Here is a 144,179-nt window from a genome sequence, read left to right on the forward strand (position 1 = left end):
TACTAACATTGCAAAAATGGTGGACTTTATAGAATTTCCCTAGCACCTATCCAGCATTATTTTTTTAGTGCACTGAACAAATATTTACTCAGCATTTCTGAAAATCAGACTCTTTATTACCTGAGAACAGAAGACTGAAGATGTCATTATTTTAAAAATATTTATGTTTCTTCTTAATTCAGTGTGCATTTTTCCTCTTACTATGCTTAGGAAAAGAATGTATTAATGTTTTGGATAACAGTATTAAATTGCTAATTTTAATTAGATTTTTCTCTCCTCTCCTAAATCCCCTACTCTGTATTACAGTATATATCACTGTAAATTCATTAGTTACATTACCATGCAATGTGGCATTTTGCGATGCTGCCCAGTCACCCTGAAGCCAGAACGCTTGATTTTAACCTTGAATGACTTCATGGAGTTCATACACACTAATACATTAAAAAACAAACACTGGATCATAAATCATAAACACATACTACTGTTACAACATGCAGTTGTGAAATGTGCATGGGAAATAAACAAAGCATTAAGGAATGTCTTTAAAATGAGGATGGAGCAGGCACACAGAGAAGAAGAACATGTAAACAAGTGCTGGAAAAGAACAGATGTGTGCTGTTTAGACACACAGGCAACTTGCCCGAGGGAAGTTTGGATTATTGAGCTAACATGGCAAAGATACATAGTCTGTTCACATTTAAATCATAAGAGGGTTTGTGCATCTTGTGTGAAGAGTGTTCCCACTACTTCTCTAAAGTAGGTGGTTTCTTAGTGTATGCCAGTCGCACATAAAGCAAATTCGCAGCTCAGTTTGCCTAGGAATTTCCTCAGAAATGCTGGTAGATGCTGCATTTAGTATAAAATTCAACAGAGATGCAAGTTACAGAAGCCTCTCCAAGACTGCTGCACAAAGTCAACCAAAAAAAAATGCTTCAGTAAGGGTGGTAACTTCAACAGGCATTAATGGTTGTGGCTCCACAGATACAGCATCGCTGTACATCCCTTTACATTATTCAAAGAGTAGAGAATACAGTTCAATTCTGTCATTACTGCATGCAAGTGGTCCTGGATATACTTCTTGTTCCTGAGGCCAGCTTCCCATGACAATTGAGCACAATAAAAATACCCCAACAGTTGGGTGAGAAGGGAAGAAGAAAGAGGTAATAGCACAAAAGACTCCGATGAACTTAACTTCTCCTGCCTTCACTGTAGTTACAATCCTGGTAAAAAAGTAAGATGTACCAAAGAGGAATCATAAAATTACATCCACATTAGAAGAGAAGAAATATGCGTCTCTTCTGGTTCTGTTTAAAGTCTGTTAATGAAAAATGGTACATACAGCACAGCAAGCCACAAGAGTACCTAGAGAAGGAATCTGTTCTATAGAAAAAGCAGCACTTTGTTCATAGTGAAATTACTGTTGGAACTAAAGACTACAGCATTACTCAGTAGTTTGTTGCCACAAAAATTAGTCGTCCATACAACGAAGGCTTGCGTATCTTACCAGTGTCAGAATCTCCCCTACGCTTGTCCTTGCCACATTTTATAACTTTGCTGAAGCTTTAGCAGAGTAGGGGCTGAATACAGGGTCTTGCAGCAGTCAGACAGGAAAAGGAAGAGAAGGAGGAGGTTGCAGAGGAGAGAGGTGATGTCAAGTGAGGTGCAAGTTTTAAAAGGAAAAGGTGTGCCCCAATTGGGACTGAAGGAATGGACAGACATGACTTTCCCAGAAACTCCAACTATAGTATTTTCCTAAAGAAAGACAACTTAGGGAATTTGTGGTGTGTTTGTCAGGTGCAGAGATGCAGAGCTGTTTGTTGCCTATTCACATGCTGTAAGCCAACTTTTAGGAAGGCATTTGGTTACTCTTTCTCCCAGCATGGTTTCCCCACTGTCCTTCCCACAGCATCCTATTACTCCTTGCTTGATCTTGCACTTTGCACCCTACTGCTTGGCTCCGGCCCTTCTTATCAAACAAGAGAAAACAGTTCTATGCTGCCAATCCTTCTGCAGGGCCTGTGGGTATGTTTTTGCATTGATGATGGCAACTGTATGTGGGAGCTATGCACAGAGAGACTGTGGACTGATGGAGTGGAAGGGGGAGGAGAGAGACTGCCACGGCCTTAGGTGCCAGACACCAGACAGAAGAAGATCAGAAGTTGTTTGAAAGGCCTAGCAAAGAACTTTTCCAGTTTTCCTGATATTGCTACAGTAACTCATCTGCTGGCACACCACAGAAAAGTGAAGGAAAAGAGACAATATAATGGTGATGCATAGCAAAAAGAGCAAACAAATGGTGAGATTAAAGAATTTCAGTGCATCCTTTAAATTGCTTCTCCTTTTGAATTAGTCACAACTACTTTTGAATTGAGCCATGCTTGGCAGAAGACTACTAGTAGACCTTAAAAAACAGGGTGATTGAAGCCTTCACGAGCAGGGAGTCTAAGGCTGTCAGGCTTCCTGCAGGATAGAGGCTTACAGATTTTATTTGAGAGAGGAAGAATAAGTAACACTGCTAGGCTGGAAGCCAAGCCACTAGAAAAGAGTTGTGGAGTAAAGGGGAATCCAGGCAAAGTCCCTGAACACCAGTGCCTCCTGACAGATTTGTGAGAGGCTGCTGTTGTGCAAAGGAACGGCTGAATGTGCCGAGTGATACTCAACCTCCCTTTCCAAGAATGTGAAAAGCTGGCTATAAAGTGTACATGCAGAATGTTGTATAAAAATCTCCTGTGAAGTAGGCATAACACTATTTATATCTTTATACTGGTATACTAAACAAGGTTGACAGCACATGAGATTACAGTGCCATGCTTGTCATGGGTTAAACTGCCCTGGGTTTGTAAACAGTGCGTAAATATGCTATATGATACAGCAGCACGTCACTAATCCACGGTAATGCAGGGAAGCCCCAGTGCAGATTAGTGGGGTTTGTGGATTACAGGCTGAGAGGGCATTTGAGGGGAAGTCAGCCATGTCTCAGGGCAAACTCCCCATTCCACCCAGCAGCACAGTGGAACTCTTGTCACTGGAAGGAGCTGCCAGGGGCACCTCCACTCTGCTTGGCTCCAAAGGACATTATGAGGAATGCTGATGCTGTTATTGCTTCTTTTTCAAAGGCTGTACTAGGCCTGCTCCAAACAGGGAATTGTACTCCTAGTCTCCCTTGAATCACTTTAAACATTTAGCACACACCTGCAGTGCAGACAGTTCAAATCAAATTAAAGTGAAAATTGTGGTGCATATGGATTTTGCAAGGAATTCTAACCTGCTCTGTGCACAGCTTAAATGGACAGATGTTGTTCTGTATGCACAATGCAAAAGTTAGTTTCTGAGAGTTTCTAGGCTAAACAGTACTGATGTCAACAAATACATTGTTTCTGATTTTATACATACAATGGCTGTTCCACTCACCCAAAATACAGTATCACTCCCTAATTCACAATAATCTAGAATTATATCCAGTAAAATAATTTTCCTTACTAACAGTACAACCAGTCACATACACTTTTAACTGTGAAAGATGCTTTTACTCATACAAAACAGAAATAATGCTAAATGTTGTCTGGATAATAGTCAAAGTTAGTGTTGTGATAAAATATCGGTAAAGCAATCATGCTGATTAAACATTTTATGTTTAATAAAGCAATCATGCAGTATTAAAAAATTGAAATTGGATATTTCAGCCTAATATTGATATTCATTGTAATATCTTCCTTTCAAGAAGCAAAGGATGCTTAATAATCCATATTTAAAAAAGAAGAGTGTGAAGTGTTTGGCTGTGTGTCAGACAAATTTTATATTATCTGAAAATCAGGATGATCATTATTTTTTATATAGGACATCACAGATGTCTTTGCAATGTCATGGCTATACATGGTATGCTTTTGTAATGCTAAAAAGTTACCTGAGGCAAAGACTTGAGATAGATGATTTTAAAGAGATCAGCTCTTCATGAAGCACATTTCCCCTTCAGCAGTCTATAGGCTCAGACAATGAGTTTGTCCATATTAAGTTTATTGACCTTTGTGAATAAGTACTTGAAAACTGCTAACAGATTTCTTTGAAAATCAGTGCCAGTTGTGAAACTGTTTGTTATCTATCCAGTGTTTTTTTTGAGTGTGATTAATAAAAAAGAAAATTACATCAGTGAAATTGAAAAGTCAAATTAATTAAAAAGGAAACATTCATTCCATTCTCCTTTGGAAAAGTAAAATTAAGAAGAGATGGATATTTTATCTGGATCTACATATCTGAACTACATATATAATAATGTAGTTCACCACAGACCAATTAAATTTCTAATAGTTAATCCTGAGAAAAGATTGTGTGGAATTCTATGCCCACATTGTAGTATGAAAATAAAATCAAGCTAATTTGCTTCTTTAACTTATTTTGGTGTAAGCTCACTCAAGTAAAGCAGTTGATTCACACTGTTGGCCATATTACAGTAAAACATACAGGATAAAATAGAGGGCCCCTGTGCTGTCAAGACAGGTTGATTTATAGTGATAGGGTGAAGCCAGGGTTTGACCTTGGTTTCTTTTGTCACCATTAAGAGTCTTACATGGAATACTGAGACTTAGAAACATCAACATAAGTACCAGTTTTTCTGTAAAACACATTTTTCTGACAGCAGCATATAAGGCCTTTTCTCAAGCAGTTTGCTGTAAAGGTAGTTAAGTCTAACTGGCTGCATGGGAAATCTCTTGAGGGCAAAACTAGTATCCAGTTTTTCAAACAGACATAAATATGAACTAGGTAACAAACTGTCTGCAGGACCAATCAATATAAATGTTAACACCCAGTACAGGGTAACTTGTCTGTAGCCAGGTTCCCCGAATCAACTGCATTTGTAACATAGATGGGGCCCCACAAGCTATTCAAAGAAAACATTGCAAAAGCTGCTTGCCATTTAATGATTGCATTAACACCATTATCTACTATCTAATCGATGCTGTGATTGACAACTTTGCAAATCAGATTAGCTTTCAGTCTGCCTATGAGTATAGCATGGCTAGGAATGGAAAATTGTGTGGGCACCAATTTATGGAAAATGAACAACATTCAAAGGTATGAAACAGAAAATCACTGACATTGAAGATTAGTATAGCCCAAGATACACTAAAAGCACTCCTGTGATTTTATTCACATCTTGTATTGCATCACTCCAATGTTGCTCACATACAGTGAGGGGAAGTTCCCACCCAATGACATCATAGTTTGTCTTTGGCTACAGCTAGCTACATATTTTTAAAGAGGTCCTGTTTGTTCCATAACTGAACTCTTCACCTTTTGATTATATGTTTTGGTGGGGGGGAGGGGGGGTGGTTAAAAGGAAAAAGCCTGCTAGTAAATTTACTTGAACTTGGCATTCACAGTCTCAGACTTGGGTGGGCTGCATTCCCTCCTCCGGTTACACCCTACCTGAAATCCTTGTATGTTAAATCACTTGACTAGTTCAGCCTTAATGATTGGGTCATACTCTGGGAAGCAAGTTCAAAGATACTGGAAATGTGTGCTTACAAAAACACACATAATTGTAGAAATACATGTGGACAAACTAAGAGAGAAACACTGAGACTGTGGAAAAAAACCCCACAGTTATTTGGAAGAAAACAATTATCTCTTAGTTGTGATGAAGTGGCACAAAAACACACATTACTGCTACCCTTCCAGTGACACATTTTTATAAAGAGAAATGCCTCCCCCCTCCCTCCCTCCCTTCCTCCCAATCAGGAAACTTTTACATATTAACGCCAACCTTAATATTCCTATCTTCTTCAGCTGCTACATATGCATTCCCTATTAAAAATATGTATGAGAAAAAGGTATTTCTGTAAATATCTGGATCTTCATATCAGTGGAGTGAGCTATTGATAAGCATGAGCTATTGTAGAAGTTTTGCGTCACGATCAAGTGGATTTATTATTACATTTACAGACACACAACTTTTGTGTTTTCCCTAGTAGCAATCTCAGAGATGGAGTCAGCAGGCAATTTTCTAATGGTCTGTAGATAATTGATAGGATGCATAGTGCTGCTTTCTTGCTTCCAGATATTTGGAGGAGTAGCCAGGAAAAGTCAGGAATCTTATTTGAGCACTTGGAATGGGACAGATATAACTATCTTAACTGCCTCTTGTATGCACTGTCCTCACAGAGAAAGTGAAGGCCAGAACCACAGCTGGAACAGTTAGGAAAGACTAAATATTTTCTTAACATTACTTTTCCATTGGAGCAGTTTCTGTGGTTGGCCCTGTTTGTTCCACAAATGAAACCGGAGGTGATCCATGCCACCAGGACACTGGCCTGGGAAAGCTTGCTTTAGAACATCCTCAGCACATATCCTAAAGAAGAGAAGCACAGTGGATGCTGGATATGTTCTTTATTTTGAAAAAGTTATCACTTCAGAAAACAGGTAAGTGGTTGGTTATGATATCAAACTTGTGTGTTTCCCCCTTTGCTAGAATTATGAGAAGAAATGGCTAAGTACCAATTGCTACTGGGGATTTTTGGTGTGGTTTTTTTTTTTGGGGGGGGGGGAGGGGTTTGTTGATTTGATTTTGTACCAATGTTGTGCATTCCTATCTTTTTGCCATTGGAAAGCTTCAAAACTTAGCAGGAAAATAGTCAGGGAGTGGTAGAAACAGAATTTTTGGAAAGTAAAAAAACATTCTGTTCAAAACTCTTGCAGAAATTTGACTTATTCCTTTACAAGTATTCTGATCTATATTCTGATTTGTCTTTATTGAAGTAGTGGTGCCAAGGCTCCCACTCAGTCGTTAGGTTAGCATGGAACTCATCTAATTAACCAATGTCCTCTTTTCTCATTGTGTGGTCTGTCACAATGTGATATGCACTTTCCAAAGCGTTCTTAGTGAATGGTTTGGCTTCCTACCACAGGACACTGTGATACAAAAACTTATTTAAATAATCCTGGTGAATCTGTTCCTACAGGGTGTTTAGTGATTTATACGGAGTTACAGTCATCCCCAGTTTCTTTAATCTTTGCTAAGTGGCAAGGTTTCCCACATCTTGATCTTAGGATCTTAAGATGGATGATTCTAGGAATATGTACAACAGACACTATGATGGTGATGTAAATATCCATTTTTCCATTGAGGACAACGGGACCAGGGTGGGATCTTAACCTATTTGGCACAGCTGTCATGAGACTCCAATAAAAATAAAAAAAAATCCCTTTTTGCTTACATTTTCACAGTTTATAAGAATTTATAAGCCCCATGAAAATGCCTTTCAACTGTGATAGTTATCTACAGCTTTTTTCAGCTAAGTGAGAGCCCTCTCTCACAAAACTTGACGATGACACAAGCTCTCTCAACTGGAATCCAGAAGCTTTCATCACTGCTTAGTAAATTAGAATCAGAAACGTTTTAGACATGTTAACAGAGATTGTATACAAATTGAGAAGACACGCCTCCTTTGCCTCACGTAAGATGCCTCTGGAGTCTCTGTTGGTTGGTTTGGTGCAGCAATGAAATAAGTAACTTATTTTCTTTCTTAATGGCTTTCATCCTCTATTTTATTACCACACAATCATGTTTCAATTACATTTCTTTAGGCATAACTGATTTTGAGCCCTACTTGGCCTGCCAGGTTGGATCTTTCCATCTGTTGTGGATGTTTGCTCTACAAACAAAATCTAGGTCTTCAGCAACACTTGCCACTTACCCATGCCAATATTTGTTATCCGCTTCACTGCCCAGTCGGTAATGATGCCAAGCAGCAACATCAAGGGAACACAGGCTTTTCACATCAGCAGTCCCTTTGAACTACTAGTTGTTTTTTGCTGTTCAGTGGAATTTATGTTGTAGCTTTGATTTTGACACTTAACAATACTACAGAATCAAACAAATGGGCAATCTACAAAGACAAAAGAAAAGTATAACCTATGGGTATTAATTTCATGACCAGTGTGGGGTATTTCTTATGTGATTCTCTCCTCCCTCTCCCCTCTTCCCGCAGCCCCCCCCTCCACCCCTTCTCTCTAGTTGAATGAGAAGTTTAAATTAATTGTTTTTATCTTACATAAACGGCTCATCTTCAGGATTTTTTTGTTATTTTATGGTTTTCCTTTAACACTCCTGACTCCACAACCTCTATTGCTTTAAAAGGTGCAAAGGCCCTTAAGGTGTGCCTTTTCTTCAGAGATAAAAACAGGCTTTTTTCTTTAATGGGATAGCCCAATAATGCACATCTTCAGAGACACATCCTAACTAGAGGCCAGCCCTTAAGCCAGTAGAGAACTAACCAAGAAAAATCTTAGCAATTCAGAAGATGCAGTTATAGGAATGACTCCTTTAACCAGTAATGTAAGATCAGAATCTTACTAATTCCAAACCCCCACAATTACATTTATCAGCTTATAAATTACCATACAAGAGCTGTCAGAGTGGGATTGCTGCATTTCTCCTCCCTGCCAGCACCACAGCTGGGGTGTGAGAAAACTCATGCCTTCACACTGCAGCAGTATAACTCGTCTCTTGTTTTGGGCTGTATCTTATGTGTCAAATCTGGGGCCAGAGATAGTCCACTGCACTGTTCTACTGCCAGAAGCACAAAGCAGAATCACACATTAAAAAAGTACCCGGTCAGAAGGGGCGTTCCTTGACCAGCTAGCAAATGTAGTGGCAGCATCTACTCCTGGAATGCCAAAGGGTACCTTTCACATCATTCATGTGCATAAAGTGAGCTCCACACACTGCATACAAATGATTTTACTGGGCACATGAAGTCTCCTGTGCCAACAGGTTGAAAATATTGTCCATGATAAGTGTCTTCATCAATTGTGCATTTTTATCACAGTAAAATTGCAGGGAAAATGATCTTCTCCTACAGTGCATTTTTATGCTGTAGCATACATTCTATTCATTATGGAAGATATTTTCAGCCATTAATCCAATGCCTTGGAACCTTGCTGAATGCCAGTAGACTTGCCAGCAAACTAACATCTGGGCAAAAAATGCATTTCCTTTTCAGCAAGCAGCCTCCTAGAAGCTTGTTCCCATCTACAAGAAAAATTTATGGAAGAAGGAGAGACAATTTTCAGGACCAGCTTCCAGACCACTCAGGAATCGACTCATCTTAGGAACCACTCAGGAATCTACTTAGAAACCACAATGATGTTGCTGAGTAACTAAAGTTAGTCACTAAATATAACTAATTGTAACTAAAGCAGATATATTATTTTACCAGGAATAGATTAGGCAGTTTTCTTGTGTATACTTCAGCTATTTCTGGGATCTTTTTCTCAGTCATTTTTCCTTCGAAATCTTTGAAAAGAAGACATTTTTACATGCAAGAAGGCAGTATAAGTATTTTTCCTTATGTCGTGTTTTCTGTTAACATCACACATTTTATAATTAGAAATTCATATTTTCCCTTATTTTCTTTCGTAACAGACACTGCTCATGCTTGTGCCAACAGATTAATGTGGAGACTACAGACTGAATATTATAACAGTGTAATTTAGGTAAAGCCAGGAAGCAAAGTGGCTCAAGAGTTGTGCAAACAGCCATTTTGACTACAGATTTATAGTCCATAGGCAGCAGCTCCTACGCTGCAGCCTTTCTAGCCCTTAAACAGCGTGTAGGTTGTATCAGCACTTTAAAGAAATTTTGCATGTTGGGTGCAACAACAGATTGGTAACAGTTCTTATCACTGTGGCACTTACACAAAATTTAGATATAAACTCAGAGAAGTGGAAAGGGGATCGAGGAAAATATCAGAAACTACATTAATGGCTTTTCTCTGGTGCTAGTACAGCAGAGTACATGTCCCAAAAATGTTGTGTATTCCACTTGAATATGAGGAAAAATTCTTTACAGTGAGGGTGGTTGTGGAATCTCCTTCAGTAGATATTAAAGAACTATCCTGTGCAATGTGCTCTAGGATGACCCTGGAGGGAGGCCAGGGAGGCTGGATCAGACACTGCTGAAGTTCACCCATTCTGTGAAAATCAGAGGACTATGAAAATCACCACCTGCCATGCTGCATACAGAATGACACAGTCTTTATTTGGACACCCAGATGTTCCATTACTATGCTTAAGAAATTCTCTACATCCTTCTTCTCTTAGGACGTGTTTGTCCTGCAATAAAAATTCAGGAAAAGCACACACCAACACATGTATTACATTTCATATTGTTTAAAGAAAAGCAACATAGATTTTTAATTTAATGAAACTGCCAGGCTATTTACTCTTCCAAAACTGTAGATCAGAGAAGCAATGTTTGTCATAAGGCGGCAGATTTCTCCAGAAACAAATGGCCTAAAATCAATGTGAGAAGAAACGCGAGTGTAATGAAGCTCTGGGAGGTACCTCTAACTGGGATTCTGAGCAGAAGTGTCCAAGTCTTGCTGAGGAAAGAGGAAAAAAGCAGCAGTTCCTTTGAAGTCTTCCTGATTTTTCTAATCTAGGGAAAGTTCACTGCAGGCATTTCCAGCGGTTTCAGCAACATTGGAAACCTTAATGAAAACAAGATTGTTGCAGGGGCAGTTGGTTTTAGTAATGTGTCAATTACATTTGCTCAGGCCAATGGTATTAAAGACTGGCAGCCACACAAGTACTGGCAATGACAGACAGCAGCTGGGATGGTGCAAATTTAGGAAGCCTCTGAAAGCAGCAGAGACCAAGTGTCTTCTGTTGCACCCATAAGTTAAGTCTTTTACAGTAGTGATTACTGTTTTTAGGCATGCATGCTGTATTATTTTCTTGAGAAACTGGCACATATTCTACTATCATGCTTTGTGCTTAGTGATATTAGAGCATCTGAGGAATGAACTGGAAAAGATCAGAGTTTTAGAGTCTGTTCTGCATATAAAAAGCATCTAGAGGTAAAATCCTAACCCAATAGTGCTGTGGTAATTGTAGCATCTGCTGTATCAAATTTGAAAATGCAGTGACTGGTTTTCCTGAAAAAGAAAAATGATACTCCATCTCCTCTTTGAAAGAGTCAAAAGGCTTTTTTTAATGCTGTTTTTGAATGTGGAGCAAGAGATACTAAAAATAATTCATCAGCTTTATTTAAATTATGCAGTGTAATACATAAAACATGCAGATTACAACATCAAGCAATATAGCTGGAACAAATTAAAACTGCTTGTGCATATGCATTATAATTCCTTCTTTAATTACAGGTCCCTAACCTCTTTCAGTGGATGCAGAATGTACATGTGGAATTAAGCACAGATACCTAATAGTGCCTGCTCACTATTCATTGCCAACTCATTGCTTCTCTCTGCTTACATTAATTTCCTTTAACAGCTCTCCTATGAGCTGCATGGTTGCTTTTGCTTCTGAAGCACTAAGATTTAAGATAAAAATATTAATTGGTGTCAAATAGGACTTGATTTCTTGACATTGCTCATTATGAAACATGTACAATGTATATCTTAATATCTGTTGACTTAATTTTCCCTAGCAGACTACCCTAAATGAAACCCCAGCATCTTAAGATTGGCATTGTGAAAACACATCCCTCAACCTCTTCACAAAAAAATCAGATTAAAGCTATGTGTTACACAGCATCACACAGAGATTTTTGAGAAAGAAAACTTGGTGTCTTATAATTTTTTCAGAATTCTGTAAAGAACAGTCAGCAACCTCTCAGACATGATCCTGTTCCCTGCCTTCTAATTTTTCTAGAAATTTCCAGGGATTACATATAAAATGCCTCATTTTACTACACAGCTCTGCTCCAAAGTAGAAAAATCTATTCTGTGTAATACAAAAAAAGGCACGGCCTGGTACACATGAAGGCTAGGCAAGAAATTTGTTGTTAACTTTAGGTTATTATGCACGAAATGGGTGAACTTGTACACACATCATCTACTATGTGCTGGATTATGTGCAGTATGACTGCACACAATGTAAATAATTTTCTGTACAATGCACGAAAGGGATGAACTTGTACACACATCATCTATTATGTGCTGGATTATGTGCAGTATGACTGCACACAATGTAAATAATTTTCTGTTTCCATAGCACTCCCAGGGCCTGCAGTCAGTGCAGCACAGCAGTTGCCATGAGTTTTTCATATCCAGGCCTTTTAGCACTCAGAATGCACACACATATCCAAACACCTCAGGCAAGTGAAAGTCAACCCTCATTAAAAAATGCAGGTTGTAAGGAGGCCTCTCCCTTAACCTCCAGCTCAAAAGCAAGGCCAGCTGCGTGGTTAGTCCAGGTTGCTCAGGACTGCATCTGCTGGGGAGTGGAAATCCCTGAGGAACCCACTCCCACAGCCCAGCTGTCTGTAGCATGAGTAACTTTTTCCTTACACCCTTCCTGACGCTCTCATTTCACCTCACTCCCGTTGTCCCTCACCAGGACACTGAATCCCCTGGCTGCCTCTTCTCGACCAGGTCCCCAAAAATGCTCCTATCCGCAGGCCGGACCAGTTCCGACCCTCCACCTCCCTGCACGGGAGGGTCGCTCCAGCCCCGCCACCGCGGGGATCCCGCGGGCTCCTGATGGCGCGTCCGTTTCACCCGCGAGCGGGAGCCCGGCTGGAGGCGGCACCTGCCGAGGGCTGCGGAGAGCCGGGAGGGGTCACCGCCTCCGCTCCGCGCCCGCGCAGCCCGCGGTGCCGCAGGAGCTCATTCCACTTGGAGACACCGCGGGACAGCGGCACCGCACCGCGCGCACGGCCAGCGTCCTGCCCGGACTCGCCCGGGCCCATGGCTCGCCAGCGGCGCTGCCGGACCATGTCTCTCCGGTGCGATGCCTACGCTGCGACGACGCTCCCGAAGCCGGTCCCGGCCCCAAGCTAGAACCGCACCCCCGACGGGCAGCGGCTGCTGGAAACTGCCCAGGAAGAGCGGGCGGGGGCGAAGCGCTGCCCGCGGAGATTGACGACTGCGCCAGCCAATGGCGACGCGGAGAGTGCGGGGGGCGTGGTCGGTGCCGCCAGACCGGGAAGGGACGGAGGCGGGGCGCGGGGGCGGGCGGGGCGCGGATTGGCCGGGGGGCGGGGCCGGCGGGGTTTTCTCCCGGGCTGGGCTGACGGCCGCGGCCGGGAAGTTCGGGAGCGTGCGGGCGCCGGCGGCCGTTCGAGCGGCAGGTATCAGCGGGAGCGGTCCCGAGGGAGCGCGACTTATGCTGGCAGTAGGGAGCAGGGGATGGTGGGGAGGAGGGGGTCGGGCAACCGTAGCGCTGCGGGCGGTGCGCTGGGGGCCGCTTTGCCGCGTATCTGTCGCCGTTTTCACTAGTCCGCTCCGCTTGGCGCGGGATGCGGAGGCTGCGGGCGGGGCCGGCCCGGCTGATCGGGTAGAGCTGCCCCCTCCCTTCTTCCTTCCCTCCTCCTGTGCCGGCCCCGAGCGGCAGCGGGGCGGGCGGATGGGGGCTGTCAGCACCGCGTCCGGCAGGGGGCGGCAGCGGCCCCGAGGAAGCGCGTCCGGGGGCGGCGGGGGCGAGCGGCTCCGATCCGCAGCCCCTCCGCCCCGGGCGGGCAGCAGAGCGGCTGGCGGGTCTGGCTCCTCCCTCCCTCCTTTTCCCGCAGCCTTGGGCGCTGGTCCCGGCGAGGCGAGCCGTGCGGGGCCGCTCCTCGCCGCTCGCTTCCAAGCCTCCCTGGCGGGGCTGCCGGCGCGGGCAGTGCCGCGCCCGCCGCCTCCGGCCGCAGCTCGGGGCACCCCGGCCGGCGCTGCGCGGGCTCCCGCGGTCGCTGCCGTGACCGCATCCACCGCGCTCTTGGCTCGCCCGCCTCTGCTCTGGGGCCAGAAGAAAGGGGGTGTTTTTTCCCGGTAAAATCTCTCCCGATGGCTGTTGGTGCCTTTCTCGCACTCGTCGCTTGAATGCTGCTTGAAGAGAAGCGGTTGGTTTCCTAATTTCCTTCCTCCCGGAGCACCACTCCTCTCCTCCCGATAACTTCATCTGTTTGCATCTTGGGCTGTTCCTTTCTTTCGTCTCTAAGTTAGCAACTGCAGAAAAATGAGCTAAATAGGCCCCCGCACTGAGGCTCTTTGCCAAGAATCAGATAGGAGGTGAAATCGAGGAAGACTTCACATCACTAATTTCCCTTCTCTTAAGAATTAGGGTAAAAATAATATATGGTTTATGTCTACTGTTTTAAAATAAGGTCCCCTTTCAAGATGTGAGGACCTAGCCTCTGAGCGTTATGCACGGAGATATTTTTAAAAAATATTGTTATTTATAAATTTAGGTCTAAAGTTCTTTTCCTATTATTGTTCTTTTGTAAGGCTTTGATTACAGTACTCTGAAATATGAATACTCTCAAAAGAGCTATTAACACTGTGGTAACATTTTTTTAGCGTGCAGCGTTCTTCCTCACATAAAGATCCCACTGAGTTGAACTTAATCCCTTTTGATGGTAATAGTGTTGTCCGCACATGTGTGTGGCTAGAAGGATTGCTGATTGACATGAAGGGAGTTGTTTTGAGGGTTTGTCAGCTTAATGATTATGATTTCCACCTTCCAAAAAAAATCACTGCCAGAGAGCAAGTAATAGCCAGCTCAAGTAAACTTAAAGTGCTTTGATACCAGTAATAACTGGCAAGCAGTTGATTTGGTGTGTTTTACTTCTTGTAAAGCTCTCCAAGCCCAGGTTTTATTTAAAATTATGTATTCTATATTTGCTTTAAGGCACATGTATTAATTTTCTTAGCTTTATAGCCTGCTTTTCTTTATAGCCTTCTGTCTGCTGTCATGGGCGCTTCCAGAGCGTTAGTGAAATGCAACCAGCATGGTTCTACAGAACTTAGCCTTCAGCAAATTCCCATCAACTTGTGTGTATCCAGTCTTGCAGAGGCTGAAATGAGAAAATGCTTCTTTGAGAGACTATCTAAAAGAAAAGCTGTGTCCTTTAGCATCACGTTTTGAACAGCAGAAAAATGGAGTCCCTAAGCTGCAGTGCCAGCCAGTTACAGAACAGAAGCAGTTTGGTGGTGCCCTGGGTTACGCAGCAGTGGCCCTGGAAAGCCATTCAGCAGAAGCACTCTGCTTCAGCTGCTGCTCTCCTCCCCTCCAAGTTTCCATTTCTGCTGGCCATGCTGCTTTCTGACTCTTGTTGACCTCTTGGTGGGAAGTTGAGCTGCTTTCTTTTGCCTAAATTGCAACATCCTGCTGAGTTTCATTACCTTTGGGCTTAGAAAATGACCTTCCCTTCAGTGTTTTCTGAAGTTATTGATCTCAAAAATTTCCATCAACAGTTTGTACCTGTGGCAGATGGGCTTGCGTTGTAAAAATATAATTTAAATGGCCTAGACAAGACTTTCAAAAATGTGTATTCTCTCTGCACATTTGTTGATAGTGGAGAAGAAGGGGAGTTCAAACTTTTTAACATCCAGGGCTGTGTGGAATAAACTTCCAGGCTTCATTGATATGGAAATAGACCCTTTGTTCCATTTCTACTTGGATAATTTTCCAGTAACTGCAGTCAATTAATAAATTTTTTTAGATTCAAGGGCCAACACAGGTAACATTCTGAAGCTAGTTTGGTTTCCTGATGTCTTACTGGGGATTCAGTGGCAGCTCTGAAGAGCTCTCACTTAGAGAAGGTAACCTGAAGAATAACTGTCTTACTTCTAGTCGCCAATATGATCTAAATCAGTTTGTGAGTGTGGATATAGGCAGAACATTCATTTTTCATGGGACCAGGTCCCAAGACACGCCTTTAAAGATGAAGAATGTGGGTCATAGGTGGGGAATGGAAAGTGTTCTGGGAAGTACAGACATGTTAAGAAGGCATTGTGGGCTGTGATAAATCATCTCTTTAAGCTGATGTTAAAAAAAATCAAAGTAGGTTTATAAACAATGTTTAAAATATATGACAAAATAAAAAAAATCTGTAGTTGATGGTTGTGGGGTTCCTTTTTGAACTGGCATTTCCTTTTGGCATTAATCTGGGAATCGTCTTTTAGTACTAAAGATTGATTTATTTTAGGATTAAAAAGAGAGGGAACAAAAGAACATGATGGTGGGTATACGTGTTACATGGATGACAGCTATGAAAGCATTCACTGATAGAAAAAGGATGTGAATGGTTTACATTTTTAATAGTTGTGTCTGTAATGTGTAGCTCTGTTCTAATTTTTGAAAGAGGAAGTTTTCTACATTTTAGTTTACTAGTTTACTGTAAGTTTCAGTAGGTTAAAAGTCATTTTACTGAAGATTGTAGTGTGTAACATATTTGCCACTAGATATTTCTCAAGCAAGGTTGAATGCTTTCCTGGGGAGGATGTACTAAGTCAAACTAGTTTCATTCTGGAATTGGTCTTAAGTAGGGTGGAGTGAGAAAAAGGAAGGTGGGCTGTGTTTCTCATTGCAAGCAAAATTAACCCAAGAAAAGCAGTGTTTGAAAACTGTTCATTGTGTACTCACACAATGGGTGGACACAAGAAGGAGGATGGGAGCAAGAAAAGGGGATGTGGAAGTGTCTGATTTTTGTAGTCTGGACTAGACAAGATGTCAAACTGCATTGTAAGGGGTTATTTCTGGCCTTCTATTTTGGAAGCAGGCTACTTTAAACTTCAAGGGTGTTAGACTTTAAAATAAACTGCCAGACTTCTATTTTGTTAAGAGAGGAAAATCAAAGTGCAAGTTAAATGATTGGGTGTGGGGCTTCTTTCTCTTCCTCTTTGTCAGGGTGTTCACATTTTCAAAATGTTTATAATTTCAGCACTGTTCAATTTCACTTATCTGGTTTTCTAATTTATTTGGTGGGTTAATTTTATGATGTAATGTGGCTCTGAATTATTCCCTTACAGGCAAGCAAGATATTGTGCTGCTATCCAGTTGTCATAGTTGATTTCACTCTACAAATCTTCAAGATTCCTACTGGAGTGAAAGGTAATTTGTGATTTATTTTTTTTGGATCAGAAGATCCATTGTATGAATTTACTAAATAGGCAGCATATTGTGCTCTGTTTCAACTTCTCATTTACTTTAGCTATTGATGTGATAAATTTATATGGCTTGAGTTGTCAGTTTTGTGATATTATATAGAAAAGAACATCTAGATGATACAGTAAATATTTTGACTTCTACTTAATAACTTTGTGGTGTGCACTCTTCTGTGAAAGTAGTTTTACTGGTAACTTATTTCCTCCATAGACTTCACCTTGTCTTTGAGAACTTTGTAGAGATTTACAGATGAAGTGAAGGCCATATCAACAGAATATTGATTAATTGCTGTTGGGTAATCCAAAACCAGCTGTTGTTTGGCTAGTGAAATGAGGAAATGATGTTCAATGTATAGTATGAGATTGTAGACTTGTGTGTACTGAAGGTGTGAGAGCTCAGCAAGAATGCAGGTTTATTTATTTTAATAGACCTGGGGGGGGAAGGTTTTTTTATGTAGTGTCTGATGTCTTAGAGGCACTACGCAAACACTGCATTACAACAACTCTGAGTTGGTGTTGTAAGAGAATGTCAGATGCCAACCCTTTGCTGTACACATCACAGCTGCCTTTGATGGCATAATGTTTCATGACTGCACTAAAGTATGGGATGCTTTCAAGGCCTGATTTCAGTGAAGTTGGCCTCCTTTGTAAAAACAGATTGTCTCTGTGGATTCACAGGAGCAGGCAGTAGTATTTTGCTTATGTGTTTCTTTGTTTTCTTTATTTTTTTTCTAAAGGAGATAAGGTACTACTACTGTTCATCTCTTTAGTGCTTTTATTAATAGTAGCACAGCTCATCAGAGAGTTCTTGCGAAGAATTGCAGGAAGAGCCTCTCTTTTAAAACTGCTGACTTGTCAGTGTCTAGAGGGTTAACTGGGTGTTTTACTTGATATTGTATCTACCATGGGGCTCATATTCGTCTGTATCCTGGTTTCCCCTCCCTGTATTCTTTCTGAGGCATGTGATAAGCCTGTCTTTTAGCTTACCTTACTCTTATTAGGTGATGCAGCCTGTGTGCTCTGTAAGGTCACTGTTATAAGAACTTGCCATTGAGTAGTAAAATAGGGTTAGCTAAGGACATTTTAAAGAGAACCATGGATTGCCATGATCCTCTAGGCTTGAATCTTCCCTTTTGCTTCTAACATTGTCTGTGTGGTTTTCTGTTTGCTAAGCAGTAGCTCTGGAAAACTGTTTCATAGGAAAAGATGCTCACTAACCAGAAAATAAAAATAGATTAAGAAAAAAACCCCATAGACTTTCTGAAAGATGAGTTTCATCTTAAATTGCTTGCACTGATGACAAAGCAGAGTTTAACCAAATATTTATTGTTGAAATTACTCTCTAATTAGTAGTGTTGTACAGCTAAATGTAACACCAGATTTTACTGTAATTTGCTGCTATCCTCTTACTGTGGGTAGAGAAGTATAGACTATAACTGTGGTATTCTTTATAGTGGCCTGGATAAGAATTTGACTACAACATTTTAAGAACACAGAATGTTATTAGGAGTATGAAGAGCTTCAGTATGTATTTAAAATGCATGATGTGCTCTTACCGCAATGGAAAATTAGAACAGCTTTTTCTAATTTGAAATACTCAGTTATCCTGTATATGGGATTTAAAATATATATTCTTAATTCAAGTTTTTGAATTCATATTAGGCAGACCTTTGAATTCTAACTGATTCAGCATGTATCCTCCTACTTCTGAAAATCAAACCAAAATGAATATCTCGTGATAAAAATGTGCTTGGGTTTCACATTTGCTGAAACATTTATTGCTTCCAGTTACTCACTTAGTATATTCTGACATATTTTAGTTGATGAATCCCTGCTTTCGTATGTCCTGCAAGCTTCTTTGAACATTTCAGTTTTGGGTTTAAAACTTTCAATTTCCAAACACAGTATTTTGTACTTTGTAGACATTATTTGTAAACAATCGATTTGCTGTTTCCTCAGCTGAAAGAAACTGGTTTATCCCATTTGGCTTCTCCTTTTGAAGTTGTACTTAAAAGCTGTGTTTAAATAATACTGTAACTGCTGCTGTTTTATCATCAAGCAATTAAAGAAGTATGCCCTCTATATCATTGATCTTCTCTTAGAGGACTGAGTATTTTTTTCTTGTATGACTTTTTTGGTACTTTTCTGGTAGGGTATTTCATTATTTGACCACGAGTCTGAATTAAACCCAGTGTCTGGTAGGTGGAGGGACGGTGGACAGAGTGGGGAACCTGCAACTAGAACCAAAGAATGCTGTAGCATTAAATTAATTTCTAAGTCTGTGTTTTGTCTTATGGCTGCCTTGTCTCCTCTGTAGACAACATTTGTCAGAGATTATCTTATATTATGGTTAGAGGCAGCTGCTTGAAACAAGGCTGGGATTGCTACGTATCAGTGTTACTGGTCTTTCTTTACAAACCCCAATTGTAAATTATTTTAGTATAAAACCTTTAATTACCCCATTACTTAACTTAAGCTGTTGTATTTGGCCTCACTTTCCCAGTGTGCTTTCTTGACTCTGTGTGTGCTTGAGAATATATTACAGAGAGCAATTAATGCCTAAATAAATGTGTGCACTTACAATTTTTTTTTTCATTCTCCACCCCTCCCTGCTACCTTTGTATTTGCTTATACCAAAACCATTGTATTTCCAAGCATGTTGAATTTTTTTTTCATTCTGAAAGGTAAGACATGTTTCTGAAGGCTGAAATTTCATAGTCTCTAGATTTTTTACTGTGTTGAATTGGTGAAACACGTAGCATGTTAGATCATTATAGGTTTTTGTCACTTCTGGATTTAGTCCCAGTGACATTTCAGGAAGTAAGGATGCTATTTAAGTGTCATGGCATAAATGCAGAATAATGACTTAGTGTTGAGGCTGAATAGTTTTTTGGGGAAAAGTTTACACTGTCACCAGCACATTGTTCTTGTACTGTAGAAGAAATTAAAATATGTAAAAGTGAAGTTAGGAATACTGCAACCCTGTGTTGTAGGTGAGAAGATTCTTGGAGGAAAGGTGCCTTTTCCATAGACATGCTCTGTAAAATGAGCTCTGTTGTGAGAGTTCTATGTTTAAAAAATTACTCCAAAGCAAAAATGAAATTATCCTACAGAACACAGTAATAAATGACAGTGTTCTGACTTGGGGAGAGTGGTGGGGTCATGTGGTCAATCTAGTTTTAAAAAAACACACACATAACATTGCTGCTCCCTTCATATTCCCTCATATGCCCACTGGTTTTAGCAAGTTTAGTTAAAGGTACATGACCGTACGTTCTACTTTCATCCTTAGACCATTACAAGGTCAGCAACCCAAACAGAATATTTGCAGTCTTAACTAAAGACCAGGTATTTAATGTGAGACTGTTACCACTGAAGGAGTTGGTACAATTTTAGCCCTGATATGGAAGAATGACTAGAAGCTGCTGTAGTTCTTGTTTCTCATGTATTCTGGACTTACGTTCTTTTTGTTTCAAAAAGCATAATGAAGCTCTATAAAAACACCCACACATTAGCTGCAGTATATTTTGCCTGAGCTGATTTGTATGAAAAAAATCTAAGAAATCCAACTCTGAATCTTGAGGAATCATGAGATTTTACATACTGGGCTATAAATTTAGAGTTTTATTTACTCCTTGCAATTGGATTTTTAAAGGCTAGTGTGAGAAAGGCAAAATATGTTCCCAGTATATTGGGAGCAAGTTTGCTTCAACCATTTTTTCACCTTGATAAAAGTGCAGCTTTGCATTTTTCAGATCTTCTGCTCAGTTTCCCTGGTTTTTGATTCTAAAAAAACCCACATTTTCTTTAATTGTATTCCAAGGTGTATTCCAAGGCAATACCTAGTATGAAACTGGTTGGCTTACCATACAATTACTCAGTGGTGGTACATTGTGCCTTGGATAAAGGGCAAGACATGTGCTATACATAGCATGTTAACACTTTGGAGTGGGACCAGATGAAAACAGTTTTTATTGGGTGAACTGTTAGTCACTGACATGAGCCCTGATTTTTCTGTCTTGAAACATCTTGTCTCCATAAACTGTTGAATGATGTGGGAAGATTAATTTGCCTGGTGGAGTCACTTGCAAAAAAAGAGAGGCAAAAAGGCTGGAGTGTTGTGGGCCACATGTTAAGTCTATCGAAGTCACAATCAGCCTGCTTCGTTCTTTTACTGCTGAGTGACCTTTGCTTGCTCATAAAAAATACTCATTTAGAAAAAAGTCTGTGGATCCTTCCTGTTCAGAAGCTCACAAGGATCTTTTTCACAATGATCTTTTCTGTTTTACTCATATTTAAAACAAGTCAGATTTCCTTTAATTATTTTGGTTAGATGTTTTAAGACTTGAAGTAGTTGCACTACAGCGATTTTTCTGCAAGTGTTATTTTTAAAATTCTGAGAGGGTTTTCATGTATTATTCCCAAGGTTAACAGCAGTACATGACTCTTGCTAGAAGGCTCAGTATGTAAGCAGTTAAAGTAACAGCTCAAGAAACAACAAGTGACTATTTTTAGATTTTTGGTTATATCAAGAAGGTGAAAGCATAAGTGCTTATTTTGGGGAAAATGTGGTTTTTCTCTGCTAGTTCATTTTGGGTGTTTGGTAATTTTTTTTTTTTTTACCAGCCTGTCTAATGCTTTGTTTCAGGTAACTCAGGCATATGTTTGTATGTGTGCCCTGATGAACTGCTCATGAAGGTAGCAACTTAAATTAAAGGAAAATAAAGTTAATATTATCAGAGATCTTATTTATTGTAACATTATTATTTGAATAATTAAAAATAATTGAAAGTGGTTTCTGTAGCTTGTCAAATCTTGCTTGCTCTTTCAGCATACTCCAGTTTTTCAGTAAAAAATGGAATAAAGATGATCCCTCTGTTTTTGAGAAACAAAGTTGGTTTGTGTTTTTTTTATGGGTATGGAATTTTTGATTTCTTTCAGAGAAGAGCAGCTTCTGCTGACTGGTTTCAGGTTATGCCCCCCAGCAGTTTGTTGTAATCAGTCACTTAGCTCCAGTTATTGGCACTATATGTGATTGTGGGCAGATTCTGGTTAACAGTGAGGCATCCTAAAGAAGGTCTAGAAAGGAAATTCCCCAGTTTAGTGGTCCCATTAGAAAACTCCAAACCATGTGCTGCTCACTTACTTCCCCCCCCACCTTTGGTTGGATAGAGAGGAGAATTGGAAGCATGAAAGATAGAGATTGTGGGTTGGGATAAGAGCAATTTGCTGGAAATAGCAATGAAATAAGAAAAGGAGCAGTAAGAGGAAGAATATTAATAACAGTGTACGAGGGAGGTGAACGAGTCACATGTGAGTGCTCCCCACGCAGGGCCTGGTGAAAACCTGACTGCACTATCACACTACACAATGCAGAAGGGACTCTTTCCCCTGTGCCCAGAAAAGGATGTGAGGTGATATAGAATAATCTTTGACTCCTGGCCTTAGCCAGGCCCCCTCTTGGCTACTGTAAAAATTACCCTGTCCTTGCTTAAGCCAGGACATTATCCTCCCCATAGTCCAAACCATTCATGTCATGCACAAATCCTATACCTACTAGCTATATATGCACATATATATACACACATAAGCAAAGGTATAATTTTAGTAGTCAATGGCTGTCCCTCCAAGGTGTCCATTGAGTTAATTTGGTTCGTGACTTTGGGCTCTGTACACCCTAGATGGCTTCCAGGGCAGGAGTGCTGCCAGGTGGTTGGGAGCTAGATCAGGAGCCTCATGTGTTTGGAGCAGACCATATTCATTGCCTGTGGTAGCTATGGCATACAGTGGCAGTGCCATTCAGCAGCCAGTGTTATAAAAGTCAGTATTACAGACTGTTCTCACCCAAAAATCTAATTCCTTTGAGGTATGCATTGTGTTTCCCCATCCCTCTGCGTTACCCAGCAGCTACTTGAGCAAAAACAGTCGCACAGACGGGTTTGCCTTTGCTTTAGGCGGGACCAATCCAAACTGATATTCCTCAAATGCACCGTGGAGACTTCATCCCCTTCTATGGTAGGTGGGGGTTTTGACTGGGGAGGACCAGCTTGATTGCTGGAGCCTCTGGAGTTAACTAAACCAGGCAGCCTTTGCTAAGTGTAGATTCCAGTGTTTGGAAGGCCCCATCACCCACTGCTTTCAATGTGCTTTCTAACAGTCCATTGTTCTGTTCAGTTTTCCCAGAGGCTGGCACATGATGGGGAATAGGTTGCACCACTCAGTCCTGTGCTCTCTGGCCAGGTGTCAGCTCTGAAATGAGTCCTGTTGTCCAACTTATATTGCTCATGAGTGCCATGGTGCCACAGGGCAAGGCCCAAGATGGTGATCTGGGCAGTAGCATCAGGCACAGGGTATGTATCCAACATTCCAGGGGTTGTTTCCACCACTGTAAGCATGTAGCACTTGCCTTAGTGTGTCTGCAGCAGTGTGATGTAGTCCATGTGCAGGGACTCCCCATATTTGTGTTTCAGCCACAGTCCAGCACACACAGAGGCCTCATGCGCTTGGCCTGCTTGATTGCAGCCCATGTTTCACAGTTATGGATAACTTGGGACAGAGTGTCCATGGATAAGTCCACCCCTCAATCACAAACCCGTCTGTGTGTTGCATTGCTTCCCTGGTGGGCCCACTGAGCCAGAAATTACTCACCTTTATGTTGCCAGTCCATATCCACGTAAAACACTTTAATCTTGGCAGCTTCATCTACCTGTCTACTGTTGTAGTGTTCTTTGGTAGCCCAGCTCTTGGGTACGTGTGCTTCTACGGGACATAGTTTTATGGCCAGCTTCTTTGCCTAGGCGGTGATGTCTTGCCATATTCCAACAGCCCAGATGGGTTTCCCTCTGTGCTGCCCATTGACCTTTTCCCGTCATTTGCTGCCATCTGTGAGTCAGTCTGGAGGTAGAGCACTGGCCATTTCTCTTTCAGCAGTATCTAAAGCCTGCTGGTTGGCTTTCAGCTCTGCTCTCTGGCTGGATCCGCCTTGTCCCTCAATAGCTTCTACAGCTTGTTGTGTAGGATTTCATATGGCAGCTTTCCATCTTCAGTGTGTGGCAGGAACTGTCAGTAAAGAGAGTATTGCTTTTCATTTTCTGGTGGTTGGTTGTATGATAGGGCCTCTTCAACATGGAGTACCTTCTCCTTGGATTATGGTAGTCTGAAATTTTTACCTTCTTGCCAGTTCTTGCTGATTTTCAAGATCCCCTGGGTGATTGGGGTTTCCTATTTGAGCTTGCTGTGTGATAAGCACAACCTGCCTCATCCATGTAGTACCAGTGATGTGATGTGGGGCTGGGGCTTTCCCTTTGAACATCCAGCCCAGTGTTGGCAGTTGGGGTGCCAGCAGAAGCTGTGCTTCGTGCCAGTCCCTTCTGAGATAGCTTGAGCTCCTTCATAAGCTGCTGGTATCTCAGCTGGGGTGTAACAGGCTGGGGATCCCTCGCCTCCCTGACTGCAGAAATCACAGGCTTATCTTTGAGTCTCCCTGGGTGCTTTTTGCCAGACACTTAAGGAAGGACCTTTCTTCCTGGCTGCAGTCAAAAGCACATTTTTCACATCTTGTCCTTTCCTGGCTACTGCATGAACAATCTCCTGTTTAATTTGTTCAAAAGCTTGTTGTTGGACAGGACCCCACTTGAAATAATTCTTTTTCTGGGTCACTTGGTTGAGAAGATTTACAATCTGACTGTAATCGGGAATATGCATCCTCCAAAAACCCACAGTGCCTAGGAAATCTTGTGTTTCCTTCTTGCTTCTTGGTGGGGACATGGCTACTATTTTGTTGACCACATCCACTGGAATCTGACAATGTCCATCTTGCTGTTTTACTCTTAAAAACTACTTTCTCAGATGCTTCAGGTATAATACTATTTTAGGTAAAGTGTTAGTTCAAATACCTAACTGGTACTTGAAAAGCTGTGTGGAAATTCTCTGAGTGAGTTTTTTGGGTGTTGCAAAGGCTCAAGTAACTCTCTCATGACAGAACAGCTTGGTTTTAATCCAGAAACAAAGCTGGAAAGTTTTGCAGTGTATGTGTCTTTAATAAAACTAAAGAGAAACAAAAACATAGAATAATAAATTTTTCATCTGTCAAAGCAAAGCTTCATGAATTTTAAATATTCTTATTAGAACAGCAAGATTCTGCTATAATGGGAATTCCACCTGTACCATTTTCCTGGTTGCTTGCTATTAGTAGGGTATTAGCACTTTTTTATACAAGACAATGCGGCCATTAGATTTATTGCAAGCCCAAAGTTACAATTATTTCCATTTTTCAGTAGCATAAAGTAAAATTACAGATTTTTTTTCTTTAACATATGCTTGCAGAGCATTATTAGCCTGAAATCATATGTAATTATGATAGCATACAGGGAACATGTACCACTATGTAGGAGTGAATTGGAATTGGGGATACTTGGGATGTTTCTGACTATGATTCATTATTTCTTTGTCTGGTTTGGAGAGCTTTGAGTGTGGTTTTTGTACCTTTGATCATGTCTATCTTATATGTGCAAACATTTGAACAGAAAATTTGGTCACTATCTAGATAGTAATTCTTTTTTCTTCAATACTAATTATGAGCTAATTGAAGTAGTGATGTCAGTGGGCAGCCCTGTGTTCATGGATCATACTTTTGAACTATTTGCTCCTATTGTGGAACCTTTAAAAAGAAGAATGCACTTAAGAGGATGAGTATCTCTAGTCAGTATGGAGGTTGTGTTAAGGAACAGAAGTTGGGTTTTTATTTTCAGCAGTACATGTACTGTTGCATGGTTTTTTCCCCTCTCCTCCAGTTTATGCTCTAAAGGTCTGGTTCATGGTATTTTCTCTCCTTCATCCTTTCAGCTCCAAACAAGCCCTTTGTAACCTCTTTTCCCCACTTGATTTTCTTCTGTTCTTTTTTTGTTTTCCCTTGACTTAAAGTAAACACTGCTGTTGTTTACAAAGTTCTGTGCTGCTGAAGAATTGAAGACGGCTTTCATTCTGCTAGTCATCACTAAAGAAACATTTGTAGTGAGTTGAGAGTGGTCTGATGGTTACATGCTGTGAAGTTATGCAAAACTTTTTGTCTCTGATGTGAGCAGTAAAATGTTACTTGATCCACAGCTGTATTTTTAAAATGCAACACTATTTTAGTATGGAAGGCTTCTTGTTGCTGTATGTGAAAGTGATCACATTCAGCGCTCCAGCTGGAATTGAAGCAGACACCTCAGAATACTGTCGTTAAAAATAGGCAACATAACTATTGCTACAATGAGATAATCTAATACAGGCCTTACATCAACATGATTGTAACATAAAGACTCTTATGTAGAATCAAGCTAAGTTTAATATGCTCCCATATTCAGCCAGCGCTTCTGACCTTTTCTTCTGAAAACAGCTGTTGCTTCTTTCACCCCCCTAGACTAAAAGAGATGCCTGGTAGGCTATTAAGGTGTATCTTCCTTTGCATGAAAAACCTCTCAGTTTTCTGACCTGTCTTTTTACTTGAAAAGCACTGCCATAGGCTACACTTACTTATCAATAGTACACATCAATTCACATGACAGAACTGTCTTTGCTGATACCCTGAAGGCCGCTAATTCTGCAAAGGGCTTGAGTAGTCTGCAAGAGTTTTACCAGTAATTCAGTGCTTTTCAGCCCAGTATTCAGTTTTGAAGTTTTTTCACTCATTTGTTTGTAGTTATTGTTTGGAATTATTTTTACACTTTGTTGTATTGCTGCTCTTCTTCAAAACACACTTGCCATTTTAGCGTGGAAGTTTTGAAGAACTGAAAAGAAAGATCAAACTCTCCAAACTCTTAGCTTGCTGTTACACAGGGGGAAGTAGTAACAAGGGAAAAGTCACTGCATGTAGAGTGCATAGTTACAGGGATCCTGGGCTTTGACTTTTACTAACTTTCCATTTCTGATGGCTAAAGGGAGCTTAACCTTTGTGGTGAGAACTATGAGAAAAGGAGGAATCTAAAGTAGCCTTTTTTTTTTTCCCCTTTGGGTCACTTATGTTTTTTGCTCTGCAGCCTTTTGTACCCTGGTAGGATAAGCTGTACTATTTCGCCTAAGGGGTAATGCATATAGTTTTTTCTCTCAGAGCTGGTGGGGCTTTGTGGTTGTTTTTCTAGCTTCCTAGTGCAAGTGGTGATACTTAAAGGTCTGACTCCGAGCTAGTTACTGAATAGCATGAAGTAGAGAAAGTGAGAAGTAATCAGACTTGCAGTCTGAAGTAAAGCAGCCTTGCTGCAGCTTTGTGCTTGCAAGATGTTTGAGGCAGCCTAGCAGTGTGTGATCAGTAAAATATTGATTTGTTTCCTGTAAATGGTTTTTATTTCCTGTCAATATTGGGACATTTTGATTTAAACATTTACCTTGGTCTGTGAAGCTAAAATATTTCTAAAACATCTTCACTGATTGTTGTTGATGTTGACTTAATACTCCTGTTTTTCTTATACAGTATTAATTAGAGGAATTAATCTCTTCTGATTATGACTCTGTCATTGCCTACAGCAATACCATATTTTTTAACTGATCTCTCAGTTAAATAACTTTTCGCATTGAAATGGTTAGTTATAGTGATTTTCTAGAATCATTACTAACAGTTCACACAAGGGAGGATGCTGAAATAAAGCTGTAGATAGCCATCTGGAAAATAACTTTTTGAGAGAAATGTAATGTGATGAAAATTATGATTCCTATATCTGCATTAAGAGATTTCTGAATGTTTTATAATTATTTTCTTTTTGGTGGTCTTGTGACTTTATTATCTGTGTTTGCACTGTAGCTTACATAAGCTCAGGAGAACAGAGTGTCGTTAAGTGAGGTATCTCCTGACCTTTCAGAAGAGTTTGAGATGCCATTGAGAGTTCTAAATCAGATCTGGTAAATTCTTGTAGTAAGATGTCACAGAACATTGACTTATTTCCTCTTCCCCATACAGTGTAAAAAATATTGTAACTTGATTTTTATTTTTATTTTCTACCGTGTTAAGAAAATTGAGCAGCTTAAGTTCTACAAAGCCAGCAAGTGAACTTGTCTGACGTATTTTGTGTTAGATACTTCTAAAATAGCCTACTGAACTTGGTATGTTCTTCAAAAGAATATATATGGAATTTGGCATAGTCAGTTCCCTGGGTGACACCATAGTGCTTTATATATTGCTTATATTTGAAGGTGTTTCTGTCTAAGCCATCATTGCATTTTGAAAGCGTCCCTTAGTACACAAATTGGAAGTAGAGGGACCACCCAGCTGTAAGTGAAGGTTATCATTTGATTTAGGACATGATGCTTCTTTTCCCATGCACAACTGATGTGTTCTTTGCTTCCAGGCTTAAGAGGTGACTATGCCTAGTAAACTGCCACAAATTCTCTGTGACAGGACTACAGAAATGATGTTATGGGTTATTTGTAATCTGAGGAATTGTTGCAGCCCAAATTTCAGGGTGATTCTCTTAAGTTTTGTGTTAGGGTACATTCATAACCAGTGTAAGCAGACTCAGTTTGAATACTTGCAAAACCAGCATGAATATTTGACCAAAATTGTCAAACTAGCAATTCAGGAGACAGAGTTGTGTTTTTTCAATCTACATCATCTGCTTTGCATTATTAGTTCATACACCTGCAGCAGGCACAGCTTTGCAGCTCTGTCTCTGCTTTTATGGTCAGCTAACTATTGACATGTTTGAGTTGGAGATTCTTTGGGTTAAAAGCACAAATTAGTTTCCTTTCTGAACATGTAATGGTGGTGGATAGGGAGGAGATGGAAGAAACCCAGAATGCAAACTCATAAGTCCTGCAAGATGAATAAACTGGATTTAGAGATCCCATCTATCTAATATCCACTGAAATTGTCTTATATTGCTAGATTTTCTTCTCCTAGCTTATTTCAAAAGATTTTTAATAATGATAATACTGTGGTAAAGCAAGAGACGAGCAGTAGAATTTTTAAATATAACTTTTTCATATATTTGAAATATTGTTCCACTCATGTTCTTTCTCATGATTCCTCTTTTCATGCTCTTATGCTCCACTATACAATATTCAGTAATAGTTACAAGTAGTAATATGGGAATAATGGCTTTAAATTTAAAGAGGATAGGCATAGCTTAGATGTTAGGAAGAAGTTTTTACTGTGAGTATGATGGGGCACTGGAACTGGTGGCTATTGCCCAAAGATGTTATGCATGTCCCATCCCTAGATGTGTTCAGGGCCAGGTTGGATGGGGCCCTGAGTGACCTGGTCTAGTGGGAAGTATCCCTGCCCATGGCAGGGGTTTGAAACTGCCTTTTAGGTCTCTTCCAACCCAAATAATTCTGTGAATACTGGAATACTAGCCTCTCAAAGCTAGTGATAACAAATATGTTGTTGACCTTCTTGTAATCCTCCTCAGCATTCATTTCAGGTTTACCTGAAAGCATGTGATCTTCCAATATTTGAAACTGAGTTGCAGTGGAAGAATTTATGAGGCATGATCTTCCATGACTTTTTCATGCTTTCCTTTATAACAAAATATCAGCTTTTTCCCCCTGCCACTTATGTTTGTTCTGTCAGTTTGTTTTCTTATATTATTCCCTGAGTATACTTGATGCTGAACCATCCAGATTATCACTGGATATGTATTTATTTTGCATGGCTGGTAGGGTCTGACAGTAAAGCTAGTAAGGCAAATAAAGTAGGTTTACTTATGGGTTTATACTAGACACTCTTCACTAATTGAGATTTCTTTCCGACCAAACTGGCTTTACATGTCCTGTATAAATTAAGTATAATTGAGACCTCTGGACCATTGCTAAATTTAGTTCAAATTGACCATTGAACTTAAACATTACTAAAGAAGAATGACAAACAGATGAACAGGCAGTATGATTGCATAGAGCTTATTTCTGTAGGAAACCCAGCCAACAACTGTAATGTTTCAAACAGCATTCTTGTTGGAGTTCAATATAATCTTTTCCAACCTGTTCCTAACACATGGTGATGGTTGATATTTCTTGTTCTCAGTTTGATTAGATTAATAGCTGGTTTTCTGATATCTTTGGCCCTTTTGCCTGCTTTTTACTTTTAAGAGTCCTTAATACTTCTGGTAAAAGTGAGTGTTTGTAGACTGCCTTTTGCTGTCAGGCAAAGTTCTGCTGCTATATAAGCTCTGTTGTTCATTGGATCATATAATTTTTCGGGTTAGAAAAGGCCTTTCAGATTATTAAATCCAACTGTTAGGTTAACACTGCCAAATCCACCACCAAACCATGTCCCCAAGCACCACATCTCCAAGTCTTTTAATACTTCCAGAGATGGTGACAACCATGTCCCTGGGCAGCCTGTTTCAGTGCCTGGCCATCCTTTCAGCAAAGAGATTATCCTTTCTATCCAATCTTAACCTCCCCTGGTGCAACCTATTTTATTTGTTGTTACTTGGGAGGCAAACACTCATCTTGCTTGCAACCTCTGTTCCAAAAACCACGTCAGCTGTTTTCCTATATCCTCTCTAAGATTTTATGTTCACGCTGCTGAATATAATTTAGCAACTGAAGTCTCTGACAGCTTGTTATGAGTGAAAGGTCTTATTTCCTCTTTTTTTTGCAAAGAGGAAAAGATGCTAACTAGCAGAATGATGTTGCAAGTTAGGGAAAATACAGTTTTGATTGTTACCTTAGCAACACTGAAGTAATTTGCTGGGTATCTTTCAGTACTGGGAAACTCAACTCAGACCTATATGACAACTTTTTCTTCTTTGAAATCCTTATTATGAAAGTAAGAGTTTTCTTAAGTGTATTAAGATTATTTTTGACACTGTTTTAATGCTGTATCAGTATTATCAGTATCTCCTTCACGTTGTTTTTGCAACAGATCTATTGAATGTATTGTTAGCTACCTCTAGGTTTTCCTTAATGAGGAGTATTTCGAAATTCTAGCCTTGGTTTGTGTAGTATTTTGCAAGCATCATTCAGGGTAGTATACTAAATAAATTACTGAACATTGCCATGCTACAGTAATGAAGTAAGCTTGGGAGTCCCTGTACTATTGTCTGTTATTCGATTCCCTGATACACAGATTTGCTTTTCTACTACTTTGGCCTTTGTAAGTAACAGAAGCTATCCCTCAACTTACATATGTCCAGCTTTCTAATTAAACTTTCTGACTGAAAATTTGTAGAAAATTTTTCTACTCCTTATTTTAACCAAGGGCATGCCATGATTCAAGTGTAAAACCCCTAATCCTTCACAGGTGTTCCCTTGCTGTTTCTGCCCAGGAGAGAGGCTACTAGTACAGCTTGCGATGGAGTGAGCCCAGCAACAACTGGGAACCATGTCCACCAACAAATCCAGCCCTCCCACATGCTTTGAAGTGTTTCATGGGGGTAACATGAGGCAGAGACTCTCTTAGATTCCAAAACTTGCCCTGGTGATTGTCATCTGAGTTACTAAGAAAATACAGAATATGCTCGATCAAATTAACTTGAGTATTCCAGTCAGAGAATTAACTGAGCTTCTTGTAAATGTGAATGGCGTGCTGTTTCTTTTTCTCTGGCCTTAAGCATGTGGGAAAGAAGATCATTTCTAAGCAAAGGGAAAAGGAAATTGTCTCATATTTATTAAATCCTTTTCCTATCAGGAAGTATGCATCAGGATTATATGCTTGGCAAGCTAGAGTACATATTTTGGCACATTTTTCTCTTTGTAACTTTAACAGCCTGCCAGCATTGCAGGCAGCACTAGCAGCAGTCTGTGTCCCAGACAGTTTTGATTATAAATCCCAGTCTCTGCAGCGGGGCAGAAAGCTCTATGGGGATGGGTTCTGTTTGGTCTCCTTGGCTCCTTTTCCTTCCCAAGTGCACTGGGGAAAGAGAGGGTGGGGATAGATGGAGAAGGCAAGATGATGGTCATGCTTCTGGTTAACTCCCTCTGCATCCTAGTTAAGTATCCCATGAATAAATATCCTGTGTAAATCTGAGGAGAGTCCAGGCTTGTTGTGATGGAACTGACGGTCTGCAATCTAATTGTATCTGAAAGATCTCTAATAAACCATTGTTTGAGTGCACCAACCCCCAGAATTACAGATGGCATTGCCCACACAGGCATTCCAGAAATTGTGGACACAGTCTTTTCTTGGTTATCAAATGAAAAGTTAAAGGGTAAGTATCTTTTAAAGTTCTGTTGGGACCAAACATAATGTTGTGAACTTTAGTCCTCTGTCAGTGCTCAGACCTGTATTGTTAATTGTGCCATTTGAGGTGACAGTGTCTTCCCCATTTACACAAGAATGAGGAAAAAATAGCCGAGCATCTTTATGTTTGTTGTGAAGATTTTCTGTGAGCTGATGGCCATGCTACTGAAATAATTTACATTTTTTAAATAAATAAAACTGAATTGTGAAGGGAGGCAAATGAGGAAGAGTAGATGTCCTTGTATGGGAAAAATTCTGAGGAAAAGGCTGGATGTCCAACTACCCTTTGGTTTTCAAGAAGAATTCAGTACCTGTAGTGCTTGTTTCTTTCAGCTACTCAGAGTGATTACATAAGCATGCTTAATAAGGTAGCTAAAGTGTTACGTTAATACAGTTTGAGCGTTATGTCAACTTCTTGTTCTTCCAAGTCATTTGAATAGAATACAGCTCTGAAATTTTATGGGAACATTCCATCTACAAATCCATTTTATCATCATTCTGTGGAATGAGTATGGAGAGTAGCAAATCCTGGAATTTCATATGTCTTTCCAACTTATGTCTTCAAGCAACTTTTATTGCATTTAAAACTTGTTTTAAAATGTGTAAATCTTACATATTAAAATCTAGGATATTCCCTTTAATATTGAAGTTAATGTTTTTAGTGGATGGGAGAGAAATGTGTAAGGAATATTTTGACTAATTTTTGGATTGTAAACTGATTTTATGAAGCAATTAAGTTACATATTTGGGTTTTGGTTAAGATGGACTTTTTTCTGGAAATATTTTTTTTAAAGCCAGCCAGTTTCTTCTAACACTAAAGAGATTTAAAGTTAGTATCTTAATAAAAAATGGAAGCTTATCTACTGACATTCTTTTTAACCTCATGTAAGCTATACATTGGGGTCTGTTTTTATGGCATGTAAATTTCCTGTCTACCTATTTGGTTGTGTGAAATGCCTGACACAAATTGTTGGTGCTCCTAGCTTAGTTTTATTGTATCTATTGGTCTGTGGTTTGATCTCAGATGTAGCTTTTTAAGTCTGGAACAAGGAAAGCTGAAGTTACAAAGAGTGAAAAGTCTGGTTACCTTGCATATAGAAGCTACTCTTTGTAATGCAAAGGAATTGGTTTAACAAAACAAATTATTTCTTTTTCCTCAAGGGCAAACTGAAGTGCTGCCAATAGAAGGACTCTTGAAATAACTTCAGTCTTCCACAGTTTCTTTGTATCTGCCACATGTGGAGTGTTTTGTATCTTTTTCTAATCAAGGTATTGAAAGAGACTTTGTCATGAAGATAAAGGAGGGTTGTTTTTTTTTTTTTTTTAATCTAGTATGGAATCTGAAATTGATTTCATAACATCACAAACATGTCAAAGCTGTTTCCTGATGATATTTTACAACACTCGATTTCTCTGTACAGAGATTCAAGAAGTTGATTCCCAAAGGCAGTATCACAACTTGTCAAGGTTGGTTTTTACCTCTAGGTATCTACCTTGAGTCAAGAATCCTGATCTCATTTCTGAGGACTTGGTATTTCACCAGAGATTGTAAATATAGGCAAGGAAAGAAAATTACTTAAATTTAGTTGTATCATGTAGATCATTAAGTGAGTTGGTGTTAATTAGCAGAAAAGTGTTATTGTGATTTCCCAGACTGTCTCCACTGTGTGTGTAGCATGAAAACAAACAGAAAGGTTTGTTTGATTCCTTGTTGTAAGTCCTTTGGCAGCAGTTCTTCATTTAGGAAGCTTCTGCCACTGTACCCAGTTCTGTATTCTGTCTTTTCCTTACCACATTAAGAGACTGCTGCTTCAACTTTCTTCACACATCCTACAGAAAGATTGTCTCTTGTTTATTTCCATTTGCTATTTAGGTTCTTCTCGTTAAACAGCATATCTGAAATCATTCATTCTAGATATTAGCTGGGGAGTCACATATTAAACCAAAGTTGTAATGAGCAGTTTTAGCCTTACTAGGTGGTACCTAGTAGAAGAAGAGGGAATATCCTTCTTCCAGGTAGGGAATTGCTGTTCATTCAGTTAGTTAAAAATTAGCTTGGTTATGAATGGGCACACTTGATGTACACTGCAATGAAAAATTTAATGAAAGAGCATGGTAGGCAATTTTTTTTGGGGGGGGGCACCAATTGAGGCTAGATTTAACTGAATGGATACCATAGTTTAAAAAAAGGTAGAATCCTTTTTACCAATTCAATCATGCACTTGTTTATTATTCCTGAATGCAAGTAACAATACTTACTGCTGTGATAATGCACAAAAATAACTCTTTGAAATTATTACTGAAAATACTTTATGGCTGTGACATAATTCTGGCTGAGCTGCAAAGCTCTTTATGACTGACAGATTGTGGATAATAGTGGAGTACAATTTTTAAACACTTAAAGAATGAGCCTATGGCTGAGAAGTACCGGCAAGTTGTAGATACTGCAGATACCAAGAAGAGTGTTGAAGGGAAATGCAGATGTTATTACAGTAGTTTTTATAATATATATGTATGCCCTGAGTCTCTGTAAAATGCAGGTAGCTGATGGCAGCAGTTCAGTTAAGTATAGCTGTAAGCAGAGGGACAGCTGTAAAGGGATGAAGAATTTATAGTATAGCTTTGTAGAGTAATTGCAAGCTTAATGCAGAAGAATGTCTCCTGAGGCGCTTCAGGAGGTTCAAGTGAAATAATTCACAGTGAATTTAGCAGTAGCTGGAAACAAACTAACTTCTTGTTTTGTTTCAGTAGTAGTAGTAGTAGCAGCCTGCTTTCCTTCTTCTCACACCCCCCAAATAATGGAGTTTAACTGAAGTGCTTTGATAGGAATGATCATACAAAAGTTTGCCGAACAGCTGGGGATTTATAACCAAAAGTTAACGCTGAGGGCAAAGTCATAGTTTTAATGTTATTAGAAGGAGGAGGTATAAACAAAATTTGCCTTTGTTTTATGCTTTGCTTAACAGTTTTTGTCACTGAATTATCTGTAGGTGGGGCTGATAAGGGCAGCAAAACCTCAGTCTAAAACTAAAGGATAAGATTCTCTGGGTGGAGGCTGTTTTGTCTGCTTTGGCACAAAGGCTGCAGGAATGGCTGAGGGTGCTGATGCTGAGTGTGGTCTGCTGCCCACTCTGCCTCTGCATCCTGCTCTGTCCTGTCCCTGGATTTATGATGGTGAGGAAGGGTAAGACAACGGTGTGTTGTTGCAATAGCTCTCTGTTGCAAAAGGCAAAGGCAAGCTAGAGCAAAGCTTAATTCCTGCACTATCCTTAGCTCTCTTTCTTTCCTGGTTGAAGGTGGTCAGGTTCCTGGCAAGCTGTCAGTGGCTGGTAATTTGGATAGAGAGAAGTCACAATAACAGTAGTGAGGGTGGGGTTATCACTAAACTATTGAAGAAAGGATGGAAGGTGGAGCTGGTACTGGTGCTGCAGCAAAAATCAATTTAACTGGAAAAACCTAGTTTTCTTAGTACTCCTGGGAGTACTAATTTGTGCTGCCTTGTCCCCAGACTTTCAAAGGAATGGTGTTACTCAGTCATGAGACTGATGCCTCTTAACAAAATAGACAAAAACTAAATATCAGCTATGCTTAAAAGTATCTTTATTATTTACTTTTGAAAATGCATTCATAATAAGTGATATACATTTCTCTGATAGCTTTTCTTAAAATAAGCTTCCTTTTTATACTTTGGCTTATCAGGATGTTAGGATAAAGGGTTGAAGGAACCTTGAAAAGCTTTAGTTTTTCAATAATGTGTACAAAACTTAAAGCTAAGGTAATTTGAGAAATGTGGTGCTTGACCTATGATACCGCTCTAGTTTGCTGTTAGAATTGGAGGAACTAGCCAAACCAGTAAATCCACTGTGTAGAAAACAGTATTCTGGAAAAAAACCTTCAAGAAATCCTTTATAAATCAAATAAATATGTTACCTACTGTGAAAGTCTTCAATTTCTCAAAAAAGGGTCAGTGCAGAGTTCTTATACTGGAATTTATTCCAGTCTTATACTGGACTAAAGATGGTTGTGTCATGACAATAGAAAACTTTTTACTACTTAAGATTTCACTTCTCCAATTCACTTCTTTCTAATATTTCTGGAGGGATGAAATGTTCACCTTTAAGATTGTTTTCTACTGATAGTACAACCATTTGAAAGTCATTAATATTTATTGTACCTTGGATGCCAGTCTTGGAGTTGCCCTGACAATGAGTTCTGAGACAATCAAATGTATCTCCTATCACTTCTAATGCATGGAGTGGCATAGAAAGATACTTTTCAGTTTTTGCAATACACTATGCTCAAACTGGAACTGATTATATATTTATATTGTATTCCAAAGGCAGCTGTGTGTTAGAGATATTGATAAGTCAGTCATTGCAAAGTAATGTGCTGTGTATCCTTGGATGAAACAAGTTTTCCTTGAAAATTTTATTTCTGTGGAATAACTCTCTCATTGGTGTGTGTAGTCAGATGCAAACCGTTGCATTATGTCAGTCTATGCAATTTTTGGAAAGGAGATTAGGAGAATCTCTCTTGGGTATGGATTTATTCACTTCATTTTTTTCCTTATAGCAAGTATTCTCTCTATTATATTGAAATTTTCAGAAATAGCCATCATTTTAAATGGACATTGAAATGGACGTGGTTTAACAGTCAGTAGGAAACTAAATTGTTCGTAGTTGTTTAGTGCCATCCTAAAGCAACACTGCTGTTAAAGTGTCAGTAAACTTCATTGCTCCATGGTTTCACACCAAGATTTTTGTTTACTGAGAATTCAGGAGTTGCAGACTCTTTCTTGAGAGGGAAGCATCGTCAGTAATTCATGAGTGGGACTGCTGAGTGCAGTGTGTCCACTCTTACCTCCAGATGATCCTGTGATGTCCCTATGGCTAGTGGTGATTTAGGTGACCCTGTCTGCCATTGTGATAGCCTGATACTGATAATTCATTTGGAAGGGGACTCTCTTCTAGGCTGCCAAAAGATACATTACCTGTAGTTGTGGACTGCCTGGGACCACACTGTTGCTCAAGGGTAAAAGTTAGTTAGCTTCTGTAAGTCTTATTTATATAAATACATTTGACTTGTGCTTAAGTCCATAGAGAATATTTGAAAAACACATTACAGTTCAGACTTAATTCTGAAACCGAAGACTTCTATGAAAGTGACAACTGACAGTTTCTGGGAGTTTATAGATAGCCTGTATTAAATATCTGTATAAGGGTATATATAGGAGGGACATTGCAGTCAGTGCTTTCTCATAGGAAACAGCTTGTAGTTGGTGAGGTAGCAGAGGCACAAAGATAAACAGTTAACAAACCAATGATCAAACCACCTTTTTTTTGAAGAGAAGCCTGATAGCCTAATTTTGTGGATGAGATTGCTGGAGTGGACTTTTGTCTTGCTTTGTTTTGTTTAGAATTTATATCTATTAATTGAAAAGTGTCAGAATTACATTTTCAGTGTGGTGTGTGAGTCCCAAATGTGAGCATTGCTGAGTTAGATGTTCTAACTGTGGCAGGCTTGGTGTATTTGCTTATAGAGGCACTGATGTGTCTGACCTAATTGGGTCATAAATTCCAGCTTTTGTTCTCAGCCTTTTTCTGAGGGCTCATCAGACTTTAATACTGATTGCTGCATGAAATATTGGTTCTCACCGAGTACTCTGGAAAAGTCAACAATGGTAACCTTTGGAGCTTGAAAAGATCTTGAAAAGTATTGGCTTGAGTTAGTTACATCATTTTTTTGGGGTAGTTGTAGTGCTGCTCTATTGCTTTACTATTTTGACACCTACAAGTTGAATGGTGTAGTGATTTGTAGTTTAGTGAAAGTAACCAGAAGTTTTGCAAATATTTTTGTGCTTATAAAGAAATAGCTCAAAATTTATAATTTTCATTTAACTGGAAAAAGTCATATTTCATGATATAAAATATTTCCAGAGGCTAAATTAAATTTAAAAATTTTAATTAAACTTTTAATTAAATTAAATGGGGGAATAGGCATGATGCTCTTCATACCTGTTTTTATGAGTATATGTACTTTCTTAAACAACTCTAATATACTGTGGGTTTCTTATGGAAGTCACTTACTGACTTCAATTGTAAAAGCAGTTGCATTCAAAGCACATTTGCTTCTGGCAGCCAAAAATTCACTTAAAGACAAGGAATACTTCAGTAACTGCCTAATACATTGGCTCTGTTAATTAGCTGGAGTGCCTTGTATTACATGATTGAGTGTCCGTTGGAGAATTAAATATACTCTGACTCATAGCAAATCTTGCTGTAGTAGAAAAGAAATTATCTATGATTTGTCTGGAAATCTTTTCTGTCATAGTTAAAGAAATACTTAATCTCTATATGTTGTGAGAATTGCAATGCTGGCTTGGTCAGGTGAGTTGCAAAACAAACCATAATGCAAATCAGAGCATTCCAAATTGTCAGCATATGCAGTACTTCCACAATTTTTCTCCAGCTAAATGTGTGAGGCTTTGGCAGGCTGTACAGTGATGTCTGCCATGTCTCCCACATAGGTTGCCCTGTAGCATCCTACTGCTGCCAAAAGAATGGGTGGGTGAGGCTTCTGTATCTTGCCAAGGAGCTTAATGGCTGATTGCTTGAAGCGATACTTCTTTAGCTGAGTCTCTTTGTAAACTTAGTTGTAGATCTTTTCTAGGTTTAGCTGCATGTCCTGACTGAAAATGTTAGCACTGTAAATCTGGGCTTTTTTAACCACAACATTTTTAATTATATCCTGCTTTTAAAATTAAAGAGATGAGAGAACTGTAAGGCTGAATATTGTGCAAATGTTCTGCACATGGCACACAAAAAGGCAGGATTCAATGAGTTTCTCTGATTAAAAATTTTTTTTTCCATGTTCAGTTTCAGCAGTTACCAGTTGAAATTTCTTAAAAGGCTTTAGCATTTATGATAATCTGAATGATTTTCTGAACAATCTTTATTTTAACAGAAATTTAAATGATGTCACATCTAGGAGGATATTTCCTGAGGAATCCTTGGCAGGATGGCAGATTAGACTATAGTACACAGAATTACAGAATGGCTGGGGTTGAAAGGCACCCTGGTGATTGCATAGTCCTACCCCCCTGCTAAAGCTGGTTCACCTACAGCAGGTTGTACAGGATCATGGGCAGACAGGTTTTGAATATGTCCAGATCAGGAGAATTCACAGCCTTTCTGGGTAGCCTGTTGCAGTGCTCTGTCACCCTCACAGTAAAGTTTTTCCTCATACTCGGCTGGAACTTCCTGTGTTTGAGTTTGTGTCCCTTGTCATATCACTGGGAACCACTGGAGAGTCTGGCCCCATCTTCCTGACACCTGTCCTTAAGATATTTGTGCACATTGATAAGATCACTTAGGTTGTCTCTAGGCCAAACAGTCACAGCTCTGAGAGAGATGCTTCTGTCCCCTGATCACCTTTGTAGTCCTCACTTTAACTTTCTCCAGTGGCTCCTTGCCTTCTTTGAACTGGGAAGCTCTGAACTGGACACAGAACTCCAGGTGCAGCCTCATTAAGGATGAGCAGAGGGGCAGGATCACCTCCCTCCACCTGCTGGCAATGCTCTTTCTAATACATCCCAGGATAGCATTTGCCTTGTTGGCCACAAGGGCACACTGCTGGCTCATGGACAGCTTGCTGTCCACCTGAATACCCAGGTCCTTGTCTGCGGACCTGCTGCAGGTCAGCTCTTAACTTTTAATGGTGCACAGGGTTATTCCTTTCTGGTCTTTGTTGAACTTCCTTGGGCTCCCCTCTGCCCAGCTCTCAAGCCTGTCCAGGTCTTGCTGAGTGGCATGTATACATTTGTGTGCAAGCATTAAAAAAATGTGTGTACTCACGCCTAACTCCTCCATTCTCTTGTAACTGCTAATGCATAGTGACAATTCTTGGGTTAGTAATGTCTGCATCTCTTAGAGCTCATAGATGTTACTTGCATGACTTCATTAATCTGGCACTGTGAGCAGGGCTTGTTAAATGCATGCAGGTGTATTGGTCTGACTGCTATTTGGCAATTCCTGATTGTCCTAGAGCCTGGTAGCTCCCAAGCCTTTTAGCATTCCTTCTACAGCTTTCAATGGCAGCCGTACTTTTGGTCACTCAGCGCAAAGAGCTGCTTCTGTCAGATGTCCTGTGAGCTACTGTGATGGGATTAAAATGACATTTTCTTCCATAAGCACCTGATTTGGATGAGATATTATTAGTGTAATTTAATATTAAAATTTAAAGTTTTAATTAGCCTGCTGTGTGAGCATGTTTTGAGGTAAATACTAGCCCTACTGCTTGAAGACTTTCTTTTGTTTCTCCTGTGAGACTGGGATGATGAAAGACTGTGAGACTTCTAGACTTAGCCTATGGATAATCAGAGGAAAGCAATTTGTTTGTTCACAGACTTTCCAGCAGCTCTGTAATGGATCTCTCGTGGCTGATGCATGTGACTGTGTTGCTTGTAAATTGACCATGCTTGAGTGCACTGATGATAAAATAAATGAGTGGATTATTTTTCTCAATAGGCTGTTATGACTGACAGTGAATAAATTATGAGAGAGTGCAGAACACATTCCTTGAGTGGCTAAAAAGAGAATTGTCTGTTCAAAGCAGCAGAGAAAGGACACTGGGTTTCTGTGTTCCTATTCTGAAAAACTAAAGTGGTGCATAAAGGAGATGCTGAGTGCTATGATAGCAATGTAAATTGACAAAGTCATACTTTCAGTTTTGATAAGTGTTAGGAGGTTTGAATTGTTAGATACTAAAGACTCAGAATACATCTCCTGCATCATCAAGAATTGAAAATAACACCTTTTTCAAGACTTTGCAAGTACCATTGGGCTTGTTAATCCTGTTGACTTTTAGGGAAACTGGTACCAAAATCTCATTTGTTTGTTATATGAAAAAAGCCCAAACCACTTCACTTGTATTTAATATAGTTAGTCCAGAAATTTATAACTATTCATTTTTAGATCAGTTTTTCTCAATTAAATTGCTTACAATTTCTTTCCACTGTACTGTTACTATATAGTTCAGATTTCCTCATCCAGTGGTAAAGGAACTCTGAAAGCTATTGTAGTTTTGCATCGCAACAAACAAATGTACATAATATGTGTGTGCTTACAACATGCTTTCCTTACTCTTACATAATATCAGTTTTATTCATAAGTAATGTGATACAGCATATTCGGTCAGTCAAGCATATTTAGAGACTTCATTAAGAATTGCTACTAATCACCTTAAACTTCTTGAGCTCTTTTGATCTGTGCTGCCCAGCATCTTGCCTTTCTTATGTTCTTGAGAAGTGGGGGTTGTGTGGCTCTCCAGCAGAGTGCTTGGAGCAGAGAGGCTGCCAGCCTTGTGTAGGGCTGTGTTGGAGTCGGTGTCGTACGGTACTGAGGTATCATGAATGGAGGAAGGGATTACAGTAAGGAGAGGAACACTCACCTAGCTCTTTTCTCCTAAAATGTTTAATGTTATTGATAGGTCTGATGGTTTAAAAATCTAGTTTAGATATTAATGTTAGGAAAAATTCAAATTGTGTTGCACATTGCCGGTTAAGGTGGATTAATCTGTGTGGTCCCTCTGCACTGTGCAGAGCACTAAGCCAGCTAGATTGTTGATTCATTTAGCTGTAGCTATTTCATCTGCAAAAAACCACCAAAAAATCTTAAGGGTAGTGAGAAGTCAAGAAAATACAAGCTTAAAGTAAAGGGTTGCTAGTGTTCAGTCTTAAATTTATCAAGTAGTTATACAGCTCCAATACAAAGGGAGTAATTTGTTTGAAGTGTTTTGGCAAGATGGAACTACCATACATGGTTGTGGACAAAGTTGTTCATTTTGGTTTTATGCTATTCAGCTGCAGAGTTTGTATGAAAAGTTTCCTTGGAGGACTCCTGATCCTGAAGTAGCAAAATACATTGGATATTCATGTGGCACTTGAATGAAGGGTCCGGACTGGGAAATCAGTTTGCGGTTCTTTTGAAATTCAACCCTGTTTATTGAGACACTTTAAGAATGGAAAGTTTGATTCTATAATAATTTAGCCATTATTTTTTCTTTAATGTTTCATTCACCATGAGTACATACATGATTTCAAGCATGAGAAGAAATCCATGTGTTTAGGGGAAAATTATAGTGCTGTTCAATTTATTAAACTTACCAAAGATATGAACAGAATAATGAATATTAGTGAATATTATTGTTCTGTTAAATTTTGGGTTACAGCAACATTGAGATTTGGTAATATATCCTCTGGGGATCAGAACTTGCTGTATCTTTTTTGGCACTGGTGATATCTAGGTTAAAGCTAGGGAGGGTGTGTTATTTATGTGGTAGACATGCTTCTTAGTCATACTGGAAATAAATCTGTTGGCTCACCAAGACCACCTTTGAGTGAAGATTTCAGTCAAAATTCTCTTACTTCTGCCTAGAATTACTTTCTTTGTCTGCTTGCTGATTACATATTTTTAGTTTCACAAAGGTAAGGAATGGAGTTTAATAAGGGAAATTAAATTTGACAGACTTTCTTTCCAATGGCTTTGTTTACACTCTTTTTTGTATGTTTTCAGAGTGTGTTTATCCTGTGGTCAGGAATGGGACTGCAGCTACTCTTAATGTAGTTAAGGATGAGGTACCAAAAATGCTGCAGCTTGGGGTACCAGCCCCAAAATATAATGGGTATATGCCAAACCAATACATTGAGTATTACAGTGACTCCTTTTGGACTGCTGTTAATTGCTGAAGTAGTTTGGGTAGATACAGGCACATACTTGCTGCTTTGAGATACCAGAGAAAAGCAGCTATAAGAACATACATTTTCTAGAGATTTGTGATTTTAAAAAGGGAAATGTTGGATAAGAAGTCCATGTTTTTCAGCAGTACCATATTTTGTGATAAAGTTAGATCAGCAGAAGAAGTATGGCAAGTACTGATGCTCTTTAGCAGTTACCAATCTAACAACAAGTTTATGTGCTGAGGGATGTGACAAGAATAGAGCATCTTCTGTCCTAAGCTGTATGTAGTTTTGTTTGAAAATTAAATGCTGCCTGTTAAGAATTGCTGTGAACATAGATATTTGGACCCCAAACTTAAATTCAAAAGAGAGATAGCTCAAACATCAGTTGGGTACATTTGTACTATTATAGTAACCCATTGCAAGCTTGGAAGAATTTATGATTCATCTTCTTACTCTTCAAAATATAGTGACAGACTGTTAGTGCCATGGCAGAGCTGTAAAGGATCACTGGAATTTCCTGATAGGTGTACCAAGAGATTAGTGAGTAGGATTGGGGAAAAGACCTTGCTGCTTTGTACACTGTAAGTGACCTTATGGGTTGACCATGTGTGCAATCGAATATCATGACAGCAATGCCAAATGTACGATTACATTACTGCTGAAAAAAAATCCATTTTAACAACTATGGAACAAAAAGAAATAGAGGCTTTTTGAGAAAAGTCCTGAAAATACCTATGTGCAGGCACATGCACATAGTTTGACAGAACAGTAAGTACTGCCAACCAATTGAAATCAGAGGTTGTATTCTTTAAGATAGTTTTGCCATTGAATCAGTAAAACCTGTGTGTTTAGAAATCCTCAGAAATAATACCCTTCTGCAGTCTGTGCTGACCTTTTGAGATAAAAGGTTTTTCACCCCCTTATTGATGGATTTGGTCAATGAATATGGACTACAGGGCAACTGATACAAGAGTAGGATATGTAACACAGTGGGATACCTGTTCTAGTTGTTTAGGCAATACAACCTCTATTTCAGTACTGGTCAGTTCTAGCTCTATTTAGAATGTACCTAAAAGTTAGCCTCTAACTTGGGGGCTTTTGTTGCTTTGCCATATACAGAACTTAGAATTCCTTGTTATTCTTTTTAGAAAAACACCTCTATTTTTGAAAGATTAAACTGAATACTTTAGAAGGGCTTCACTGATGTCTCAAATAAAAACTTGGAACTCTTTAGAAAGTGGCTTTATGGAGTATTGCAGTCACTTCATTAATGAACTTGAAGGTTTTAACATCTTCAAACTAGCTGTCAGATCTGTTTGACCATCTGTAATTTAGCTGCCTAAAAGAATTTTTAAAACACGAGAATACAAATTTCTATACAAAACAGCCTATTTTTTTTTCTCTAAAAATCTTTAATAAATGTTAGCTTTTTTTAATGAACTTAGTTTGTAAATGTTAAAAACTTCTCTTGGATCATTCTCAAAGTGCTTAGAGCTAGAAGAAGAAAAACTTGCTGTGACAGAGCTTGTTAAAATTTGTTTGCATTCCTTTTATTCTTGCTGTGTTTCCTGTAGGGATTAAACACTAAGTAGAAGAAATATTGCACAGCTTCCAAGAAACTTCAGTATTCTTTCTTTTTCGGCAGGACCGTAATGCTAGGAATTAATGAAAAGACAAATGGCATCTTTCCCGCTTACAGTTTTTCTTTTGATAATTGATTTTTGTTCCTGCTGGGTTTATTTTCATTTACTCGAGGATGTATTTATTTTCATATACCAAAGGATTACTACGGATTAGTTAGAGCCAATTCTCAAAGTAGTGTCATGGTCAAAATTGAGAGAAGAAAAAGACTGTTATGTTTCTACCACCTCTGCAGGAGGTCTGCAAGCAGTAAAACCCACTCCAAGCTGAGTAATGAAGAATATATTTTTTTGCTAAAACTTTTTATTTATTCTTTGAACTGGAAAATTTACTGCTCAAATAAACACAGTCCTCCTTTAGAGCGAAGATGAGGGCTATTCTTTGTCTGCCAGGCAGATTGCAGCTCTCCGTGTATCTTAACGTGTGCTGAGATTAACGTAGGCTGTGCAGCACAGCATGCACCTAAACCCTGGCTCAGATTGAGCAGTCACAAAATGGATTGGTGACTTAGGCTATTCATCCCAGCCATGACAGTTTAAAGGAGGTCACTGACAACGTCAACAGAGCATGCAATCCTTTTCTTCTACACGGGCTTTGCCTTGTGGTTTTTGTCAGGCAGAATCAGAGCTATTTAGTCTGCCACTTTCATCTCTGTCACTCAGGGGCTCTTCTGGAAGAGATTCCATATGAAAGGAAGTTTGGTGTTCATTTTTGATACCTGTAGTCCCTTCAGCTAGGGAACACAAAGGTCTTCATAGGCTATGGATCAAGAACATAATCAATCAATCCATGCTTTTCAAAACAAGATACTTTGGGAGATGTGAGCAGAAAAATCTGGTGATTTATAACATCCTCAGATGTTATTACCACTTTGTTTAAAGAGTATTTCTGTCACGTCCCCAATTATTTGGGATGGTGAAAACGGTCACTGGAATGTATGTTGTGTTGATCAATAGAAGAAAAACTGAATCTCTTCAGCCTCCCAGGACATCTTTGTGATATGTTGGCTGAACTGGTTTCCAGTTGCTTCAGGAAGGAAGAAAATCCCAATACTAGATTGTAGTATAGTTCTCATTAAAAAATTAGCTGCAGAAAACATTCTTTATTTCTGAAGCTGTTTCATTCATATTATGTATTTGCCTGTGGCTTAATTTGTCATTACTTAAATGGCTTTTAAGTACTACATTTGATATGTTTTTTGTTTTGATCAGTTGGCAAATAAGGAGATTCACATAATTTTTGAACAACTTATTTTGCTTGTTCTTCTGTGGATAAGATTTGAAAGAAAAATCCAGTTTGCATATTAAATTGTTTATATTATTTTTGTTCAGGTGAGGTCCTAAACCGCCTGGATGTAAGCCAGGCTCTTGACACAGTTTGACACTCTGGCTTTCTAGCAATGGGATGGTGATGGAATTAAGAGTGGAAGACATAGTACCTAATTGATAATCAGGAAGATTCTATAAAAAGCAAGTAAGATTAAGTGAAGGTACTAGAGGGGAGGGAGAAGAAAAGAGGATGAAAGAGATGCTTATACGTGAAACTAATATGAAGTAAGAAGGGTTTCAACATATTACTAATGGTGAAACCCACACACCATATCTGAAAACAGCCTTGTTTCTAGGTCTTGGGAATTTTAGGGGATCCATTTCCAATTACAGGATTATAGAAATGTGTGCTCCAACATGGTTCTTTCTTTACTGTTTTTGTCTAAATGTCTCTTGATCATATGACTGTAAATATATTTAAAAGGCCTAAATATTCATTTTACTGTTGAGTAACACAAGCTGGTAATACATTTTCAGAATAAGAATTATATAAATAACTTGAAACCTCTTTTGATAGTTTAGCATATTTTCCATTTTATGTGGAGTATTGTACAATATTTTGTATATTTCACTTAATCTTTGTGGGACATAAATAATTTTTTTTCCCTTAAAAATTTAAAACTCTTACTTGGAAGTCACACCAAATATGCCGTATTACTTATCTGTATATCTTAAAAGAAATGCCTTCAGTTTCATTCTCTGTTTCCCTTTGCCAGGAAGTTTAATATTTTAAATTATTATCTGAAGTGTTGCAGTATATTCTGTAGACATGTGCAGTGTAAAATTCATTCTCCTTTGTTAGAGAAGACAATGAGACACTGTTTTAATTGGCTTGAGAAATGCTGCAGTTACTCTGTGCGGAAAGAAGACTGCATATTCATTTTGCTTCAAGTATTGAATTGTTTCTGTGCAAATGTGGTCATGGTGATTAATGAAGTTGCCAGGAATCATGTGATAACAGCAGTACCTCGTAGGAGGAATCAGCCAACACAGAATTCTTCACCTGATGAGCATTTGGTTCATTTTGTACATAAATGGGGTGAAATTTAATTCTGTTGAATTGGAATGTATAGTTAATGTTTTCTGTTTCCTCCAGACTTGAACTGGACTTCAGATTTTCAGTGATGTCCTACAATATGAATTAGCTTGGAATATTCAACATGAAAATGTATCTCTTGATCAAACTTTTAGCTTGTGTGATAGCTTTCAGTAGACATTGAGCTGGGAATATTTCTGTTCTTGTTTCTAATTTTAAAAGTAAAGAAGCTCATTTCATAACTTTTTGTAGCTTTCATAAGTCCCACGTAAGCCATTCTGACACTCTGTACATGTAATGCAATTTTTTGAGTATGTTTAGATGACCTCATGATGTGTAAACAGGTCAAAAAGACTTTGTCTCCACTTTTTCTCTTCTATGCGAAGTTAGGAAGATTGCTTTTGTCTAAAGAAAACTAAGCTTCTCCTGTGGACTATCACCCTTGTATTTTAGGAGAGAAGTGACCTCTGAGTTTCTGCTGAAAATAAGTGAAAGGCTATGGCTTTGTCTCCTTAAATGGAGCAGTTAGAAGTACTTAATGTTAGTGTTTGAGAACAGAGGCCTTGAGAACTATTTTTGTTTTAGTTTTGCTACTGTCCTGGTGAGCATGCCTTAAGAATCACTTTCTCCTCCTAGAGCTCAAGTCTAGCTCTACATTTTTTTTGCTAGAATCAGAAGTATTTGTTTAGATGGGTCAATTTTATAAGTGCTGCAAAGCACTTAGCTCATCTTCAGATTGATATTTTACACAGGTATTTGGTTGTGGAGCTCTTCAACAGAAGGTAAATGAGATATAATTCATGATCTGTTTTTAAACCAGAACAAAGCTTACTCTGTAGGAACTGGTGAGTCAAAGATGTAGTTGAATTTTTGAGGTAGTGTGCCTCTAATCTTGATGTTAAATGGAACTTAAGGATGTGTAGACAAGCCAGAAAAACAGAAGTGAACTAATCAGAATTCTGTCATTTTATGGATTTGGAGATACAGTAACACAGTTTTTCCAGGAAGTACGACTTTTCACTTAGTTCATTAGGCAAAAGCAAGCATTTCCTGCTTAAAAATAAACACATGAAATAATTACAAGTGCAAAGGAAGGAGTATTTTTGTTTTAAGCTTCCAGCAGGAGGAGCAAGTCTTGAGACTTGTCACAAAATTGATGTAAAAAAGCGAAGAAGCTGCTGTGGAAGAGCCTTAGAAGTGAGGTGTATGTAGATGCTGGAGCTCCTATGGCTTCGCACTTGAAGGACCCACACTTGGAGATCTTGTGGGCTGACCAGTAGCATCTGTGATATAACATAGCCTGTCCTGGAATTCTGGTGTCTTCCCACCCTTCCCCCTCTGTGGCCTCACTGCAGCTTTTTGGCTATTAGACAAATCGTGACCTCCTTTCCTGTTTTGTCTTCAGTGTCTGTTTCCTGTTTTTTTCTTCCCTCCCTCACCCCACTTTATTTTTTTTTTTTTTACTTTCCTGACTTTCTGTCCAGTGGTGGTGGTGTCTACTTTGTTTCATTGCTAGCTTGCTTTTTCCATGTTCTGTCTTTATAAAAGAAAGAGAGCAAGAGAGAGTTGAAAGCTATAGCATCAGTCCTTCCCTTCTAGTCAGTTTTTAGTGAATTTATTGAATGTTAACTTGCGTGGTATTCATACTCTCTTCCAAAACTCAAGTCTGTCACATGGATGTATTTCTCCCAGCCAGCCAGCCAGATTTTCTAAGTCCTAGAAACTTTCACACAGTTTTGTTGAGGTTCTTATGTTTTGGCAGAATTCTGAGAGTAGCATGCCTCAGACTTCATCCAGACCAGAGCTCCAGTTCTTCATTTCTGACATCTCACTTGGAGAGATAATTAGGTACTCCTGATTTGTGAAAGAACATGATGTCATTTTAAAGAGTCACTGGACTGTGAGTCTTGTCCTTTCAGCTGACACATGCTCTCTATTGCTTCCCCACACAGGAGTATGGTCTTGCAAAAAACCCCAGTTGTTAACCATTATACCATGGTCAAAAAAAATATTTAATTAAATTTTGTCTGCGCACTTCACCAATTTTGATTTTCTCATTGCTTCATATTTCAAAGTACTTCAGGTTTTAAAAATCTAGATAGGACAAGGGAAATCAATGACTGTGAGCTTAAACATGATTTTGGATTTAACATTAAATGCATGAGAAGCTTACCCATAATAGCCATAAAGAACAGCTGGGTAAATATGCTTTCAGGCATTTCTTCATCAGCACATAAAAGGATGAGGCCAAAAGGAAGCAAGAAACCCCTCAGCCAATGCAGACTGGGAGTGTCACTCAAAGACTTTTCAGTGCAGAGTTCATAGTATTGTGCTGTATGTGTTTGTGATAATAAAATTGTAAGATAATAAATTACTGTCATCTTAAAGCTGTGTTTGCTTAGGACTCTTTCAAAGCTTTGAAACTTTTCATCATGAGAATGAGAACTGAAAGTACAGCCCAAGAAGGCAGAATAAAGCCTCTGCTGGGCCTGGAAGCTTACTGTGACAGCACACCACCCCCATTTATGTGTGGTCATTAAAAGGCTTTTCTGCAATGGGTGAGGCTGCTTTGGTAAACTGCAGTTTGTGATGTATATTCTTATATTTATATGGGAATGTAATTAAATTTGTGGTTTGGCAGGACAGCATTCCTTTTCTCTTGTCTACAGGAGAAAAGGAATATACTCCTTTAAATACTCCTCCCCACCTCGTTCTTGTGGTTCACAAATGAATTATTCTTTTAAATCTTTCTTATCTATTGTCATTCCCTAACTCTCCAAAGAAAAGTTTGTTTAAATAGTTACTCCCTTGGGACTTTCATGCATATCCTGTTATCTGTTTTATATTACAATCTTTCATGCTGGGAATGTTCTTCCAAAAAGCACAAAACAGCTAAAGCACTTAGATGACTAATAAACATGTTAAGTGCTGAAGTCTAGGCACAAAACCAGCATTATTAGCATTGGGTTTTGCCTTTTTTTTCTATTAAACTTGTTTCTGACCTCTAGATTCAGACATGAACTAGGCTCCTTTCACTTTCTCTCACCCAGGGATGTTGCAGTGGTTGCAGTGTTGGAAGTTGTGAAGCCACTGCCATGAAATGTAGGAAACTTTCAGAAAGTTGCTCGTGTTTTCACTCTTCTAATCAAATACCAGCATTCAGAAGAGCCCATGGGAGTGATGAAGTTTTGGCTGCCAGTTTTATTTCCTCAGCTAAGAGGCATCTCCACTGCTTTTTGTTGCTTGGGATTGGCAGAACTAAGTCCCACAGGAGCAATAGATGCATACTTTTTACAAGAGCAGTGTTATCTCTGGTTTCAGTACTTCTTATATATTCAGTAAACATAAGTATGTAGGCAATAGTTTGCAGTGTTGGCTTTATATATATTATTTGATGTGCATTATAGTTATTTTGAGTGGGTAGGAAACACTCAGCAAATTGGTTCTGCATTTTCAAGGGACTACTTCTGTTCCAGCAGCACAAGAAAGACTCAGTTAGCTTGTGCTAGCTGCAAGCAAAAAAACTAAAATACCAAAACACGACCTCTCAGGTGGCTAACCTCTGAGGTTTGGGGAGTGTGGGAGAACAGTCAGGGAATATTGGATAGATTTTATTCATTGCAGCAGAAGGTGAGAATTATCCTGGTTTTAACTATTGTACTTTTAATTTGTGGTAGTTGTTTTTGGTTTGGTTTGGGATTTTTTTTTCGTAAATTGTGTTATACAATTAATAACCTGGTGCTTACTTGCATGTGCATTAACAGGTTCTTCAACAGATGATTCACATACTGGTAACAACTTACCCAGCAAAGATACAGATGCAGCTTTCCAGCAGAAGTCCAAAAATACTTAACCATATATCTTGAAACATTGCACTTACTTGGAATTTAGACTAAGCTTCTTTAAGATTAATTGCCAGGGGTGTCATTTAATCAAGTACTTGAAACTGAATTTATTATTGGTGGAAAGTGTGGCAGTATCAATTTCTGTATTACTTTTTCCAACTCTGTTTCCCTCAGTAATGGCAAACGTCTACCAGTATTGTTCAAGTGGCTTGCCTAAGAGAACTGTGCCCTCTGTGGTGCTTATATTTGACAATAGCAAGAATGAAATGCCCTTTAAAGTGGAACTATAGAGCTGATGTTGCTGCCAAAGAAGTAACTTTTGTGGTTATGTTTAGACCCTAATGCTTTGTAAATATTTGTCGATTGAACTCTGGTCTTGCACATGCCGGAGCAAACTGTCTTACTGCATTTGTCAGTTGTGTTTTGGCTATGGTTCCTGAGTTGGATGAGCTGAAATAAAAAGCTAGCAGGCATTTTGAATGTGATCTCAGTAGCATCCACATCTGTATGACATTCAGCTTCAATGTGCTTGCAAAAAAAATTTTAATGGTTGCATCTGCTTATGAAAATTACTTTTAAATGTATGTGTACTGGTCTCTCTCTCTACTGAAAGCACAGACTAGTTGCTTCTCTTTTTTCCCTGACATTGAATCCTGCTATTGCAGAGATTTCTCTTTTTGCATGCTGTTGTGCACTTCCTGAACATGTGAGAGGGTAATAATTCTCTATATGACTTCCACTGAAGAGGAAATGGATACTTGTCAAAACAATGATTTGCATCTGGAATTCCACCATTCAGGAACTTCGTTACACTGGGGCCTTCCAGTTTGCAGTACAAAAAATTCTCAGGTACTAGTACATTATTTTTCACCAAGTTGGCAAGTGTTTTGATGACCAATGTTATTGTAAGTGCCTTGTAAGCACACTGCCTGCAAGAGTGAACATAATGTTGTCAGTATAAAAAGAAGCTGGTTTTAATCTTGCCTATACATTACAAATAGAAAGAATGATAGTTGGAAATGAAATGAACACCCCAAATGGGGTGTTCATTGTGCACCCCCACAGCTTCTTTATTAAGAATAGGAAAAATGTAAATGTTTGCCTGTGCTTCAGTGAAATTGTGTGACCATTTGGCAAGGTGGGATAGAGTGGAGGGATAGGAATGGAGATTGGAGGGGCAGCATTGCTCGGAACAAACGAATGCTCACTGCTGGTTTTAATCTCTAAAATTGTGGTTATCATGAGGGTTTAATGTGAACAGCCAAAACCCACTGTGAACTTGCAGAGTTGATTTTAGAAACAGGGCAGAGATTTTTCTCGAAATCTGTGTTGATCTTAGTTTGTTGGACAGATAACAGGAAAACAGAGCTGTCTCTTGACCCATGTTCATTTTCTGTCTGCTGGAATGAATTTGGAACAAAATCCCGTTTTTCCACTTGAGCATGTCCTTCTCTAGCAGTGTCAGGGCCTGGGTGGGGTCACTTGTTCAATACAGCTTTTCAAAAGGACTGTTGGATTCTCATCAGATTGCAGCACTTTTTTCAGTGCTGGGGAAGAGCACAAAGCTATCTTGATAAACAGATTATATTTGTGCATAGGTACTCTGGCCAGGACAAATTTCTTGATTTAAATGAATTTGCTGTTTGAGACCCTTTCTTTGCCTTGATATAGCAGTGTATTTGTGGATTGAAAATACAGAAGGAACAGATTTCTATTATCTCTGGGTAGGGCAGAGATAGCACAAAGAGAGCTGCAGGGTGTATATTTGCTTATATGTGACCTCAGTTTCCAATCTGGGCATTGCCACTTGGCTACTTATAGAATTTGTGTTCTGATTTTCTTGAAGGCCTTGGGGTTGAGTTTTACATGTTCTATAGGTGCTGTTACAAACATGATGCAGTTTTCACTGAATTTCATTAGGTTTGGAAAACAGCACTTTGTACCATTATTTTCTTCATTTTATTACACATTTTTAGATTGCTGCACAGTGTCAGGAGATAAATTTTAACAAAAATAGCTTTTAAAGAATTCTCACGGGTTTTCATGTCTTGTAGTGTTATCTTTCCTTTCTGGAGTTTTCCTTCAACTGACTTACCCATTAAAAGCAAACCTTAAAATTGTATATGGATTTCAGTAACCAAGTTATTCACCAGGCAAAATGGTCTGTGGCAGGTTTTCTATGGAAAGTCGAGACACTTGGGTGATAAGTATGTGTTGTGCTGCTTTAACAGGAAAAAGGATTTTGAGAAATGGTAATGTTCCAGGATGTAATTTGAGTTTACAGAGAGTAGAGGTGACTTCCCCAGAGTTGCTTTACAGAAATTTGTCAGCATAATAGTTTTATTGTGAAAGTATTCTATCTAAACTACAGATACTCACTTTGCAATTTTAGACAGAAGTAGTTTTGTCTGTCACATTCAATTTGCTGTCTATATCCTTGATTTTTTTCTCTGCCTTCACAGCAATCTTCAGAATTACACTAGTATTTGTCTTCCATTGTTGTTTCAGAGCTACCTTATAAATTCTCATCATCCTATGTAGGAACTTGTCAGTTTTTTATGATGTGTTTTCTGTGTTCTGTGCATTGCAAGGAATGGTTACACAACTACAATAATTTTCTCACAGTATAAAAATGAGTTCTAGAAACTTCAATATTTAAATGAGGACAAGAATGTGTTTGGGAGGGAAATATTACATATTTGCAAGTTATCAAGTGGATGATGGCATGGATATAAACATGAAGGCTCATAAAATACCTGTTATTTTCAGTAGTGATAATTTTCATTATCTAGATAAAAGGTTGCTAATGAATATAGTTTCTGTTAGCTTAGGGGCTGCTAGCCACTGTGACATGCCTGTAATTCCCTGGAAACTAGATTTGATAGGCATAGGATTCTTTGGGAGGACACCACCGTGTGCCATTTCTACTCTTCGAGATAAATGTGAATATGTGAATGTATTTTGACACACATGTTTTCATGTACACGTGTAACTAATTTTTATTGTCATGGAGCCATGATTCACTGTCTGGCTCTGAAGTTACATTTATTAAAATATGTTATGCTGATACTTCTGTGAAAACATTCCATCACTTGTCATACTCTTGGAATTACACTTGAAATTGAAGTATTGTTGCTGTTCAAAGTTTGGCCTTTGAAATGTGCTGCTGACTTTCAGAACTATTATGGCACCATCTGCTGACCAATCCACGGACTGGCAATGACAGTTTGCTCACCTGGTTGCCTCCTTGAGAATGAGCTCCCAGTTTAGGAGGAAGCCAAAGCAGAATCATGAGGAGAAAGAGCAATTTTTATAAGGGCTTACATTTGGGAAAAACTTTTCCTAGGAGACATTGTTACAAAGGCAAAAGTCTGAATCAGTACAAATTTAGGTGTCTACTCATCTGAATTATTGTTTAAGCTTCCTCCATGAACTGTGAAGCTTTAAAAGAAGGAATTTGGGGTTTGTTTGGCTATATATGGCACAGGATTGTTCTTGGTAGTCTGTTTTTCAGTGTGTTACCTTCTGAGCCTGCAGTGAGGAGCCATGACAGCAAGAGATCAGTCCTGCTCTGGTGGTCTGTCACAGCCTGGGAAGCCAATGGACTGTGACAGGCTTCTGCCCTGTGGCTACTGCAGGGACTCACCAAAAAGCTGAGTCTGCAGTCTGTCTCTTCAGCCTCTGCAGTTAACCTTGATTTTTGGGCACAGTGATCATCAGGGAGGGAGCAGTGCTTGTCATGTTCAGTGTGTGTAAATACCTAGGTTTGGGTTCAATTGCAAGATATCATCATTGATTAATCATTTAAAAATAGGGGATTGGATTTTATGTGCATAAAGGTATTGGATTATATATATACTTTATATGGTCTTTGACTTTTGTATGATCTGTTTTGTTTTAGGAATGTGCTTAAAAATGAATGTAATCCAAATTATTAGATTCAGCTCTCAAAGTATGTTTGTAGGTATAAACACTTCTGTGTACTTATACATACAGAGAAGGATGCAAATCCTTGTGGGAGAACTGGGGTGGTTTTGGGTTGACATTTGACTGCAGAACAATATTTAATTGGGAACTCTATGATGTGAATGTTGCAAATTGATCTCAGCCAACTTCAGAGATATTCTTGCTTTCTTAAGGATCTCAAAATTGAAAACTTCATTCTTTAGTAAAATTTATTCCTTGGTGTTCAGAGCACTCCATGTCTTTTCAACTGTAGCAATAGATTTAAATAAAGACTAAAAAGAGAAATTTTATTTTCTTCTTGCTTTGTCTGCTAATAGAATGTGTGCAGGTTATATTGGCACCTTTAGCAAAATGCTGCTACACAGAATCATGGTATACCATGAGTTTTGCTGTTTATATAGCAATGATAAAATACAAGTTTTAAAATTAGCAGAAATCTAAAATAAAGTTGTTTAGTTACTACTTTCAGCCAATTTTGAAATAGAAATTATTGTACTCTACAGAAAATAACTGATTTATGTTTTTGAAAAAATATAGTTGTAGTACCAAGTTCCTCAGGTATTCCCTACTGTTTAAACCAGATTCTTCTACACTCTAAAATATGAATAACTGTTCCAGCTAGGATTTTACTTCTTTATAGCTTTTATATCAACAAATCTTTCATATTGAAAGCAGCAAGCATGAATGATGTGTCCTAACCAGCTGTGAAATGCAGATCAGGCTTCTGCTGAGCTTCAGATCAATAAGATGACAAGAAATAAACAACTTTATTTTTGAGCATTTTTGCTTTGTTTTAGGCAGTTGAAATACACATGACCTTGTTTCAGGGTTTTGTGTATATTTTTTTCAGATATTAGAAATTTTCTTTGATATATTTTTGGATTTTTTTTGTGTGTAGCCCATGTGAGACAAATATTTGGAATATTTATGAAGGTAGTGATTTAAAAAATAAATTATTAATACTGTGGTGATCCAGAAAATTACCTGACTTGCACAGACACACATTGGCTCTTAGTGCACTGAGCTGTAATTCATTTCTGTAGAAGTAGGTTGATTTTTTTTTTTCCTTTTGTTTCTATGACATGATGGTTTCTCTGTGAATCCTTGTAGACTGATGGAGATAAAAATATCAAAGCAATTTTTATTTCTTTAGTTTGCTGTGAATTTCAGTGAGAAACTGAAAAAGGAAGAAACAAGTTTAAGGCTGTGTTTTCTACTTTTATGTACTCAGAAAATAAGTTAAGTGAGATCCAGAAATGTATGGGAAAAGGATGTGGGTTTGTTCCTCTGTGCTGATAAATAAGAAATACTGTAACAGAAGCAGTGAATTAAAGTATGCATCATCAAAAAAAACTTCATTTTATTGCAGTTGGTTTTAATATTGTCTGTGATCTTTGAGCTACACTACTTTTTCCTTTCACTCTCTTTTTCCCCCTTTGTTTTTTTCTAAACTTCATGTTATATTTGATATGTCTTCTATTTCTAGTTTATCTATGGTGCCAGGAATCCTTTTGGTCAGAAAACTACATTTCAAGAATTTATGCTCGAAGCTGGAAGAAAAGTATCAACCAGCTGACCAGTCTATACACCTGAGAGGAAGGAGTGTAAGGAAAGAATGTAACATCCTTTTCTGCTTTCAGTTGTGAGCTTGGGCCAGCACTAAGTCTCTTCTCAGTGCAATAAAAAGAGAGAGGAAGGGATGAATGGAGAGGAGTGAGAATATCTGTTGTCTTCAGTTGCTTCCTGGTCAGCACCCTTGCCTGGGGAAGTTGGTAGAGTTATAAATGAGGCAGATTGTTTGCTTCTGTAAAGTGGGATCAGTTTTAACAAACTTACCTTCTCTTCAGAAAGTGCCAAGTGTTTTGCAGTACTTTTTGCCATCCCACCCCCATCTTCATCCTTGAAGTTTAGGTAGTCATTCAGTTGGCATGAGCCAAGTTTTCAGGAGGATTATAAAAGATACAGCTGCCAAGTTGTCACTTGTGGTTTAACGTGTATAGTTTTAATGTCAATTGCAAAATCTACCAAGATTATTCTTTTCCCTGTTCAGACATTGGTAATCCTTTATTTGAGCATCACCCTAAGGTTCCTTCTCTTTAGTCTACTCTTGCTGCAGGATTGTTACTCTCCTTTCTTAATTCCAAATGAAACACAGATTTAATGTTACCTTGCAATACAAAAAAGATGGGATAAGGAGAACCCTGTCAACCCTATCCTGCTGCAGTTGTCTCAGAGCTTACAAAAGATGATAGGGGTAAAAATATTCAGTATGCTCGTGCTACGTAGTAAGAATAAATGAGAGTTTACTTGAAGACAGGAAAGCGAGAAAACATGCAGTTGAAGTTGAGAATTTCAGATTTGCAATCTGATTTGATTTATTTCTTGCCTGTATCACTTCTGAGACAAATGCTGTCTGCTGCTGGTTTCCATTTGTTTTCTGGTGCACTGTTGGCTGTTACACCATAGCTGTGTGAGATCATGTGGGGTCTTCCCTATCAGGGCAGGAGGGAATCAGGAAAAAGCCACTTTCAGAAAACCTGGATTCTCAATTGCTTGACTGTAGTGAAGGTAGCATCAGAGGCTTTACAAACTGGAATAATACAGAACTCCAATGTTTTGTCCTTCCCTATTTCTGTTTTTTCTGTGAACTACAAAACTGGAGGATCTGACAGAGCATTGAGATAGGGAATGTGAGACCCAGTTTTGTGTTTCTCAGGGGATAGCTAATTCTGATACTAACATGGAGCCCTGGAAAAAAGAAATGTATCAAGCTAATGTGGTACAGAAGGTAGGTGTTTGGGAAGACTATAACTCACACTCTCGGTCAGTGCCCTTGTTTAGGTAACTCTTCCACCTTGTCACAGTTAATTCAGAGTCTACTACAGGTATAAAGAAATATACAGGCTCAGCAGAGAGGTGTGCTTCCTTTTGTCAGGTTCTCCTGTCTGTTCCTCTTCTCTCCCTCTCCCCTCCCTGCCCTGAAAAGCACTAAAGTTACAAGCTTATAGGAAATTGACCCCATGAAAGAAATCCCTCCTGCTGTGGGCATCAAATAAAAGCATTAAGTGAACATGGACCGACCCCTTCAGTCAGGGGCTGTAACAAGTTTCCCTTGCTTCTGCAGTATAAAGCCAAGTTCTCCTTATAACTTTGATTATGAAAACCTGGACCTTTGAAGACGCAAAACCTTTCTTGTTTTCCATTGAGCAAGTTTGTACCACCCACTGCTATTCTGTCTAAACTTAATCAGTTGTGTGACTTGATATTCTCAGTTTCCATTGTTAGAATAATATCACAGGGATGTGTTTCTAGGGTAACTGATTTTGCTTAGCTCTAAGGAATTTTCTGGAGATGTCTCCTTTTTGGCTATTTAATCAAATTGTAATATTAATTTTGAGAGTGGTATATAATGATTTTTTATTAGTTTGCTCATGTATTTCATGCATTTCTGCATATTTTGAAAAGTAAAACAAAAAAGTGCAGGAAATATAGTGGCTTCCCTATAACTTCTTCAAGATTTGTATATCAAGTATTATAAAGTTGTTTTAGCTACCTTCTCAGAAAAAATTCGTTCTTTCTTAGAGGTGTATGGAAAAAAAATCACCACCATCTCTGTTACTTATGAAACCTCCCTTATGAATTCATTAAGCAGTGTGGATCGTTATTCTCTGATCAGTAGAAGTTTCAATTTTTCTCAGGGAAAGTTGAATTTGGTTTTCTAGATGTTGTCCATTTTTCATTTTGATAATAAAGTTTTGCATTATTATGTTAATAAGATACCTACCATTTGGAAACAATGGGAGCATTTCTGTGCAAGGTGAAAAGGTGATAGCAAAATGTAATTTGATTTGCAGCAGCTTGAAAACTAGCATACTAATATATGTCTTTAAATAGCAAATTCTTTAATCTCAACAGTCAAATGAAAACCTGCTTTTCAGAGGCCTGTTACCTCTGAGATAAATAGTACTTACATAATGTGTAATACTCTAACACAAGCTTTAATAGTAGTGTTGAATCTTGAAGGGTTTTATAAAAAGTGGTAGCAATTACTACATAGTAATGTAGTGTAATGTACATAACTGTAATATTTAAGCTTGAAATGTATTCAGAAGTCTCTAGTGTAGCAGTAAAGGTACTAACTTTTCATTTAATTCCCCATTGGGGAATGCTTTGATTTTAGATAGTGAAGTGTTAAGTGATGAACCAAAAACCCCCAAACACCATTGCAGCTCCTTTGGTCTCAAGATGCTTAATATGAATTTGTAGATAGTTCAAGGCTCCTACGTCTAGGCTTCTTAGTAAGAGAACTGTCAAGATGGTGTTTCCTTTGGCTCAGTATTGCTCATCTCTTTGGCCAGAATGGCTTCTCTTGTATACTTAGGTCTCTCTTAGCTTCCTTTTTTCTTTCTTTCATATTAGGGATTGGTTTATCTTAACTATTTCTGACTGCCTATGGATGCGCTTTGGAAACCTGGAGGCAAAGTGTTGCTGCTGCCTTGTGATCTAAACTAGTTCTCAATTGGCTTCAAATGCAGTTTAAAGTGCTGTGCAAGTGAATTGCATCAAGCCTGAGCTCAATAACCTTCTTGACTCTTTTTGGGCACGGGTGGGAGTAGTGGAGTTCAGCAAGAGTCCTGAACCTAAGAGCCCCCTGCCTCTATTGCCACGCATTGAAAATAATCATAATGGAGAGGGTTCCCATGTTATAAAGGTATAAATGTGATTGCAACTAACTGCTAAACTTTAGGCCAGAAAAACAGACCATCAATTTAAAATTAATTGTTTTCAGAAGATTGTAAGTAAATACCCACAATGAATAATGAAATCTGACCATTATAAACTTTTGTTGGACCCTTGTATGCTTATATTTGTTTGCTCACTTCAATCAATTGGAAAAAAGTAGTTATACTATGTTTTAGAGCAATGCAGCACAGTACAGTGCCACGCAGATAACAACATTTGTTTATTCTAGTTAATTGTTTTTTTCAATAAATACCAATAATGTTAAGTTGAAAGGTTGTAATTGCATATCCTGTTGTTAGTATTGTGATTTATTTTTAATTTCACTGAAGAAAGAATAAGCAGAAGTGATGAGAATATAAAAGTTACATACGATTTTGATATGATTTCGATGATTTTTTGATGATGTTGATTGGTATGAGCTTCTTATTAAGAACCCAATCTTACCTTAATTAAAAATGTATGCTCCCCAGCGCTATTAGTAATTTCAACAATATCACTAACTTACAATTTCACAATTTTTTCTACTCACTGTCATGCTCACCTTCCTTTTGTACCTATTCTTTGGTAATCTTGCTCTTTTCATTTCTTCCAAGAATTTATTTTACAGACTGGAATGTCATAAATGTCACTGAATAGTAGGGGGGTTGTACCTACCAGTTTTACTAGAGAAGTTGGTTGCTCTTCTGAAAATTCATTTTCTGGGTCTGCTAAGGAGCTCAGTAAAAAGAAAACTGAAGTTACTTCTGAAATAATCTTGGCCAATAAATTAGGAATTCCTTATAATAAAACAAATGCATTTCAGTGAGCACACTTGAAATTTTATCAAGGAGAAGGAAGCCGTAGATCTTTTAACTGCAGAGCACTAAGTTTTAGCTTACTGGTCTTACTTGTGAACTCAAAATTTGAAAAAAAGTATTTCTTTACCCCTACTAAGTTTAATAATCTACAAGTGCTTATGAATTACTACAAATTACTGCAAATAATTAGTCAGTAAAAGTAGTGATGCTGCATATCAAAACTATTTTTATTGTTGCTTCTTTTAGTGTCAGTTGTGATAATGACAACTGAAGTTGGTTCAGAGACCGAAGTAAAGAAGGATTCTGAGCAGCTGGGACCAGACAAAGCCAAGGACAAGCCTGAAGAAACATCAGAAACTCCAGGAGATCAAAAGTCCAATGAAACATCCTCTGGAGAAGCTCAAGATTCTTCTGTCCCAGCACCAACCAGCCAAAGTAGTCCAAGCAGCCAGAAGAAGGAAAAATCTTCACCTGAAAGCAAGGGTATTTCTCGTTTCCTTCCCCCTTGGCTTAAGAAACAAAAGTCATACACCTTGGCAGAGCCCAAAGATGAGCCCAAGAAGAGAGCCACAGGGGAAGAGCAAGTAGTGGAAGAAAGTGAAAGCCAGGCACCAGAGGGGGTGGCTCAGCCAAGAAAGAGCTTGGAAGAAGCAACTGAAAACCGGCAGAATGCTAAAGCAGATGACAAAGAAAAACACTCTGTTAGCAGTGCTGAAATACAGGTACGTGTGGGAGGGCTCAGAGGTGCTTTGGAGTAATTTTAATGAAACCTGATTAATGAATTACATAATTCATGTAAAGCTTTGTTAATATTATACTGGGGAAAAAGTGACAGCTATTCCAGTTGCTAGGTTCCAGTCCTGCTTTTTGGGAAGTTGCATGTCAGTTCTTAACATTCATATTCTAGGGTGGCAAAGGCACATAGATAATGTTTTAAATGAGGAGGGGCTGGGACAGTTGACACTGGTCAGCCTGAGGAAGTGAAGGAGGAAGGGGAATCTTACCAGTATGCATTAATACCTGAATAGAAGGAATGCAGAGTAGCCAGACCCTTTGCAGTTAGATGACCAAAGGCAAAGGACCTAAATTAAACCCATAAAATTACATCTCAAATGGCAAGAAAGTCTTTTTGACTCTGATGGTGACAGGACCTTTCCTTGGCAAGGGACGTGGCCAGGTGGTGGTGGTGGTGTAGATTACAGGCCTCCTAGGGTGGTGAAGGGGTGAGTCAGACATTGAAACACATCAACCAGAGATATTGTGGAGTCTTCCCCTATGAAAATACCCAAAACCCAACTGGATATAGTCCTGGGCAAATTGCCCTCTGTGGCTCTAGGGGCATTGGACTAGATCTCAAGAGATCCCTTCCAACCTCAACCATTCTGTGATTCTCTATCACTTGGCTTACATAAGCACTGGGGTTTAGTTTAGTATAATTCCTGGAGCTTCTTAATAAATTTGTTTCTTTTTGGAAGAAAGACAATAACTCATATTAAAATAAAAAAATCTCATTTCAAGGAAAGGGGGAAAAAGGCACCTCCTCTGGTTTGACAGCAAGAATATCTGGTCCCTAAAAGAAGACCTTAATACTTATCCTGGTTATTATGTTTCCAGTATGTGCATCACTTTAATGAATGGTTACTGACTTATTTGTTAGGAACTTATAAAGGGAATGAACAAGTTTAAAATATCCTCCTTCCTGAGTTTGTTTAACTGTATTTTATATAGCCTTCCAAAGAAGATGGTAAAGAAACAGAAGTAGAGGAAGTTGCAGAGAAAAATGAAGAAAAACAAGAAGAAAAAGAAAAAAGGGAGACAAAAGAAGTGCAGACAGCTGAAATTAAAATAGATACCATTCCTCAGAAGTCTCCAAAGAAAATCAAAACTGTGCAGTGTAAGGTGATGCTTCTGGATGGCACGGAATACAGCTGTGACCTAGAGGTAAGGCATCAAGTCATTCTATAAAGAGCTTTTTCTGTAGGGAAAAGAAAACTTGCTTTCATTGTCCCAAGTGTTTTAACTCTGTCACTTGGAGTAAGTTAACATTACAGTACAAAATTCCATCTTTAAAACCATATCAGTTTATTCTTAAAAATGCCCTCTGTAGTACACTAGCTGATTATTTCACAGCTCAAACTTGATTATTTTTCTAAAATATTAAGGTTTTCCTGAAGGTAGTGGGACATGTGCTAATAAAGCTTTCTTGAGTTCATTAATTTTTTTTAAAGTTATCTCAGCTGGAGATAAAATTAAACTCTTTAAACTTTAAAGTTTAAAAGAAATTGTCTTCAGAAAGAAAAATTCCATTACAGCTATAAAACACGTATTTATATTCAAAGTTCTGTTCTAGTTCCACATTTTCACAAAAATTGACTGCAGGGTAGTAACCCTAGAGTAGTTGTTGGTTTAGGATTTTTTCCACATAAATCAGGATGTTTAAATCTGAATGGCATCTCTGTTTTAATTAAAGGCTATGTGAGTTTTATCTTCCTGGGCTTTTTCCCCATCCTAAAATGAGACTTAAATGAAGTGGTGGCTTACCACAGGTCTAAGAATATACCATTTTGTATTTATACCTGCAGTATTTTAAGTCTGTCACAATCCAGTTAAGTCATTTGGCAAGGAAAAAGTTTTCCCAGTATTTGCAGTAAGAGTTTCCTGTAAGAACAGTAGTAAAAGTATTTAAGAGGGGAAAGAAGTCGTGAAGAAACAATTTGTTTTATATGTTCATTTGAATTATTTATAGGACATGAGCAGTGATGACTGCAATTTTATGGATGAATTAATTTTCTTAAATGCATGTAGAATTTTTTATGCTTTACTACCATATCAAAATACTTAAAGTCTCAGAAAGCTATATCAACTGATAACTGAAATTTCAGTTTGCGCTTTCTACGAAAGATCCTGGTAGATTTCTGTTACTCTTTTTTAGTCTTCCATCAGTATTTAGTGTTTGGATAAATGTTGGTTTTTTCCTGCTTTTGCAAAGTTACTGAAATGATACAAGAGTTAAAAAGCAAAGAAACAATTTTTTTGCAGTCAAATCCCAGTTTATCTTGGTTGACTTTCAAGTAAATCAGGTTTTTGTTTGAGGCAATTGTCATGATTTTCACATTCCTGATGCCTCCTCCAGTTTACTATGGACTGTAGACCAGCTTCTTTATATTTAAAATATATATACTTGCTAATGGCAAAGTAAAACTGAAAAATACCTTGTTTTCATTACTGTTATTTAACAACTTTGGTAGAATCCTGTATTTTTCTAATACTCATTCTAAACCTTCATGATAATCAGTAATAAAATCTGAGCTAATACATTATTGGGGATTTTTCTGTTTCACTTGCAATCCTATTCCTTTCTTCTTTTAGAAGTTCACCAGTTTGTAGTCACATAAGCTAAAAGGAGTGTAAAAGAAAAAATATGAAAACAGAACCTCATTAATTTAGTCTCTGTTAAATTTTGCCAGTTGTTTGTTCCTACTGTATGTGTTTTTATATAAAGCAATAGCTGGGAACAGGCATAAGAGGAAAGGAAGCCATGGTGCTGTAGCTTCAGAGTCAGCATTCAGATCAAGGCTGATCAGGATTTGCATCAGTAATTAAATACTGAGCATTCTGTGGCCACTTAGTAGATATAATATTATACAATTAATTAGTAACAGTGATGAATCATGATATGAGGCCTTAATACTTGAGTTCAGCTGTTGCATACCTTAGATTCACTAAAATCTAAATAGAAAATCTTGAATTAATAGTAATGCTTTGTTTCTTAAAAAATAAGTGTTGATGCATTATTCTTATAACATAAGCTGTTTCAGTCAGAAAAACTTTACTCTTCCAGCTTGAGTATGTTCTAATCAGTAGATGGTTTATGGCAAAAGCTTGGAGATATGATTTGAAAGTAATGGAAAAAGGGAGGGTTATGGTTGCATGTGGGAACATTTGAGTTGGAGAGACAAGTCCCTTGGGACCTTAGAGAATACACCCACCAGTACTCAGTGAGCTGGCTGATGTTCCTTCAAGGCCAAACTTGACCAGATTGGAAATGTCCCAGCAGTTAAGGGAACTTCCTGCGATTTTTTTTTTGGAGAAGGAAGAAAATGTCATTCCTATTTTCAAGAAATTTTTTTTTTAATGATGCTTAGGTTCTTAAAATTCAGTTTTGTGTATGGCCCTTTTAGCAATATAGTTAGATGTCACTTATTTTTGCTTTTAGAGAAAAGCAGTCCCATAAAATCTCACCTGTTTGTCATGGTTGCCAAGTACCTGTTTTTCTCTAGTTTTTGGTGTTTTTTTTTTTTTTTTTTTTTTTTAAGTAAGATAAATCCCTAAGTAATTGAGAACTCTTAGGCTTGTTCTGCACTTGTACAATTACAAGTCTGCACTTTAAGACTTCATATTGTCTGGAAAGGCAGATGAGTTCAGGTATTATATCCCCAGCATTTCCTATTAACAACTTCTAAAATAGCAGCTCTCTTGTTACTGCTCACTGAATTCCATAGCTGCCAGTTGTTTAGTCTGACACCTCTCTTCATTTCCTTCTGTTTTCCCTTATTTTAGAAAGCACTCTTAGTATAGATTGAGATGCTAGATGAAGAGTTCTGACAGGTTTTTTTATTTTATTTCCATTCTGTTTTCTGTCCATCCTGTTCATGACTTTTCCTGAGAGAACAGAATATCCACTGACAATAGTCTGTGTGCTTAGGAAGAAATGCTGTTTCACTAGACCAGAAACTGCTCTCTAAACTCCTGTCCACATGACAGTTAGATTTCTATCCTGCTTATATTCCCTTTTGCTTTGTGAGCTTAATTTAGTTTCAGATGTATTTGTGGTTATGTTTCTTCAGCTCCAGTGAATTAAAACATTTCAACATACTTAATTTTTTATTACACAGTTTTGAATTTTGGATAGGGAAGGAAGGAAACATCGTTTCATAGAGAGTTTTGTACAAAACACAGTTTTTACACATACACAACCACCCCCTCCCCCACTTTTCCTTCCACTCCAACACTGAAGCTGCTTTTGTTTCTTATTTTGCAAAGTAACATTTGGTACATATTAAATTAGAATAATTTCTCAAAGATGCCTGAAAAAGATTTTTTTTCAAGCCTAGAAAATTGATATTTCAATTCAGGAAAGTATTGGTGAGCTTTTACAGAATATGTATAACAGTTGTATTAGAAAAGAGGCTACAGTTTTTGCTTAAGGTTGATGTTTAATGACAGTTCATCTGGAATTAGTTTTTTAAAAAATGTATCATCTCTGAGATTTAGACTAGGCAGCAAAAGCTCTATAGTGGTTGTTCTGAACCAGGCTCTCCATGCTTCACTAAACATTTCCAGAAATTTAATATTTACCAAGTGACAAGTGAATATCCTAACTTGCTGTAACTTGAGTTCAACTATATTCTTAAACATTTAACTTTTGTAGTGTGAAGCTAAGTTAGGCAAAGGGATTAATTTAAGTGAATTGGTGAAGTCCTGTAATTGTAATGTGGCTGAAACAAATCTGTGTCTGTTGACATACTTGTATTCTGTCCTGGCTACTGCAGATTGGTTTTTGTAATATTAATCTTTATGTTCTTAAGGATCTTCTTGTCTTGGTGTGGCAAGATCCCCTGTAAGCAAGAGGTTAATGCTGCATTATTGTCAGCTGAAAAGGTCACAGGTGGAAGTAGGTTTTGCATAAAGAAATCATATATCATGTCACCTTTTGGTTATTTTTTTGTACTCTGGAATTTTCAGATGGGAGTTTTTGGAGCAAATATATGTAAGACATGGAATATATATGTACTATTTAAGAAAAAAAATCCAGTTAAAAACCTAATTATAGCACTAAGATTTTGCATGTATGTGCATTTTTTTCTAACTGGAAGTAGATCAGTTTCTTTTGGATGGATTAGGTACATCTACAAAATTAGCATCGATTATGTTAAAAAGGGATTTATTACAATTTAAAGTCTAGTTAATATGAAATTGATGTAACTTCTGCCTAATGAGGCATTTTTTGAAATCTTTATTGACTTAAAGCAGATTTTGGAAAAAAAAATGTATGTGTGACATACAAGCTGCATTGTGAAATATATCAGAGTGAACAAAAACTGGTTTCTGTGACAAAATATTCTGAAAGTGAATTCCTGTGGTGAGTGGTACAGAATAGAAATGGGTGGGAGGTGCTCCCTTGGAAAGAATATAGCTTTAAGATCTTGAGAGAGTATACATTTATGTGAAATTGTGGGGAAAAAAGAAAAGTGCACTCCTGGTGAATTAGCATGTTTTTAATGGGATATTAAAACATCTTTGCAAATGACTGTAATTTGATTCTGTTCTTCCACAGTTCAGAATTTGTCATTAAATGTTGCTGTAGGAATACAGGTACATTTGAACCTTTGCCACTTGGGTTTTATGTATTGATAATTACTTGAAGTTCTTTTTTGCAGCCACCTAGTGTTATTTGACAGTGGAGTTATTTCTTCTGGCTTGTTTTTGCGTGTCTTTCTCATTGCCCCAGGCATGCCTGACATGGTTGATCTTTAGATTTCAGTATAAAGCAAATCTCAGATATTTGTCTTTTTGATGTTACTTCGTAAATTAATTTATCACCTCTGAGAGTCATCTATTCTTTCCCTGAGAACTCTTTATTTTGCCTTAGTAGATCTTTGAGTGATGTGAACTTGACAGTTTGAACTTAAAGTCAGTAATTCTTTATCTGTGGAACTATTTGAACAGATACTTCAGTTTCTTTGTGTTTATTTCTTTTTACTTCTCACCTGTCTTTGTACTTTCATTACTTTGGAAGATGCAAATTTGAAGGACCTGGTTTGTAATCTTTCTGGAGTATATCTTCTCCAAATATCCTTGTGTGAATGCCAGTGTGGATATAGCACCCAGGGTACTCCACTGTTGCCTAGAGAAGTCCATGACGTGAGAGCTAAACCTTGTGCTAGGTGAAACCTGTTCTTCAGTTCTTTGTAGTTTGAAATTCTCACTGTAGTGTTTTGTGGTTTTTGATCTTTCCCAGAAATGAGCTGCATTCAGTTCAATGCAGAGATACTGATTGTAATCTTGCATAGTTGATAAAATGTGGTCTGCATCTTGGCTGTTTGCTCTGGAGAATTAAAATTTGAGAGGGAATAGTGTTACAAACATTTATACCAGCCACTCTCCAAATTTGCTTTATATTGTTATTTTGGAACCTGTACAGTTTTATAAGGTAGCAAAATATTCTCCATTAAAATGTTATATTAAATTCCTTTAACTTGATTATTTTAGTTCCTGAAGTTCATAGGTTCCATATTAATGAAATAGATTGATTTTCTGTGCTCTGTTGCTTTAAAGGAATCTTCTGAAATAAATCACAAAATAATATTGCATGCAAGTACTTTACTAAATAACAGGAGTTACATGTACACAATATGGGCATTCATAGATTATGAGCAATTAATTTAATTATTTTAAGCCTAAAACTATTGTAACTCTTAAAGATAACACCTGCTTAGCCTCAGAATCTTCAGAGTGGTATGTGAATACCTGGAGAGATGGAAAGAGGAAGAAGCTGCTGTTGAATAGTTCTGGGGGAGTGTGACTTAAACCAACTTTCATAGGCTGTGAGTTGCTGAAAAACTTTCAGTTACCTTTCATTACTTTAAAGAGAGTTAAAGGAATAACAACCTGAAAGTTTATCACAGTTCTCAAGGTACTGAGGATGAAAGCTAATGAGTGGTATTTGCCAAAGACTGACTGAACATTTGTGCTTGCTAGAAATGACAGTACCATATTAAAGGATAAAATAACCTTGGTTCATGATTCAATAGTGTAATATTTGAGATGTAATGGCAGTTGAGTTTTCATAGCTCGAATGTGTAGACTATTGGAATATTTAAGACTTAATTTTTAGGAGCAATTTTAATTTTTTTAACACAGTGCAAATGATGTAATTTTTACCTACTCCTTTCCTGATAATTGATTTCCATGGGAGGTATAAATTACTAATATTTTACTGTGAACTACATGTATCTCTTGCTTTTGAGGAGGAAATAAACTTGCTTTTTCCCCTCATTCTGTGGTTTTGTAGAGAGTTGTGAAGAAATTCTGTCACTGAATTTGGGATCTGCAGTAAAAACTAGTTTAGATTTTCTGTTTGAAATATAAACTGTGTTTTAGTAGAGAATAACACAGTTCAAAGAAACAAAAAGAGGTGCTAAGTGCATAATGATTGCTAGTTAGAAGCAAATGAAGATCCTATTGGGTTTGTTTATTGCCTTCAGTCAGTGGTCTAATTAAATATTTATGACAAAAGGCATTTAAAGGATGCCAGCACTGACCATATTTTATGCACGTATGAACAAGTGAAATATATCAGAGTTGACACAGACTCTATGGTTACTTACAGTTTGCTAATACAAAGTAAAAATATGTTTGCTCAATGTACAATTAAGATCAGTCTTTAACCCTGAATTAAGAAAACTCTGAATGAAGCTGATATGGAACAGATGTTTAATTGTAGTTGAGTTTTGATTTGCAAATCTATTTTCTGAGTGCTCAGATGTCTAGTCTAGGTTTATTCAAGCACTAAGTGGTCTGTTTAAAGTATGACATCTTTTGTTTAGAAAATGGAAAATAGGGATGATGTTAAATTTGGCAGATTCTTAAAATATTTGTCTAGATTCAACAGACACCACTGAAAGTAATGTTTATGAGTGAAGTCATCTCAGTCCCTGGGGATTTTTTGCCTTCCTCTGCACCATTGAGCACAGCTCCTTGCCAAGGGCTCCTTTGGGCCATTCTGCCTGTGTTCTCTCCTGCTGCTTTTGTGCCTCCAAGGCACCACTCATGCCCTTCATCTCTGCCTTTCTTTGCCACTCCAAGTTTGTAGCAGAAGTGAACTCCTGTATTCCCTTGGTTTGGTTTTCCCCAGGGTTCTTGTTTGTACAAGGCGCTGTGGTTTGCTGCAGCATCAGGAACTGGCACTTTTCAGCTCTCCCTGCATGAAATACAAGTGCAGGCCAGGCATGAGAGCACTTTTCATGCATCACTGGCCAAGAAGCACAGCAAAGCAATTTTTTGCAGCCAAAAAAATATGTTTGTCATTGATATGCATCATACTTTTGAAAACAACCCAGGCTGTTGCACATCTCCTCCTCTCTTACGTGTGACCAATCCTTACTCTTCAATTTTCTGGAAACAGGGAGTGCCTGGTTCCTATTCTGTGGCCTTGCCTTTGCCAGACTGCAAAGGATGTTTTGATATTTTTAAACAAAACTGAGGAATGCTTTAGCCTGGGCCTGGCTACAGAATTGTATTGTGTTAATGCCTGTGAGCACTTTAACCGTTTCAGAAAAATAAAATGAAATTCAATCTTTTTTCCTCCTGTAAAAATGTGTCTTTGAAAATGTTTTCAGAGCTGAAAAACTCCTGGCATTTCAGGGAAATACCAGTGTCACAGTTAGTCAGCTTCTGGATACTGCTCCTGTGCTTGCCTGTAGACACTTGTGGTTAGCCACTTTGGAGATGGAGCCTTGCTCTCATGGGGTGCTGTTGTTCTCTGTAATAAAATGTTTTATTACATTTCTCCAAGGGAAATGGCTCAATCATTTCTAAAAATGAATACAAGAAGAAAAAAAAATTCTCTGGGGAAATAATAGGTATTGCACACTTCAAAAAGTCACTCAGTTTGGAAGCATCTCCTGCATTCTTCTAAGGGTTTGATCTCTGAAGAGATCTGTGGAATTCTGCCATTCTGTGGAAACACAGATTAACTGAATGAACACAGGAAACTTAAAAACTGTACTTGTTTTTGTTGGTTTTTTTTTTCCCCAAGATTTCTTCCAATGGTTAAATTATTTTGAAGTAATCCACATCTCTCAGACCCATCAGATGGTACATGCCTCCTTCCCACACAGAGACATTCAGTGCCTAGGCTGGGACATGATTGCCCATTCAATCCTTTCTGCTAGTGCAGGGCTGGGAAGAAATGTTGAGATTTCCCTCTGCCTGTAATGCTACAGAAACGAGAAGGAAGGAGTAAGAATAGGATAGATTGTTTCAGGTGGAAAGGACCTCCAATGGCCATCGAGTTCAGCTGCCTGATGACCAACCCTTTAAGGGTAAGGAAGCACCCATGCCAAAAGGGCTGACCTAAAGGTCATGTCCAAATGACTTTTAAACACTGACATGCCTGGGGCATCAGTCACCTCCCAGGAAGCTATTACACTGGCTGATCACTCCTATGGTGAAGAAATGCTTCCTAATGTCACATCTAAACCTTCCATGGTGCTGCTTTGAACCATTCCCATGTGTCCTATCACTGATCCCAGGGAGAAGAACTCAGCACCCGCATCTTCACCTCCCTCAGGAAGCTGTAGGGAGCAATGAGGCCACCCGTCAGCCTCCTTTTCTCTAACATAGACAAGCCCAAAGTCCTAAGGCAGTCCTCATAGGACATTCCTTCCAGCCCTTTCCCCAGCTTTTTTGCCTTGTTGCCTTCTGGACATATTCAGGGACCTTCACATCCTTCTTTATTTGTGGGCCCCATAACTGCTCACAGTACTCGAGGTGTGGCTGTTCCAAAGCTGAGTGCAGCAGGATAGTCACCTCTTTTGTCTGAATGGTTGAACACAGGGTTAGGTGCATCCCGGGAAGGGGTTTGCCCTCCTGACTGTCCCTGCTGGCTCACACTGAGCTGCTGCTGACCAGCACTCCCAGATCCATTTCTGCAGGGCTGGTCTGCAGCCACTCTCTCCCAGTTGATATTTGTGCCCAGCATTACTCTGTCCCAGGTACAGAATCTGGCATTTGCTGAATTTCATACCACTGACTGCCCAATGCTCTGATCTATCCACATTGCTCTGCAGGGTTTCTCATCCATGAAGGGAGTGAGTAGCACCTCCCACTTGAGTATCACCAGCAAACTTGCTAATGGTGCATTCAACTCCTGCATCCCTATCATAGATAAATGTATTGAACAGAACTGGTAGCTGTGAATGTTTGTATTGCATCAGTAGTTGGCAGCTCTTATATAGCCAAACAGATCCATGATATCCTAATTCCCAGTTGCATAGAAATTTCCATTGTGTATGTCAGCTGCAATTGCTTTGCTCTTTTTTTGAGAAGGACATAAAGGACAGAAAAACACTACCTCTGGTTTTACTAGGTGATGGCATTATGAGATGGCATCTGCAGAGTCTAAATACAGGCTTCAAATTGGTACTAGAATAACCTTGATTACATGTGTTCTTGTTATATTCTCACTTAAAGGAAAGCATAACTTGGCAGCAATACAGAATACTGCTGATCTGAGTACTCTTGTGTTTTAAACTGCTGGCTCTGTGAGCATCTCCTCACTTTCTCATTCTCTTGGTATAGCTAGGTTGAATGTGCTCCCTTTTTGTGGAAGCAAGGATGGACTTACACTTCTACTATATTTCTGCATTATAATTTGGAACAGGAATATTTGTTGTGCTATAAATACATATGTGTGTGTATGTGGATGCATAACTATATAAGTATGCATAGGTATAATAAGAATAGTGATTATAATTTATACATTGGTTGTTACTATCAGTTGACATCTCAAACACGTGGTAGAAAATTAAATACAATCCATTTTATAAAGTCACAAACTGTGCAAACCATGATGCTGCTTCTTATGAGTGCCCTGCTCTATTAAAATCTTTCTAGCTTCTGAAGTAACTGGATCACAACAGTTATCTTCAGTTCATGTGTAGAGACATTCTACTAGGAATATGTGTTTTCCCAGAAAAGTTATGTTATCCTGTAATTGAAACTGTGTAGTAATGCCTGTCCCCAAATAGCTTACAAAGAAATTGCACTTGAAAAGTTTGGTTTTGCAAATTAAATAGTCTTTACAGACACACACACACACACACACACACACATATATATATATATATATATATATATATATGAAATAACTCAGAGTCTTTCAATTCTGCAAGTAGGATCTTATAATGAAAACCATTGCTGGTACTGAGAGGCTTCTTAGGCTTTTGAATCCACAACAGAGCTCTATAAATACTAGTTGCTGATGGTATAATGTCTTTTCATTTTGCTGCTGTCTAGAATGTAGACTCACACACTTGGGCTTTGTGACATGGTAGTGTTTTTCGTTATGTGGAAGAACCATGAACTGACAAAAAGATGTTTAAAGATACAGTGGACACTGCTTAGTGTATCCAAGTTCTTTTTTTTATTATGACTTTCTAATAAGAAGCTGTGCAATATTTTTCAGTTGTACTTGCGATATATTTCCTGTAGATTTGCCTGCTTTATGTTTCTAGATGTCAAAGACTTGATATTAACTGTGGGGTTTAGTATATAAACTTTATAAAAAGCATCTGATTCTAGATGTGGTCTTGATATGATAGCATATATTATTTTGCTCTAATCTATAGATTTCCTTTACTGAAATTTGTATAACTGAAACTTGCATTTGGAAGATATGATCACTGACCTGCACATCAACTTTGGAAAAAAAGTGGTATCTATTACATGCATCTAATATTCTTTGAACTCTCTCTTGCTTATATTTTTTCTGCTTTCAATTTAGCACTTTTCTGTGTTGGTGATTTTTCTTACTAAGCTGAAGATGAAGCTGTCAAGAAAATTGAGTGGTTACTTCAGATGCCTAGAGGAAGTAGTCATCTTTCTTAAAATTTTTTTAAAGTACCAAACATACTTAAAATTCCCTGCTCCTCATTTCAGAAGTCACTCTGATTCCTACTTTCTTGATTTAGCCTTGCTACTTGAGCTATTAAATACGGTAGTTTTATAATTTTGCTTCTGTGAAAGCTTTCTGATCTTCCTGAGTAGATTGGCTGCTGGACAATGCAATTTGGAGTAAAGCTCTGGATTCTTGGGGAATAAATCAACAACGCCTTCACTCTTTGCTCAGTGCATACCTTCATTTCTCCTCTCCCTCTGCTCTTGGCCTTTGCCGAGCTGCGGGAGTGCCGGAATGGAGCCCGTGGAGTGCTCTGCCGCTGTCTGTGGGGACAATGGCCACAGTGTCACCCAGGCCTACACAGGGGCTGCCCATGGCTTTTCTATGGAATGGCATCTATTGAAATCTGTAGGATAAGCAAATGCAAAAATTCCTATAAGCTGGCAGACCTTTGAAAAGGCCATGTTGTGGCCTCTATGATAAATGCCACAAATAGCAGAGCTGTCATGAAGGAGTTGGTTCAAACCAGAGGCTGTGTGCCAGTCATGGTCAGATTTGAACTGTGGAAAGAACTTCTCATCTCCCCACCCCTGAGCATGTGGTGTGAGCCATCTGCTCTAAATCTTTGTCTCTTGTCAGCAGGAGACAAAGATTTTCCTTAAAACTTGGTGCACAGAAGTAGAGCCTGGACCTGTTTTCATTACTGGCACTACAGACTCATGGAATGTTTACATTCCCAGTTTCAGGTACAAGAATCAAAGAATGATAGAATGGTTTGGTTTGGGAGGTACCTTGAAGAACTTCTAGTTTTTAAACCCCTGCTTAGGCTGGGAGAGCTTCCCCCCGATCAGGTTGCTCAGAGCCCCATTCAAGCTGGCCTTGAACACTTCCAGGGATGGGACACCCACAGCTTCACTGAGCAACCTCTTCCAGTGCCTCACTACATCATAGCAAAGGATTTCTTCCTAATACCTAATCTGCACCTACTCTCCTTAAAGCCATTGCCCCTTGTCCTGTCACTACATGCCCTTTCCTTCCCTACTCTCTTTAGCCCCCTTTAGATACTGGAAGGCTGCTGGAAGGGGTCACAAGAAGAACAGATGAGACTTCAGGACTGACTGCCATTTGCTTCAGCTCTAGAATACTGAGCTCACCAAGTGAGCTTGAAAGCTGCAATTTTAAAATGCTTTTAAAGAATATGGTAAAATGATGATCAGTCTTCAATTACTATATGTATATAGCAGCAGACTATGATACGTAAACTAACCTCAAATAAAAACTTCAGGTTTTTTTCCTTTGTTACTGACTTCAAAAAATAATATTTTTTGGAAAAATAAACTTCTTGAAGATTTCTTATTATTTATCTAATGAACTTTTGGGTACCGAGATTCCAGAAATACACGGATAGAAAGCAGCCATCTTATTTTCTGCCCCTCCAAACAAACCACTGCAGTATATAGACAGCTAGACATGTTGCATTATGCTCATCTTCTGCTTGCTGCTTCTGCTGGTCTGAGCATCAGCTCTTTGTGGTCTGCTTGTTCTTTTTGTCTTTTGAAGATTACACACTTTGTTTTTCAGTGCATACATATAATGGGATTCCTAAGTCACTGAGATGTATATCAAAATGATAAAAATGCTAAAGTTAACATTGTAGAAATGATATTAATTTTTAGAAGATAATACAGAAAAAGTTGGCTCAGATAAAGCCTTCTGCTATTTAAAGAAATAAAAATCCAGAAAAACCACGACTATTTAGTGACACTTAATAGTGCAAAATATTTAAATTTTTCAGGTACTAAATTTTCCTTGTGTACTTATGTTGTTGTGTACTTATGTTGTTGTTGTTTTGGGTTTTCTAATGTATTGAAAAAACATTGAAATTTCTCTATTTTTTTTTTCAAGGATATGTATAGATTTGAAATATGGTGAACAGTCTTTGGAAGAAAGCTTATAGTTTTATAATTTGCTGTATGTATATTGTAATTAAGGACCTTACTGATTTACTTATCTTAATTTTCTCTTTTTTTCTATTTTTCCTTATTTTTTTCCATCTTTTCCTACTCTCCCACCTCTCAGAAAAGAGCAAGAGGACAAGTGCTGTTTGATAAAGTATGTGAACACCTCAATTTACTGGAAAAGGACTATTTTGGGCTGTTGTTTTATGAGAATTCAGAGCAGAAGGTAAGCCTGTATGAGAGTTTTGTTTGTTTTTCATCACTGCCACTCACTTCAATAGTTCAGTGGGGTATATTCTATTAAATATTTACCATTTCAAACACTTTAAGTAAATGTTGCTGCCTTTTCTCATAGATGTGTAAGAATGCTTTGTTTGTGAACATGAAAGGAATCTAGCCCATAAGTCTGTTACAACTAGGCCTTTGAGTTCCTTTATTTTAATTTTAAGTTTAAAGAAAATTTTTGGCCTTTGTTAAGCGGCTGAAGCTGGTCCATCACTGGTATTGGATGGTAATTATACAAATGAATGGCATTTGATCTGACTGCATTTGAAAGGATTTCTTAAATACCATTTGGTAACTTCCATCTTCTTTTGCACTTGCTTTTTTGTTGGATGGTTGAGCATATCTAGATTGCTCAGCTGAGGAAAATCTTAAATCAGTCAGTGGTGAGTGCTCCATTAATTACCAAAACCCAAATTATCTTTTTAACATCTTAACATTACAGGTTTGGGCTGGGCTGCCTGTTGCTTCCTCCATGAACTAAAGATTTATCTGTTGTCATCTTTTTCTCCAGAAAAAATCAGATGAATTATTACAACCTGAAGCTGGAAAAACTGTATTTCTTTTTAATCTGTATTTGTAGTAAAAGCATCATTACATCATACTGCATCTTAAAGTTATTGCTTTTTTTCTGTCATCTTCCTCTTAACACATTTTGAAAAAAAATAGTGTAATTTCCTGATCTGAATTTCTGGCAACTTCCATTCTGATAAAGCAGATTTCTAGAGTTAGTTGCTTTGGTGCAAAGCTCTCTGTGCAGCATTGAGCAAAATACTCAATTCCTCTATATTAAAAATCTCCATATATAAAATGAGCTTGTTATAGTATTACTTAGATATTTAATTTTTGTTCTTGATTTCTAAACCATTTCCAGACATAAGAATTCCTTTGGTGTAATGATGAAGAACATCTCTGTTGATCTTCTAACTAATATCACAATCTTACCTGCTATTTTCACTTGTTGCTTTATTTGTGCTTCTCACTATTGAAAAACTCTACTCTATATACACAACAAAAAACCATAAAACACCAGTCTGATCTCTGGCAAGAGAGAAAAGATCTAATACTAGACCTGGGCTCCTTGACCTGTATCAGAAAATAGCCCACTGAGTAGATACCAGGAGATGAAATAGGGAGCTTCAGGTTTTTTGAAAGTTGAGCAAAAAAGTCTGAATTGGTGTAGGGTCATGTCTTCTTTTTTTTTTTTCTCCTCTTTTTTTTTTTGTTGTACCTCTAGTTAGACTAAGACTTTCTTGGTATTCTTCAGTCATTGGAATAGAGAAACTGAGGTCCACTCTTTAAAAAGACCCCATCTGTTTTTTCATATGTCTTTTTCCTTGGAGATACTAAAAACTTGTCTGGATATGAACCTGGGCAACCTAATTCAAAACTGGCCTAAAATTCAGAACTGGCTCTTGAATCTCACCTGGACCAGTTATGTCCAGAGGTCTCTTTCAGTGTGAATGAGTCCTTGAATTCCTTATGCATTGACTGTGAAGGTGGTACTTTAGCAACACTCATACATATTTGCATAAATTAAGAGGTATTTACATAAATTGAGAAATATCTGAAAATGGGGTCCTTATTCAAAAGCAGAATAGATCACTTCTCACCTGAGTTAGGGCAGCAGCAGGCTTTTATTTAAAACCTTCTGGAAAAATCTGGTTCTTTTTGTTATGAAGACTAAACAACCTGAATTGCTGGATTTTGTCTTCTTCATACAAATACATTCCTAGTGTTATTTAAGAAACTTAAAAAAACCTATTTCCTAGCAAATTTATGTTTCACATCTCCTACTTTCTGAGAACTTTTGCTCGGTTTAGGGCCCTCTTTTTTGTTCACCTCTGTATTGAGTTAGTTTTGGTACCAGACCTTTTTTTTTTTCTATTATGACTGTTGCCTTTTTAGATTAAAATGCCACAAATCCCTGACCTCCCAGGCCAGTCAGTACTAAATGCTGAATGATGTGTTTTTCCCATTCTTGTGAGCTCATCACAGCTACCCATTTATGAGCCAGCTGTTGAATGCAAGGGCAGCTGTGGCATGTGGCAAGTGAATGCCAGGCACTCTGTTGAATTAGAGCTGCTCCCCAGTGCACCCTCGGGGTACCATTGGAGGAGGGGTCCCATTAACTCTTCTCCATGGGCGTTCAGTGCAGCTGGGAGAGAGGTTACGGCTTCCAATCAGACTGAGTTTAGTTAGCTTTAATACACATTTTAAAACTATTTAGGCCAAATTAGTAATTAATGATTTCTTTGATTTTTTTTGCAAATGTTAAATTTATTAGCCTGAAGTTTAGTTAGAGATTTCATTGCATTGCACCCTCAGAAGTCCGTGAATGCTCCATTCACGCTGCAATTGGTCTGCAGAAGTGTTAGAAAGCTTCTGCTCTTATGTTTTGGGTGCCAGCTGGAAATGCTGCTTTTCTGGATTTGTACAAAATACTTTTGTACTGGTAGAGAACATTTTGTTCTTTGACAATACATTACTTTGTCTCATCTATAACCTTACCATTCACAAATTAAACAAATAGATTTCTGCCTACTGGAGCAAAGTAGTGTGTATTCACTTTGTCTTTTGTTTTGAAAGACAGACCTGTCTTTTCTTCATTAAGAGCTCTAATTTAGGGTAGATTCTTTTGTGGTGTTTGTTTTTATCCATGACAAAAGGCACAGATGCAAAAAAAATTCCACCCCTGTAATTGTGCCTATAAAGGGAATATAGGCATCTGATTTTATTTGACAGAGCAGTAATGAAAGTTGGTGGCTACGTGTGCTTTCAATAAGCTTATTTCAGGCTTGGAAAAGTCAGAAAATGAACTGTATAACTTGTGTAAAGAAGGGATTATTCTTATCATCTTACAGCACAGTCTGTATTGTATGTTCTTTTCTCCTGTTTGTAGTGATAAAAGATGAAGCACTGAAAGTATTATGTACTCAGAAATCCTATTTTTCTCTTGTAGTTATTCCATGCTATATTCTTTATTTATTTAGTTGATGTTATGTCTAAAATGTAAGGATTTAGAATACTTCTAGTTATTGTAGATGCAAGAACATGGCTATGGGTAATTTCAGAATGGAATTCTTGCCAAAACTGAAAACCTAGGATGATAGCTGTAGCTGAAGTGCATCTCAGTTAAAATTATTTGAAGACTTATGTTGTCTTCCAGGGCCTTTCCATGTTAATGTTCTTATAACAGAAAGCAATTTTTCTGACTTAAGCATTATAAATGGTATCCAGGATTTTGGAGAAGTGCTTTCTAACTCTTCCTTTGTAAAAATGTTATGGACTTTGCTTTCTGTGGAAAAATTATCGTAGCTATGGAAAAGTAGAGATCACAGACAAAGCAAGAAATGTGAAATTATTGTCTTTTTTTAAACATTAAAATTGTAATAAATTATAAAAATGGGGTTTTGGTTTTAATTTATAAATAGTATTCATCTAATATACACATGGTGCACTGGTGATGAAATCTACTTGCACCAAGTTCTCATTTACAATAGAGAACTTGATGTGTTAGTCCATATTCACAGGAGACACATTCTCTGTCAGCAGGGGTCATCTATGTTAAAGACTTGCACTACTGCAGAAACAGAGTTCCACATCCTCCTAATTCACACAGATCTGTGAAACTAGACTAGCATTTTTGTCTTCTTGAAAGAAGATAGACTTCAGGTGCAAAAGCCCCTAATAGAGTCTGGGGGATATGCTATTGGGAAAGAGTGTTGCATCTGGAATTTGTTTGCTACCATAGACTGAATAAGGTGGGTCACATTATACCCAGGATGCTCTACTTTGCTAAGTTAGCTGAGAAACACTGATAGAAATAAGCCTTTGGCAGCATTTGTGCTGGCACTGAGGTCTTCCCTCAGACTTTAAAATTGCAAGTACCTGCAGTGGCCTGTTAAAAATTAGATATTTTCCTTAGCCTCACAAGACAGTATATAACTCTTCCCTGTGTTTCACATCTGTCTTTGAAACATTGCAAGACCTGCTGTCAGGCTGGCCTTATGCATGTTTCTTCCATGAATATGCTTGTGTGTGTGTGTGTGTGTGTGTGTGTGTGTATGTGGCCATGGGAAGTAAAGTTTCAAACTCAATGAAGAAAAGTCTTAGTAATTGCAGTTAAAAAGTTTATGTTCCTAGTCTCTTAACCTGGTTTTTCTAACATGTATGGGTAAAAACAGTAAACAGGGACATCTGAGTTAGCAATGAGTATGTGTTACAGATTCCTTAGTCTCACTTCCAAAAGTTAATTTTTGGATGATCTGTCACAAAACTGTCTCTTTGCACATATCAGTAGTAAACTGAAATGTAAAAGCTAATTAATATGTTGCACAGATTATATCAAAGTATTTTTGGTATTGAAGAAATTAAATGCTGGCTGTGGTTTGCTTGTTCATTTTTTTTTTCAGAACTGGCTAGATTCTTCGAAGGAAATAAAGAGACAAATTCGAAGTAAGTACTTCTGTATTCAGACATTATGCTCCTTTTTTTTTCCTCACAGAAATATTCTTCATAAATTTAGTAGCCTGGATGTCGATTGCTTACAGCTTTAAGATAATTTCTATCTGATAGTGATGTGTTCACCTTAAAACAGGAAGCAAATCTTGTATTTCCATCCCCTGTCCAAATAGAGGAGAGGGAGTCACTCAGAATTATGCTGTAGAAGTTAATGATTATACTAGATTATATATTTCTATATTATAATGATTAAGCATTATATTATATTGGAAACTAATCAAATATATTATTGCCCCAAAATTTTCTCTTGTTGTGTGAGTAATAGTTGATATTTTTACATCCTGAAACCATAGTTGTTTTTCAGCTTTGCACTGATAGCTGGTTATTGGATGGAGAATGCAGTCATGCAAAGATGGTCATGATTGGTGTCATAGGACTTTCTTGCTTTAAATAATCACCAGAAGAATATGAACCTACAAAAAGATATTTAATATGTTTTACAGAAAATTAATATTCTTCAATACTGATCAGTCCACCATTGACTTTTTTGATAATGTCCATCATTTTCAGAATGGAGATGGCATAGAAAGCATAATCTTGGAATGTCTCACTACAGTGCTTTTCAGACAGAATCTGCTTGAAATGCCTTACTACTTCCTATACTTAGTACATGATGAGTAATTTATTTTACTCTGTTTGCATAAAGCTCTGTCAAAGCTCTTCACTAGCTGGGGAGTGTATGGAGAGTTAATCTAGGTGATACTCTGCCTGAATCTACATATCACAAAATAAGTGGCCACTGAAACATGCTGTCCAGCCCCTGCTCTTACTGAACTTATTGTCATTGCCTTAGTAATTTGTGGCCAAACTAGGATTTTTTTTGTTGTTTTGTTTTTCAGTGGAAACCTTTTGGTAACACCTGATAGGAAAGTGGGGAGAAGAGGCTGATGATAATATTTACAAACCTAGACTTGCAGCACGAAAATTTAAGCTAAGAAACCGGCTGTACTCATAATTAAGAACAGCATTGTGTTATTTATAATGACAAGCAGATGGTTTCTTTACTGCTGTTAACTCCATGTTTTAAGGCAATACTCATTTTTTCCAGAAGTCGTAGTGGTGTTAATTCCTTTTTCTTCACATCTTTGCCTATTGATGAAATCCCTTAATAGGAAGGTGTGGTTTATATTCTCATTATGGAAATGAAAGTTGTAGAAGCTGGTTTTTTGATCCAGCATGCTCTTGTGTAAGCAAACTAGACCTGTTAAAATGGTGAATATACTAATATGCAAGTAGCATCCACACCTTTAATTAAGGAAGAGTTACTGGTATTGGAACTTCTGCAGGTATTCAGTGGAAGTCTATTAGTTGTCCAAATATGCAGGCTAAAGGCTGTTTGGTTTGGTTTTAATAAACAGCAAAAGATGGAGCATGTTGCTACTTTTTGTATCAACTTTGCTGATACAAATGTCGATATATTTTTGTATTTTGTAGCACTTTGCATGCTATCTAGCCTACAAATTAGTGTCACAAATTTGAAGTGTAAGAACTGACCTGAAATTTTTTTGGATGCACTAGGCAGAGTTCTTTTTAATACTATATCATGTGCACTACAGAAGTATATGTTAAGGGAGTTTGATTTTCCATACAGCATGGAGCAAGTCCATTGAATGTTATTGAATAAGGAATCATGATGGGATTTTTTTTCCCTCTGGTCTGTAGTATTTCAGAGTTGATAGGCATACTAAAATAAACAGTGAAGTAAGAACATGATTTTAAGGATTTTAAAATGATGCTTGTTTACACCTATATGCAAGTAATTAGTATAGTGTTAGTTGTGTTCCTCAGCATTAGTCTATTAAAGTTTCCAGATATTGGAATCTTAACATTTAATCCTCCAGCTACATGAGTATGTAATGAGACTTTTTTCATTTCAGGCTTAATTTGTCTTTAATAAAGAATGGAAATCCTGTGTACAAAAATACTCATTAAATTTAAGATACCTGTAAAACCTATTAGTGCATTTGAAAGTTGGAAATGACCATTGACCGAATGAACTCTTGAACCTGAGATCAGCTCAGTTGGACAGAGTTGTTTTTCAGTTGGTGCTGAAAAACAAAAAACAAGCCAAGCTTGTGGGTTCAATCCCCTCTATGGGCCATTCACTTAAGAGCTGGGCTTGCTGACCTTTGTGGTTCCCTTCCAACTCTGAATATTTAGTGATTTATTTTTCTCTTGTATGGCACAAACTGAAGCACTAGCATGCTAGATAAGTGTATTTGGACAAATACATTGATTGGAGCACATAAAGGTGACACTTTCAGAAATGTAGTTCAGCACATCAGTTTGCAACATAATATTTACAACAATCTCTGTCTCTTAAATGTGAGCAACACCAAAACTCTGCGCATTGGGGATGTATGTACCACCTGTGAGTGGGAAAGATGAAATAAGAATCCTGTAGTCTCCCCCAGGTCATGTTCTGCAGGCTGTCTCTTGCTGTGTCACAGTCCTCAGCCCCTCTGTGAGATCTCTTACTTGTACAGGTTGGCCTTTGGCTGGGCAATTATGTCGGATCTCAGCAGTTACTGATGTTACTTCAGCTAATGAACATGATCCACAAATTACTGTCTCTGTTCTCAGGGCTACAAAGGTGACAAAAATCTTGTTTGCTTTCAGCCAGCCTGATCTCTTCAGGAAAATGAATTCTTGACTTTTTTTAACTCATGTACTTGGCTATCCACTGGCATGTGTTAAAACCTCTAATTACTTCTTTCAGGGACAGGTAGGTAATTACATTTCTGTCACTATCTTTTTGAAAATTGGTACATCTCAAGTGGATTCAGGCTTTTGCAAAACTGAGAATCACAGCTAGATTATTGTGATGGTACAGGCAGTAGCAAATGACCTTGAAATGGTCAAATCTCAGACTACACAGAGGGTGTGTTGGGTCACCCTTATACAAAATGCAATTTGAGAATTTATCTCTTTAAACCAAAGGTCATATTATGTCAATTTAAAGTTTTTCTAGCCTGCAGCATGGTTAGTATTTTTACTGCAAAAAATACTCCCATGTCACATATTTTGTGTTCTATATCTTGTAAGAAATGGAGAGGGTTCAGATGTTGAGGACAGAATAAGCTGGAGAACTAAGAGAAGTTTTGATTAATTAGGAAAGAGCTTACATTTTAGGTGCACAACTCTGGTTGTCTGACTTTAGTGCTAACAAATGTATGGGTATGCTCAGGCATCAAAATATGGTGGTCACTTTATACAGGTTCATTTTATTTTACATCCTTCTATTTTATATATATTTAGCTATATATCTGTAAGAGTTGTAGCTAATTTTCATCTAAGCTGATTACACTAGAGTGTGGATTGTTATTGTTGAAGAAGTACCTGTGCCAAGGGAAGGGTTTTCTTGCAAAAGCTGTCATACTTGAGTAAAAGCCAGAAAAAGCCTTTCCTGGGGAAAAACCCCTCACTGATTTTTCCCAGTTGAGATGGGATGAATCATGTTAAATGCATGCTGCTATCTGGTTGGTTATTTTGCATTCTTTTCTCTAAGAATGGGCCTAAAGTTGCCACAGAAGCGTTTTTGATGTAACAAGCTGGCTAGAAAAATTTTTGACATTTCTGTAGTCCATACTACTGAAAATCCAAACAGAGAGCCTTATCAGGGACAGAATGCTAAATACAATTTTAAATCATCTTTGGGGTTGATGTTTTTTGTCCTGGCTACCAACTCTATAAGGAGACAGCAATAGTGTGCATTATTATGTGCCAACTATGATCATATGTCTGGTTTGTGCATCTATAAAAAGTGCTTTAGTCTGAAGTAGAAATATAGACTGTGCATATTGTAATAAACTTGCTACTCTTTATTTAGGGGATAAATGTGCTTTCAGTAATCAGGAAAAAAAAAAGGTCACCAGCTGTCCAGAAAATATTTAGTAAAAAATCAACCTCAATATTTTTTCAATAAATTAGCAATTTAATCAGTGTAAGTAGAGATAGGATTTTTTTTTTTACAAAGCCTACACACTCAGAGGATTTTCACAGAGAATATAGTTTTTTTCAGTTTTTTTTTTTTTCTTCAAACCACACCTAAGTCTCCTGGCTACAGTGCTTTCTGAAAGTTAGCTGTCAGAAAGAGCAATAGTTTAACAGGAATTCATATGTGACTAGTTTAACTGCAATTTTAGACCAGGAAAAACTTGAAGACTGGTTTAGTACCAGTGTGGAAGAACACATCCTTCATCCTTTCTCCAGCTCTGTTAACATGACAGCTCTCCTTGAATGCTTTTTGTGTAGATATTTTGGCCCTATTGCTCATGCTCATCACTTTGATTTACCCAATATCAGCATCTTTCCATTAAATTATGCCGATTCCCTGGGAGATGATGGAAGTAGGTTAATCTATGCCATATTTAACTGTGTTTCTTATGCTGAATGTGTTCATTACTGTTGGACTTTTTTTTCTCCGAGGTATTTTTGTCTTAATTCTGTTTTGCACTGCATTGCAGTAGGTGATGCAATGATAAATGAGACCTCATTTAAGGGTCCTGCCCTATTTTGTACACAAAATTGTACAAAATCTTGAAAACTGGGAATGTTAGGACACACTAAAACCCAGAGCTCTCAAAGAGAAATAGTGGCTTAGCAGCCAGGTGTAGAATGAGGTTCACATTTAAACAAAAATCGAAGTGCTTCAGTGAATAGCCATGTCTGAAAAACCAAAATAATTTTTTAAATGTTGGAAGACATTAGAAATTCTGACACACTTCTTTACTTTTAATATATATGGAATTTCAGAACAGTTTTATTTTTAAGAAAGTGGCCTTAAATAATGTTAGTACTTTTTTCTAGCATTGTGTGGAAAGTGGCATTTCAGTCTTTTTTTGTTGCTGTAGAAAGACAAATTTTTCAAAGCACAATTTATTCTGTGTAATACAGATTTCTAAAATAATTTACTGCCCAAAATGCTAACATTCTGAAAATGTATTTTAATTATTGATGTGTGACTTAGCTTTCAAATCTTAAACATTTATTTAAAAACAAATATATGAATAAAGGCAACATTTTATGGTTTTATTCTTATTTTAATAATAAATTATTATTCTAGTTTTTTTCCTAGCAAATTATTAATCTAGTTTTAGGCATGCTTCTGCTTAAAAAAAAAAAAGCATCTGCATTATATAACATACATTATATAATGCATGTGCTATCAATTCTAACATATGAGAATTTAAATATCACTGTTATTGTAGTTGCTTAATGTGGTGCTTACCAAAAAAATATTTTAAAGTAGGAATGGCTAATATTTTTGTCTTCTGTGCATTCTCAATGAATAATTTATTATATTTCTGTAATATACAACAACACAGAGCTCATTTTGATATCATGTTCACAGTTAGTGTACAGTCTCTCAAACTAAGTTTATACAGGAAGAGACTGTTAGCTTTGGAGGAGTTGGAAATAATCACAAATTCAATGCAAGTACCTTTGAACACATAATATCTTAGAAGCGTTAATATATTATGGTCTTTTAAATTAAAAATATCTTCTGATATTTGTGTAACTTACTGTAAAACATAATTTAAAAATAATTTTTAACATGCTGATCTTTTATTATATCCGTGGGTCTCTACCTGCTAATGAAAATAATCTATGCTTCCTAATAATGTACAGTAAAAAACAGAAAAAAAACCTCCCTCACGATTTCAGCGATTAGGATTTATTCTACTTTCTTACATTTTTCCAATAAAGTTTTTTCTTTGCTTACTTGGACTTAATTGAAATTAACAATCAGATATTTCCTGTGTTTAGGTCTACCTTGGATATTCACCTTTAATGTGAAGTTTTATCCCCCTGATCCGTCACAGTTGACTGAAGACATCACTAGGTAAGCACAGGTCCTAATTTTAACCTTTAACTTACTGTTAGTCTAATTTAAAAGCCACAGAGAATTTCTTCTTCAGTTTCTGGCTACTGTACACTACAGATATTCTTACATCCATCAACTGCTTTTTGGAACAAGGTCGAAAAGGTAAAATGAAAACTTCTGGAAAAAAACTGAGCAAGAAGAATTGTTAGGTGGGGATATGATTTGGGCAGCAGGTAAGGTGTGAGTGATAGTATGTGAAAGAAGCCAGTGCTTTATTGTCACAATGCTGCTTTATTATGAAACAAATGAGGGCACAGGAGCCTTGGGCAAAGCTCAATGGATACAAGATACTTCAGTAATAATCTAGACTAGGTGGATGAAAATGTGAATTTATCCATGTGCTTTAAATAAAGCCATAAAACATAATAAAGCCTGAAAATAAGTATCTTCCAAACTTCTTAGATAGAAAGTACTTGGAATGTGGTGGATACTAAGCACCTAAAAGTAGCATTGCAAGGCTGATAACTGGGGTCAGAGTGCAGGGAACTGATTCATTTTTCTCACAAGCTAAAGGAAACCTAAATACTTTGGTTTGGAGTTAGCTGATTTTACTGAGGCAGGATATATGTTACTACTATGTGTTGCATTGGATCACCCTTCTGCAAAAAATAAAATAGCTGTGCAAGTGTGCTGCTAATATAATACTACAGATAGGGATTTGTAGCATCATAAAAGATGTTTAGTGCAGAGTGTATTTACAGGAATTTGTGTTTGTGTTCTTTGAAAATTTTCAGTGAGTTGGTTGGTTTTTCTATTGGGTGTTCAACTCATAAAACATTTTTTGGTTATATCTTCAATCTAAGTTTCACTAGTAAGACTTTTTTTAAAAACATACATTAAAAAAAAAGTCTCTGCTAAGGTGGGCATGTCTGCTGATGTTTAACTTGTTAAATTTGGTGGAAGGCTGTATACAGTACTGAAAGATTGAATTCTTTGAATTCTTTTTGAATTGTTTAAAGAATGGTAATTATGGTTTCAGTACTAATCTGGATTTCTTTTCTGTATTACATGACATGATTAGCTTGTAAACTGCAAGGGATATAAAAGTTGGAGTTTTAAAGCCAAAAGGAAATGTCAAAGAAATGCATAGCTTATACTTTTAAACCATAGTTACCTACAGGCTACAATGTGAACTAAACGAGTTCCTAAGTCAGCTTTTGTTTAAAACTAGATGGCTTTTTATTCGTTTATATTTGAAATCAGAATTTTTCCTGCTTTTTACATTTTTAGTGAAAGTAATATTGACCCTTAAAAATCAAGTGAAATTTACTGTGTAGTAATAATGCTCAAATAATATAATGTCATTATTTGCATTAATGTTTTTCCTTACTTTCAAATATGCGTACCCAGTTATATGCATCTTGATGAGTTCTGCCATATTTCTCATTATCTACCGTAGGTAACCCTTCCTTTGTTCTTCTTTCTCTTTGGTTGTTTTTTTCTCCTTTGTCTTGCAGGTATTTCTTGTGCCTACAGCTTCGCCAGGATATTGTATCTGGCCGACTGCCATGTTCTTTTGTGACTCACGCCCTCCTTGGTTCATATACCCTGCAGGCTGAGCTGGGTGATCATGACCCAGAGGAGCACAGCAGTGATTATATCAGTGAATTCCAGTTTGCACCCAATCAGACTCAAGAAATGGAAGAGAAAGTGGCTGAGCTACACAAAACACACAGGTATGTCAGATACAGTGGGATTAAAAGAAGTCATCACATTTTGTCATATTTATGTCAGTTCTCCTAAGAGTATGTGTAAATCTGCTGAGGTAAACTTATTGGTGCTTTGGAAATTGTTTCTTATGAAACTAAAAGCTCTTTGGTGTGTTTAGAAAGCTGAGTTTGAAAATAGTAGTTGCACTAAGGTCTTGGTAGAGAACGTTTGGAAAAAAGTATTTTTATATGAATTAGTTTAAGCAGCATACGTCTGTTTAAATGAGTGAAGGCGGAAATCTGTACTCAAGTAAAATAATATGCTGTGAAAGAACACTTTTCCTGTAGGGCAGAAATGCTCTTGATACCTTATAAACTGAGGTTTTTCTATCAGTCTGAATTCCAGGATTCCACTCAGTTTTTTGCCAATAAATTCAAGGCTTGTTCTATGGTTTTAGGGGCTTGACTCCAGCACAGGCGGATTCCCAGTTCCTAGAAAATGCTAAGAGACTCTCCATGTATGGAGTGGATTTACATCATGCCAAGGTATTGGGGATTGGGTTCATTTGGTTTTGTTTTAGGGTAGACATGCTAAGTATTAAAGAAAATATTGTATATATAGATTATTTTTTAAAAAGTCATATGCTTAATTTTTGGCTGTAAGCCTTTATCTCTTGGTTATAATAATTACTCAATTTACAACTGTAACATCAGTAGAATTTATAAGAAGTTTATTTAGTGCATAGTGCATATAGTCATGTGTATATATTCATGTGCAGCTTGTCTATGCACTAAATAAATATTTATTATTTACTTATTAAATAAATAATAATAAATAATCTTTTTTATTTATAATCATTCCTAAGTGCAGATAAATACATTTCACTCCAAAGAGTGTCATAATATTTCACTCCTAAGAGCAGATAAATACATTTAAAATATTATATTTTCTATGCCAAGGAGATGTAGGGCCAATAAACTAAAGCCTAAAGGAACTTGTAATTGTTTTCATAGTACCATGAGAGTTAAAAAAATATGGGGGGGAGGTTGTGGGGGAGGATTTTGGTGCTTTTTCCACTTCCAGGGGTAGGTCAAATCACATTTTCATTTCTAGTGGGAATTTTTTCTTTTTTGTTAAAACCTCAGAAGACAAATGACTAACCTCTTCCCAATCCCTCTCATAAATCCAGAATCTCAAATCATTAGGAAATTTAAGGTATTGTAAGCGCATCAGTCTTGCATTTAAAAAAGAAAACCAAGACTTTTAAGTACTGGAGAAATATGGTTAAATTTTGTTTTGTTAGTTCTGCCAGTGAAGCAACTCCATGATGACTGTGTCGGCATTTGATGTAGCTGATCAGTTGTTGGGGAGGACATGAGATTCTGCTGTATTGTGTAGTGTATCAGTAAGTGATTAGTGTAGCCTGTAAAACTTGCATCAAATGCTGCCAGTGAAAGAGAATGCTCAGAATCCTATCACTATCTCCTCTATCTTTGCTGGAATAGTACGTGACTGTAAAAGATCACCTTGATCATCAACTTGTTCAGACTTCCACTGACTGCTTTAAGTGGGACAGGCCTGGTTTTCATTTTTCTTCTTTTAATATTTATTGAAATTATTACTAGCACACACACTGGCCATACCTTTCCTGCTTTTAAGTTGTTAACTTAGTCCCTATTACCAGAATATTGAAGAATTTCCCAGAACTGTAGCATATGAATGCCAAAACCATTACTTAGAGTCCAAAGCCTTACCTATAAAATGAATATACTTGGCTATTTCTGATTTAAGAATCTCATTGTCAGAGTCAGGTTTGAATATGAAACATGTCCCAGTTACAATATTCCCTCAAGGCATGTCAGCAATAATTGCTTGTTCGGAATGTCATTGAAGTGATTTTTATGATGTTGTCTCATACCTGGTAGGACTCTGAAGGTGTGGATATCATGCTGGGTGTATGTGCTAATGGCCTGCTGATTTACAAAGACAGACTCCGCATCAACCGCTTCGCTTGGCCAAAAATTCTGAAGATTTCCTACAAGCGAAGTAATTTCTACATCAAAGTCAGGCCAGCAGAAGTAAGTAGCACCTTTCAGTCTTCTTTCTTTTGTGAGATCATTTCTGTCCAGCAATAAGAAAGCATCCTCATTTTTTCCACAGCTGTCCTTATAAGCTTATGATATATTCAAACAGAACTTATGAGTGTTTTTTCCTCTTCAGATTCTAATGATTGTATTAAACAACAGTCTTGATTAGTAAAGCCAAACCAAGAAGAAGATCTATTTTATTTAAGTATAATTCTTTTAAAAGGCTGGAAGTTCTGATATTTAAAAAAATAAGTTTAAAAGGAAGTCTTATGGCAGGAGTATTACAGCTTGATAGAGTAAGGGAACTATCTGAACTCTACCTCTTCATTAAGAGCCAGCTTAAGGAAATGGATTAATTTATTTGTGGATTCTTTCCAGCTGGAACAGTTTGAGAGCACCATTGGGTTCAAACTGCCAAACCATCGGGCTGCTAAAAGGTTATGGAAGGTTTGTGTGGAGCACCATACTTTCTTCAGGTAAATGATAATTCTCTCCTTCCCCCACTTTGCAATGTATACTCATATCTTTCTTTTAAAGGATGGAGGAAAGTTAAGATTTCCCCCTTCTTTGCCCCTTGCACTATCACCTCTTAGATAGAAGATACCCTAACAATAATTGACCCCAAATTACCAATTCCTAAAGTCTCAAGTACAATTAACTGCTTTATCAAAACTTTCAGAGTGCTAAGAGGATGGAACTAAACAAATGGTCATGGAGCACTGGAGGTATGCAAGAACTGTCTGGCCTTAATCCTGTGCCATGTGCTCTGAAATGATCCTGCTTGAGCAGGGAGGTTGGACCAGATGACCCACAGTGGTCCCTTCCAACCTGATACTTTCTGTGATATGTGGTAAGATTTCCTGAGAGACTGACTTTTCAGAATGATGACCTAAAAAGCCCTTATACATCATCACAGAAACTATTAGGGCTTGACAGTAATCTTCATTCAATTAATTTCAACATTCTTCTAAGTGTAAATGCTTCTAGTGGAGCTTTTCCTTATTTATGAACTAGGTTGAGTACACAGTCATTCTTCAAAAAACAAAATCACTTTAAACTATTTGTTTATGTAATAATCCATACTATCCTCTGCATTTTTTTCTCCAGCAACTGAGGAACACAGAATTCTGAGCTGGTCACTGAAACTATGATCTCTTTGTAAATGAGCGCCTTAACAAGAGGCCAAGATTTGTTCCTCTGTCTACTTCCTTCACTGAAAAGAATTTTGACATTGTTTGATTTTTATAACACACATTCCATGAGGATGTACATATGCCCCCTGCAGCCTAGGAGTCACAGATTTAGGCTGACTCTCCTATGAACTGGGTAGGCATTGAATCTGAGTTTTTTCTTCAAAGCACAGTACCTAGGGTGTGTAATGGTAAGCTTTCTCCTTCAGTAGCCCATTTGTTTTTAAAAAAACCAGTGTTTTAAAGTAGATGCAATCCTGTTGTGAATATACATGCTAGACAGAACTTCAGAGAACTTGGGGACCAGGAGGCCTAAGCAGATGATTACTGAAACTGTCTCATTGGACGGTTTTCAGTATTCAGATTTTCATAGATTGCACCATGTTCTTGAATGCAAAGAGAGAACTTATGCTGAAATTGCCAAATCTCAGCATAAATCACTCCAAATGCTTAATTTAGAAACACTTATTTTTTAAATCCTGATCAGACCTTTTTTTTTTTTTCATGTTGATAGAATTCATTTATTAACACAGTCCAGCATTCTCTTCTTGAAAATTTGAAGTCTGCTTTGGCTAGTTGTGTCTATTACACAAACAGCATGCAGTTCTTTCCACAGTGAAAAGTTTATTAATACTCTTCAAATAACTCATGCAGTGATTTGCTTTGTTTGTAAGATGTATTTCCTAGTTTTATAGTAATCAAATAGACCTGATTAAGAAAAAAGCAAATCTTATGAAAGTCAAAAATCCTAAACTGACAACTATCATTTGCAAGTCTGAAAGCTTTCAGGAGCATTAATAGCTATGAAATAACGTTACTACAGAAATACTGACATAATAAAAATAATTGGATTTTATTCCAAATCAGAAGTGGCTTTTCCTAACCAGGAATGACATTATAACAAGAATTATATAACAAATACTTGAACCATTCTGTAAATCTATATACTCCACTGATGTCATCAGGGAGAAAATCCTCAGAACCTCTCATCCTGATTTAAAAACAGTAAAATAAAGCCAGCTCTATCTCCCTTCAAAGATAAAAAGCAGAAAGCAATTGCTACAGTCCAAGAGACTGCAGCTCATCCAGAGCATGTGTAAAGCTTGTGTATGATGCCACAGTCAATTGTATACAGTTTAGATATTTATAGCTTCCAAATCTCTTAGCATGCCCTATATAAAACATGGTAAGATTCCTTGTGTTGTCTTATGTAATGTTTCAGTTTATCTCAAATAATCACATTGAGATCTGTTTTCTTATAATGTATAGGAAATTCACTAGTATATGAAGTTATTCTTTAAAATTGTAATGAACTGTATTGAAAATGATTACCAAAGGGCATTGTATTCACTTGTTATCAGCTCAGACTTAGAGGGTTCCAGTAGCATCTTCAAAGAGCAGCAATCTCCATAAAAAATGCAGTCAAACCATATATCTACATAAAAATTTTGAAGTAAGCTTAGTTGGCAACTCTGGATCTTAACCAGCGTCTGCAGAAATGTGGTTTTTTTTCTGCTTCATGATATTTTATTTGATATTTTTATGGGTTTTTTTTCAGCATCTCCTCAGAATGTCTTAAAGTGGTAAAAGCACAATTTTCAGTTATTCATGTAATTAAACCTGTAATACAAAAATCCATTCAAATGCCCTTAATCAGGAAGTAGTTAGTTCTCTTGTTTTTTCCATATTAAGAGATTAAAAGTTTATCTCAGCAGGGTGGAAGATAAAAATGGCAGTTAATGCTGCAACCTTGCCAAGAATGGAAAATCAAGAACTGAAGGAACCTTGGAAAAACCCTTTTAGCCTTCTTCCTCTTAGTACATAATGCACTCCCTCTTGGAAATAATGGGGAGAAGAACAAGACTTGAATTGTTTTCTTTATAAATGTTGGAATAAATTAAGTTTTAGGTGCATGCATATGCATCTTAGGCATGGGGAATTGTATGCTTCTGGCTAGTGCTCCAGTAAACATCCCCTCTTAGGGAAAAGGGGGAAAAGTGTTTTAAGATTTAGGTTTACTTCTCATTTCCTACTCTAATTTGGTTGATAAGAAATTAATTTATTTCCAAGTCTAGTCTGTTTTGCTCATGAGGGTAATAAGTGAATGATGTCTCCCTGTCCTTATCTCACCCTTAAGCTGCTTGTTACATTTATCTCTCTCTTTTGTCCAGCTGAGAAAGGAGAGTCTTTGGTGGGGCCCTGTTATCAGCCAGGGTCATCTCACTGTTCTGTTTGCTAGGTATCTGAAAATTCTTCAGTTTTGCTGAAGCACATTTAGAATGATCGCTGTAGTCTTCAGAACCCAGTACTGGATACCGCCTTAACATATGTTGGATCGGATTCCGCTGACACAGATATTTCTGTGCGAGTGCTCAGAAGAGGAGAACCAAGTCAGCAAGTTTGAACTCTTGCTTGCCCATCTGTGCCATTCTTAGTACAAATGGCATGTGAATTGCTGGTTCTGCTTGAAAGAAGTTGATGTTCTGTGAGCTGCTCATTCTTTGCAAATTCTCAAATCAAGAAGCTTTGTCTGCAATAATCTGATAGTGATAGTTTTATACAGAGAGAGTAGGCCATGATGGGTGAGCATGTATTTGCAGCATTACATTGGTCCAGGAAAAAACTTCAAAGGCCTTTCCAGAGAAGCAGGGACTGGGAAGAGTTCTTGCAGTGATGACTGTTTGCCTTATCAGCAATGATGGCAGTGAACACTCAGTGTTGCAGATGATGGTCAGATTTCAAAAACAAAGTACAAGCAATAGGGTTAGATGAGTATAAACTTGAAGTCCTCATACTGAAGGAAATTCAGGGATGTAGAAAGGACTTGTCTTCAAACTCATGTGATGGTGCTACAGAATCACAGAATCAACCAGGTTGGAAAAGACCTTGGAGATCATCAAGTGCAACCTATGACCTAATATGACCTTATCAACTAAACCATGGCACTACGTGCCACATCCAGTCTTTTTATAAACACCTCCAGGGACAGTGACTCCACCAGCTCCCTGGTAGCCCATTCTGGACTTTTGACAAGGGCTCTAGCACTTAGGGTACAAACACACATACCCAGCATTAACAGTATATGTAACCCTCTTTCTCAACCTTTTCCCAATATGCTTCTTTGCCCCACTCCTTATGTCCAGCGAACATCAGCCTATATAATTTTGCCAATGACACTGTACAGAAACTAGAGTCTGAATGTAAACTGTGAAATTTGTTGCTGTTGGGTAACAACTCTCCAGTCTTCTCAATCTTTTTTCACTTGATACTCCCTTTTATACAGCTTTGAGATACCATTCCCTAACTTTGAGGAAGAGCAGCTGCTGTATTGGTACCTCACAATATAGGAGAGGCGGTGGAAGTGGAATGTATAGTTTTTACTATAAGCAGCGTTCTAAGGAGAGATCTGAGAGGTATTCTACATGACCTATAATGGCTTCAGCTTTCTACAAAAGATTAAAATTTAACCAAGATAGCACCAAAAGATAAGAGTCCCAGATGCTTAGTCATACAGTGGAAAAATGTGATGGTTATCAGCATCACTCCAACTGCAAACAATAAATAACATGCATTGTTTGAAAGGTCTTTGAAGAGCTTACAGTAGAATCCTTTCTCGGAGAGCACAAATTATACACTGTGAACTGAAGCTGAAGTACAATAGGTAGCTTCAAATTGCCTCATTAAATCCTTAAAATAAAGCCTTTTAAACTGACTTTCCTCATATTTCCCTTTCAGACTTCTATCACCAGAACAGCCTCCAAAAGCGAAGTTCCTGACCCTGGGTTCCAAGTTCCGCTACAGCGGCCGAACGCAGGCGCAGACACGACAGGCCAGCAACCTCATAGACAGACCTGCTCCGTACTTCGAACGCACCTCCAGCAAACGTGTTTCCAGGAGCCTTGATGGAGGTATGAAACTGGAGTTATTTTTTCAATGTTGTGATTATGTTATGTGTTGTCACTCTGACCTGACCAACATTCGGAAGTGTTAGCATTATGGATGGACAGAAGGTCATTTGACAGATTTATGAATTTCAATTTCAAAAGCCCCTTTAGGTAGTTGACAGTGTTAGGTGACCTAAACATTAAGTTCAGTCACTGCCTAAATGGTATGGCACTGCTGTGGATATATGGAGTTCACTATGTTGGGTATGTAGCATCTGTATACACTACTCATACCTTTCTGAAGGCATAGGCACACACTACAAGCTCTTCATAAAATTGTTTGGTCTGTGGCATCTTTTGAGATCTGGGTTGGCCTGAGCATCTCTAAACAGAAAAGGCTGAACGAGTTTGACCTTCTCTGAGCAGGGGTTTGGACTAGCTTACCTCTGGATATTCCTTCCAACCTAAGTTACTCTGACTTAGCAAAACTTCCTTGTGGAACCTGAGTGACGTATACCCAAGAAGTGCTCTATTTGCCACCCATGAAGGGATCAGAAGATTAGGTTGCAGAACTTATAGAGGCTCCCCAAAAGCCTTGTATCCCAAATGCCACATTTCCCTTTAGCTGAGCTTGGCTCAGCATCTTAAGGGAGTCTCTGGTGTGACGCTTAGACTTTTCAAAAGAGGATATCCCTCAAAGGTACTCCAAGAAACACCTCTCCCTCTCAACTTTCTGCACCTCAGCTTTGTAAAGCCAAGGCATATGGAGGTATTACAGAACATTACTAAATGAATTAAGTTTTTATCCAAGTTGTATTTGTTAAAACTCCTTCATTTAATGAATTCTCTTCTTTTTCCTTACTGCTATTTTGATTAAGCCAGTCGTTGTTTTATTTAAAAAGAGAGCCATCCATGCTATGCTGTGTCAAATGAGAGGAAGATAAGTGAAGGCCTTTCACTCTCTTTGTGCTTTGACTACATTCAAGTATGCATGCTTAGTATTTCCCCCTAATAATTTTGCAAGCATATAGGGAGGAAAGTTCTTACTTTCACTGAGCTGTTTGTGTAGTTTTGCTAAGGTTCCAGTGAAAAATACTGTGACAATTATATGCGTAGTTATTTCTAGATTGCATTAAAGCAGTTTTCTCAAAGAGCAAATTTCCACAAAATACTCTTTCATATTTCTCTCTCTTTTTTAATGGTGATTCATACACCCAAAAGAAAAATACCTTCAATTTATCTTCCAAGACTAATCAAGAAGTTGATAAATACTTGTCTGATACCATGAGGGTCTTTTCCATACATAATAAGTGCAAGTTTTATGACAGGCTGCATTGCTGTTCATATCAGTGCAATGGGAACCACAGACTTTTTGTAAAGCCAAGAAACTGAAAAATACACTCACAGTGTATCAATACTAGCCTGTATTGATCATTGATGATATAATCATAAAGTGCTTTTCCTAAGAAGATTTAAAACCAAAATGTTTCAGCTTATCCAAATTAGCCGAAATTATTTTGTTCTATAATAGCTCCCATGGGTATTTCAGACCAAAGTCTTCTAAGAGACTTCTCTGCTACTGGAGGGCAGGCTGCTGGAGATAAAATCATTGATCTCGAAGCTGCTGGTCAGGCCAAGTTAAAAGATGGTGGCAGAGAAGAAGATGAAAGTCCACTCAAAACTCCACAATTAGAATTGACTCAGGATGGAAAGGTATGTCTGACTTTCACACCAAAATTTTTCATTCATGTGAATGTGTGCATCCATGTGAGGTTATTTAGTATCTATCAGTTCTGAGTATCATACAAAACACTATATTAAAATATTAAAGGAAAATTGTCAAGTGCTTTCTGTGTGTTTAACTTAATGTAAGCATATGTAAGCAAAAGAGAATACAAACTTCTAAATAGCACTGACCTAGAGTTTCTTTTATTGCTGTAAATTTAATTTAAATGTTCAATAAGATTGCATGAGTTCTTGAAAAAATGTTTCAAAGGGTAAATCATGTTTTATTCACTTCCTTAGTTTGTTTAGACTTGAATAAAAATGTTAATATACCATGGTTGTGTACACTCTACAAAGTTGGGTAAATTTTGATTGAGTTTAATTACCATAGGTAACAATTTTGTTTCAGTAACCATTGCTGAATTATTTCATCCTTTAAAAACTTTAATGTTGAGGTATAGATTTCTGTGAAAAGTTCAGTACTGTGATCTGTTCCTTTGCAAATGTTTGCTTGTCTTTTTTGTTTGAGCTACTGGGGGAATAGGTCAAAAATTTTAATTTATATTTTGTATGATTTGATGTAAAAGTTTCCTCCCAAAGTGCCAGGTAAAATCTGCTGCTCTTTCTCTCTTGGAGATCATTTCTATTTCAGAACTTAGTTTAATATTTAAAGAGTAATTTTGTCCTCAAACATTTTTGCAAGTTAGCTACCCATTTTAGTCTTGGTGAGACTGCTGAGTTTCTCTGTTCAGTTCATATGTTCCCACTGCATCCAAGTGTAGGAAGAAAACAAATACAACAGCTGCATTTTTTTTTTTGTTTGCTGGCAAGTTGAAATAATTTTGAAATGGATGAGAAAAAAGGCACACACAGTTTCTTTATGGGAGAAAAATGGTAAAATGAATTACTGTGCTTTGCCTTTGGGCTTGCTAAAATGGTGATTCTCCCTTGTTTTCGAAATGGTGTATCTTTCAGTATTTTAACCAAAACAGAGGTGAAGGGGAAGGCAGTATTTCAGGAGGTTGTTCCAGGAAGCTGTTCAGTACGGTTTTGTTATACATGCTTATTTTGTGAACAGCTTTTCCTCTTTCCCCTACTGCAGATGCTTCTTTTCCTTTCTGGTTCTCTTTAAGTCTTAGAGAAAACAGTTATAAACCCAAGTGCCAGCTTGTCTTTCGTGTACTGCACTGTCCTCTGACCTTTCTGCCAAAGCTCTGAATGTCTGTCTGCTTCCGTCTGTTTTAAGTGACTGTTGCAGTTCAAAAGTGCACAGTTCTTTACAGCCTGAGAACAAAACATTTGTAATGGGTTCCTTTCATAATCCACAGAAGTAAACAAGCTGGCTGCTTGTAAAACACAGCGGGATTGTTATTTTTATTTCTATAGCATTGGTAAAGCTATCCCTTCTTCTAAGTAAAAGTTTTCACTAACTAATAATTTCTCTTTTTTCCCCCTCTTCATGTGCCTTCAAACTTGCATTTTTGTTGTGCTTTCATTTTCCACTGTGCACAGAATTTTTTTCTTCAGCTCACTCACGTACACCCATCACCACTGCCCATCCGTTCTGTGTCACCCCATCTCACAAACTTGTCACCTGTCCCTGAGATCGACATTCTTTCAGATATTTCAGAGGAAGATCCCTTTGAAGAGCCCCTCCTTACCATTCCAGACATTTCAGAGTGCAGTTCCATGGAACAAACATCAGATCATAATAAAACCAGAACAGCTTCACCAATTAATACCTTTGAACCTATGAGACCCCTAGCTAGTCGAGGCTCCCCTGCTGTTGAGGGAAGAATCCATGCAAATGACTACAAAAGCACTCAGCTCTGCGTCTCCTTCAGCTTCTTCAGATGCCTTTCTTTTAGTTTCCGTTCGCTGCTTGATGAGGATGGCTATATTACTTTTCCTAGCCTTCCTGATGTTTGCATTTCTTTCCTCCCACCTGGCCTTCAGCACTACATTCCTATTACCTCTCCTTCCTTCATCCCCTCTTTTCTCCTTGTCTTTGTCCTGCTTCTGTCTGCTTTCCAGTCTATTCCTTTTTCACTCACATTTTCCCTTCCTCTCGCTCTGTCCCTCTGCTACCTGGAGCCTAAGGTGACTTCCTTTAGTAGCTCTAATGGCAATGACCTGAATGACAAAGCAGAGGAAGAGGAGGTGTGTAATTTTGCTGCTTAAATGTTGACACTTGCACATTGCATTTATGCTTGTTCTCAAAAGGCTTGCTCAGTTTTGCACACTTCCTAGTGTCTGTGTACATGCCTGTACATACATATATAAATACACAAATGCTCATGTGTATAGCTGCATCTTTTTAGCATTTCTCTTTTGTGAAAAATTGCCATTGTGGGATTTTTAGTCGATAGATGGCTCATGGTTTTTCTGCCTAATTTCCTACAGCATGCATAATCTCATTGAATTCCACAGATACTGAGCTGCAGGTGGACTTGCATTGTAGTTCAAAATGTTAATGAGTACATAAAACTGAATACTGAAAGTCCTCTGTGTAACAATAGATATGTTATTTGATACCATTTGCAAGTTCTGTTTGCACTGTCAATTGGTTTTAAAATGCCTGTCTCCTGCATGCATTGACTGCAATGCACATCTCTGAAGTCCTGTTTAGATCTGAAAAATGAAATTCCTAAAAGCTGAATTCAGAAAACTGGGAATAGTTTAAAATCAGTGTTTTGATTTCAGATGTTTCAGCTCTACAAGGGTGTGTGCAAAGCTGAGTCTGTCCAAGGCACTTTTTCTTTTTTTACATGCTTTGATTAATCTCTAGCAGCAGTTGAGACCGATTTCTTTCATTAGCTGGGATTGAGGTTGTGTCAGACCATATCACTGAAATCTGAGCATTCTTTGGATTACACTGCTAAAGTGTACAGAAGCCTCAGTCACACCAGTGTGATGCTCTGATCATCTGGAGGGGCTGACAAACTGCCTCCTTTCCTTATGTCTGCTGCACAAGTTACAGCAATACCACTAGAAAAAGGTCTTCTATTTTGATCCTCAAAGAAAATATCACACCAATTATTATAGAATCAAAATGGAGGCAGATCTGTTTAATGTTACATTTAACAAAGTTTGCCAAACCAATGTACACATTAAAAACTTGTAAATATGACACGATGCCATTATAATACCAGTCTAAGAAAAAATAATGAAAAACATGATTTTAAGATTTCTCCATTTTTCCGTAGCCTGATCCAATCAAGAGTTTTTAGTGTAGTTACAGAAAATACAACCCCAGATAAGTCAGAAATTAATAAAATGTTAGACATACCACATCATTCACACAGAATCCAAAATGCAACAGTATGAACAGTAAATCCATCTTCAGATTTATGGATTTGCACAGTGTTGTCTTGTAAATGCATCTTTTCCTAAGATTACCAGTTGATATTTGTACTTGTGGAAAGATAACTGGGAAATGGTTCACTTTTTAAATAATGCTGTTCCTTAAGGCATTCGGAATACTTGGAGATGAGATATGAAGATTAGCTACAGAAATTGCCAACGGAATGAATTGCAGTGTGAGAAGCAGTATATTCACTTAATAAGGGATGTATGTGTGTGTGTGCAAATAATTCATCCCAAGACAACAACATTCCTAAAATTTAAGACAGTTCATAAATACAGTGTTTAAGTTTTTGACTTGAACCCTAAACTCTTTTCCCAAAAGAACTCCTGGATTAGATTCCATTTCCCATCAGAATTTTAAATCACTTACCAATTATGCATATCATTTTTGTTTGTTACTCATTCTTAAATTTTCACCTGGGAAACAATAAAAAGTGCAGCAAGAAACGGACACAGTGTGAAACTTCCATTTTTCATGCCACTTATGCCAAAAATTACTTCAGCCATTCTACAACAATGTAGGTGCAAGAAGACCCAAGTCGCTTAATTTCAACATCTGGGGCCGAAAAAGTAAAGGTCTGTAAAATCCAGCACGCTTTGCAGCATTTACAAAGAGATGAAGCCTCTGTGTTAGTCTGTAAGCCAACGTTAACTCTTCCTTTTCTTGGTAATTTGTCATGCGCTCGCACAGGTGGAATACGAAGAGGAGGAAGCACAGCAGAAGGTGCTTGGTTGTTCTTTTACAATTGAACCTGGCTGTGGCTGCCTGCCTTGTTAGCACCCTAAATTTGCTGTGGGTTTTGTGTGAATAGTGCCTTTTCACCTCACCATTTTATTTCCTTTATTTAACTGTCTGATTGTAAGGGTCCTTTTTTATTTATTTGCTGGTCCATTTTATGTTCTTTATATTTTGTTTTGTTTTTGTTTTTGTTTATGTGGCTCAATTTCACAGATCAGTTCCTTGAGAGTAGACGGGGAAAATATTTATGTCAGACATAGCAATTTAATGTTGGAGGTTTGTATGTAATATAAAAAGTACTCTCCATTCTCACGGGCTGCCAGGCTGCATGGGATGGGAGGTCACCTGCAGGCTGTTACCGTCACACTGCATGAGGTGCATGGGAAAACTGGCTTGAAAATGTTGCATGTTACCATTCTAGCTTCTGAGTTTAAACAAAAACCAAACAAATGCAAAATACCCACAACAAAACCTCAGCTAGAACACTGAATGTAAATTTGTGTATTTTTGCTAAATGTCTTCAAGGTGGCAACTGGGAATAATAGCCCTATTTAGATACAGCAGACACATGGGTGCAATTCATAATTCTAAATGGGTTTTTGCACATTGTACCTCAATGTTTGCATATTCAGATGAGTAGAGTTTCCAGCTTTTTCCAGTTTAATCAGCCTTCCTCAAATACGTTAGCTGAATAAATAGAGTTAGTAAGGGGCAAGCAGTAGAAGTATAGAAAACTAACTCTGGTTCTGACACTGGTTTTAGGAACATTGAAAAATGATGCAAGGATCAGATGTTCAAAGGGAATATTTGTATATTTCCGGAAATATTTGCTGGGTTTTTTTTCCTTTTCAAATGGAAGTAAATTTTGCTTCTTGAAGGTTGGTTTTCATTGCAGATGAGCGACAGCAAAGAGCTTTGAACAGTGTGTTCATGTGTAGTTTATTGTCACTGAAGTAGAGATTTTTTTAAGAACTTTCGTATAGATTGCTGATCTCAATTATTTTATCCGTCACTGTAGTTATTATTAGTATCATTTAATTTGTGGTTAATAACTTCAGCTAGCAACTGAAGATATTTTAAAAAATCCTACTGCTGTCTTTATTTCATTCATCCAGATGGGGCTATAAATAATTCCCTTTGTCACAAAAACAGTTTTTAAAAAAATCATTTGTTTTGTTCAGTAATAAGAAGACGTGTGGATTGCAGTAACCCAACTAATGTTTTATGGCTTTTTGCAGCTTTTTGATCACTATTGAAACTTTGCTTGTGTATAACTTACTGAAGCACTGAAAGTGTGCATTGCATAACTGCTTTGATCAAGTCCAAGAAATGTGCCTTGTGTCAAGCCAAGACAGGTCTTAAAATAATGATGGGATTGTTACGAGCTTCAGTTGTATAATAGAATGCCTTTGGCATAAGATTTTACTTCACTCAGAAATTACAAACTTCAGGGGGACATATTTTAAAGTCTCATTTGTTAGTCCAGGATGAAAACTGGTCCTGTGACAATACAAACCTACAGAGTTGCCAGAAGGGGAGAGGTTCAAATGTTCAAAATGCATGTAGGTTTATCCACAAGGTTAGGAAATAGATGTGCAGCACCAAACCCTTACTGGGGCTGAGCATGCAAGTGAAAAGAAATGAGAAACTATGGAGTTTGGGGTTTTTCATGATTTAATGTGAAGCGTCTTTGCATTGCAATCACTGACAACAAAAATCCTTACCTAAATGGTAGATTTTAGAACATTCTGCTAAAAACTATTTAAAACCCTTGTAAAAAAATCCAGATTCTTTACCTACATAATTATTTCTGATTACATTATTTTGACAAAACTTCCTTAATAATTATAACTTCATTGATAATATTTCACTTCAATCTTCAGTCTTTTAGTTCTTTACTAAAAATGGATCTGAGGCTTAAACTGGAATATAACTATAGAATACTACTGAAAAAATATTCTTGTCTTAGAGTAAGCATAAGCAACATGGGCTTTTCTTGAGACCTGGAATGCTGGAAGGAGAACAAATGTGGAAGCAGGGTGAAATCTGCTTCTCTCACCAAATCCCAGCCATTGTATTTAGAAGACAATGAATTCATAAGAAAGCTAAGCATATATATTTTTGTCTGGTTACTAGAGTGTTTACATTTTGGCATAGCTCTTGAACTTGACTTCTGCCCTGTAGCTGGTACAAAGTGAAAGAATACCTTGTAGTTATTTGATCTGCAGGTGTTTGGCCTCAATGGAGGTTTGGCCTCAATGGTCATGAGAAAATCCAGTTCCCGCTGTGGTGTCCCCTTTGGCACTGGTCTATGGAGGTGCAGTTTAGATAATTTTCTTGGCACTGGCATGCACAAAAACTATTCCTACTTGTCTGTCTACTGTCAGGTTCTTAAAAGTAGAATTGGCAGGTAACAGGTTTTAAGTCTTTAAATCTGATTCTTCAGTAAGTTTAAGCCTGCATGGGAAGCACAATGATGTTGTCTCTCTAAAGCTAAGCAGGTGTTAGCTGCTTGCATATTTGGCCTTGTAGTATTGTGTTCACAGATGTAAGTATTTTTCACGGAGCTTGCAATATCAAAAAAGATACATTTTTGTGCTCTTTCAGTTAAACTATTCTTTCTTACAGCTACCTTCAGTTGTGTTAGCTGTGCAGTATCCTGAAACATTTGTTTCTGGTCTTACAAATTTTAGGTGAAAACAAACAGCTCCTGGAAATTATTGTTTCAAAGGACTAGTAGTGTCATGTTTTGGATGAAAGTAGCTCTTTGCTAAAACTATGTACAGCATTATTTTCCTTTGCTTTAAAATATGGAAGAAACAGTGCATGAGTAAGACCGTCACTACAAAAACAAAACTAGAAAATCGTGGTCCCTTATAGTCTTAAACATTTTTATTTTGAGGCACTACAAAGAAGGTCACCATTTCAGACACAAGGCACTTTTCTTGGTTTGGCTGCTTCTATTTCTTTTTTAATTTTTTTTTCAGTTAAGTTTGCTTTTGTTGTTGTGTTTTGTCCTACTTTGTTTTATGTTGCGGGTTGCTAGGACCTGGATAAGACCCAGGACGACTTACTGAAACACCAGGCTAGCATTAGTGAGCTCAAGCGCAATTTCATGGAATCCACGCCCGAACCACGCCCAAATGAGTGGGAAAAGCGGCGTATCACACCTCTGTCCCTACAGACACAAGGGGTATGTCACTGCACACACCTGTCTGCATGCCTTCCCATACAACCCTCCGTGTCATACAGCAAATGCAGTTTGTCCTTCAGGTTAACACTTTATTTGTCTGATGTAATATTTGTTTATACTAAGTGTACATTAACTTTTTTACCATTATTATTGGACCTGACTTTAAAGAGTGGGTGGAATTTTATTCTTCTACATGAACAACTGAATTAGAAGAAAACAGAAACAATGGCAGCATTTTCCTGTATGTTAAGGATGTTTTAAATTTCACGCTGATTTACACAGATTGATAGAAATAATCTTCAGTGATCATTTTCCTTCCTTTTCTGTGTCTTTATCTCTTCATAGACAGCTTGTGCATAAATACACACATGGTCTGTGTTTTGTTTCAGAAGGACTTTATGTGATCAGTTAATTTACAGTGTTGACTTCAGGACACATTTAATATAGTTGTTATAATTTACCTATCTTAGTCTTTAAAAGTCTGTAAAATGAATTTATCTACTTCTCTCTACCTCTCCTTTCTGACTGAACCTTGAAACTGCAGTATGGAATACAGTTTTCTAAATATAACACCCTCAATGCCTGTAGCAAGAAACCTAGCCAAACTTCTCATGCTATTGTGAAGTTTTAGTTCTGTTGGGTTAATAACTGTTTCTTTCATACAGTAGATGAGTACATTCGTCTTTCAAAGAAATCAGTTTGTTGTGCTGTTGTCCTTGTCTATCACCATGGTTCCCACCTTTCCTTCCTTAAATGTATTGCTGTCCTATCCCCTTGAATTCTTCAGCTTTCATTTAGTCCACAGAAAGATGAGCTTTCAATTAAGCAGGCCTGGTGCTACAAAATTATTTTTGATAATAGGACATTATTTCAGTAAGATCTGTAAGTGATCTGAACTGTGAGTATGTCCATACAGAGAACACAGCAACTAACTGTGCATCACTTCTTTGTTTTGTTCATTTGTGGTTACTGACAAGAAATTCCTCAAATTTCTGAGTAGTACCTTAATATTTCTATCTATAGTGGTATATGCACAGGTACAAATGGTCATATTTTCAAACATTCATGACACAGTGATTCGTTTCATAACTCTAAATAGATTTTTGGGTAAAACAGACATTTATGTAAAGGTGTAAGTTAATTTTCATTATGTAGTTGTGTGTATTTTCTGTGTTGATTTCTTTCTCTTGAAGTTGAAGCCCCTGCAAGTTACTTTATATCTGGTGGTTTGGTTTGGTTTTTTTTTTTTTTGCTCATCTAGTATGTTCTGTCACTTCCAGATGATTTGGTTTTATGTTTATGTATAGTGTATGTCTGTCTCATTCCTTGTTGATTTATACTGGCTTTATAAAATGAAAACCAAATAGAAAAAAGGAGACCACATTTTCCAAGTGAAAACACTGCCTGGGAAGGAGAAACAATGGATTACAATGCCATGGATTGCTGGAGCAAAACCAGAGGAAACCGATCAGGTGGCTGCCCTGAAACCTGCTGCTTTTTGCTGTATCTGCTGTGGGCTAGCTTGGTGGCTTGGGCACTTCTTTCTTTTTCTTTTTTTTTTTTTTTTCCCTTGAAGGAAATAACTTTTTAAAGCCAGTACTGAAAGGAGAATGTTGAGTTGTAAACCAGGATCTCTGTGTGTATATGTGTATAGATACACATATATATGAATGCCAGCAATGTTTTACTTAAACATCAAGATAACCATAAAGTTCTGAATGGCCACTGAAAAGAAACCCAGTTTTTCATTACTGTTCAATACTGGAAAATTACTGTATTTGATGTGTCTGGGATGACAGCAAAACATGTATTTTCATTGTATACGGAAATAATTGCTTGCAGTTGACACTTCACACAAGAACTTTTGCTTTGCATGTTCACTATGTAATGATTATTCAAATTAGTAATGCTGTGTAAGCAGTTTCATTTCAAAAGCAACCTGTTCTGAAAACGTCTGCACTTCTGTACCTCTCTTTTCATTAAGGAAAAGAGGAAAGCTTTGTCCCTGATAACATCTATGCAATGAAAAGCACTCTAACCAGTGGGACTAGTAGCAGTGTGATAGTGATGATGAGTAGCAATTGTGATGTTGCTTTTTTACATCACTTTTGGTCGATTAGGTTGATGTGATGCTGGCAGTCCTATTTCACTAACATATATAAATATGACATTTGGGGAACTGTGTTTCCATCCTGAATTATTTGCTGATGGATGCCTGTTGCCTGTCCTTTAGGACAGCTGAATAATAGATGAGAATTAAGCAGGGATACCACTGCTAATATTCTTTTTCTTCTTTTGCTTCAGCAAAAATGCTTACAAGTAATTGTCTGTGTCCTAGAAATGTTCTTTTGGGTACATCTCATTTGTGTCACTGTACTTCTAGATCCACCATACTCCTGCAAGTGCACAGCATCTGTGACTTAATTAAAAAAAAACCCTCACACATTTATATGTATTGCAAATAGGAGAAATATTTCTATTTTATGGATACCCAGAATATTTTTTTTTCTTTAATCCATCCCCACAGCTTGTAAACAGTATTTCATGTTAGACTGTATGACTGCTTACCAGAAGAATTTGCCAGGAATTTAAACACAGGCTGATACAAAATTAATGAATTCTATCTATAAATGTAATCCTTTTTATTAAATGCTTCAGGGAACAGGGGTTACATTATGAAACAAATTGTGTGACTGGGGTTTTCATTTTAAAAGACTGGAGAATCCAAAAAGTTGAATATATATATATATATATATATATATATATATATATATATATATAAAAGGGGGAGCAGGGATAGAGAGATATGCACACAGTCAGGCCACCTACCACACAAAGATTTTGCTTTTCCCCTGCGGGTTTTTTGGTGTTTTTTTTTTTTTTTTTACTGCTTTGAGCGATCAGAAAACAAGGTACTAGAGTACAATGAAAAGAGGATCATGAACATTTTTGCTTTTTGATGTAATCTGTTAATAGATGAATGTTTCTTGGGTGGAGGAATCTAGGGAAAGAAAGGGGTAAGGAACACATTCCCCTATTGGATATTCAATGTTGCATGAAGGCAGATTTAAAAACTTGCATTTGTGTTAACTCTTCTTAGCCACCATTGAAATAAACTTTGAATTTTAGTGTAGGAAAATTAAAAGCCGAGTTAGGGGTTCTTTTTCTTTTCCCTTTTCTGTTCTTCTGCATGCCATACGCGTTGTGGTGTCCGTACAGTAGCACGGTGTAACCTCTGTCAGGTCACGCTCCCCGTCACTGCTCACACGGGGAGTCCCCAGGGCTGCAGTTGTGTGCATGGCACCTCGGCTTTCCTCTGGCGCCTGCTTCTGGCATCTTTCTCTGCAGTGCCCTTCGGGAAGGCTGAAATGTGTCTCATGAAATGGTGTCAATGTCCGTGTTATGTATTTGTACGTTGTCGGCTTTTTATTTTAACCACTTTTACCTCTAACTTCTTACCTGAGCTTGTGGAATGAAATCTGGAATAAAGAACTGTAGCCTTTTCAGAGGCATGTATCGACGTGAACTTTCAAAGTCTGCTTAACCATACAGATTTGTAGCCCTACACAAAACAGACCACATTATGAACATTTGCTTTAAAGCAATGTGTCACCTTTCATGTATGTTTGAAAAATACAAGTTTTCCCACTGAAATGGGAAAGGCTTTTTGAAAACAGATTTTTAATCAACATTAATTCGCTTAGGATATTTAAGTATTTTATATATATATATAAAATTTGTTATAAAGAAGTAAGAAATACTTTAACATTTCAGCGCTGTGGGTATGTATTCTAATAAATTATGTCTGACAGCCTTAGAGCTCTGGTCCAGCTGGGCTTTAGAAGGTGTCAGAAATGGATTCTAAAAGGGAAAAAAATCCCAGTAGTAAATACGGAGTTACCAGCTAAGTAGACGGCGCTGTTTGGGAAGTCCGTGTAAATGTCGGTGTGTAAATGTCGATGTGTTCCGTTCGCACGGTGTATGTGCGTGCCGGAGGCGCAGCCCCAGCGCACGGCTGTGCTGTGTCCCCGCTGTCCGTGTCCCTGCTCCTGCCCAGCCGCTGCCTTTGTCACGTCTCTCTCTTGCCAAACCTCTCCCTCTGTAGGTGGCTGCCGCTCCGTCCGCCGCTGTCTAATTCTTTCCTTTCCCTTCTCTGACTCGTCTAGAGCCTGGAAGAGGAGATAACCTCCATTTTGTTTAGTAAGGAGCGCTTCGGCGCCGGCACCAGCGGGCCCTTCGCCGCCGCCAGCCCGGGGCCAGCAGAGGGCGCTGCGGGGGAGCAGACGGGCGCCGCCGCGCCGGGGCCCCAGGTGCTGCTCGGGCGCGGGGCCGCATCCCGCCGGGACAGGGACAGTGACAGGTCCGGGCTGCTCCCGTCCGTCCCGGCCTGCCTTAGAGCGGCGTGCCTGCCTCAGAGCTTAACTCTGCATCTGCAGCACGCCAGAAGCAGGGAGGAATCAGTGCTTGGCTAAACTTAACGCTCCGTAGGTGCTGCGCTAGGTAAACGGCGATAAAAGCTAGGATTAAGTCACAGATGGTGTGTTGGTTTTTGTATTCTTTTCATTTGGGCTCTTAATTTTGCTTCAGACTGTTTGCTAAATGTATGTCCAATTAAAAAAACCTGATACCCTAATACATCATTTACTGCGGGCTTTCAGCTAGCCATCATTTTTTTGTTACGGAATAAATACTAGTAAAGCTGACTTAATACCATCCTTTTGGCTCCAAACTGAATTCTTATAGGACCTTCTTTTGTAGTCATGTCTTGCTGTTCTGACAACATACTACCCTAAGCAGTCTTCCTCTCATTATCTATTAAGTTGCATAAAGTAACAGACCAAAGACAAACAACTAATAAAACCTTGCAATAATGCCCTTTTACTGTTTTTTAAATTATGGCAAACTAGTAGTAGAGCATTATTTTTTCTGTTTCCTTTTGTTTAATATTATTTATTCTTAATTCCTGATTTAACTGAGAGAAATAACTGCCCCGGTAGCATCACTGGCTAGTACATTCATGCTTTTTTATTTTCAGGCTTTCATAATTCAATTCTTACACCAATAATAATTTCCATAATTCTTACCTACTTTTGACTGAATATTTAGATGAAGTGTAAGGCAACTAGCATCTTGCAGTGAATATGTAGCATCTCTCTAGTATCATGTGTATGCGTTCTTAAAAGCTTGCTTGGAGGATGTTGCACTGTTGAAAAGGGTTATGCATTGATTCTTGTCCTCTGATTGCTTTTTGTTTCACAGAGACATGCTTCCAGAGCAGAAGGGCCTTGTACTGGAGTCAGCGATGCTGATAAGGTTCTGCAGATTTTTTCCGTGACTAAATTTGGCTCTAACTCTTCCAATCCATCTTCATTCTTTCCTTCCTTCTTTTTTTCAGTTAACCATCACAATCATCTTTTGTCTTCCATATGACATGAACCAGCTATCGGCTAATTTTATTTTCATCATTTTAATTTATTCATATACTCTTCTTTTGTTTATCCTCATCCATGTTTTTTGTGCAGAGTTCACATGAGACTCTGGACATAGTGGAGGAGAAGAAGCAGGCAGAGTTTGGGATAGAAGAAACACTAGTCGTAGACGAAACCAACAAGGGGAAAATGCAAGTTGCCACTGATGCTGGGGAGACATGTAAGGTGGAGCACGTGTCAAAAAAGGACTCTTCATCATTGCCATCAGATAGTAGCAGCAGCAGCAGTAGTAGTGAGAGTGAGGATGAAGAGGTGGGAGAATACCATCCACATCATAGGGCAATTGAGGAAGTCATCAGGGAAGAACAGGAAGAAGAGGAAGACATGAAAAGGAAAGAACATGAAGAAAATACGCAGCACGTGGAAGCCATACCCGAAGGCAGTAAACTAAATGTACCAGTTGAGCACACACAAGTTACAGCTGAAGATTTGGTCCAGGAAAATACAGTTACTGTAGCTACAGAAGAGAAGAATTTGTCAGAGCAAATTAAGCAAGATGTAGGTGAAGAAAAAGAGGAGGAACAGCTGAAACTCAATGGAGATGTGTCTCATGTTGACATTGATGTTGCACCACAATTAATTTGTTGTTCTGAGGTAAATGGTAGAACAGTATGACAACTAGATTAAACAGAGATATTTCTTGGGGTGAAAATATACCTGCCTTTCTTCTTCTCCTATTCCTCCACGTCTTCTGGCATCCAACAAGATTCAGATCATTTGGAAGGGGAAACCATTGATGAGCAGTGAAATTCTGTCTCCCTCAGTTATGGTTTCTGACTTTTTGCTAGAACTGAGTGAAAATCACCAGTAAAGGCAAACCTTCCGAAGACTGAGATTTCTTTTTTTTATCTCCTCCATATTTTATATGCACATACCTAATGTGTATTTATTATTTACGTGTTTCCAGTGTTTTAAGTCTTGTCTTGTCTATTTGTCAACTGTTTTTGACAAGTCCATGATATATAATTGTGATTGGAAAACTATTGCAAATTGAAATTAGAAGGCACCTGTCAGAAATTTTTGTTCCTTTTTTCCCCGTACTCACTTCTTTTCTTGCCTTTTTTCCCTTCCTTCAATAAAATGTTATGGATTTGTAGGTTAGAATATGTATGGCTAGAAATTGCAGAGGTGAGAGCAGTGCACTGTTAAGTGGTGAGGCTCATAGCACAATGTTTCTGTGAAGTCTTGTAGTGCAGTAGATACTTAGGAAGCATGGATGCGTTCCTGTCATAACCAAGCCAAACAAGGTCAAAGAGTTCATCACTGGGCAAGTGATAAAGAAGCAGAAAGGGAAAAAATGAAAGTCAGGCACATATGTCTTTATACATTTGTGATGATCTTCTCCTGAGTTTTTCACCAGTTCGGTGAGTTTTTTTGTAGTCCTCTACCTGCTTGTTCTTGTAATGGTGGCAAATTTTTTTTTCTTCACTTTTTAAATTGAAACAACTCACGTTCTTTCTTTTGTTGTCTTTTGCATACAGAGCTGTTCTGATTAATGATGTGAAAGAATCAGTTTATCAGACTTCTAAAATTTGCAAGTTCCCACACTTCCTAACAGCGTAGATAGTTTGGAGAAAGGGGAAAAAGGGCTGCTGTGTGTGCAAGCATGAAAGGGTGTTTGGTTTTTTTCCTGGGATTTTACCCAATGTGTATTCAAAATCAATATAAGATATAAGCTGATGCGTCTAGAAAAATATCAAAAGGCTTTAGTTCTTAAATCTAATGAAAATGTGCTCCAATAAGTACTGAGTTCACTAGCTTACAGACCCCAGGTTAATTGCTTTGTTTGTGATATTGCAGAGAACACCACTAGTTTAAATTGTTGAAGTAGCGTTTTAGAATCTTTGTTAGAAGTCATTGACTTAGAGAAAAACTTTGACTGCTTAAAATCCAGTTTGCAAAAGCTTTTCTTTTCCAGAAGTATTACATATTAAAAAGTTAAACTTTTATTGAATCCCTAGTCCTGATTTGCAGACTGAGGAGTGATAGCTATTTTCCCAGATTAGTTCTAATACAAAGTTTATCTGTCTGATCTATCTGTAAATTTCTTTATGCAAACTAAGATTTTTATTTTTTTCTTAGTGATGCTTTTACACATTTTTAGTGCATGTGTTGCAGCTTTGTTTTAGCAACTGCTCTTTGGTATTTACTGTTGGCTGAAACACTGAACTTTGACAAGGTTATTAGAAGATTAGATTTTCCTACAATGTTTTGGATATCCTAGAGGGCTGATGTATTAATCTTCATTTCATTTTGCCTATTTATTGCATGCTTTTGTATGGGAAGTCAGTCAAATACTTATCTTACTGTTACGCTTTTCTTGATCTTTTGGTTGTGTTTTCTTGGTCCACTTTGCAAAACTTCTTCTGTCTTTTGAATTGATTGTCTATTTCTTGCATCACAGCCTCCAGTAGTGAAAACAGAGATGGTAACCATTTCAGATGCCACGCAGAGAACTGAAATCTCCACTAAAGAAATTCCAATTGTTCAAACAGAAACTAAAACTATCACATATGAATCTTCACAGGTACGGTGATGGGTTTGTTTGCAATCTTATTTTTATTACAGTTATGTAGATCAACATAGATAATGTCCAAAAATGCTTTTCAAAAGCATGTAGGTTTTTCCTAGCAGATAAGACTATACTTAGGCTATGAATTAGATAAGTGAAATGTTACAAAACCATTTTACTTAAGGAGTTTTAATTTTATTTTGCTATATAAAGACTTAGTTGCTGACTGCAAAAGTATAACTCACTTTAATCCAGTTTTGGAAACTTGATTAAAATATCTCATTTCTCCTGAAAGGAGCACATTAACTGTGAGCATGAATTTTCCACAGGAATGGGCCATAATAATAGCCTTGACTGACTCTGTAAACTTAGCTGGCTTCTATTTAGATTTCAGTTCTAGCTGAATTAAAGAATGTGTTTAGTAGGAAAACTAGCCTTTCCTCCTGTGAAAAAGAAGTTTTTTAAAGGCCAATATGCAATGATACATTTTTTCTTATAGCTTGATGGCAATGCTGTTGGTGATACTGGCGTGCTGGTGAGTGCACAGACAATTACATCAGAGTCCATTTCCACTACCACAACTACACACATCACAAAGGTAAATTATATTTCGTGTCTTTCTTAATCAATAAAAAAGACACCAGACCCTCAAAATACAATCTTGCGTGAAGTTTCTTGTATATCTGCTAATTCATGGAGGAGAACTAACTTGAAATGGAAAGGATTCATTCCAGGCATGTGTGAGAATTAAATCTTTCTGTAAGGTTTTGAAGACAGAAGTCCTAATGAATAAGCAGGAGTATCTGGGAATAGGACATGGACGGGGGAAAAATATGATCAGTGTTTTTTCAGTAATTCGTGTAGATCTTATTTCATTATTGCACAAATGAGTGTGTAATTAAATTTTTACAGGTTCCGTCCTGTCCTCACCCACTGACATTCTACAGAATCTTTGCTAGTGTAACTAACTTGTCTGAGGTCCACAGGAGACCTGTTAATGACATCGTGATGAACTGAAACATGTTTCCCAGACTTAGTGTTCATCATCCTTGTGCTTCTGAATTTAGGGTATACTTAAAAACAGATTATTCCATCAGATTACTTTGCAAGTGTGTTTGAATGCTGAATTATTTCCTCTGCATGCCATGCTTGGAAACGAAAGGAAAACTCAGCGTTAACAGGACATCATGTCTGTTTCATGGAAAACATGAAACAGGGAATGTTTCGTGCCAGAACATGCTAGAACTACCAAAGTGTGATGATGATTATTGTTCTTGCTAATTTATGCAAATATTTGTCAAATTTTAGGTATGCCTAAATAACACAGTTTTCAACTCCTATTTGAACTCTTAGCATCTTTTACTAAAAAAATTTTAGAAAGCATTGTTTAGGGTAAAGAAAAATGGAAGAGGTAAACAAAGTGTGAATTCAGGATTCTCTCCTCCCCTCCAAGATATGGGAGTTTTACAACATGACAGAATTGAATAATAATTCACTGCTCACTGGATGTATTTTCTAAAGATTGAAATATTCTGAAGATTCAAAGTCATATGCACAAAATGATAGTGGAAGAATAATGTTGGAAAGTGAGTCACATGAAATAAAGTAAGCTTGGAATTAAAAATACGTATGTTAAAAATACATTTGTTATAAAGAGTAGTCAAAAGATCCTTTTCAGATCTTTTGGGAATCTTAAAGACACCACCATTTTAGGAAAAAATCTTTATTCAATTAATTGAATCACAGTTTTGACTGGAAGTGTACATTTTCTTGTCAAGTTCAGATGTCAAATAGTCTTGCTTCTTGGAAGGAACAATTAAAGAAAATGGTTTCAGTCTTGTCTTCTACTGAAAAATTACTGGAATTACCATGATACAGCAGATCCTTATGTTTTTTGAATTGATGATAAAGAGTCAGTAACAAGATTGTTTGAATTTTCTCAGCTTACTTTTTATTTTACATTGCAAACTGTTCATTACTGATAAAGGGACCTTCCAAAATAGTTTTAATATTCTAATGGTGTTCCTAACAGAGTCATCTTGGCTCTTCACTGGTCAGTATATCTTAAGTAGTAGTTTATTCTTTTCTCATACTCAGGCTGATTTGAAAGGCAAATAGTGTTATTTCTGTGAGAATGTTTTTATAAACTGAGATGTTTTAGTCATATAATCACTTCTTCAGAATAATAAGTGAAGAAAAAAAGCACAAAACTCAGCAGTGAGAAATATGTTGAAAATATCTGGTGAAGGTCCTTGAATGACAGAACTGCAAACCAGATCATCTTTTTATTTAATAGCATAAGATTATCACTTTGGAGAGGCCCATGATAGATAGGTTGAAATAAAAGACTCTTGGAATTTCCATGTTGCCAGATTTATATGGCAGAAGAAGCTGGAATTACAGTTTGCCAAACATGGGCTCTAGTAACAGGAGTTATTCTCTATTGCTTGATTTTTATCAAGTTTAACAATTGCTGGAAAGTGAGCAAAAGGAGAGGATGATCTGGCACTGAACACATTTACTACTAATTGCAACTTTGACACAGAAATCTATTTGCTTCAATGGAACAGAAGGCTGTGCTTTGTGGAAATACACAATAATTACAGGGATGTTTTTTGTTTGGTTTTTTTCTTCCTGACATCTGTAGATGGTGAAAGGTGGTGTATCAGAAACGAGAATTGAGAAGCGCATTGTCATTACTGGAGATGCAGATATTGACCACGATGAGGTGAGTATGCAAACTTAAGACTTAAAATGTGGGGTTTGTGGTCTGGTGAGATCTAGATGATGTTTCAGAAATCTGAAGTAAGAGAAAGGTAGAAAAATTGAATAAAACCATAGAGAAAGACCCTGAGTCTGTTAATTGTGGCGTCGTTATTAAACAGTTGTGTTTTGCTATTAAGAAGCCTTTTAAATATATGTGAAAGAAAAACAGCATTTGTAAATTTGCATCATAGATCATGTGAATGGGTTTTTGCTATTTTTAGAGGGATTACTCTATTTGGAAAAGACCCAGTTTATTTAGTACAGCTTTTGTACTGGGAGGAAAAACATTACTGAAATAATCTTATTTTGATGCACTGATCTGGATAGATGGGAATCTCTACTGCATTCTTTCAGCAATATCTGAATGCAGTGCTCATTTTGATTGAAAGCTTTGAAATACATTAAAACATCAACTGCTTGAATTTAAAAATGAGGTTTTGGCCAGTATTTGTAGAATTATGTGTAACAAAAGTAATTGTTTATCTGCTGTAATTCTAAGTACTTTTTATCTCCATCAGTACTAAAGTGGTATTTTACAATATCTTAGTAAATAAGGTTAAGATGACTTCTACGTGCCAAATTAATAAGGCTGAATTTGAGCACTACACAGGAAAATAATTGAGAAAAGTAAAGCATCTAGTCTTTGTAGTGATGATTACACAGGCTTTTCTTTTCCATCTAAGAAACTATAGTAACAAAGGCAATCAACAGTCATTGTTTAATACAAATGGAAAAGCCTGCCTTGTGGTGAAAATATTTCTAACTTCGTGAAGGCTTCTCAAATCAGCATAACAGGGTCCAGTTTAACTTTTGAATTGTGGTATAGTAAGAGTTTTTAAGGAATTTATTTTCACATTTTGATTTTTGTCCAGGAAGTGTCTTTTGGTAAGTTGAATCTCTTCTTGAAACTCATAATTAGATGACAGGGCTGCTTAACATCAGGTGTGGATGGATCTTGTTTGCCTTGACACAAATTCAGTGCACTTCAAATGTCTGAAAAGGTCACAAAACAGCTTTAATATACCTGAGAATTCTCAAAGCCCTTCTCTAATTTTTGATAAGTGAATAATGAAGTAAAAAATGAAATTTTAAAAAGAGGAAGTACAAAATTCAATTTTAATCACCGAACTTTAAAACAGCAGTGAGCAGCTTTTAAGAGATTTAAGAAATACGTACCACATTTTCTTAAGTGAATATGAAGCTTCTTAAATGCCCAAACTACATGCTGGATGTTTTTTATTTTGTCTATTAGCTCCCTATATTACTAAACCAGTTTTCAATAGGAAAACAATATTTCAGTGTCAAGTTTCAGAATATGAATGTTTGTATTACTTGTAATTTACCAGATAGAGTCTTAGGGTTTTTTCATTGTTTATAGTTTGATTGCTAATAAACAGCAAACATCAGTATTGTACCAATGCACATTATGTGTCCTGTGCATACTCCCTTAATGGGATTTCAAATTAAGTGTCACATAATAGGGTGCCTAATGCTGGTGTTTTCAATCTCTCTTCAGAGTTAGTTTTATCTTCTCTCACTTAGTACCTGTAGCTAGCTTAGGAAATAGTCACTTTTCTAAATTAAGATAAACCTTTTTGTTGCATTATATTTTTCTTGCTCCTTCTAGTATTTTGGGGGGAGTTTAGTTGCATTTGGAACTGAGGTGGAAGGTGAACTGTTGCTTCTGAATACCTTCCCGTGTCCTCTGGTTTTTTTTCTTATGTTAGGTTCCAGCAATAATACAGCTCACTGAAATAAGATGTGCACTAAGATGTGGGCAAGAAAGAGAAGGCCCCAGGTGCTATTTCACCTGTGATGATTCAAAGTGTGCTCTTATGTGGTTGACTATGATGTAGAATAAAATATTACATTTCAGTTGGAAGGGACTTATGATGGTCATCTGATCCAACTGGTTATATTAAATGATAAAAATTATTAAAATGGGGAGAGATTATAAGCAACTGAATGATACTTGCATTTGCACTTGCCTGAATGAAGCTAGAGAAATTTCTCTTAAACTAGTACAAGGAGAAAAATGGGATTCTTGTGCTGAGAAATTTGTTACAATCTTATTCCAGAGTTTCAGTACCACACTTAGTGTACATCTGAAGTATCTTTCTGTTTTGTTCAGGAAACTGAAGGGCACTCTTGTTTTTCTGCACTATCTTAAACTCTTGTTAAGGCGTATTTATTAGATCCTTTGCAGAAGTTCAAAAAGTTCTGGGATATAGAAATACTTTTTATTACCTAAGATGAGCTAGAAAGTTATCTTAAAACTTTTTGGTTCCTTGTTACTCCCTGGAATTCTTGGTAAATTTTTAACATGATGGGGTTTGTTGATTTTTTTTTTTTTCCTTTCTTTTGGATTTTGTGTTTTGGGAATTGGTTTGGTTTGGGAGTTGGTTGGTTTTTTTACCTTTGATCTCAAGTTCAGGAATTTACAGTTCTGAAAAATTATAACCAAATTTTCCAAAGGTACTCTCCCATTCTCTGGCCCCACATGAATGTCCTCTTGGTTTTGTGACGTTCCATATTTCGAATACATTTGCAGGCCCTGGCACAGGCAATCAAGGAAGCCAAAGAGCAGCACCCTGACATGTCCGTGACGAGAGTGGTGGTGCACAAAGAAACCGAACTCGCTGAGGAAGATGAAGACTAAAATCAAAAATACTCTGAAGCAAATACTTCAGGTAAGCTTATGTAGATAATTAACACAGGAAAATGTGCCATGAGTTTGCTGTTGCATTCATGTCTTTTCAGCTGAGAAATATGGGGCATCTTTAGGATAGGGATTCCCAGGAGGGCGAGTTGAAACAGGTGCTAGTAGAAGACTATTAGTATAAGAATTTTTATCTTAGGTCTAATCTGACATTAATTTCAGTTGCAAATGTTCCTATACATGTCTCCCAGTTTTGTCACAGTACTCTCACAGCATTTTCTACGATGTCTGGTCAAGTTGTTACAGTTTGTATTGAAGTGGGTTTGGGCTATTTCTGCAAAATATGAAGGATGTGTCACACTTTTCTGTTTACCTGCACAGTTAGAGTTCTTGCCTAACATCTTGCTTGTTTAGTGGGAAGTCTGTGTAGTTTTCAGAAGTGAAAGGACCCACTTAGACGTTTCAGTTTAGTCAGCTAATCCTTAATCCTAAACACACTGAAATTTTTTGGCCTTTTATCATTTTCCCAGGCAAGAAGGTAAATGTATTGGAAGCTCAAGCTCATTTTAAAGCCTTTTATCAGTTGAAAAAAACTGTTTGAAGCCATGGTAGTTTATTAGGCTCTCCTTTCTAGGTTGAGGAAAAGAAAAAAACACAATATGGTTCTCCTTCATGTACTCAATAGAAAGAACAGGATGAACACTAAATAAATCTGCTCTTGCACTCATTATAGACTAATGTCTTAAAGCTCTGTAACCATTTGGGGGTGTAAAGCTTCAGATTTCCTGTGCTTGTCACACAGGAATGAGACTGTTGTTGGTATGAGACTTGAGCTTCAGGTTTTTTCAAACTTGATGGTTTTGTAAATGGTAGATTCAGATTCAAGAAAAAGGTTTTGTTAATGGATAAATGGGTGTATCAGTGGGAGAGATTTATAAAGACATGTAAAAACCAGTGGTTTAAACCTTCATTAGGAGACCTCTGATTTTTTACTGATCAGCCTCTGTATCTAGCTAGAAGAGCAGTGGTGTTATTGGAGCATCTCAAGGAAAATTGTCTTAGTACAGCTTTGAGCTTTTAATATGCACTTTGATCAATGTTGGTGTAGGGGCAGATAAGGAAAAAGAAATACATTTTATGTTTTAAAGAAATGAGAATAGTCATGATTCGCATTTCCCCTGTTCAGTATTTTATGCAATGGTGGTTGTGGCCCGTGGACAGTCCGGTGCAGGCAGGCATTCCCTTAGTATTCAACAAAATTCTTTACCTGAGGAAACTAGCCATTATAAATTTCAACCTGCAGCTTTAGCAGACTTGAGCACAGCCATGAAGTGCCGCCAGGAATATATGAAAAATGAGACACTGACTTGATTCCAAATTTGGTGTAAGCTACTAAAGGTGAAGGTGTTTTTCACATTATCCTGATAATCTGTTGTGTTAAAAAAAATCAAATTTATTGCTGTGCCGGAGTTTCCTAAAAGCTGAAGATATAACTGTTGAGTATCCCTACTGGGATCCAGAAGAGAAAAGATTGAAGTATCAGTTGAGAGGTTATGAAGTGCATCTATTGAATGATGTTCTATAGAGCGTGACCATTATCAAGGAATTGGACTCGTCCTGAACTAGTCTGATCACAGATGCATAATTTCAGCTGAAAGACATAGACTAAAGCTTTAGTTTATTTAATCTACCTACAAGTGTCTCTTTTCTTAACAACTTAGTATTAGTGAGAGTGCCTGTGTGTGGCTGAGGAAGGGGAGAACTAAAATCCATTGCCAGATGTTGTCATGGATATGGTCAGTTAAGAGACTGCCCATGGTGGGGTGTTGGGGCAAGAGTTTTTCACATCTGCTGGCAGTATTGTTGGATCTCATCACTGTACACATAACCCTCCTGAGAGTTTGTCCTGAACTCCTGCTGTGTGCAGTACTGCATGGAGCAGCAGTGTTGATTTCCATAAAGAATAGGAGGATGAGAGTAGGATGGCCTGCCCTCTGCCTGCAGACAGGAAGTTTATCCAACTTCGCTGTCAAAATGGTTCCAATTCCCTTCCTGACCTTGTACAGGTTGTGCTAGAGCTTCAATGTTTGTTTTGGTCATGTGTGTTCAGACAATATTTTCTGGCTAGTTTTTCTCTGAGCTTCTTAGCATGTAAATTTACATAACTTTTCAGGATGTAAAACACAGTAGAAATGAGTTTGGGCTGCCTCCAGAAAATTTCTTCAGATTTGTCAGATTATTCTGTGTTTGAAAAAGAAATTAATATTTTTTGTTCATAAATGTACAAACTAGGAGAAAACGTGGATCACTTTCTGAAGTGCTAGATGAGCACTCATCTGGATACTCATGTTGTAGCATTAATACTTTTAAAAATTATTTTCACATTAGATAGTGCGAGAAACCAAATATAACCCTGGATATGGGGTTGCTTGTGAGGGACAGTTGGGGAAAAGCACCAAAAAGAAGAAACACTGCACAAATGTCTGGTTTTTATTGTACCTTTATTTCAGCATTCAGTTGGGTTTGTTTCATGCCTTTGTTGCTTAGTGACACTGCAAATGACTATAACATGTATGCTCCAGTTTTGGTTTAAAAGCACAGGGGAGGACAGGGAACTGTACTGAACTGTGAGATAGGGGGGTGTTGATGAGTCCCCACGTCACATAAATGTTCTGGAAGGCTTGCAAAAATGCACATCAGTTTGGTGAGAGCTGTTTGCAGTAAGGAGAATGCCTGTGCTTTGGGTGATTTCACTGGTCCCTTGGTACACAGCAACATTAAACATGCACACTCAAACCACCCCTTGCATATTTTCAACTTCCATCGCAGGATCTAAGGTAGAAAGATACACTGAGACAGCAGAACAGATGGTTTGGATTTGCAGGGTTTTACTATTCTATGTGCTACCATCACATTTTGAATTCATTATTAATCAGTGTGAATTTAAAGGTCTTGGAAGCAGGGATTGCCTCTTCTCTTACATGTGTGTAGAATGTGCCAGGTTCTTCATGCTACCTTAATCCCGAATCAGTGTTCAACACAATATATCCCATAGAAATAATTACATATTTTTAGAGGGGACTGGGTCACGGGAGGAAAAAATTATTTTGGCAGGTTTGCACCACATTTCTACATTAGTGACCAGCTGCAAAGTTGATTCTGTTCCTTCATCAAATATTTAACTACTTTGTAAAAATTTTATTCAGGGAAAAAAGCATTCAAAGAATTCCTTCCATTTTCTGAGGGTTTTTTGGTTTTTTTGCACTTTTGAGAGACATTGTGGAATGGTTGTTTGCAAAGGACTGGAGTGTGTCAGTTGTTCTTGTCTAAGTTTGTCAATTGCTTTACAGGTTCCTGGTCTTCAATGCTTGTGAGAGACTAAAAGAGGACATTTCTCCATGCTACTTTTGTGTCAGACATGGAGACTTGTTTGACTGATGATGCCTTTCAGTTAAACTTTAGGGAAAAATTTAGTCATATAAACAAAAGAAAGCCACCAGAAGTGCCTTGACTATCTGTCAAGAGCCTTTTCCTCTCCTGTGCTAGGGCAATGGAGTCATGCAATGAATCTTGCACAGTTGTTTCTGAGGCAATGAAAGCTCTGATGACTACATCAGTATTCTTGGTGTAGACTTGTTTTCTCCAATAAAAGGAAAAGATACTGCATTCTGAAGGATTACTGAATTGAACAAGTACCTTCCTTTTTTATTAATGTTCTAGGTTGTGGAATAAAATTTCCAGTAAATTGTGCGAGGGGTTGCAATTAAAATAACATGAGAATTTTGGGAAGGAAAAAAATGCTCTAAAGCAAGATAAGTACTTTGAAAAAGTGTAGGACTGTATGCCTAATGACTGAAGGGGGTTTTAGTCAATGCGACATTTTTTAATGAAGTAACCTTCCCTTCTTGTAAAAAAAACCAAAGAACCCTGCATAGAGAAAGTTACTTTCTGACTCTGATGTGACACTGCCATGGTATCTGTTACAACTGCTTATGTAACCTTCCATATCATTTTTTTCTTCCAGAAATAAAAATGTCACTGACCACGAAGAGCTGTAGTCATTCCAAGTCATCATGACTCCACTGAATCCACCAGGCCTAGCAACAATGACCAGATGTTCACGACTTAAATGCCAATACCAAACTCCATTTTAACATCTTTAGTCTATATTCCCTTACCATTTTTCTTGTTTATTTTTATAACCACTTCTTAACAATATTAGAGTTTTGGTTTTTTTAATGAAGTTCTAGAGGGTATGATCTTCTTTTGCACAAATACTTGTATTTTTGAATCTGATTCTTAATTATATGAAAGTGAACAAAAGAAGCCTGGAAATCATTGTTCACTGGAGCAGGTGATAATTGTGCAGGAAAGAGGATCTTTACTAATTTAGATGTAGTTTTTTCAGATATTTCAAGTGAAATCTCTTACTGGAGTAATTTACAGAATTTTTTTCAGATTATTCAGGTAAATATATGATATCACATAATGAAGTTTTTTATAAAAATAAAACATTTGCTAAAATTTGAAAAAATATATTTCTTTGGATAAATTTTATACTGGTATCTCTGTAACTCTTTCTTTTCCAAGGTTCTCCTCTCTGTGGAGCAGAGATGGTGTGGCAGTCTGTAGAGGAGAAGGAGTTGCAGACAGATTTCTTCTGACTGAGCACTGTGTTCTTTTTGCACTTTGGTGCCAATGCTCAACTTTTTGCAGACTTTTTGCTGTCTGCAGCATTCCAGATAAGGAAAGAAGGAAGAACAAAATATCTTTCTCTTTTTCCAACAAGAGATGATCTAGGCAGCTTAAAACCGTAGTGCTTTTTTTCTTACTGTGTCCCAATTTCAGTACTTCCATTATTTGGATACATGTGTAGAATGCTTGCTTGCTATTAAACCTCACTGTGTTTCCATGTTAGAACTGACATTTCTGTTACAGAGAAGGTATATGTTTCACATGCTTCCTCTAATGGTTAATGCAGGTTTTTAGGCTACTGAATAAAAGATGTAAGATGAAATCCGCTCATAAAGTAGTACGAGAGTACCATCAGTTGAGACTGCCATGGCAAAAACCTGTTAATTATATTGGGGTTTATTTTTAATTTGTTCTTGCTGGGGGGTTGTTTGTTTGGGTTTTTTTTTTTTTTTTGCTGTTGACTCTGTGTATAGTTAAAATGCCAAATTAGATTTATAGTAGCTTAAAGTTGTATTAAGTGATATTTTGCTTTCTGTAATTCTGTTATAAAATAAAGTTGTTTATTCTCTGTATGACTTTTGGCACTCAGACATAAGCTTGGAGGATATTAGAAGTGAGCAGATTACTTCTGAGAACTGCAATTCTAGAGGTCACAGAACCTTAAAAAACAGGATTAGTGCAAGGGGTCTGCAGGGCTGCCAGAAGGGTGGCACAATTGCCTGGTACTTAAGTACCATCATTTTCTAAACATCTTCCAATAAACCCCTGATTTCTGTAGTTAAAAGAAGAAATCTTCAGCTGCCAAAACAGAGGAGATTTGAACTTTGCGCTGGAAGTTGAAATGCTCCCCAGTCCACAAGACGTTCTACTGAGTTCATTGAGATAGGATCTACTGTGGTTTTCAGATAACAAAACAAATCATAAAACTTCTGACTACATTCTTCTTCACTTCTGAGCAGTGTATTTTTGGTGCTGTTCTCAGTTTAGACGGCTGCCATCTGTCAGCACACTTGTCTAGCAGAAGTTCTCCTTGGCTTTGGCTCTGCGTGCTTGGGATAACGTATGACAACAGTAACAGAGATGTTAATTTCTATATGTACCTAGTCCTCTCAACTGCAGCCACATTACCTGGGAAATTAGCAGGCAACAGTCTTTCCTGCTTTCCTTCAAAACCAGAGGTATTGTGCTTTTCAAAAAGGGGAGGAGAACCCCATCCAGCTTGATAACACTGTCACAACGCTGTGTGAGTAGGGTAGGGATGTTGTCAAAGAAGTGGCAAGTTTGGGATGTGTAAATGTAGGTTAAAAGGGACGCACACACATTTAGAAGGATGTCTCAGTGGATTTTTCCTACAAAAGTGTAATAAAAAGCGATATAAAAATATTTGAGGTATTTTTGATATGGTGTAGTATTAGTTGCAGATCTCTTTTGGTGGGAGGACAGCATGTTGCTTGAATTCATTGATTTAGGATTGGTCTGATTAGTTAGACAGTAGATCAGTATTGGTTTAATTGCACTTGTATTTAATCCTTAAAACTGCAAATACAATATTCTTGAAACAATATTATTTCCACTGAGATATGTCTTTCTTCAAATACTAATAGAACTATTTGTCAGTGAAAAATTAATAGTATTTTCAGGTCAGCATGGCTTGTGCATAGCTGTCATTTCCACTGATTAAATATGTACTAATTAAACAGCCATTGTCATGCAGAAAAACCTAAGCCCTAAGTGGGATCAGTCATAAAAATAGTCAAGGTTTACAGATACAGGTATGTAATTATTCAAATTATCTGGAATATTGTGCAATTCTAAAGTCTCATTGTTACCTTTTTATATATAATATACCTACAGCAAAAACTACAACATGCAAAAAAAGAAATTGTTCTCAAGGCACTTCACAAACCAGCTTTATAATACATGGGCAATTTCAAATACAATTACAGCAATTAATTCTGCTTTAATACTTTGAAAAGTGAGTCATGTGGGTCTTAAAATAAAAACTTAATATATCTTCATTTTTAATAATGATAACCTCAGGGTTCATAATAAATGTTGGACTCATTCTATAGATTATTTCTCAGATAAAGCATTTTTAAATGGCAGGTATGCAACTCCAATGAAAAACTTTAAACAAAAGGTTTATTGCTCGAAGCAATGAGGAACTATAGTACAAAGTGTTTCTTAAAGTATTCTTCTATTTGACAGTCCAGCTGAATAACAACTTTTAATTGGGCCACAGAAGACATCCAACAGATGGAATAAAATACTGACTACACCTCTGGAAGATCTGAAACTTTTGATTTTCAGGCTGCTCAGTTGTTTGGGGCTTTCATACTGCACTTGAAAAAAAGAGCAGTAATATTAATACAAATTACAAGCATTGGAAATGCTGTGATAATTCCCGTGCTAAAATATTCTGTTTGGTTTGAGGCAAATCCTTCCAGAGTTTTTGGAGGTAAGTCTATATGAATGTCTCTGCTGGGCCAGGCTGAGTGACTAGCTCTCCCAGATCTCTGTCTCTGAGGCTACTGGTACTTGCCTTGGGGTGTGTGTAACTATGATTACAATATTAGAAAGTAGCACTTTCCCAAATATTCTTCCAGCCTCAAGTGATTTTCTAATACTTGCTGGTGTATCAGTCTTTATCAGTATTTCTCTGCCTCTTGATTTTTAGCTAATTGCTTTTAAAAAATTTCCTCTAGCAGGCATTTAACCCTTCAGTGTGTCTTAAGGAAAAAAAGAACCAAAAGCAATTTTTGTGTCTTTGGAACCTGCCCCTGCTCTAGCATCCTTGAACAGCATCACTGAAGACTTTGGAATAGATACCCATCAATCACTCTCTTCAGTAATTCCCCAGCCAAAAGTGCTCTCTCAATTCTTTATCACTTTATCATCTCTCTCAATACCTTTCCAACTTAGGTGTTGAGACCTGAAATTTTGTTCTGGGAAGCGAAGGGGAAGCAGTCACAGGCAGGAAGGTTTTAAATGTGCTTACTGGTTGTAGGTGGAGTAGAGTCTAACTTCACATTATTGCTAGAGACTGGAGAGAGAGGACCCTTCAGAGACAGCAGTAATTGAAGGTAAGTTATTTCCTTGCAATTACTCTCCATATATATGTAGATAATTTTGCTTGTACAATTTATCTAGACAAAGATGTTGTTCTGTGGTGTCATTTAAATATGTGCGTTCCCTTTTTGAAGGAGTTGTATGGAGTGTTTCATGCTGGTGGCATGAAAACATATTTCTTGACACTTTTCAGTAATGGAACTGAAAACAACAAGGCCTGAGAATTTTCACTGCCTGTTACTAAGTCATGAATGTCAGATCCTCCTACATGTTAGCAGTTACAGTTCAATAAGCAGCTCTGTCAAAGGCACTGAGTGTATGTATCTAGTATTATTTTTGGTATCCATACCACTATTTTACAATGAAGTGCTGTTTAAGAGTGTTACCACTTCTTGGCAGTTCAAATCTCCCCATTCTCAGGCATGCTGTGGAATTAACAAAATCAATTTTCATTCTGTATTTTTTACATGTGATCCTGGCCAGTCTTTTCTTGGGCAGTGAGAGAGTGAGTATTTGGGATTCTGTGTGTTAGAATTCCATTAACATCTGATCAATATCCCAGATCACTGCTTTAAGGCAGCGTCCTTCTTAAATGTAGAAAATAAACTCTTTGCAGCAGCTGTCTCAACTTCCTTGCAAAAATTGTGTTTCCATTTCCAAACAATTGCCTCTTCACCTGTGCAATGTATTCTGTGTTTGCACAGATGTAAACCATTGTGACGAATTATGTCTTTTTTAATTTGGGTAGTATTAAATGGGGGAGAGATTGTAAGGGTACTTGCTGTTTAAATTCTTTTTTGCTCTACAGACTTTGATAAATTACAGTGTTTTTTTAAACCTGTGGTCATGGCCCTATTAGTATTTCTATAAAATGATTTCAAGGACTTCTTAAAACTCTATGAGAACTGAAACTGTGCAAACCACACATAATCTCAGAAAAGTCATTATCCACTCTCGCAGGGTGAGTAATGACAAACAGCTTTAATGAAAGGTAATTGCAGACAGCAATCATTAGCAGACAGAGACAGTAAACACTGAGGACAGTAATGAAAGTCACTTCTCATTCCTTGCCAGTTTGGGTTTAAACTTGAGAGTCAGAGAAGATAACAGCCAGTAGTACTTGCAAACTATTTGAGTTGCACTGTTGTGGGCCATCTGCCACAGGCAATCTGAGATGCACCTAAAACTGCATCTACAGCTTTCCATGGTTTCAAAATTCAGCGTTTCTGGTCAGCAGAGAGAAATCCTTTTGTTTCCTGCTACTGTTACATTTTGCTTCCAAATTCTGTGGAAATGATACTTTACAAAACCCACAATCTTTCCCGAAGTGTACAAGCTAATAAATGTCACTTCCCCTTCAAAACCCTTTTAAATTTCCCAGATGTCAGTGCTTGACATCAACTTGTTACTTATGCATCTCGATTCCGTAAGGCTGCCTGCCTTGGATGTGCCAGCTCAGCTCTCTCAGGAGCTCATTATGTCCTTTCTCCTTGGCAGGCCAGGGAGGGGCTGGTGAGTAGGGCACTGTCCCTCCCCCCAAATCCTGGGGCACACAAGGGAACCAAGGCAGTTCCATTGCAGGAGGCCTCTGATCTCTGCTGAGCTGCTCAGAGCTGCTTGCAAGACCTCTGGATGGCAGCAGCTGTTTCATTAGGATGGCACAGCACTGGCTTCTCCTCTCCAGTTTCGTTTTCATGTGTGCTATTTATTTACAGCTGGTTATTGTTACCCCTGCAGCACTGAGTGCTGGGTTTAAGCTTGCTTCCTGAGACGTGAAGCTCCCTTAAATGTCCTTGAGTTCTTGTATCTGCTCTCATTTTGTCTGGATCTCCTGGGTTTCCTCCATGGGCCACGGTGATTCATGAAGGCATTCCTAGAGTCTTGTGCCATGACAATTTCCTCCTCGACTGAAAAATAATTCAAACAACACAAAAATTCCATAAGAATATGCTGATTTCTTATGGTTAGTTTTTATAAAGAAAAAGAGCTGTCTTTTGTTCATAACAACTAATCTTGCTAAGGTGAAGGTGTCTAAAGAGCACTCTTATTAGCACTCTTAAGAGCACTGTTATTAGTTTGCCCATGATCCTAGAGGGAAATCTTCTGATTGTGAGTCTGGGGCTGTTACTGTGCCCTGTGAAGTGCTAACATGGACTATTGACATCAGCAGAAATGCTCTGTTTTCAATGCCTCCACAGCTTTCAATCAGAATAAAACCCTTAAACAACAGCAAAGAGCATAGTTAGTTTACACTGGCAATTCATGTTCTGCTTTATAGAACTGTGCTGTGAGAACCTTGATCTGGCCTGATCCTCCTGATGCTGCCTGTGGTACAGACAGAGCAGGAAAATTCTTGCTGCCCACATAACTGGACATCTTCAGAGCACAACTGTGCTGTTGGAGGCTTGGAGAGTATTTGAAGAAGGACGGAGAAACAGAGAAAATTTTAAAAAAATTTAAAACCCCATAAAATACTTGTCATTGCTAATTGTTCAGAAGAAACATGGGCTGTTTTTGTTAGATTATTTGGTTTTATTTATAAAGTATTTAGATACTGACATATTTATGCAGAGCTTCTCTCTCGCTGCACAAAGAAAAATTAAATGCTTATTTAACAACGAAAAAATTCTCTCCTTTTTTCTTTTTTCTTTTTTCTTTTTTTTTTTCAGTAAAAGAGATCTAGGAAAATAGGCAGCTGAAATCTGCAGAATTTCTGTTGTTTTGTAGGAGAGATAGCATTTGAAGGAGTCTGTTCTCAGGCTTATCTGTTCCTCTCACCTGATGGTCTTAAGCTAAAGCTGGCTCCACTTGCTTGTACAGGGAGAGCTGCTCAGGATGTTTTGTGTGAGTTGGCTGGAGGCCAAAACACTAGGTTGGTCTCTGACAGTCTCAGCTCAAGGAAAAGAAGATCTTGGAGGCAGAGCTGGGAATGCAATGCCCGAAGTATTACATAGACAGGAATTCATCTCACATCCTCTTGAGAATCCCAGCCAGAACACCTGTGATCTGCAAACTAAAGTGTCTGCTTTCCTGAGGCATTGAAAAGCCAGATGACTCCCTTCAAGCATCCTTCTTGGTTTTGAGAGAGAGAAGCAAGGCAGCAATATTCCTTTGGCAAATTAGTCTGCCAGCTACCTCATTCACCTCTCTCTTACACCCTTGATTACTAATCTCAGAAAATTTACAAAACCATTGCTTGCCTAAACTCATTACAAATCCAAGGCTAAATTTTCTGTGCTGTAAGAGAAGCAGAATTTAACATCTGGTGCTGTAGATTATTTACAGACCTGCAGCAAGTGTGTCTAAGGAGGATATGAGTGCTGTGGAAAAAGGCAGGACGGTCTGTTTCAGCAGTTGATCATGCCTCAAAAATGCAAATGTCTGTGCAGTTTTTTCAGATGGGTTCATCTGGCTTAATGAAAGTATTGTCTGAGCCCCAGCAAAATACCTGAACTGATGGGATCAGTAGCCCACCTGCTTTTCCTGGCTTGCTTCATCCTAGCTGGAATAGGAAAGTGAGAGCATCACCTGGTAACAGGGAGTTCAATAGCAGCTCAGTATTATTTCATAAAAACTAATGTCTGACTTTATATGAGCACAGAGCTCTGTAATTTACTGATAATTTAGGGAAAGGGAAAATCTTTTTATCTGCTTTTATCTGAAGTCAAATGCAGTAATGTCACTAGTTTTCATTTCAACCACTTTCAAGTAAGAAAACTATTGTCCTATTACTTAGCCTTCCTATTTCCTCACAGGTACTGAACTGCACAATGTTTTGGCAGTGCTCTGTTTTTTGTTTTATTAGCATGTGAAAAACCACCAGCACCTTGCTCTGAGAATAATCTATAACCCAAGGCAGGGCTGGGTTAGGCATGTGGAGCAGGCTTCCTTTGCAGATTAATTCAGCATCTGAAAGCACATCTTGAACAGGAAGTGTTCTAGTTTTAGCAGCCTGAAGGTAACCTGAGGTGTGTGCTCATATGCAAACAGCTTTCCACTGTTAGAGCCTCAGATCTAAAGGCCTGGAGAGTTACACAAAATAGGAAGTTTTTTTATTTTTCATTTCAGGCTGCCATCAAGACTGGATGGTCTGAGGTACAGGGTGCTCCTGTCTAAAGAAACTCCCTGCCTGCTACAAGTGTAGCCCAGTTGGGCCAGGTGAGCAGCCTTGATTCTCAGTACAGATGTGTTACAATCACTGCACAATTTCATTGGGATCAGGGTTTGGTTTTGTTTTACTCAGAAGATGGATTTTTGAAGTGAGTTTAAGCTAATTTAGAATAGAAAAGGCAACATGGCAAATGTACACTTAGGTACAAAGTAAGAGCAAATACATACTTTTGAAAGAACACAGACACATACTCAAAGCCCAATTACTTATAGGGTGTAACTGCTGCTACCTGCCTCATTGAAGACTTGCACAGTGTAATCACAGAAGAAAATGATCTGTACTTTAACTGCCTTTTTTTTTTATTCTGGTTGCCCCTTCTATGGTGTTAAACAGTAAAATTTCCTATAGTATAGTTTATAAAACTATGGCATTTTAAATGAGGGTCAATTCAAGTTGTAAACAAATACCTGTAGTGTTTTTCAAACAGGAAATGGTCTAAAATACAGTACAGCTTTATAAAATTGTTTTTGATCATAGTTGTCTTCAGTTTAGTTAACGGTACAAGCCTAAGTTTCCTGTTGAATGAGGTTTGTCTCCCTCCCCAGTCTTTGTCCCCAAGTCCTGGCTCACCTTCTCTGAGTTTGATCCTGAAGTAGACAATTAGCAGCAGCAGGAGTAAAGTCACGGGCATAAAGATCCCAGCAAAGAGAACAGAAGCAGGCAGCTCCCTCACAAACACTGACAGGACGTAACCTACGCTCATTTTCCTCTCTGGAAACCGTGCCAAGCTGGATCCTTCAGGTCTCCAAGTCTGGACCTTATTTATTCTGCTTTCCTCCTTTTCCCCCTGATGGACATTCTGCCCTTTGCTCAGGCCATTATCTCTTTTTGGACTTTGGTTTGTTTGTGTAGGTCTGTGATCCCAGCAGTACTGGAGCTCACTCACAAAGTTACTCAACAACAAAGTTTAAAAGTGTGTGTTGAAGTAATGCAGGGCTTTGAAACCTGTGGATGTTGGGCTGGGCAGGGCTCAATATGTGAGGCTGCTGCTGCTTTTTGAGCAGTGTGGGTTCTGTCATCTGCTAACACTGTACAGGCCATTCTGAATAGTAAGCACCTTCTTCCTAGATGTATTATTAATTTTACTGTAGATCTCAAATTCTCACTCAGGGTGAGGACCCTGTTGTACATTCCACTCAGGCACACATGTGGCCTCAGCTCTGAAGAGTTTTCAGACCAAACCACTGTGGGCAAGAAGCTGTGGTGATGAGGGGCCAACAGCATTCTTTCCAAAGGGCAGCTGCAGAACAGTGAAACTCAGGAAGGTTTCTTTCTTAGTGAAGTTGAAAATGTATGATTTGGGGGCAGAGAATTCAAGAACCTCTTAAATGTTCAAATAGTTCCCTTTTTCCCATCTGGTCACCAGCCTATGGCAAAACTGTGCCTTACATACATTGATCTTCTTAATACATTTTTTTAAAGATGATTAGTCATTTTATAGTCCTCTACACCTTCAGATTTGCAACCATACTGTAAGCAGTTCTGTCCAAGCATCCAGAAAGACTGTGCAGTTTGCTTCACTTTTTGGGTAGGTGGGTAGGCTGGAACCAAGGGGAAATGCAGTAGATTTTTAGACTTTCAAGAGAAAGAGGTATTTCTGTGTTCACCTTGTTTTCTTCACCCATTGTTTTCAAGAGGCAAACAACCTCACCTAAAAACTATTTGAAGTTTTTTGAACTGTAAGATATTTGAGGTCCTGTCTTTTTAACAAGTGATGGGCACTATAATGTTTGCAGACTAATTTCTTGTTTTGTTAATTACCTGCTGTTGTAGCTGATAAAAGAGCAAATGGTGTGTCTCTTATTTCTTGCTTATCCTTGCTCAGCTCCAGCTTCGTTGTATCTTATTCTGTTTTTTCTACAAGATGTTTGACCTCATTCTTTAAGTGCTTTATGAACCACTGATGAAAAGCATAGATTAAAAGCCAGATGGTGAAGATATTAATATTATTATAGGCCCATCTGTTGCCAGATAATTCCTTCCTTGAATAGATACCTGTCAGCTGGGATCAATAAATTCCTTAGACTTTTTAAATTTGTGCATGAAAAGTTAATTCCTTTTTTTTTTTTAGACTATTGTGATTGTTGTTGTTTGGGTTTGCAAAACAGTTGCAGTATTTTATGAACACTCTTCTGGCAGATTTTTTTAAATTCCTCCCTAACTGATGTTCTTATATAAAAATATCATGAGTAGTCAGAGAGCTCAGTCTTTGAGAGTGAAGTCTGTGACTGAATTCTGAGCACTGACATAACAAAATGGGCCCGGATATAGTTCTCTTTGATACGCCTGGTATGGACCATAATGATGTTTATGGGCACTAAATACCTCTACACAGGGGCAAAATACTTGGATTTTTTAAACTGGGTTACTGTGTGTGCCTGTGATACCATTTCTTTCTGTCAAATGAGGTGAAGTAAGTAGCTTGACTTGCTTGTCACACCTGCCTCTGGTGGTTTCAGGCGTCTGAGGGATTCAAAGTGGTTAATTTTTGCTGAGGAAGAATAAGAAAATTCTCAACTCTCCACATTGTGAGTTGAAATAAGAATAAGAAAATCTCAACTCTCTACATTTGTACAACCTCCTTGTGAAATGGCAGCTGCCAGCTCTGATCTCAGCAGTGAGGAACAAAACTTGGCTCGTGGCTGCTCAGGGTGGCAGACATGTAATGCAAATTTCCATATTGAAGCGGGATAAATGCAATGGAAAGGAGGTCAAACACATTTTTGCCATGAAGGCAGTTGATTTCCCACCTGGGCTGGCTGGGATGGTTTTTGTTAAGCCAAGGGGAGCTCTGCTGCTGGGCGGGCAGGTTGTTTGCAGCAGCAATGCCTCGCGTGTCGTCTGCCACAGCCAGAGGAAAACTGGGGAATGTGGGCCAGGCATGGATTACTGACACAGGAACATATGGTTTCCTGGCTGATCTGTGGAGTTTGGGTGTGTTTGGGAAAATAGATGGATTCACAGGCTTTGTGAACTTGTCACTCACTGTTCACCCACTGGTAAAAGAGACTGATGGCTTGTTACCCCTACAGCACTGCAGGGTGGGCCTGCCCAAAGTTTGCCTTATATTAACAGGGATTTCAGCCATTTCAAAGTTTTCCTTTTGACTTGAATCAGAAACCTAATTTCCTGTGAGAAGGAATTTCAAGAGCATTAATAGCCAATAAAATTCTTATTTCAGCTCTGTCATTTTGATTATTTGCAAGAAATGTGAACACAAATGAATTAATTCAAACTTCAAATGAGTTTCTATTTTCCAAACTTGCCAACTAACACCAGAATTATGAACATCACACCCACCTTGTTGGAAGGAATTACTTTTACTGCTCATCTCTCTGTGTGTGTGTGTGTGTGTGTGTGTGTGTGTGTGTGTGTGTGTGTGTGTGTTAAGGACACATATTCTCACACACATTCTTGTTGAATATTTTGTTTCAATCACAGTTTCCAAAGGAAAATGTTCTCTTAAAATTTCTAGATGGATTTAGTAGGGAATATAAAAAGGCAAAGAAGTACCTATTGGTGCTGAGGGGACAGGGGAAGATGTGCCTGTAAAGACTGAACTGCAATAAATGAAGAAAACTTGGTTATTGCAGGTGCTCAAGAGCCATGGCAGAAGCCAAGATGCTCAAGTTCTGTACAGGCAAATTGCCAACGTGCACAGCAGATGATCTTGCAGAGCTGAGGTTGCTCTTTCTTAGAGAAGACGCTGAAAAATTTGCTGTAAGACTGAAACTTTTTGTCAATCCATATTTCTGTCATTATGGTGGAAAGAGGAAGCAGGAGTTTGGTCCTGGCTCAGTAAGGACAGAGCCTTCCAGCACACACCAGTGGGTCAAAATCTTGTTCCTCCCCGAGCCAAGGCTGGAATTGGCCCCAGAGGACTGGATATTCCCAGGAGTGTCCCTAGCCCAGGATGAGTGTTGGTAAGCTGGGTAAGGCTGTTGGTGAATTAGTAAGTTTACACTGCTCAGAAAACACATTTTGGGTGAAAAAGGGCTTTAGTTCCTGGGGCTATCAAGGCACAAGGTTTCCTGAACTGTATATTAAGGTTATTAAATTTAAATGAACATTTAGACCTATCTTTATCCTGGATGTTCTGCTAGAACACCAAAACTGTCTGTTCTCCGTTCCAACATAAATTCAATAAAGGTTATTAGATCGGGTAGTTTGATATCTTTCTTATTACAGGCAATTTCATTTCCTTCCATGTCCTCTGCAGAATCCAATAAATTGATTGAGGCTTGTTTTCCCAAAAAGCACTTAGCCTTTGTTTGAAAACATCAGGAGACAGAAAATCATCTGTCCCTTTCCATTATGTAAATGATGTAAAGCACCCACTTCATGTCTGGTTTAGAGCTTGTCATGGTCCTGCTTTCAGCCACTTGTTCTCCCTGCGCCTTCCTTGGGGCAACAGGGAGTTTTAGGAGACCTGTTATTTTTCCCCTGTGAAAGAACTTATGCCTGGAAGTGTCATGTCTCAATCTCTTTCCTGTTAAGCAACCCATTCTGGTCTCTTAATTCCTTACAGCAGGAAATATGGGGGAGGGGGGGTTTCCCATCCTTGAAACTTCCTTGCAGGTTTTCTGTGCTTTGTCTAATTTTTAAAGGTATCTTTTAAAACGTGGGCATCCTGGCAGTTGCAATTTCATAACAGTTTCACCTGAGACAGGTAAATTCATGTCTCTATTCCCACTTGCTAATCAATTTTTCACTCATTAGGTGGGCTTGTGAGGTCCTGATTGGTAGAGCATTTGGAGGCACTTGAATTACACATCTGCTTGCTGTCTCAGTCCTCTTCAGCATTGTGGTTGCCCAGTGCAAGTTTTAGAGAAAATTTTTGTTTGGAAATGTTATAATGGCTTGTGTCATGATAAACCCAACAAAGGATCCAGATCACACAGCCTAACTGCTTGTTACTTCTCCTTACTGCTTAGCAGCAAACCTTTGATTATCTGTACCTTTTAGAAGTGCTGATTTTATGGAATTTTTTCCTTCCCTCTCCTACTTTGCTGATTTTCTACTTTCTTGCTTTTCTAGTACAAGTATTTGTGTCTGCATAGTGTGAACTGTTTCAAGTTATTGATCCAGCTCAAAAGCTGGATAAGCTGTTTCTGGGCTTTGAGGGAAAATGTTAATGAGATTATTGTGAATCTGGACCCATTTTCTGGTTGAGTTTGTAGATGGCTTTGCTGCCAGATGTGTAACCACTGCCTCACCAGAAGCACTGCAGCAGCTACCCTGTGGATATGACTTTTAAGATCCCTGTAGCAATTCCAAATTCATGACTTGTGTGCTCTATTCATATAGAAAAGTGATTACTTTTTAATGAGCACATCTTGTGCTATTGATTCAAGTGCCTTAGGACTTCCAGGTGTATTGAAGCTGTGGTTGACTTTATCAAAGACACTTGTAATCTCATTAACAAAGTAACATCTATTTTGCATAAACTATGCTAAGTAGCTTATTTATATTCTGATTTTCTATCTCTTTGAACAATCTTTGCATTCTCCATGGCTTGCATTTAGTTTTTTTACCCATAACTAGTATGGGAGAAAAAAACACTATTTGAGTGTTGGCATGAAAATAATGGGTTTCTAGGCTTCTCAATATTGTGATTAAGATTTATTATGAAAAAATAGCTGAAGTGAAAAAATGCCAAAACCTTCTTGGCCAACTTCCAGGCCTCTTTCAGGTTTCTTGATTTTCAAAGTTCAGAACAGCTTATTTAAATTTCAGCTTTGTAGTTAATCACCTGTACAGGTGAATAGTAATCTACCTGTGCCCAAACATCTGGCAGTGGTACAAATGGATGAGCCTTTTCTTTGAGCACAAACCAAAATATTCATTGAGAGTAACACATTCTATACATTATTGCTTAAACCACCCTGATATGAGCAGCTGTCAACATCTCTCTTGCTTCCAGTACAATTTTTAAAGAATAAAAATTCTCATTGTTCCTAATCCTCTGTCCACAGCATTTTCCATAGAGTCCATATTTTATATTCATGGCTTGTCATGCTTGTCCTTGACTTGAAATATGACTAGGCAGAGAGCCAGTAGACTTTTCTTTTGGAACTACTATTTGTATTTCTGTTCAATACAAATTTTAAAGTGTGTCAGGTATTGTAAGTTAATAAATATTTACTCTCTTCATCGAACAATTTTGCTAAAAATTTTGGAAATGGGTTGATTTCTATTACCCACTACAGTGTGTGTGTGTTTGTGTGTGTTTACAGTTTCTTGTTTGAGCTGCCCACTGTTCACCTGTATCCAATGAGCCTGGTTCCCAATGACCCTCTGTAACCAGCTGCTCCTCACCACTTCCAGCACAGGGACTAATTCACCTGTACCTGGCATAACCTAGTCCTGCAGCATCTCTCCTGACAGCTGAATCCCTTTCTGTTGGAAGACCATGGATCTTTAGAAGCCATATGATGGATGCTCCCTGCGTGAGACTTCAAGGAGTGTATTTAACTGAAGGGTATCTTTTTCTTTTTAATTAAACACTGCAAAACACACTGAATCTCTTTCTGTCTCATCTCTCAGACAGCTCATGGCTGCCTGTCAGTGTGCTTTTCTCCTTGATTAGCAAAGATAAAATCAGTGTAACCTTTAGGCAGTGTAGATAAGTGTGTGAGTGATGAAATATGGTGCTGCTCTGATATGCTGGAAAGACAGAGCCAGGCTGATCTGGGAATGGCTGTACAGTAGTAACACAGGGCTGTCTTTTTGTCTTACCCACATCCAATGGCCCCAGCTGTGATGGCAGTTTGCTGTGTCACTGTTTGCTCAGTGCCAGCTTGCTTTTCTCACAGCAACAAACAAAGCAAGAAGATGTGCTTCTAGAAATTAGAAGAGGCTCAACTTTTATTTGGTGTCCTGATGTGTAACTGATCCTGAAACCACTGGGTAAAGGTCTAGAGAAGTGATCACAGCAGTTGTAAAATGTAAGCTGACTTTTTTTCAGCTGCCTTGATTTCCAATGTGTTATGCTGTTTGTCATGTTTCAGTTGAATTATGCCATTTGTTGCTTCTTGGTTACCTAATACCTCGTGATATTACTTTACAATGTGTCTGCTGCCTTAGTGTTGCTACCCTACCATACCTCAGGGAGTTTTGAGTCACCATGTAGCTGTGGAGTAATGCACTGTTTCTTTTCCCACTTCCCCACAGGAAAAGATGATGGATAGCAGGCTACAGTGGTAAGATTTACAGCTGTGCCCAGCCAGCTCAAGAGGCTGAATTGGAACTGCTCCAGATTCTGCTTCTTGGGCAGCCTGACCCCATTCCCAGCTGATGTTTGGAGTTGTCCTGGGCAGGGCTAGGAGCTCAGGATATTCTATGGTTCCATGACCCAGCACGGGGCTGGGGCAGCTACAATGTGGATAGTGAGGGAGGCTGCTCAGCACCACAGATAGGTTTTGAACCCTGTGAGCAAGCTATGGGGTGAGACTAATGCAGAAGGGTTTTATTTGGTGGCTAAACATGCACAGATGTGTAGCTGCATTGAATTTGAAGCACACCTCTGCAAAGTATAAAAGTGATGTCTTCCAGATCAGAGTGATTCCTAGGGCATGCTGGCTTATTTGTGCCTACTTTTGTGCCTTTAGTGACTTGAGCCACAGCACTTCAGCTACTTTGCAGGACACCTGAGCATTTTGCAGTACCTCTGTGTGACCTTATTAGACATACTTGAGAAACAGCCCGAGTTTCATAGAGTAGATAGAGCTGTAGACAACTCAAGGTCCATATTAAAAGTGTCTGTGCCACTGTTGCTAGTGAGCCAGGTCGTTTCAAGTTGCTCATTATGGGTTTGGCAGACATTTTATGTGGGTTTTCCCTGAGAGATTCCCTCATAGGAAACTGAGCTGTGACCGCCTCCTGTAGCACAGATTCTTTCTCTGGAGAAAAAGGGTTCCTCCATGGAGGGATCTGAGCTGCTGGTTGGATAGGGGCAATCAAAAACTTGCTGGGCTGAGGCCTGATGAAACCCTGGGTGAAAATACCTGACAGTGAAATGAGCGGAGCAGCGAGTTCATCAGCAGCGCTGGGGAAGTGAGGGTGTGTGCAAAGCTGCCTGCTCTGTCACAGCATCTGGGAGGAAATGAAGTCTCTGTGTGAGACAAATTTTCGGCTGCTGCCAGCAAAAGCTATGATTAGTTTAACACATTTTGTCAGCTATCTAGTACTCAATTAATGTGACATGAAATGAAATGGCTTGAGCGCATATCATTCTCTGGTATGTATTTCTGGTGAGTGCTAATTGTCATTCCACTTTCCACACTGTACATTTACACAGTAATGAGTCGTAGCCATCTGCTGGCATGAAATGAACTTTTTTTTTCCCTCCTCTCCTCAGAAAGGAGATAGACAGACCACCTTTCATGTTTTTCCTTATACTCTAACATATCCAGAAAACCTTATGCTTGATATTGACATTGGCATCAACAAATGCTAATTTACACATGCAACCATGTAAAACCAAGGAAAGAGTTTTTAACACTGCCTTGTTTGATGATTTAAAATAATTATTGTGAATGTTCTATCTTGGGTAGTTTAATGTAGTGTTTTAAGAGAGCAACAAGTGTGTTTTTTCCCTGAATGAGGAATGCACTCTAAGGTCTTTTACTTATAAGAATGATAAGGCAAAGATAACCCTCATCAGAAAACTGCCCCCTAGGCAGCAGCTTCTCTAGCATGAATGTTAAACCATGCAGAGCCATGGGAGCAGAATAAAGGAGCTTCAGACTGCTAAAATAGAATGAAGGGGAAATGAAACAATAATTCCTGTTTGAAAAAGGTATGGCTGCTCTGAGCATCTGCTGGCCCAACTTGTTGACTTTTCACATTGTATTGAGAATGCTGATAGACCCTGTAAGACTACTGATATGATGGCCAGCATGTCTGTAAGAGAGGGCAAGACTCTTAAGATGATTTTTTTACAGGTATCTTAAGACATTGATTGCATAGTCGATCCTGAAGTGAGACAAAATTAAATCTCTTTTGCTTAAAATATCAATTTTACTAATTTCCCTTTTACACTGGAGTTCCCAATGTCTCTTATTAAACTCACTGTGTTTTTTACATCCTCAAACCCTGAGATAGCAAGACAGTTTTAAACAGTTATCCACTACTGTTGGTACCTCACCTACTTCATCCTTGATTTCTCTTAGAATTCCTCAAGGAATATTAGGAATATGTTAGTGTGCATTTTCACAATTCAGTAACTTATTCTACAGCCACTTCAAATTTCAGATATTTGCTCCCCCTTATTCTCCACCCAGGAATTCCAGCATGGGAGTCTCCCCAGTTTATTCCAAAGTGAATATTTATTAAAGGAATTCATTTAACTTCCCTGCAGTGGCTTTGCCAGGGGTTGCCTTTGTACAATGTCTGATCCTTGTTCAAAAATACATTTGGTACTTTGACTCCTTGAAAAAATAGAAGTCACAAATGTCAAGAAAATCAAATAAAACAGATGGGCAGGAAGAGCTGCAGATATGTTTAATGTATTAAACACACTGAGGACTCTACCTCACGGTGTGCTAAAGAAAACTTTAGTTTGTATGGATTGAAAAGTGTATGAACACTGAGTAGCACTTTGACTACTCTGTGGGTATGTGCCCCCAAGCAGATTTTTACCTGCCCTGCCAACATGTGGTGGCTAATCACTCTTCTGGTGACCTTGTGCCTGCCTGGACAGTAATCAGGGAGTAGCTGTGAACTCATAGCCTACTCTGCCTGGTGACGTATTTTTGTGTTATGGTGTGTGCATGCCTGGATCTGAAGGCTATGATTTACTAGTCTTGAATATCTGGGCAGTTTTATTGTTTACAAAAACAGAAACAACACAGCATCTGCAGAGCTGCAATCATCTGTAATTATTTTTGCAGCATGCTTCTTCTTTGGTAGGTTAAAAGGCTGGAGAGAAATCAGTGAAAATACACTTTTTAAAAGATTTTTGATTAATTTTCCGTTCCAATCACCCACACAATGTTTCTTCCATTCATGCTGTTTTTATCTTGGTGGCATTATCTGTTTTCACTTACAGTTAGTTGTGTGACAGCGACCTGCTGATTTCTCAATGGCTTCCAACAGCACTTATCTGGCACTCTGCTTCAATCAGTGGATTGCAGAAGTACAGTGCACTCAGGGATACTCAGATAATGGGATACAATCAAACAACGTTAGAGAGCTGCATTCTCCTGTCTTTCTGCAGTGCTTATTTGCACATTGGGCAGAGCCATGGTACCCACATTTGAGATTCTAACAGGGATTTCTGTCTAAGGGTCCCCAGGCGTTGTGCAAAGCACTGATGGATTCACTCCCTGAGATGTGCTGGGACTTCAGCACCTCCTGGGGTTGCTGGAACTCACAATTCTCATTTTGCAGCAACAGAAGTTAGGATTTTTACCCCATCTTCACAAATTTTTAGTAAGAAAGCAACTTCTTTATCTTCTAAGCATTTCCTGAGGTCACCTTGATGGAGGAGGCACAGGGTAGTGCCTCTGTAGTTGGCAGATTTCCCTGAGCTGGATAGAGGCAGACAATCATCTCATTTAATCAGTAGCAGAGTAACTTAGTGTATCTTTGTCATACCCAAAGAACTAAGAAACATCTCCCATGTCACAAATCAGTGGGATGGCACACTGACAGAAAAGAGCTGGGACTTCCTCTGGGCTCTGAATGCAAGGGAAAGTAATGGATGCAGGTTACTGCATGGGGTTGGTGATTTTAAATAATTCTTGTGACTGTTCTGTCTTGGGGAGTTTTGTTCTTCCTCTGCCTGAGTGAGGAAGAACAGAAGCAGAAGGCAGTAGGCAAACTAGGGAGATGAATTAGGAGAAATTTTGGTATCTTAAGCCTGAGAGAAACTGTGTTAATGGCACTGTTGGCTACCAAGAATTTGGAAAAGCAAAGCCCACTTATCTTTTGAAAAGGGTCATGTTTCTCAAAAATAAATAAACATTTCTATCCCTACTTCACTTCTTTAAATAATAATGTAGTTTGGAAGTGTTCACTACCAGCTGAAGTGTAAAGATACAGAAAGAATGTCTCCAATAACCTACTTGGTAAAAGATGATAAGGAGCTCATATGCTGCTCCTGTTAACTCTGCTTGCTGGGAGTAAGAAAAGGGAATTTAAACCCTAGTAGCCAAAATGACAAGGAAAAAAAACAGGAAAAGTGAAAGCAAGTCACTCAGTTTACTGCTCTAGCCATTATTTGGAGTTACTGGGAGAAGTAGTACCAGAAGTGTGGGGGGATTACTCTATTCCAGATACTAGCAATATTCCAGTATAACTTAGGGAAATTTACCTAAATGCCAAGTCTTCTGTGACTATTGATTGTGTTTAACAAAAAAAGTTAGCACTGTCAGGCTAAAAAGAGACTTAATTGAAGTAATTTTCTGCACCATTATAAAAGTTCACAGAGTATTGAAAGACTTTGAGGCTACAAGAGTATCTCAGAGAAAAAAGATTACTCAGAAACATTAGGCTTATTTTGAAAACAATCTTAAAAGGTGGTACTGTTACCTTCTCACTGGCTTGTTGTGTCAGAGAATATGAACACTCTTCTCTCTTTATAAATTTACTGATGGTGCTGGAATAAAGATCAAAGACTCTTCCCCCTGTTGCATAAACAATTTTATGGAGGTAACTGCTGAAGGGAGCCTGAGGTGGACATTCTGTTTCTCTAGTAACCATTTGGAGATCTGCTCTTTTTACTTCCTGAATTATTTTGTGCTACCTGAGAATATTTCTTGTTTTAACTCCTTCACAAACACCCCAGATGGTCTTTGTCATTCACTGTCCCTCTGCTATGATCACATAGATAACAATCTCTGGACAGCTATAATTCTCTCTGTAGGTGTTTTCCAGCATTTGAAAGTAATACAAGAAATCAAAGAAATATCACTGTAAAAGTTTTCAGAAGCTGTCTAGACAATGCCCCTCCTCTGAGGCAGGGTCAGGAGCAGCTGTGTCTCTTGAACATGTCAAAACAACCTATCCTTGAAACCCCTTGAGGCTGAGGTTCCAGTAACCTCCTGAGGTGCTGCTTCCCTGGGGCACCTTGTAATGAGTGGTATGCTGAGACTTCTAGACTGCTGTCCAGCCTAAATGGCCCTTACTGCAAATTAAGTAATTTATTGTTCTACCTTTCAACAGCAGTCCACTCCTATCCCATTTTTTGACACCTTCTGTAACTTTGTCCTCTGGTTTATATGTTCTTTCATTCTATTTATGGAAAAAGCCATTCTCCCTGTCCCCTGCCTTTTTTTTGTTGTTATTTCCCTACCCTATTTTTGAAAGATTTATAGTTGTGTCTGTTCTTCTCTGAATTATGCCCAACCTTTTGAGAATAACCCACTCAGACTCCAGCTGGAGGTCTCAAGTATTCTCCAGACTGTAATGCTTTTTTCTGTCTGGCAATATTTTTTTCTCATATAGGACTTACCCAGGACAGAACTGTTCATTTTTCCAACTGTGTCTCCTCTCTTTCAGGTTTTGAGCCACAAAAGCCACCAGGACTGGAACATATCTTGGATATTTTCCACAGTGTATGTGTATCATTCAGTTTTACTGGTGGCATGGTCCTTTGTACTTTGAATTTTATAATTTTCAGACTATCGCTCCAATTGCTCACATTCATTTAAAATCCTAATCTTTTCATCTTAGCATGACCTACATGCTAACTCATCACCCAAGTCCTTGATAAAGACATGAAATAATTTTGTCCTGGGACAGACTGTGTGACCTGATTTGAATGACCCTCTCATTTAAAGCAGATAGTTGAACATATAAACGTGCATTTACCTTACAGTCTTTATTTCAAGCTCTTTTCTGAGAACAGAAATGGGACTGCATCAAAGGTGTTCTAACATCAAGACATACTGCATCAGTAGTCTCTTTCCCTACATGAGACCATGTTCTCTTTTTTTCAGAGAAAAAGATGAAAAGGTTTCTTACAGCTTGTTCCTGACAAATGCAGTGTTGTTGAGGAGGGACCTGCTTTCGGGGTTGGAAACTCTGCAGTGACATCAGTCAAAATTGCAGAGCATCAGCTCCCTTGAATAAAAGATAGTGGGGTTTTTCCTTCACTCATATCTTTAGACAGATGCAGTTTTGACATGCTCTTTCCATTTAATTTCTTGTCAAACACATATGCTAGATGAACTACAACCATTTGTGAATAAGTTAGCTAGTTAACTAGGGAATTTTCTAGTGCCATAATTGGCCAGAGGCTGAGCTGGCTACAGCTGAAAGCAGTTTCCATGCCAGCACAAACAATAATTGCACTCAGCAAATATTACATCCTGGCAGCTGCAGCTGAACCCAGCAGCTCAACTCTATTTTAGCTTATACAGGTCCAGTTAATAGTTATTTTATCTTGTGGTAACTAAGGTGGTTTTAAAGCTATTTGGCCTTGATATTAAACTATATAAATAATACAAATGAGCTGAAACACATATTTTATATTAGAGGTATTCTAGCAATAAAAGCAAGTAAGCAAAGAATTAAAGTAACTTTACATGCTTTTCCTGTTCTCCATTAGCCCATGTGCATGCCAGTTTGTAGGGCAGGATGCAACTTCAAAGCCCAGGCAGTTTTTAAATATAAAAAAATTTCTCATATATTTTCCATTCACCTTTTTATTGTTGTTGTTTAGGGGTTGCTTTGTTTTCTTTTCTCTTCCCCTCTGCTGTCTTCTCATCCTCTTGTTTTTCAGTGGATTGACTGTGGTCTTTCCCAGTCTGGCACAGTGGCAGGAAAAGAAGGACCAGGAGCTGGAGGAATGGCTCAGCTGGCAGTAAGGTTGTAGGGTTTATCCTACAGCCAGTGGAGGGTGGAAGAGCCCTAATGCTCTTGTGCATGTTGGGGTGTGGACTGCTCTCAAGAAGCTGGTGATTTCATTGTGCAACTTCTTCTGGCCCTCTGGTGCAGGAGCTGGCTTTTGGCTTCTCAGGGGCTTTTGGGGCTTTCTCATCACTCATGGACGTAGGTACCATCTGGTCAGGGTCTGTGTTTCCAGGGGCTGTGAATGGACTGGAATTATCTGATACAGGTCATTAGCACTGAAAGGCAATTGCATGTCTATTCAACCTCACTTTGGGGTGAAGTATAAAGTCTGCAGTGTGTTTGTGTGCTTTGAGGGCAACAATGTCTATTTTCAAGATAGGCCTGAGGGGTGGAGCTCAGGTAGTTTGTGAACTTTTCTAGCCAAGGCTGAGTTCCAGAGCAAGCCTATATTCCTGCCAAAGAGAACAGTGCTGCTTGGAGTGCCTCTTGTTTCTCCTTTCCCCATGGGTGGTGTTACTGCTATGCCTTCCTGAGTAATATTTACCCTTTGTCTGAGATCAGAGTTGTGAGGAGGGATATTGGCCTGCCAATAACACATTTGATGGCATAGCATGCTCTTAAGTGTTAGTATTTGCAAGAATATAGTGTGCTCTAGTTTCTAGGCCTCCAGCTATCCCCATTGTCTCCCTTTATTCATCCCTTCATCAGAAAACTGGAAGGTTTTTTAGTAATTCACTAGGAATAATAAAAAAAAATAACCTGAAAGTATAATAATAGAATTATGTGGTGTAGCTTGCAAAGTTCAGTGAATTTCAAACTTGGAATGGAAATGTGCCTTCCCCTGCAAATAAATAAATAAATAAATAAATAAATTTAGGTATTTCCATATAGGCAGATGGTCACCTTCTCCTAAAAGCCAAGTATGAGACAGTTGTGAGCTGAAACATTGCCATGACATCCAACATCTGGTAAAATAGTGAGTAGCAATGTAGTAATATTTTATTGTTTAATTTTCTTTATTGGGTTGTTCTCTATGCATGGCTTGATTCCCTTCTTAGTTCTTAGTTTCAAAGTGATCCCCTTCTCAATTCTAATTTTCATCTCTTTTGAAATATGTGCTGTGGGAAATGGAGTGCTTTAGTTTTGCTCTCCAGTATTGTAAAGAAAACTCTTTTTATCCAAACATAGCAGAGCGTGACTTTTTAAAAACTTCATAGGTGGGTCACAGTGCCTTTTTACACCAACACCAATAACACAGCTGCAGTGTTAGTTAAAAACATTCTACTGCATTGCATTAATCTACTGCCCATCACAGACTCCATATACATAGTTCGGGGAGCCTTAAATAGAGGTAAATAAAAAAGCAGCCTTGGGGACTGCATGACCCAAGTACCCAGCAAGAGGAAAAAAAACCCAGTGAGTAGACCACAGTATTAACATAATAATCAACAAACTGAGCTCAGAGACCATGGCTTGTGGCAGGTGTCTCCTATCAAGGAAAGTTTTAACTCAGTCATTGCGGCCACTTTAAGTTGCTACTCTCTGGTCACCTCCCAGACATAGAAGTGCAGTAATTTGAAACTCAGTGGGTTTGTGATAAAAACTGGCAGTGTGAGCTGCTCAGTCTTTTGGTGCTGTTCAGAAAAATAGGTCAGTCAGGTGGGTCAGAATATGGGAAGTCCTGGAAGAGAAAAGAAGTAGTCAAGACTGGATGCTC

At 38.0% G+C, this 144,179-nt stretch overlaps 2 protein-coding genes across 14 annotated transcripts; one reads left to right on the forward strand and one right to left on the reverse strand.

The window, feature by feature from the left end:
* The first annotated feature begins 12,985 nt into the window (after positions 1 to 12,985).
* EPB41L2 (erythrocyte membrane protein band 4.1 like 2) lies at positions 12,986 to 116,758 on the forward strand. Of its 13 annotated transcripts, XM_050972165.1 has the most exons (24): positions 13,011 to 13,087; positions 16,749 to 16,830; positions 60,381 to 60,856; positions 61,863 to 62,075; positions 74,896 to 75,000; positions 79,472 to 79,514; positions 85,350 to 85,425; positions 86,925 to 87,143; positions 87,575 to 87,662; positions 89,043 to 89,195; positions 89,583 to 89,680; positions 94,130 to 94,302; positions 95,810 to 95,991; positions 97,516 to 98,163; positions 100,061 to 100,093; positions 103,155 to 103,301; positions 104,669 to 104,773; positions 107,468 to 107,611; positions 108,561 to 108,614; positions 108,824 to 109,384; positions 111,195 to 111,317; positions 111,802 to 111,900; positions 113,950 to 114,030; positions 116,620 to 116,758. In XM_050972165.1, exons 3-24 carry the CDS (start codon positions 60,395 to 60,397, stop codon positions 116,725 to 116,727), a joined length of 3,915 nt encoding a protein of 1,304 aa, XP_050828122.1. In that variant the 5' UTR covers positions 13,011 to 13,087; positions 16,749 to 16,830; positions 60,381 to 60,394; the 3' UTR covers positions 116,728 to 116,758. The 13 variants fall into 13 exon arrangements, with proteins under 13 accessions (XP_050828109.1, XP_050828122.1, XP_050828111.1 ...); XM_050972152.1 differs by lacking the exons at positions 97,516 to 98,163; positions 100,061 to 100,093; positions 107,468 to 107,611 and adding an exon at positions 100,322 to 100,384 and having other exon boundaries at positions 12,986 to 13,087; XM_050972154.1 differs by lacking the exons at positions 97,516 to 98,163; positions 100,061 to 100,093; positions 107,468 to 107,611 and adding an exon at positions 100,322 to 100,384 and having other exon boundaries at positions 95,828 to 95,991.
* Positions 116,759 to 125,453: 8,695 nt separating this feature from the next.
* SMLR1 (small leucine rich protein 1) lies at positions 125,454 to 129,470 on the reverse strand. The gene is made up of 2 exons (XM_050972483.1): positions 129,233 to 129,470; positions 125,454 to 126,398 (listed from the first exon to the last, which is right to left on the reverse strand). The coding sequence occupies exons 1-2, from the start codon at positions 129,363 to 129,365 to the stop codon at positions 126,244 to 126,246; spliced, it is 288 nt and encodes a 95-aa protein (XP_050828440.1). The 5' UTR covers positions 129,366 to 129,470; the 3' UTR covers positions 125,454 to 126,243.
* Positions 129,471 to 144,179: the final 14,709 nt, after the last annotated feature.

This window comes from Serinus canaria, chromosome 3 (assembly GCF_022539315.1).
Source record: "Serinus canaria isolate serCan28SL12 chromosome 3, serCan2020, whole genome shotgun sequence".
Classification (NCBI taxonomy): Eukaryota; Metazoa; Chordata; class Aves; order Passeriformes; family Fringillidae; genus Serinus; species Serinus canaria.

Excerpts from the sequence above, each read along its gene's own strand:
- EPB41L2 (XM_050972165.1), top strand. The coding sequence starts at position 60,395 with ATGACAACTGAAGTTGGTTCAGAGACCGAAGTAAAGAAGGATTCTGAG. Across the intron at positions 89,196-89,582 it reads TCAAAGTCAGGCCAGCAGAA|CTGGAACAGTTTGAGAGCAC; the intron begins GTAAGTAGCACC and ends GATTCTTTCCAG. Across the intron at positions 109,385-111,194 it reads AATTAATTTGTTGTTCTGAG|CCTCCAGTAGTGAAAACAGA; the intron begins GTAAATGGTAGA and ends CTTGCATCACAG.
- SMLR1 (XM_050972483.1), bottom strand. The coding sequence starts at position 129,365 with ATGAGCGTAGGTTACGTCCTGTCAGTGTTTGTGAGGGAGCTGCCTGCT. Across the intron at positions 126,399-129,232 it reads CAGGATCAAACTCAGAGAAG|TCGAGGAGGAAATTGTCATG; the intron begins GTGAGCCAGGAC and ends ATTATTTTTCAG.